Below are 144179 nucleotides of genomic sequence, written 5' to 3' on the forward strand. Positions count from 1 at the left end.
CTGAAATTATTGGCCGTTTTTTTTATCTTTCAGTGCTAGAATCAGTTCTTTAAAATCCATTTTCAGAAGTTACGAGCTAGCCCTCCTGATGTCGTTTGACCCCACATGGACTATGACAGCGTCAGGTCCAGGCATCTGTCGTAGAATTGTAGGAGGCAGCCTTGTAATGTCCTGTACTTGTGCTCCTGGGTAGCACAGAGTTTCTGCACTGGGAACCAAGATGATGCTCACCATCGAGCTGCCGATGATGACAGCTGGTGAAACAGCCAAGGAATTCTGGATGTTCTTTTGCCTCAAATAGTTTAGATGACCCATCGAAAACCGAAGGGTGGTGTGGCCCGATGGACCCGAGCCGGCTGTAATATTTATCATGGATGATGAATGGGCTGGTCTCTCAGGCAACCTCACGGTCTGATGAGGGTGGGAGCTTGAGGATCTGAACCCGAGGTAGAAGCCACCAGAGACAGAGACAGAACAGAGGATCAAGGCGCACGTACCTCAGGATATGATCTCGAATTAGAAGCCCATTAGGAAGAAGGTGCCGGAACCTCTGCATCCAGGGCGGCAAAGACATTTCTGATCTGTGTCTGGTCTGGGCTTAACATCTCCAAGGAGGCCCCTGTTGCCAGAGGATGCTTTATTCGACTTCCACGGCAAGTGACATACAGTGGGGCAAAAAAGCATTTAGTCAGCCACCAATTGTGCAAGTTCTCCCACGTAAAAATATGAGAGAGGCCTGTGATTGTCATCATAGGTACACTTCATCTATGACAGACAAAATGAGACAAAAAAATCCAGAAAATCACATTGTAGGATTTTTTATGAATTTATTTGCAAATTATGGTGGAAAATAAGTCAATAACAAAAGTTTATCTCAATACTTTGTTATATACCCTTTGTTGGCAATGACAGAGGTCAAATGTTTTCTGTAAGTCTTCACAAGGTTTTCACACACTGTTGCTGGTATTTTGGCCCATTCCTCCATGCAGATCACCTCTAGAGCAGTGCTGTTTTGGGGCTGTTGCTGGGTAACACAGACTTTCAACTCCCTCCAAAGATTTTCTATGGGGTTGAGATCTGGAGACTGGCTAGGCCACTCCAGGACGTTGAAATGCTGTATCCTCCTGGCTGGTTGGTCCAACGGATGTTATTTTGCCTCAGGCTGTTTAGAAGACCCATTGAGAACCGAAGGGCGGTCTGGCCCGATGGACCCGAGCCGGCTGTAGTATTCATTGTGGATGATGAGTGGGCTGGTCTCTCAGGCAGCCTCACTGTCTGATGAGGGTGGGAGCTCTGAGAATCTGAACCAGAGGTAGAAGCCAGAGGTAGAGCCAGAGACAGAGACAGAACAGAGGCTGAAGTTGCAGGTACCTCCGGCCCTCAAATCACAAAAAGTTCTACAGCTGCCACATTGAGAGCATCTTGACTGGCTGCATCACTGCTTGGTATGGCAACAACACTACCTTCGATCGCATAGCGCTACAGAGGGTGGTGCAGACAGCCCAGTACATAACTAGGGCCAAGCTCCCTGTCATCTAGGACCTATATATCAGGCATTGTTAAAGGCTCCAGCGACTCAAGCCATAGACTGTTCACTGCTTCCGCATGGCAAGTGGTACCGTTGCATCAAGTCTAACACCAACAGGCTCCTAAACAGCTTCTATTCCCAAGCAATAAGACTGCTAAATAGCTAACAAAATGGCTGCACGGTCTATCTGAGTTGACCCGAGCATTTTTCTTTTTTCTTTTTGCACAGGACTCCACAAACTCACACACACTGACACTCCAACACACACACGCACAAAAACTCATTTAATTTGCTCACATACACTTAACATGCACACACATTTATACTTACTCTACACACACACACACACACACACACACACACACACACACACACACACACACACACACACACACACACACACACACACACACACACACACACACACAGACAATCAACATAAATGCTGCCTCTACTCTGTTTATTATATCCTGATGCATACCCCTTACCCCTGTACATATCTACCTCTATCACTCCAGTATCCCTGCACATTGTAAATACGGTATTGGAACTGACCCTGTATATAGATGATTTACTTCTCGTGTTATTCTTATTTTTTATTTACTTAGTACTACATTGATATTGATTACAGCATTGTTGGGTTTAAAGCTTGCAAGAAAGGCACTTCACTGTACTTGTGCACATGACATTAAAACATGAGACGTTAAACTTAATAAATACAATTTATTTGAGAGAAGTAAGGAGTGGCATGGGGTTTACAGTGCATATTTTGATAGAGTAGGGTACAGAAACTGGAAGGCTGGCATCCTGCAGTGGTTGTCATAGCCTAGGTGCCCACCCTACCTTCACTAGGCCCTGAGAAAAGACACACACACACCTACCCTGACACACACTCATCCCTTTCCTGTGGTGGGTGGCGGTACCTCCTAACCAACAGACAGGGCAATACAAATGAGTTTTGTTCAAAACAGCAAAATATGTTAAAACTACTTTGACTTTTCAGTGTAATATGAATGATGTGATTTAAAGAGGCTTGAAAAAAGAGGCAACTGAAATTCCCAATGTACACATCAGTGAGTTAGGAATTATAAATCAATATTCTGTCAAGTTCTTCAGAACTCACTTTTAGCCAAATGAGAATCAGTCAAAATAATTTAAACCATCAGTTGGAGTTGTAATTCATTTTCATGAAATCCATTTGTCATTTGTTGAGGTACGATGAAATATATTTCAGATTATTGTTGGGAGTGGGGCAGGGTAAATATGTTTTCCTCTGCCTGTAATTACCTGCAATTGCTCTTAACCTGCAACATTTGCAAAATGACTCCATGATAATGGAAACAAATGTATTTTCAGCATCATTAGGAATTTGTTTTCACCTTTCAAATGCTTTATTATAATGGTAAGAATTTGTGTAGTTCTAGGTTTGTTCACTTCTTTATATATATTTCTCTATTGTAAAGGTTCTCTTGTGGTGAAGGAGAGTCGGACCAAAATGCCGCGTGGTGATTGAGATCCATGTTTTAATAAACAAACGTAACATGAATCTAAATACAAAACACTACAAAAAACAATAAACATAACGAAAACCGAAACAGCCTATACTTGTGTACACTAACACATAGACAGACACAAGGACGCTAAGGACAATCACCCACGACAAACTCAAAGAATATGGCTGCCTAAATATGGTTCCCAATCAGAGACAACGATAAACACCTGCCTCTGATTTAGAACCACTCCAGACAGCCATAGACTTTGCTAGATCACCCCACTAGCTACAATCTCAATATATACACACCACATACAAAAACCCATGCCACACCCTGGTCTGACCCAATACATGAAGATAAACACAAAATACTTCGACCAGGGCGTAACATCTATATACAGTAGGTTTGAGTCTGAATGAAATGGCTTCCTATTCCCTAGTCATAGTGAATAACTTTGGGCCATAGTCTCATAAGGTAAAAAGTAACACAGTACGAAATAGGTGAATTGTAATGGCTTTTCTCTAGTGAATGGATAACCTGTTCTGTGAGTGTTAGCTAGTCTGCAGATTGCACAGCTGACCCTGACTCTGAGATGTAACTGATAAATGGCCTCTTGCCTCACCTCCTGCAAGCAGAGAGCCTCAGCTTGGCCTGGTCGAATAAGATGAGCGTGGCTCTTTTAGTCTGTCTATCGTTCCCTCTGTGTGAGTGTCATCCCTTGACTCTCTCTGTCCTTGGACTAAAGAAGGGTACTGGATGATATTAACACCCTAGAGGAATGTTGTTTTTTGTCTAGAACCATGGCTTTCCTCACATGAGCTGGAATACTGAAAAGGGAGAGGATCTCACGGATGTGCAAAATGTCTGGTTACATGGCATCTTCCTATAATATTTCTTGATATGAACTAAATCCCTTGATCAATGTTGGTGCAAAATGAGTTCCTTTCTCTGAACGGAAACAGTGCATGACTAATGTTTTCCCTACTCTTTTCTTCACTCTGGTCACACACAAGTAACTACCAGCTGTCTCCGACAGTGAACATGCCCCAGGATGACACTGTCATGATCGAAGATGATAGGACACCTGTGCTCCGTGCCCACCTGTCTGACCAATCATCCTCCAACTCCCACGATGACATGGGATTCACGGCAGAGAACCCAGTGATTTTGGCCCAGGACAGGCCAAACCAAAACGAGTGGTAAGAGAGCGAGAGATTTTACACCACTGCAAGGCTTTATTTTCTTTGTGTTTGTAGCACCCACTGACTGGTTGAATTATTGAAACTATGATATACTTTAAATATGACCTTTGTGACTAGATTCCATGTCTTATGGAACATTTGGAGAGTCAGGGCATGAGATAATTATATCTGACAATATTATTTTAGAGTAGTATGTGTGCGATGTTGAGTGTGTGCATTTATGTGTGTGTACAGTATGTGCCTGTGTGTGTGCATGTTTGTGTGTGTGTATGATAATGGATGTGACCTAGAAAGGATATGGAAGATGGTTGCGTTAAAAAGCTCTCTGGGGTCCCTGCCAGTCCTCTTCCTTCCCTAGGGTGTTTCACACTTCTTCCTCATTTGGCCTTCTCATAGAGCTGGAACAGCTAGTGTTAAATTCTCCTTTCCCCCTTCTGATGACCAGGTGGCGAATCGCATCTCTGCATGTCTGGCAGACATATCAGTGTGGATGACGGATCACCACCTCAAGCTGAACCTCGGCAAGACGGAGCTGCTCTTCCTCCCGGGGAAGGACTGCCCGTTCCATGATCTCGCCATCACGGTTGACAACTCCATTGTGTCCTCCTCCCAGAGCGCTAAGAACCTTGGCGTGATCCTGGACAACACCCTGTCGTTCTCAACTAACATCAAGGCGGTGGCCCGTTCCTGTAGGTTCATGCTCTACAACATCCGCAGAGTACGACCCTGCCTCACACAGGAAGCGGCGCAGGTCCTAATCCAGGCACTTGTCATCTCCCGTCTGGATTACTGCAACTCGCTGTTGGCTGGGCTCCCTGCCTGTGCCATTAAACCCCTACAACTCATCCAGAACGCCGCAGCCCGTCTGGTGTTCAACCTTCCCAAGTTCTCTCACGTCACCCCGCTCCTCCGCTCTCTCCACTGGCTTCCAGTTGAAGCTCGCGTCCGCTACAAGACCATGGTGCTTGCCTACGGAGCTGTGAGGGGGAACGGCACCTCAGTACCTCCAGGCTCTGATCAGGCCCTACACCCAAACAAGGGCACTGCGTTCATCCACCTCTGGCCTGCTCGCCTCCCTACCACTGAGGAAGTACAGTTCCCGCTCAGCCCAGTCAAAACTGTTCACTGCTCTGGCCCCCAATGGTGGAACAAACTCCCCACGACGCCAGGACAGCGGAGTCAATCACCACCTTCCGGAGACACCTGTAACCCCACCTCTTTAAGGAATACCTAGGATAGGATAAAGTAATCCTTCTCACCCCCCCATAAAAGATTTAGATGCACTATTGTAAAGTGGCTGTTCCACTGGATGTCATAAGGTGAATGCACCAATTTGTAAGTCGCTCTGGATAAGAGCGTCTGCTAAATGACTTAAATGTAAATGTAAATGTAAATATGGAACCAGGGGCTCACCAGCCCAATGACATGGGCCATGCATCCTCTGAGACCATACACTCACTCACTGTATGTCAAATAAGAGTGCCAATACAATGGTGCTATACCAAGTGATTATGCAGTTCTTGAGGAAAATGGCACTCCACTGTGTATGTTTTATTCAGTTTTCTCTATCTGCAAGTGTTTCTGGCTCACTGTAGATACTGTAGGTATTCATAAGGCTTCTGTATAGAATCTGGCATCTCACATATAAAAGCATGGATGGAATTTTACTTTTGATTACAGTACAGTATTTCATCACAGGAAATACAGAGGCTGGCTGACTGACTGACTGAATGAGTAGCTTTAGTTTACATACCCATTATTCATGTGATGTAAGAGGTTTCTCATTGTGGATTTTAGGGCCACAGCGCATGCTATTTCAACACTCAAGCTTTCTGACACTTTCTCTCACAACTTTCTCTCTCTTTCAAATCACACTTTCTCTCTCTTTCAAATCAAATGTTATTGGTCACATACACATGGTTAGCAGATGTTACTGCGAGTGAAGCGAAATGCTTGAGCTTCTAGTTCTGACAGTGCAGTAATTTCTAACAAGTAATCTAACAATTTCCCAACAACTACCTAATACACACAAATCTAAAGTGGTGATTGAGAATATGTACATGTAAGTATATGGATGAGCAATGGCTGAGCGCTAAATACATATGATATGAGTAATATAAGATATGTAAACAATATTACAGTGGCATTATTTAAAGTGGCATTGTTTAAAGTGACGAGTGATCCATTTATTAAAGTGGCCAGTGATTGGGTCTCAATGTAGGCAGCACCCTCTCTGAGTTAGTGATGGCTGTTTAGCAGTCTGAAGGCCTTGAGATGGAAGCTGTTTTTCAGTCTCTCGGTCCCAGCTTTGATGCACCTGTACTGACTTCGCCTTTTGGATGGTAGCGGTGTGATCAGGCAGTGGCTCGGGAGGTTGTTGTCCTTAGTTATATTTTTGGCCTTCCTCTGGCATCGGGTGTTATAGGTCTCATGGAGGGCAGATAGTTTGCCCCCGGTGATGCGTTGTGCACCACCCTTGGGAGAGCCTTATGGTTGAGGGCGGTGCAGTTTCCATACCAGGCTGTGATACAGCCCGACAGGATGCTCTCTGTAAAAGTTTGTCAAGGTTTTGGGTGACAAGCAAAATTTCTACAGCCTCCTGGGGTTGAAATGGCGCTGTTGCACCTTCTTCACCACACTATCTGTGTGGGTGGACCATTTCAGTTTGTCTGTGATGCGTACGCCCAGGAACGTAAAACTTTCAACTGTCTCCACTTCTGACCCTTCAATGTGGATAGTGGGGTGCTCCCTGTGCTGTTTCCTGAAGTCCACAATCATCTCCTTTGTTTTGTTGAATGAGAGCTTGTTTTCCTGATACCACATTCTGAGTGCCCTCACCTCCTCCCTGTAGGCTGTCTCGTCATTGTTGGTAATCAAGCCCACTACTGTTGTGTCGTCTGAAAACTTGATGATTGATTTGGAGGCGTGCATGGCCATGCAATCATGGGTGAACAGGGAGTACAGGAGAGGGCTGAGCACGCACCCTTGTGGGGCCCCAGTGTTGAGGATCAGCGAAGTGGAGATGTTGTTTCCCAACTTCACCACCTAGTGGCGGCCCGTCAGAAGGTCCAGGACCCAATTGCACAGGGCGGGGTTGACACCCAGGGCTCCAGCTTGATGATGAGCTTGGAGGGTACTATAGTGATGAATGCTGACCAGCATTGAATGGTTCTAATCACTGATACATCCTGTTTGAGTTTTTGCTTATAAGACAGTAGGACCAAGATGGCATCGTGGTTGGATTTGCCAAATGACGGGCGGGGGAGGGCTTTGTATGCATCGCAGAAGTTAGAGTAGCAGTGATTGAGTGTATTACACCCGTGTGTAGTGCAATCAATATGCTGATAGAATTTAGGTAGCCTTGTACTCAAATTTGCTTTGTTAAAATCCCAAGCTACATTAAATGCAGCCTCAGGATATATGGTTTCCAGTTTACACAGAGTCTGCCCCTTCTGCTGCGCCGTTGTTTTGGGTTGGTTTCTGGGATTAAGGCCTTCTGGGATTAGGGCCATTGCCCTGGGTGGTGGTCCAAACAGAGGATCTGCTTCGGGAAAGTGGTATTCCTTGCCGTAATGTTGGTAAATTTACGTCGCTCTTATATCCAATATTTCTTCCCGGCTGTATGTAATAAGACTTAACATTTCCTGCGGTAACAATGTAAGGAATAAAACATAAAAAAAACAAAATACTGCATAGTTTCCTAAGGACTCGAAGAGAGGCGACCATCTCTGTCGGCTCCATCTTACAGTGAAGGCGCCACTCTCCCACTTTCACGCAAACAAACACACACATACTGGTATTCTGAATTATTCAGCTTTCTCACACTTGATCTCTCTCTCTCTATATCTCTCAAAACACACACAGGTATTCTGAATTATTTATATCTCAGAAGCCCAGTATGCACACCAAACACTCTCTACTCAAATACACACACACACACACACACACACACACACACACACACACACACACACACACACACACACCCTCAGACTGACTGAAGACTCTCTGACACAGACAAGCACACACACTATACCATGGCAATAGCCGTGACTGTAGTATCTGGGTCAGCCAGGACTCCAGTGTACTGGAATGGTTACTTTTTAATTAAGCTACACACCACAGCCATCTAGGCCCTGTAATCATTGAATATGCAATGTGTTGAGCTGTGAAAGTCTTACTCTCCGCCTGTATTTGATGTTTCTGTATTAGTTGTCCCAACTAGCTATCTTAAGAGAAGTGCACTAACTGTAAGTACCTCTAGATAAGAGTGTCTGCTCAATCATAAAATATGAATGTAAAAAATCTGGGTGGATTGAGCACATTATTACAGCTTCACAATTTTCCACTCAAAAGAAGGAATATAAATTGTACCACCCAAAAGACTCACAGAAAACATTCCTTGAAAATACTACACAAGACCATACAGGACCAACACAATCATAACCCATAACCTCCGTCCCTTACCCACCCATTTTCACCTACCTCATCCCCACAGTTTTTCTTTATTTACTTTTCTGCTCTTTTGCACACCAATATCTCTACCTGTACATGACCATCTGATAATTTATCACTCCAGTGTTAATCTGCAAAATTGTAATTATTCGCCTACCTCCTCATGCCCTTTGCACACATTGTATATAGACTCCCCTTATTTTTCTACTGTGTTATTGACTTGTTAATTGTTTACTCCATGTGTAACTCTGTGTTGTCTGTTCACACTGCTATGCTTTATCTTGGCCAGGTCGCATTTGCAAATGAGAACTTGTTCTCAACTAGCCTACCTGGTTAAATAAAGGTGAAATAAAACAAAATAAAAAAAAATATAAAAAAATATCCTCCCTCCTCAATCACAATATCAAATCAAAAGCCAGACAGGGTACCATCTAGTAAAATATTTACAATATTAGCCTATATAATACTTCCTGAGTCTCTCCAAATGATTATTCAAATAAATCTGCTACGATACTCTAATATAACTTTGCTAAGAGGACTGGAATGTGATGGTGGTAAGCACACAAAGGTACAGGAATGTAAGCCTGAACAAACTATATAAACAATAGGAACATAATTTATGCATCATGAGTTCAACATGATGCATACATTTGGTAACCGTTGTGATCTCCTACACATAAACTATGATAAACTGTATAGGATAGCAGTAAGAGACACCTGCAATTCCTCGTGGTAATACCTCTTCAAATGAACTACAAGTTTACGCATACACCCACCTTCTTTACATTCCACTCAGTAAACAGACGTCAAAGCAGGTGGATGCTTGCCATTTGCTTTCCAGATTAGCCACTGTGCCACTAGAAGCAAAGTGAATTGTTTTAGGCCACCTACATTTTACATTTTTGTCATTGAGCAGACTCTGTTATCCAGATTGCTATATAGGAGCAGTTATGATTAACCTGTTAGAACTCTAGGGGCAGTATTTCATTTTTGGATAAAAAGACGTGCCCGTTTTTAGCGCGATATTTTGTCACGAAAAGATGCTCGACTATGCTTGGAATTGATAGTTTTGGAAAGAAGACACTCTGACGTTTCCAGAACTGCAAAGATTTTCACTGTGAGTGCCATAGAACAATATCTACAGGCAAAACCAAGATGTTTGAGTGACCAGGAAATCAACAGGATTTCTGAAGGCACGTTTTCCATGATCTCCTTATATGGCTGTGAATGCCACAGGAATGAACGGACACTTCCTATCGTTTCCCCAGGTGTCTGCAGCATTGTGACGTATTTGTAGGCATATCATTGGAAGATTGGCCATAAGAGCCTACAATTACCATGTGTCCCGCATGGTGTCTGCGTGGAAGTTGGTGCGCAAAAGTCAGGTCCCAGTATTTTTCCATCCGAATCAGAGAAGAATGCACGCTTCTAGGACTGGCATTTCAATGAAGAGATATATGACAAAACACCTTGAGGATTGATTCAAACAACGTTTTCCATGTTTCAGTCGATATTATGGAGTTAATTCGGAAAAAGTTTGACGTTTAGGTGACTGAATTTTCGGTTAGTTTCGGTAGCCAAATGCATAGTAACAAAACGGAACGTTGTGTCCTACACAAGCATCTTTCAGGAAAAACTGGACATCTGCTATGTAACTGAGAGTCTCCTCATTGAAACATCTGAAGTTCTTCAAAGGTAAATTATTTTATTTGATCCCTTTGCTGGTTTTTGTGAATGTTGCGTGCTAAATGCTAACGCTAAATGCTAAGCTAGCTATCACCACTCTTACACAAATTATTGATTTTCTCTGGTTCTAAAGCATATTTTGAAAATCTGAGACGACAGGATTGTTAAGAAAAGGATAAGCTTGAGGACAGGCATATTTATTTCATTTATTTTGCAATTTTCAGAAATCGCTAATGTTGCGTTATGGTAATGAGCTTGAGGCTGTAGTCACGATCCCGTATGCGGGATGGGGCGGCCTAAGAGGTTTTAAGTGCCTTGCTCAAGAGCACATCGACAGAATTTGTTACTTAGTACTTAGTACTCTTGGATTTGATCGCGCTACCTTTCGGTTATTGGCCCAACGCTCTTAGCCTCTAGGCTACCTGCCGCCCCAGAGGCTTAGCTTGTATCCGAAATGGCACACTATGTCCTATATAGTGCACTACTTAGTAGTGTACTATAAAGAGAATACGATGCCATTTTGGATGTAGAGGGCAGACACAATGTAATGGGAGTGTAAGGGTGCATGTTGGGGTGGGCCCATACTGCCATTTTAGTCATTTACAACCATGGCCCTCTGGATCGACTGGGGTCAGGGACCTTGTTACCCACTTGGCCAAACACCATGAAAAGACCAACTGAAATGCTCACAGAGTTTGTAATGAGAAGGCTAGATAAAACATTTAACTTACAGTACTTTGAGCATTTTGACATTTTTAGTTCATGTGTAGCCTTTTAGATGCAGCCACTCAGGACTCATCTCTCAGCATGTCCAACTCTCCATTATTTCAGCCAATAATGGCTAGCTAGGAAGCATCCTGAATTTCTCCCTATATAGCTCAGTGTTTTCGCCTTGGTTAAACTAGGCTGATAATTAAACACTTTTATTCACATTTACAGATCACATACACATTTGTAATTAAGGCACATGAAAGTACACATGTTCAAGAAGGTATTTCTGCAACAACCGAAAAGAAAAGCAAACCAAACAATTATTACGGCCCTGCTGTGAAATCGGAACTAGTGTTAAAAGCCCCCGATCCTTTGTGCTGTCACATTTATGGATGTCTCCTTTCATGACGCACTGATTCATAGAATGATTGTGCATTTCCATTGAAAATATTGATTGATAAATGGCCACTCTACTCTGACTCAGAAATGTGTGCTTTTGCTGTTGCAATAATGGCTAGCCATTATGACACGACTGAGGGGAAACCTCTATGGCCAGAGAATCATTAGAAATATGAATTAGCATGGTCATTTCATTCCAAATAGGGAGACACTGCACATTACAAGAGTTGCCCTTATTCTACCTTGTGGTCGTAACAACACCCAATACCTGTAACGTTCATTATAAAAAGTAATATCTCTCCTTTTATTTTCAGTGCTTTCCAACCTCCAAACAACATCAATATTTCTGCTTCAATTGCTTCAATCTTAACATTAGTCACAAACCTCCCCTTTTGTGTGAGGGAACAAAGTTTGTCCCAGCATCTGCGAAACAGTAAGGGATAATGTCTCTCTCTGAGGTGGAGTAGTAGAGAAGAGCTCTGAGGATGGAGAGTCCAAGTCTACTCTGAGTTGGTCCAGTAACTGCTGTATGGGTGGGTTTCTGTGCATGCCTGTGTGTTTAGTAGGCACTGAGATTGAGTAGCAGTATGGGCCAGGGGCCACAGGCAGCAAAACACCGATTTTGGCCTTTGTTACAACAGTAAACTATCAATTACTACTTAGCCTACACAGCCAAGGCAGCTCTATGCTAGATATCACTATAGCAAGGCAGAGACCACCTGATTACACTATCATTCACATGGCTGGACTGTAGCGAGACACATTGTGTTTGTGTGAATAGTGTTAGTATTATTATTAGTAGTAGTGGTAGTATTCCCAAAATGCATCACCTGGTTTGATATCCCCTTATACCAGGTATTCCCAAACTGAGTTACGCCAAATAAAAATGTAATTCACATTTATTATTATTTTTTAAATGATCAAGTCTTCACATTTTCAGTCCATTTATATTTATATTTTCCAACGGGGCTATACGTTTGAGTAGCCTCGTTTCACTGCCAAAACTAAAATTAATCATCTAAAATAACAACAGAATGTCAAATGCAGGTAGCCTAGTCAAAAAATAACATTCTATCACATTAACCGCTACACTCTCGTGGAATTTCCACTAAGGGTCCGTATGTAGCTAAACATAGCTGCTGATAAATGGTAAAAAAAACAAAAACAACGAAGGCCTGCGTCCGTAGAGACACATACCAGCTATACTGGTAGTACTGCTACTACTACTGCTACTACCAGCAGTACTACACCTGCACCTATCGACGATACAAGTTGTTCTGCTTCCACGAGCACATCTAACGCTAGCATCAGTAATTCTACATTTGTTGTTTGCCCAGTTAGCATTGACACTGAGAGTTATGAATCTGATGCAGCCGAAGAGCTACTGCCCCCTTACCTGGGAAAGCACCGAAAAACACACAGGGACTTTGGACCATTGAAAAGACACATACGATGAGAACTACACTGATTTGAGGTTCACTTATATTGGGAGTAGTGCCTTGCCTCAGCCACAATGTGTTATATGTGCAAAGTACTATCTCACAACTCGATGAAACCATCACTCTTGTGCAGACATTTAGAAACAAAACATGCCAATTTGAAAAATAAGCCACAAGTTATTTGAGCAAGAATTATGATAACTTTCGAGTAGTAGGAAATGTTTAAAAGCAACATACCATTAATAAGAAGGGCTAGAAGAGTCTTATATGGTGAGCTACCGAGTGGCTAGGACAGGAAGCCCCATACTATTGTGGAGGACTTATTTATTCCTGCTGCCGCGGATATGGCTGGGACGATGATGGGCGAAAAGGCCAAAACAACTATGAAGGCAATAAGTTAATCAAACAACACTGTTTCACGATGCATCAGTGACATGGTAGAAGATGTTTTGAAACAATTACTGCTTCGCATACAAGCCAGTGAATTCTATGCATTACAGCTGGATGAGTCAACAGATGTGGGGAGCCTGGCACAGCTCCTGGTATATGTCCGTTACCTTTATAGAGGGTAAATTAAGGAAGACATCCTTTTCTGCAAACCACTGGAAACCATGACAACAGCAGAGGATATTTGTTACCCTTTTACACATACCATCACACAAGTGTGATCGGTCTGCAGTGGTCCCTGAAGCTTACGATTAGAATGCTTATTTAGAACGGACAGTTTCGAATGACGCAACAATCAGCATTTGAACTGGCAATTAGTTTCAGCACGCCACCATGGTTTTTTCCTCACAGAAACCAAAGATAATAAGAGAAGACAAGATGAGTTTGGTCTGTTTGTAGTATGGATGTTGAAGGGGTATGTCATCTACCATCGTTCACATCCCACCATTCACTTCCTGAAGTTCTCAAAAATTTGCGAACCCTTACTCCCCTCATTTTGTTAGAGCATCTTTGGTCCGACAGATGATTACGTGAAACCCAGAAAGCATTGTATGGTAACAAACATGGCTCCACAGAGCTGGTACAACCTTAAAAAAAGTATCTTACACACATAATATGTGCCAATTACAGTCTTTGCAAGAATCAGAATGCATGATCTATCACCGGAACTTGAAAACGTGAATAAAACAGTAAATATATCAATAATTATCACACAAAACATTTCCTGATAGGGATTTATTGATACAAATTGCGCGTCCCGACGTAACCTCTCACTCCCACTCTGAGCCATTCAGTGTTGTTGTTTATGTATGTAGCTAGTGAGCTAAGCTGTAGCATTAGCCATGTGTTTCAAAAGGAGACAACTCACAAATGCAGAAATTCTGGAGATTTTTTAAAATTCTGACAATGAGTCTGAGTGACAGTGACAGTGAGGAGCTGCCCCCCAGCCATTGAGAACCCTGAATCTGAGGACACCTTGTCCACTGACAAAGTCCCAGTTCCCTTTGAAGATGCTGGTGGTGATGGAGGCAGACCAACAGTGGATGAAGTACAGGAGTTCTGTGGTAGCTGGAAGGCTGCCAGCTCTTTCACCCCTCCTGCCCCTGCTGTTTGCTTTGATGAGTCCCAGTCCCAATCGCTATGCCTTGGAGCTACAGGAGAAGATAGAGCCAGGAGTGGGGGAGGTCAACCACAATTAGCGAAATTAACATCTTCCTGGTGACAGTCCTTCTCATGGGGATAGTAAAGAAGAACTCCCTAAGAGAATACTGGCACACAGATGCTCTGTTTGCAACTACCTTCTTTGCCACCCTCTTTTCCCAAGACTGCTTCCCAATTCTTCTGCGACGACTGCATTTCGACAACAATGCTACTGCCATCCTAAATGACCCGTTATACAAAATAAATGTTCTTAACAGCCTGACATTAACATTTGGTTGAGTCTTTGTGCCATACAAGGACTAATGCATTGATGAGTATGAGGGGCTTAGGGTGTCAGGGTCCGTGGTGATGACCATGCTGGTTCCTCATCTCAGCAAGGGACACACTTTGTATGTGGACAATTGTTTCAGCAATCCCACAATCTTCCAGCATCTGCTCTCCAACAGCACAGGGGCCTGTGGCACAGTCAGGTCAAACAGGAAGGGGATCCCGGCATTTGGAAGCAGGAAAATTCAGAGAGGGTAGGCGGAGTTCAAGGAGAACGTTCAACAGCTGGCAGTAAAGTGGCATGACAAACGAGACATCCATGTCCTCTCCACTGTCCATACAGCAACCATGTTGGCCACAGCGAAGGTGGACCACCTGACGGGAGAGAGAAACAAACCAGACAGAGAAACATTAAACCAGACTGCATGCTTGACTATAACCTCAAAATGGGGGCAGTTGATAAGGCGGACATGATAAGCAACTTTGTGGAATGCACTCAGAAAACGACAAAGTGGTATAAGAAGATATTTTTCTATCTGATCAACGCAGCCCTCATGGCTACATAGTTCACCGCCAACTAACAGGTGAGATGATTTCTGAAAAAGGGATTTTTTGTAATTGAACGTACAGTTCACATTGAGAAACTATTAACGTAATAAGGCAATATCTTTGACAGAAACGCAGCCTGGAATTGAACTACGGTGTCTGTAGTGATGCCTCTAGTCCTGAGATGCTGTAACTTAGACAGCTACGCCATTTGGGAGTCATAAGGCCAGGGTAGCTTCAAAATACAACACATGCTAATACTTCTCTAACACATTGTTTTACAGAGCTAATAGAATAATGTAGCTAGCTACATAAGCATGATTGAATGTAACACCATAATGGTTATGAAATGAGTAACGTTACCTCACGTGTCTGCGGTTATAAGGAATATACACAAATAAATGATGCTCCATACATACTGTGAGCTGCAATAGAAACAGTATAACATGACATACAGAAACTATTATAATGTAATAAGGCACTTACTTTGATAGAAACACAGTCTGGATTTGAACCTGGGTGTCTGTAGTTATGCCTCTAGTACTGAGACGCTGTGCCTTAGACAGCTGCACCACTTGGGAGTCATAAAGCCAGGGTAGCTTCAACATACAACACATGCTAATACTTCTCTGACTCAATTAGCATTGTTTTCCAGAGATAGTAGAAGGTAGCTTGCTACCTAACCATTGAGTATAACACCATAAAGGTTATGAAATAAGTAACGTTACATCGCATGTTGGCAGTTATAAGGAATATACACAAAAATATTATTCTTCACTTCTTATGGCTGGGGGGCAGTATTGAGTAGCTTGGATGAATAAGTTGCGGCCTGCTCCTCAGTCTCAGTTGCTAATATATGCATATTATTAGTAGTATTGGATAGTTTCTTACCTGTAATATAACTTTTTAAAGTTTTTGTCCGATGTAACGCTGACCAGAATGAGTGTTTGGATATGTATACCAAACGTGCTAACAAAAGAAGGTATTCGGACATAAATAACAGATATTATCGAACAAAACAAACATTTATTGTGGACCTGGGATTCCTGGAGTGCTTTCTGATGTAGATCATCAAAGGTAAGTGAATTTTTATCATGTAATTTCTTGTTTATGTTGACGCCATCGTTGCGGCTATTGTGATTTTTTACTTCTGAGCGCCATCTCAGGCTGGCTTATTCCGTAAAGTTTTTTTGAAATCAGACAGCGGTTGCATTAAGGAGAGGTATATCTATAATTCCATGATTATAACTTGTTTTATAATCTACATTTATGATGAGTATTTCTGTTGAATGATGTGGCTATGCAATATCACTGGATGTTTTTGGAACTAGTGAATGTAACGCGCCAATGTAAACTCATATGTTGATAAATATGAACTTTATCAAACAAAACATACATGTATTGTGTAACATGAAGTCCTATTAGTGTCATCTGCTGAAGATCATCAAAGGTTAGTGATTAATTTTATCTCTATTTATTATTTTTGAAACTCCTCTCTTTGGCTGGGGAAAAAAATGGCTGTGTTTGTCTGTGGCTATGTGGTGACCTAACATAATCGTTTGTGGTGCTTTTGCTGTACAGCATATTTGAAATCGGACACTATGGTGGGATTAACAACGAGAATAGCTTTAAAATGGTATGAGATACATGTATAGTTGAGGAACTTTAATTCTGAGATTTTTTATGTTTTTAAAATGGCGCCCTACACTTTGACTGGCTGTTGTCATATCGCTCACGTTAACAGGATTGCAGCCATAAGAAGTTTTAAGTAGAAACAAAATAACACGACATGCAGAAACTATTATAACGTAATAAGGCACTTACTTTTCCAAAGTTATTATATTTCACCTGTGTTAGTTACTCACCTGGTCCCATCAGCTCCTTATTTACTTCAGTTCATTCTGTTTGTGCCTTTGTGAGGTATTGTTCATTTAGACTCTACTAAGCCTTTTCTTAGCTCGTTTGTGAGAACCAGTTATAGCCTTCAGTCCTTGTTTTGATTCACCTGCCTGTTTGTCTACCTGTGTATGACCATTGCCTGCCTGTGACCATGAAACCTGCCTTCTGCGAAGGTGAAATAAACACCTGCTGCACTCTGGGTGTGAATCTACACCTTTTTATCCTTGAGTATTCATTACAGTTGTGACAAACTCACACTCATTCTTATGTTTAATAAATGTTTCGTATAGTGTGTGTAGTGCAGGTTTTACAATGATGGCAAAAAACAACATTTGAGAGTGCGCTGAATCTGGTGCTAGAGAGGGTCGGCAGCTAGAGGCTGAATGTTTGAAGGGGTACAGGACTATAAAAGGTTTGAGAACCACTGCCTTATATTCCACGGACCATATTCCACAGAGGGTTTTCACTCCATCTGTAACGGCCGTTGGTGGAAGAAGATGAGGACCAAGGTGCAGCGTGGTACGTGTTCGTGATTTTTATTTAACTGAACACTGAATAACCAAAACAACCTAGGAACAACCGAAACAGCTCTGTCAGGTGCGAAACACACTAAACAGAAAATAACTACCCACACCACACAGGAGGGAAAAGGCTACCTAAGTATGGTTCTCAATCAGAGACAACAATAGAAAGCTGCCTCTGATTGAGAACCACAACGGCCAAACAACACAGAAATCCAAAACATAGAATGCCCACCCTAGTCACACCCTGGCCTAACCAAAATAGAGAATAAAAGCCTCTCTATGGCCCGGGCGTGACACCATCCTTGTGCTTGATTAATTAACTAAAGTCACTAATTAGTAATGAACTCCCCTCATCTGGTTGTCTATGTCTTAATTGAAAGGGGGAAAAAAACAGACACTCGGCGGTTTGAATTTGACACCCCTGCCTTACACTATTAAAATAGTACAAGCATTAATCCCGACAAGTTTTCTTCCCCTCCCTCACCTCGCTAGCATTCATTTGAATATCCACATTTTCTGTATAATTTATCTTCCAAAGCCAGCTCCCCTTAAGGCGTCAGCATACTTTGGTTAGACTGGCGAGAAAATGGGATTTGCTTTACCTAGCAATACATATAATAGTGAAATACGGAGATGGATGTAGGGGCATACGGCCGAGAGAGAGATGTTGGAGTGTTTCAATAGAGTTCTTTCCTGTCCAAACTGCTGCAGAAGACCCTTTATTTACCACAAACTGTCGCCACAATGTTGGAAGCACAGAATCGTCTAGAATGTCATTGAATGCTGCAGCGGTAAGATTTCCCTTCACTGGAACTAAGGGGCCTAGCCCGAACCATGAAAACAGCCCGAGACCATTATTACTCATCCACCAAACTTTACAGTTGTCACTATGCATTCGGGCAGGGAGCATTCTCCTGGCATCTGCCAAACCCAGATTTGTATGTTGGACTGCCAGATAGTGAGGCGCTATTCATCACTCCAGAAAACATGTTTCCACTGCTCTTATTCACAGGTGTCCATCTCATCCCTGGGCGTACCGACAACTACCGCCACTCTCATTGTCGGAGAGTCATAGAGAATGCTTTCGGTATCATGGCTGCAAGGATGAGGATTATTGGTCAGCCCTCCACAACTATCTGTCCTCCATGGATGAGGCTCATGAGCCAGATGCCTCGCACTTTTGCTGACACGCCCCTCCCTTCTAGCAACTACCAACCTGGAGAGTGGAGGGTTGTACCAGGGGGCAACAATCTCCAAGAGCCAGGGAGACTCATGTCAGTGTGACATGGCTTGCAAATGATCCAAGAAACAAGCTCAAGGACTTGCCCCCTCCCCCCGGACATGTGCCTTGGCAGGAAGACATGGTTCGGAGAGGACAACTCAATCCAAGGCCAGCCAATCATGCATAACAGGTCTTTGTTTGGATGGATGCACACAGACTCATACAGTTATTTGTTGTGTGCACTGTGGACCAAACTAATTTGTACTAAAATGTGGAGTTTTAATCTTGTTAATAAATTGAAACTTCATTCTATGATTACTAAAGTCTGTGGCACACAGCTATTCTCAATGTTGTCAGAACTTGATGTTCAAATAGAATGCATTGAAACACTTTTTGTTTCTCAGCAGAAAAATAAACCTTTTCTTTCATCTTGACTCTGAAAGTAAACCACAATTCAATAGAAAACTGTCTGCTAAGAACAGACATAACACGTGTCAATGAAATATAATTTCATTTAATGTGAGAAAATATAGTCAAAACCGTAATTGAAAACACATTTTTAAAAGGGAACAAGTCTTCATTTTTAACTGTGAATATTCAGTCTACAATATTTTAGAAATAATAATATACAAGTTTAGAATATTACACTTCATCCGTTTTCCCACTTTGTAGTTATTGCACTGGTGTTCCAGATATAAAGATGTCTCTTGGTGGTAGAAGTTCTAGGCCTATATACAGGACAGAGGCAGCAGCCTGGCCGGGGTCGAACTGAAACCGAACCGACCTCAAAAAGCACTATTCGCTCAGCACTACTAGCCAGCCAAGTAGGTTGTGCTAGCTATTGTTAGCGAACATGGCTACTCTATTCCACAACTACAATAGAAAATACAACAACATACCTCATCCTCTGGTGAAGACGACATGTTGCTTTCCATTTTCCGGTGCTTCATGTGCCAAACAAGCCAGTGAAGCCGCGGCAAAATGTATTGAGGAGCCTTTCCACCGCCATCTCCACTGCAGCCCTTGATTATTTTCTATGGCTTGATGAACATGGCAAGTACATTATCCCACTTTTTCGAACAAGTGATTGGGTCGGAACACCGCGTCTCCTCAACCTCCCTCCATGAGTTGGGCTTTACATGTTGGTCTTTATATAATGCATCGCTAGAATCGGCCAAGTGATGCTCGAAGTTGTTGTTGTTGTCCTTCGCCATGTTTAATTCACACTGAGTTTTGGGCTGAATCGAGAAGAAGAAGAAACTTGCGTCACCACTACAGTTGACAATCACAGACAAACGGCTGTAGACTTCGGCTACCAAACTTCGGCTTGCCTCTAGAAATTTTGTGTGAGCACGAACATCCCCCAAATTTTTTTTTTCTGAAGACCAAGATGGGAAGCATGTGGATGCCTTTAGAAGGCTTTGTGTCTGTGTGTGAGAAACAGTGTCATGAGAGTAGAGAATGGAAGGGTGTGTGGGATGGATGTAGATCTGAATGGCTTCTCTCTCTGTTTACATTGCTTGCTTTGATCTGATGCATGCCCACGATCTTTAAAGGGGTAATCACCTCCCCCTTACAACAGCCAGGAGACTCAGAGAGAGAGCGCAGGGCCCCATCCCTACTGAGACCAGCGAAGAGATGAAAAAAGAGAGACAGGATTTAGAGAGAGAGAGAAAAAGAGAGAGGGTTTAATGATTGGGAGGGAGAGAGAAGCTGAAAGAGACAGAGATTGATTCAATGTTTTTGCTTTGACAATGTCACTTTCCATGCCTTTTCAATTCAATTGATAGACAATGAGCAGGAGAGAAAGGCGGTGAATGCGCAGATCTAGACAGAGGGTTCAACCAAGGAGAGAGAGAGAGAAGTAAAGTGAGTGTTCTCAGATGGGTAGAGTTAGAGTCAGTTCCTCTGCTCACCACTATAGTAATCTGAGCTGAGCAGCGGTGTGAGGTTGTTTTCATGGTATGGATGCAGTGGTGGATTTAATTGACTGGGTGCAGAAGAATAGTCAGCTCTGATTAACTCCTTGGTATGTCCTCAGGTGAAATGAAGAGATTGAGAGAAAGAAAGTGATAGGAAGCTAGAGAGACAGAGAAAGAGAAGTGGGGGGGAGAAGTAGGACGGAACAAGATTGAGAGAAAGAGGGTAAGATTGATATAGAGAGAGGAGGAAAGAGAGAGGGCCTGTTCCCTGCCTGCCTCTGTGAGATGGCATAGGTAGAGACATAATTCCTGGGACAGCTCTGACAGTCTGTCAAGTGGCGGAGCACAGGACGGACTAGAAGAAGTTTAATAACAAAGACACACACACACACACACAAATCTACCCACGTGTATTGGTAGGTACACATACCACATATTAACATACAAAGTGGAAATTCATGGATGGAAAGAAAGCAGAACCACATAATACATAATACAATAAACCCAAAGCCTGAGAGTTCCTTCCTTTTGTTGAGGGTATTTCATACCAGTACCAGTGATGTAGCCTAAGTATCTTGTGTTCTCTAAGTATGCAGCGTTATTGACCATACAGCTATTAGCATAAGTAGCCTACATCAGTGTAAACATCCTTCCTTGCTTCCCTTCTGTGTGTGTGTGTGTTGTGTGTCTGACTGTCTGAATTAGTCTATCGCTTCCTTAAATTCTAATACTCCCCTCTTGATTTATGAATATTAATGTTAACTAGGACTCAGTGGTGTGCCGTACGTTGTGTCGTACATGCTGCTGATTCCCCCGCTGTGTGCGTGCGCGTGTGCGTGTGCGTGTGTGTGTGCGTGGTGCAGTGCCTTGCAAAAGTATTCATTCCCCTTGGCATTTTTCCTATTTTGTTGCATTACAACCTGTAATTTAAAAGGATTTTTATTTTGGATTTCATGTAATAGACATACACAAAATAGTCCACGTTGGTGAAGTGAAATTTAAAAAATAACATGTTTCAAAACAATTCTACAAAATTGAAAAGTGGTGTGTGCACATGTATTCACCCCCTTTGCTATGAACCCCCTAAATAAGATCTGCTGCAACCAATTACCCTCAGAAGTCACATACTGTAATTAGTTAAATAAAGTCCACCTGTGTGCAATCTGAGTGTCACATAATCTCAGTTTATATACACCTGTACTGAAAGGCCCCAGAGTCTCCTTCACCACTAAGCAAGGGGCACCGCCAAGCAAGCGGCACCATGAAAGCCAAGAAGCTCTCCAAACAGGTCAGGGACAAAGTTGTGGAGAAGTACAGATCAGGGTCGGGATATATAACAATTTCCAAAACGTTGAACATCCCCACAGAGCACCAGTAAATCCATTATTAAAAATGGAAAGAATATGGCACCACAACAAACCTGCCAAGAGAGGGCCATCCTCCAAAGCTCACAGACCAGGCAAGGAGGGCATTAATCAGAGAGGCAACAAAGACACCAAAGAAAACCCTGATGAGACAAAAACGGTGCTTTTTGGCAATCACAGAAAACGCTATGTGTGGTGCAAACCCAACACCTCTCATCACCCCGAGAACAACAACCCCACAGTGAAGCATGGTGGAGGCAGCATCATGCTGTGGGGATGTTTTTCATCGGCAGAGACTGGAAAGCGGGTCAGATATGAATCCATGATGGATGGCGCTAAATACAGGGATATTCTTGAGGGAAACCTGTTTCAGTCTTCCAGAAATTTGAGACTGGAACGGAGGTTCACCTTCCAGCAGGACAATGACCATAAGCATACTGCTAAAGCAACTCTGGCCAACATCAGGTAAAATTGCAGAGAGCGAAATTCAAACTACAGTGTTATAAATATTTAACTTTCATAAAGTCACAAGTGTAATACATCAAAATGAAGCTTAACTTCTTGGTGACAAAGGGCAGTATTTTCACGTCCGGATGAAATGCATGCCCAAATTTAACTTCTTGCGTCGAGCCATCCTGGATCTGGTATCGTGACTACAGCCTCAAGCTCATTACTATAACGCAATGTTAACTATTCATGAAAATCGCAAATGAAATGAAATGAATCTATTTGCTCTCAAGCTTAGCCTTTTGTTAACAACACTGTCATCTCAGATTTTCAAAATATGCTTTTGAACCATAGCTAAACAAGCATTTGTGTAACAGTATTGGTAGCCTAGCATAGGATTATGCCTCTATTTCAGCATGCAACATTTTCCACAAAAACCAGAAAAGAATTCAAATAAAATCATTTACCTTTGAAGAACTTCAGATGTTTTCAATGAGGAGACTGTTAGATAACAAATGTTCCGTTTTTACAAAAAAATATTATTTGTGTTGACTAATCGCTCCGTTTTGTTCATCACGTTTGGGTAAGGAAAAAAAAAAAGTCATTAAAACGCAAACTTTTTTCCAAATTAACTCCATAATATTGACAGAAACATGGCAAACCGATGTTTAGAATCAATCCTCAAGGTGTTTTTCACATATCTATCGACGATAACTGCCACGATGGATTTTTACTTTCTCTTCTGAAGAAATGGAACGCGCATGGACCTACAGATTACGCACACAGGACACCGGGCGGGACACCAGGTAAATGTAGTCTCTTATGGTCAATCTTCCAATGATATGCCTACAAACACGTCACAATGCTGCAGACACCTCGGAATAGACAGAAAGCGGGCTCATTCCTGGCGCATTCACAGCCATATAAGGAGACATTGGAACACAGCGCCTTCAGAATCTGGGGCATTTCCTGTATGAAACTTCATCTTGGTTTCGCCTGTTGCATTAGTTCTGGGGCACTCACAGATAATATCTTTGCAGTTTTGGAGACGTCAGAGTTTTGTCTTTCCAAGGCTGTCAATTCCATGCATAGTCGAGCATCTTTTCGCGACAAAATATTGCGCTTAAAACGGGCCGTCTTTTTATCCAATAATGGCACAGCGCCCCCATAGGTTCAAGAGGTTAACTACCTGCTACTCATCCCCAGAAGATAAGATATGCATATTATTAGTAGATTTGGATAGAAAACACTCTGAAGCTTATAAAACTGTTTGAATCATGTCTGTGAGGATAACAGAACTTATGTAGCAGGCGAAACCCCGAGGACAAACCAATCAGATTTTTTTTTTAGGTCACTCTTTAGTCCACTCTTTTCAATGGGTGTTCATTGGGAATACAGATTTCTAAGGGACCTTCTTGCAGTTCCTACCGCTTCCACTGGATGTCACCAGTCTTTAGAAATTGGTTGAGGTTTTTCCCAAAGGTTTGTGTAATGAAGAAGTAGCTCTGTTCAAAACGAGGGTCTCTTCAAGTGTACTGTTAGATAGAGACGTGTGACCAGAAAGGTAGCGTCAGTTTTTCTTCCTGTATTGAACACAGACCATCCTGTCTTCAATTGTATCGATTATTTACTTTAAAATATACCTAATGTTGTATTACAAAAGTCGTTTGAAATGTTTTGGAAAAGTTCACAGATAATTTTTGAGATATTTTGTAGTCACGTTCTGCAAGTTGGAACCAGTGTTTTTCTGGATCAAACACGCCAAATAAATTGAAATTTTGGATATATATCGACGGAATCAATCGAACAAAATGACCATTTGTGATGTGTATCGGACATATTGGAGTGCCAACAGAAGAAGCTCATCAAAGGTAAGGCATGATTTATATTTTTATTTCTGTGTCTTGTGTCGCTCCTGCAGGGTTGAAATATGTTTTCTCTCTTTGTTTTCGGAGGTGCTACTCTCAGATAATAGCATCGTTTGCTTTCGCCGAAAAGCCTTTTTGAAATCTGACATGTTGGCTGGATTCACAACACGTGTAGCTTTAATGTAGTATCTTACATGTGTGATTTCATGAAAGTTAGATTTTTATAGTAATTTATTTGAATTTGGCGCTCTGCATTTCTCTGGCTTATGGCCATATGTGGGACGCTAGCCTTACCTTTGATGATCTTTTTCTTATGGCACTCCAAAAGGTCCCAGTTACATCACAAATGGTCCTTTTATTCAATAATGTCCTTTATATAAAAAAAAACTCAGTTTATCTGGCGCGCTTCAGTCAATAATCACTCAGTTTCCCTCCATCAAAATGCATACAAAATGAATCCCAAACATTAGTAATAATAATCCAAACAAGTCAAACAACGTTTATAATCAAACCTTAGGTACCCTAGTACATAAAACAATATAATTTCAGACGGAGAATCGTTATTGTCTTTACCGGAGGAAAATACCAAAGAACGCGTTCTCTTCCACATGCTTGGAAACACTACAGCCAAAATAGGAGCCACCTCGAAAAACTACAATTACTGGCAAATTTTACCAAAAACCAGCCTGAAACTCTTTCTAAAGACTGGTGACATCTAGTGGAAGCCCTAGTAACTGCAATCTGGGAGGACTTGGCCTTGTAATAAAAATGATAGCCATTGAAAATATTGGTAGGCTGAATTTTTTGGGAGGAGGGGTGGTTTGTCCTCGGGGTTTTGCCTACCATATCAGTTCTGTTATACTCACAGACATAATATTTACAGTTTTAGAAACGTTAGAGTGTTTTCTATCCAAATCTAGTATTATTTGCATATCCTAGCTTCTGGGCCTGAGTAACAGGCAGTTTACTTTGGGCACTCTTTTCATCCGGACGTCAAAATACTGCCTCCTACCCAAGAGAGGTTAAGGGAAACATTTAAATGTCTTAGAATGGCCTAATCAAAGCCCAGACCTCAATCCAATTGAGAATCTGTAGTTTGACTTAAAGATTGCTGTACAGCAGCAGAACTCCAACTTGAAGGAGCTGGAGCAGTTTTGCCTTGACTGCTCTTAAACGCTAGTAAAACCAAATGCATGCCTTTCAACCGTTCGCTGCCTGCACTCGCACGCCCGACTAGCATCACCACCCTGGATGGTTCTGACCTAGAATAGGTGGACATCTATAAGTACCTAGGTGTCTGGCTAGACTGTAAACTCTCCTTCCAGACTCATATCAAACATCTCCAATCTAAAATCAAATCTAGAGTCGGCTTTCTATTCCGCTACAAAGCCTCCTTCACTCACGCCGCCAAACTTACCCTAGTAAAACTGACTACCTACAGATCCTCGACTTCGGCGATGTCATCTACAAAATAAATACTCTACTCAGCAAACTGGATGCAGTTTATCACAGTGGCATCCGTTTTGTTACTAAAGCACCTTATACCACCCACCACTGCGACCTGTATGCTCTAGTCGGCTGGTACTCGCTACATATTCGTCGCCACACCCACTGGCTCCAGGTCATCTACAAGTCCATGCTAGGTAAAGCTCCGCCTTATCTCAGTTCACTGGCCACGATGGCAACACCCACCCGTAGCACGCGCTCCAGCAGGTGTATCTCACTGATCATCCCTAAAGCAAACACCTCATTTGGCCGCCTTTCCTTCCAGTTCTCTGCTGCCTGTGACTGGAACGAACTGCAAAAATCGCTGAAGTTGGAGACTTATCTCCCTCACCAACTTTAAATATCTGCTATCTGAGCAGCTAACCGATCGCTGCAGCTGTACATAGTCCATCGGTAAATAGCCCACCCAATTTACCTACCTCATCCCCATACTGTTTTTATTTATTTACTTTTCTGCTCTTTTGCACACCAGTATGTCTACCTGCACATGACTATCTGATCATTTATCACTCCAGTGTTAATCTGCTAAATTGTAATTATTTGCCTACCTCCTCATGCCTTTTGCACACAATGTATATAGACTCGTTTTTCTTTTTTTTCTACTGTGTTATTGACTTGTGTATTGTTTACTCCATGTGTAACTCTGTGTTGTCTGTTCACACTGCTATGCTTTATCTTGGCCAGGTCGCCGTTGTAAATGAGAACTTGTTCTCAACTAGCCTACCTGGTTAAATAAAGGTGAAATAAAATAAAACAAATAAAAAATAGAGACATTCCCCAAGGGACTTGCAGCTGTAATTGCTGCAAAAGGTGGCTCTACAAAGTATTGACTTTGGGGGGGTGAATAGTTATGCACGCTAAAGTGTTTTGGTCTTATTACTTTTTCATTTCACAATAACAAATATTTTGCATCTTCAAAGTGGTAGGCATGTTGTGTAAATCAAATGATACAAACCCCCTGAAAAACCAATTATAATTCCAGGTTATAAGGCAACAAAATAGGAAAAATGCAGAGGGGTGTGAGTACTTTCACAAGCCACTGTAAATCTCTGCAGGCACTATGCCAACACCCCCTTTTCTCCTCACGCATGCACACACACCTCACACACATCAACCCTCTCCTATCTCACCCCCACTGTTCACCTAAAGTCACTCCACCCAAGCTCAATTAAAGCACACAAACACAAAACGGAGAGAAAGAGAGAGCGAGATTAACACTAGAGTCATCAGACAAAGGCGTCTTAATTGCTCCCACTCTGCTCCTCCCTGGCTTCATTATGGGCAGAAGAGATTGCTGCAAATCAGAGATTGCTGCAAATCACAGGTGCTCCAGCTACCGGCTCCTCCGAGATTGTTGTTGCTGAAATATTATGTGTGCCACTAAAGAAAATGAACGCACATGCAGAGAAAGAGAGGGAGGGTAACTAAAAAGAGAGACAAAGATACATGGATAAAGCTATAAAGAAGAAGACAAAGACGGAGAGAGAAATAAGTGTGGAGCGTAGTGGAGAAAAGTCAAATTAGAGCTTTAAGGACACTTCCTCTCGCCAATACGTCAACATAAATCATGTGTGTGTCAGCTCCCATAGAGCCTTGTCTTATCTGGTCTACGGTGAGCATCATTACATGACTCAGAGCCAGGCAATATGAATTGAATCTTTAAAAAATCCAAGCACCGTTTTAACAATAACAATTTGTTGAGGAAATTAAAACTTTCTGGAACAATCTAAAGTCAGCAAACATACAAATTAGTATCAAATCACAAACTTGACAGAGTTTCTTGTTCTGACTCTTATTTCCTTGAAGAAAACACTGCAAAACACTATGGGAATAGGGTCGGTATTGCATCCAGTTAATAGGTGGAGTCCAGTGGCCCTAGAGGTCGGCCCTAGAGGGCTTGTGGCGTGCAGTGTAGACAGAGGTATTGGCCAGATCTACACAACGTGTGTGTGTGTGTGTGTGTGTGTACTTGGGTGCATACGCACGTGCACGCGTTTGTGTGTGAGCAACTTGGTGCCGTCTGACATGAGCACTCATGCAGTGAACTGTGGCTTTGGGCCCCTGAGATGGTGAGGGCCTACTAGGATCCAGGAAGCCCCTCTCAACACCACACGTCACACTGGGTATCACTCGTCACCTCTCCCCACGTTTGACATACACAGAATCCAGATGTCCAAACTTGGGCTCTGCATCATCTAGCACAGGAGAGACACGACCACATGGTTCTTCAGAGGAATGGACAGATTTGAGATGAGGAAAAGAGACAGTGGGAGGGAGAGAGCATGGAGGGAGGGAGAGAGCATGGAGGGAGGGAGGGAGGGAGGGAGGGAGGGAGGGAGGGAGGGAGGGAGGGGAATGGAAAGAAACAAAAGAATAGAACTGTAGCCACAGCGTTAAATCGTGAGCATGGAGATGCTTTTAACAAGCGAACAACGTGCAATTTGACACATTTAACTTAATGTGAAAGGGAAGAGGATGAGATGTACAATGCAAGTTAAGGACTTGTGTTTGCCTCTGAGCAATCCTCTGCTCTAGTTCATTTTGGATGCGGAGGCTTTGAATGGTGAGGCGAGCTAGCTGCTCAGAATGGGAGTGACTACGATAGAATGGGAAAAGGACCGAAGGTACTCTATTATCCAAATGGAAAAGGCAGAATACCGGATTTAGGACACCGACATAATTTCTGTCCCAAATGGCACCCTATTCCCTATACCACATGTGTCAAACTCATTCCACGGAGGGCCGAGTGTCTGAGGGTTTTCGATCCTCCATTGAACTTGATTGAGGAATTAAGGTCACTGGTTGTCCCCTCAGCTGGTTGTCTTGGTCTTAATTGAAAGGAGAAACCAAAAACCAGCAGACAATAGGCCCTCGATTTTGACACCTGTCGTGGAAATTCAGTACTGAGAGAGATTTGGTCATTTCTTCAAACAATCATCTTTATTTAATATCGATTCATTATTGCAATAATAAGGCTGGTCGACCTGCCACTCTTGAGTGTTGGACCGAGTAACATAACATTTACACAAATGCAGAGTACTTTATATAGCTGACACTAACAATGCTCAGCCATAGTTGGTTCAACCCCCTTCATGCAGACTAAGGAGCATCATAAGCCACTCTGTGTTCATCCTGTCATTATCTGCACGTAGGTTGTCGTCTGAACCCCACCCTGACTTAGTTTCCCAGATGATTTAGAGACAATGAGGAATTGTTCTAAACTCCTCCTGGCTATCTCTATCTCAGTTACACCCACCCTATCTTGTCTATGTAATGCAGTCTAACTCATTTGTGACCTCAAGCCATCTCCAGTGACCATAAACCCAGATTAGCTGCCGGGAACTTTAAAAACACAGACACTAACAGGACAGAAATATCCTCTTATTTGTATTGCTAACTAATGCTAATTGCTAACTATTAATATCAAACAAATGAGGTAAATGTGTAATTTTTCTGTCACACATCACCTCCTTATACAGTGTTGTACTTTTGACCAAGAATAGTGCACTTTTTGACTGTGGGTGCCATTTGGAACGCAACCATAGACTTCTTCAGGGGGAATAACACTAGAGCTTTTGTGTCACCGCTAACATACCTTGTAAAATCTCTATCTAGTTAGAGTTCCTCCCTCCAAGATTATCTTTCTCTCCTGTTTTGGTCAGATAATGGCGAAGAGATGCATTTAATACAAAAATACATTTTACTCCAAGGGTGTATGAACACATTTTGTTCCTCCTACTTTGTTCTTCATTTCATGCCCCTGGGTAGTGACACATGGCTTCCCATTTCTCAACAGAAGTTGCTCAATCAAGAGGCTCCCACGCTGAGGTCTGTCCAACGCTGGTCAGACCAAGCTGACTCTACACTCCAAGACTGCTTCCATCACGTGGACTGGGACATGTTTCGTATTGCGTCAGATGAAAATATTGACGAATACGCTGATTCGGGGTGTGTGAGTTCATTAGAACGTGCGTCAAAGATGTCGTTCCCATAGCAACGATAAAAACATTCCCTAACCAGAAACCGTGGATTGATGGCAGCATTCGCGTGAAACTGAAAGCGCGAACCACTGCTTTTAATCAGGGCAAGGTGTCTGGTAACATGTCCGAATATAAACAATGCAGCTATTCCCTCCGCAAGGCTATTAAACAAGCTAAGCGTCAGTACAGAGACAAAGTGGAATCTCAATTCAATGGCTCAGACACAAGAGGCATGTGGCAGGGTCTACAGTCAATCACGGACTACAAGAAGAAACCCAGCCCAGTCACGGACCAGGATGTCTTGCTCTCAGGCAGACTAAATAACTTTTTGCCCGCTTTGAGGACAATACAGTGCCACTGACACGGCCTGCAACGAAAACATGCGGTCTCTCCTTCACTGCAGCCGAGGTGAGTAAGACATTTAAACGTGTTAACCCTCGCAAGGCTGCAGGCCCAGACGGCATCCCCAGCTGCGCCCTCTGAGCATGCGCAGACCAGCTGGCCGGTGTGTTTACGGACATATTCAATCAATCCCTATACCAGTCTGCTGTTCCAACATGCTACAAGAGGGCCACCATTGTTCCTGTTCCCAAGAAAGCTAAGGTAACTGAGCTAAACGACTACCGCCCCGTAGCACTCACTTCCGTCATCATGAAGTGCTTTGAGAGAGTAGTCAAGGACCATATCACCTCCACCCTACCTGCCACCCTAGACCCACTCCAATTTGCTTACCGCCCAAATAGGTCCACAGACGATGCAATTTCAACCACACTGCACACTGCCCTAACCCACCTGGACAAGAGGAATACCTATGTGAGAATGCTGTTCATCGACTACAGCTCGGCATTCAACACCATAGTACCCTCCAAGCTCGTCATCAAGCTCGAGACCCTGGGTCTCGACCCCGCCCTGTGCAACTGGGTACTGGACTTCCTGACGGGCCGCCCCCAGGTGGTGAGGGTAGGCAACAACATCTCCTCCCCGCTGATCCTCAACACGGGGGCCCCACAAGGGTGCGTTCTGAGCCCTCTCCTGTACTCCCTGTTCACCCACGACTGCGTGGCCACGCACGCCTCCAACTCAATCATCAAGTTTGCGGACGACACAACAGTGGTAGGCTTGATTACCAACAACGACGAGACGGCCTACAGGGAGGAGGTGAGGGACCTCGGAGTGTGGTGTCAGGAAAATAACCTCACACTCAACGTCAACAAAACTAAGGAGATGATTGTGGACTTCAGGAAACAGCAGAGGGAACACCCCCCTATCCACATCGATGGAACAGTAGTGGAGAGGGTAGCAAGTTTTAAGTTCCTCGGCATACACATCACAGACAAACTGAATTGGTCCACTCACACTGACAGCGTCGTGAAGAAGGCGCAGCAGCGCCTCTTCAACCTCAGGAGGCTGAAGAAATTTGGCTTGTCACCAAAAGCACTCACAAACTTCTAGAGATGCACAATCGAGAGCATCCTGGCGGGCTGTATCACCGCCTGGTACGGCAACTGCTCCGCCCTCAACCGTAAGGCTCTCCAGAGGGTAGTGAGGACTGCACAACGCATCACCGGGGGCAAACTACCTGCCCTCCAGGACACCTACACCACCCGATGTTACAGGAAGGCCATAAAGATCATCAAGGACATCAACAACCCGAACCACTGCCTGTTCACCCTGCTATCATCCAGAAGGCGAGGTCAGTACAGGTGCATCAAAGCTGGGACCGAGAGACTGAAAAACAGCTTCTATCTCAAGGCCATCAGACTGTTAAACAGCCACCACTAACATTGAGTGGCTGCTGCCAACACACTGTCATTGACACTGACCCAACTCCAGCCACTTTAATAATGGGAATTGATGGGAAATGATGTAAATATATCACTAGCCACTTTAAACAATGCTACCTTATATAATGTTACTTACCCTACATTATTCATCTCATATGCATACGTATATACTGTACTCTACATCATCGACTGCATCCTTATGTAATACATGTATCACTAGCCACTTTAACTATGTCACTTTGTTTACTTTGTCTACACACTCATCTCATATGTATATACTGTACTCGATACCATCTACTGTATGCTGCTCTGTACCATCACTCATTCATATATCCTTATGTACATATTCCTTATCCCCTTACACTGTGTATAAGACAGTAGTTTTGGAATTGTTAGTTAGATTACTTGTTGGTTATCACTGCATTGTCGGAACTAGAAGCACAAGCATTTCGCTACACTCGCATTAACATCTGCTAACCATGTGTATGTGACAAATAAAATTTGATTTGATTTGATTTGAATCGTACATGGCCCAAACCTCCATGGTCATATCACAAAATTACATATATAATTGGATTATAGGATCTCTAAATTCGTGCATTGAGTCTGCCAATACACTTTCCAGAGAAGTGCTATCACTTCACACTGCCATCAACATGCCATAGGAACATTCCTAGAACTTTAGCGAGCAGCACCAGAGTAAGATATGTGAATGCATAACCGTTTATCTATTACTCAGCTCCAGTACAAGCTAAATCTGAACTGTAGAGGTACTTTACATCCTCTCAGGAACATAAAACAAGGTTAACACGCACTCACACGCATGCACGCACGCACAACACTATATTTACACATTCACACGTGTTCATGAAAATAATAATGCCATGTTGCCAAGAGCAACTTAATTCACACACACTTTAAATAAATCTGCCGTCGGTTCATCATGGTAATCTAACGTGTTTGTCAGATATAAAATATGGGTCAAAATGAATGAGAAGCTTTTATGTTTTCCCCAGACAATGTAGCCATAATATAAGAATTCCCCCTTTGTCTCCGTTAGTGTCTGTATAGCACCTTTCATAGTGCTATATACAAGAGATCAGGGTGTTACTTCTGACAAAATATTTAAGCGCCTTTGAATGGGGTATGGTAGTATGTGCCAGGCACAAGGTTTGAGTGTGTCAAGAACTACAATGCAGCTGGGTTTTTCACACTCAATAGTTTCCCGTGTGTATCAAGAATGTCCACCACCCAAAGGACACCATGCCAACTTGACACAAATGTGGGAAGCATTGGAGTCAACATGGGCCAGAATCCCAGTGGAACGCTTTCGACACCTTTTTAGTGTCCATACCTTTCAGTGTAGACTAATTGAGGCTGTTCTGAGAGCAGAAGTGGGTGCAACTCAATATTAGGACGGTGTTCCTAATGTTTGTACATTCAGTGTATATGCGCGCACACACACACAAATACACTTACACAACATCCCTATACCTGCTGCTACCACACATGCCACCGTCCCATGTATTTATAGTGTATGTCTGCTATGTGCATGGTTTGAGGCCCATGCTATGTCTTTACATTGGCTGATTTGATGGTAGCTGCAGCGGTGCTGTGCAGTATGGATGGCGTGTGGAGGGCAAGCTTGGCCAGAGCTTGGGGGCCATGTAAGCTGAAAGTCACACACTATAATTGGTCAGCCTCCCAGCCTGCATCCAGCCTCCCTCTTGCCTTCTTCTGGTCAGGATTCTGCCTCCTATGACCTGCTACATCCCCACAACATCCCCATGTTTAGTCACAGCTCTCTGGGAGCTGGGTAAACCAACAGAACTCAGGGACTGGACCTCCTGCTTAATGAGTTGATATTGCCTCTATGGCTGTACACACATGCACGCACTCATGCACACACAACACACGCGTGCACACACACAACACAAGCATGCATGCACACAAACAGAAACATGCGTGCACGCACATACATCAACACACACATGCGCACACACACAGGAGGTGATGTTGCTACTGTTCTGTCTCCTTCCCTCACTCGTCATGGCCTATATTGTTGTGTTTGTCCTCCCAGAGGCAGTAGTGTTGCTGGTTCAGTCTAGCTGTGTGTCACTGAAATTGGTTCACAGTGGGTATTTTACCATCTGACAGTCTTGTGTGACTGTACCTTATGGCAGGCTTTCTCTCTGGGTGTGTTAAATTGCCCCAGACAACAGACAGTGCTGGCTGTGCTGGAATGAATGAAATGTAAATCCACCATTAACACCGGTCCTTCCCTCTCCCTTAGCATCCCTTGAAACAGTTGAAATTCCGGTAGGGTTTTTCTGTTCCTTGATGTAGAGAGGAGGGGATAAAAGGTTAACAGTGATTAAAATTAATAATAAAATGTCCCCCTCTCCTCCACCTCTTCCTTGGCTGGAGGTGGTCCCGTGAGGCAGTGTGAGGTGGTCTGTCAAGGAGCCTTTGATGGCAGTGTGTCGGTCTGGCGGTGACACACAGAGCCTGTGGTTTTTAAGTGGGGTTGGTCGGTCGCTAATCTCACATACACATACCTGTTGTTTATCCCCAAACCAAATAAAAAATGCCACTGCCAACGGAATCGACTGCCCTAGTGCACAGTGAAAGTACTTCATAAAGCAAGAGGGAGGGCTTTATTCTGTAGTGTTCTCTGATAGCGTGAGAGAGAGAGAGAAAGTGGGAGATAGAGAGAGGTCTCCTCCACTCCAGAGTTGACAAGGCAGAGAAGTTACTGTAGTGTGTTGCTGTGATAATGGTGATGGTGTGCCCAGCATCATGTACTGTACTTCACTCTGTTTTCCCTGATAAAGTAAAGTGGACCATTGCAATACTATCTCCTGGGTATTGTCCTCTCACTCCTCTCCATGTCTTTCTTTCTCTTTTCAGACTGTATTGTGAACCTGCTCTATGTCTCTCTCTTTCTCTGTCCCTTTATCTCGTCCTCTGATGTGTTAAGTTTAGGACTTCCTTTGTCTCTCCACCTTTAGACAGAGTTCAAAGCTGGGGTCATAGGGTCAAAGGTCAACTGACTTGGTCACTGCAAATCTCTGTGATTAATATGGGGCGGCAGGTAGCCTAGTGGTTAGAGCTTTGGACTAGTAACCGAAAGGTTTCAAGAGTGAATCCCCGAGCTGACAAGGTAAAAATCTGCCGTTCTGCCCCTGAACAAGGCACTGTTCCTAGGCCGTCATTGAAAATAAGAATTTGTTCTTAACTGACTTGCCTAGTTAAATAAAGGTAAAATTATCAGTGTCTTTTCTATCTCTGCTAAAATGTGACATTTTTTCTCGATGTAATTGCGGCTTTCTCCTTGGCATGCAAATATCGGTCTCTGATTCGCATATAACCTGCTGCCCTCTCCTGCTCTTCTCCTCTTTCCAATTAAGATCCAGACAGAGATATATGGCCTCTCAAAGGGAATACGTCACAGAGGGCTGGGCCCACCACTGCCCCAGACAGGGGGATATTGAGTGGTTGTGACCCCAGCAGAGCACCCCCTCGCTGGTCATCACACCCACATATCTCCCCCCTGTGAACTCTGTAGAGGTGAAAGTGTCCTTGATGGGAGTAGTTACTATAGAGCAGGCAGCTCTCTCTGTGTGTGTGTGTGTGTGTATGGTGGACACTAGCACCATTAAACCTCTTTATCTGCTGTTCATATCTCCCTCCACATTGTTCTAGATCCAAGTCTCTTTTATATAGCAGTTAAACCAATTGGGTTTATATCGGTGTAATAGGTATACATTATAAAATGTTGATAAGCAAGCTTATCATTTAATAACATATATATTATTCGTAAACTTTTTTAGAGCAGAGATATGGATTGTCATTGATGTACTGAAACTGTTTTTGAATGGTGCTTATTTTGTTGCTGTGCCTACCACATTCCATCTTCAGTCTCTCACTCCTGTCCTCTCGTCTCTTCCTCCATCTCTCCCCCAGTTCCCTCAGTCCTCACACAGAAGACCCAGAAGACTCCTTTCAGAGGGAGGGGTTCGGACACCAGAGCATGTCGGAGAAATGTACCAAACAGTTGTGACAATGCCAATCGGCTGGAGATCATCAAGACCCGGAAGTCCAAGAGCATGGACCTAGGTAATAACTTCTGTAGGCTATGCACTTATGAACGTTTATGACATAGGACAATTTAGGAATATAATGTGACTTTATGGTCAACACTCCAACCCCCTGCCATGTAATCTATTCCTCCCCACATGTCCCTCATCCAGCAGCATACCACCCTGCATCCCACTGCTGGCTTGCTGATGAAGCTAGCCAGGGTTGGTCCTGGATGGGAGACTAGATGCTGCTGGAAGTGATGTTGGAGGGCCAGTAGCAGGTGCTTTTTCCTCTGTTCTAAAATAAATATCTCAGGGGCAGTGATTGTGGATATTACCCTGTGTACGGCGCAGTCTTTTGATTGGGACGTTAAAAGGGTGTCCTGACACTCTATGTTCACTAAAGATCCCATGGCACTTATCGCAAGAGTAGGAGTGTTAACCCTTGTCTCCTGGCTAAATTCCCAATCGTACAATCATACAACCAGCTTCCAATTGGCTAATTCATCCCTCTAACTATTCCCCGGGTCATTGCTGTAAATGAGAATGTGTTCTCAGTCAACGTACCTGCTAAAATAAATAAATACCCTGTAACCCTGTGCCCAGTAGCCCAGAGGGAAAAACGGTTACATCCTCCTCCTACAGTGACTTTAAGCAACCCTTTTTTCAGTCTTCCGGGCCAGATAGTAACAAAGCACAAAAACAACCTGTGGCGTTCTGCATTAGCATCGGATAGCCTCGCGATATGCAGCTCTTCAGGGAAGTCAGGAACCAATATACTCAGTCAGTTAGGAAAGCTAAGGCTAGCTTTTTCAAACAGAAATTTGCTTCCTGCAACACTAATTCCAAACAGTTTTGGGACACTGTAAAGTCAGTGGAGAATGAGAGCACCTCCTCCCAGCTGCCCACTGTAGCTGAGAGGACAGGAAACACTACCACCACCAATAAATCTATGATCATTTCAATAAGCATTTTTCCACGACTGGCCATGCTTTCCACCTGGCTACCCCTACCCCAGCAACACCTCAGCACCCCCTGCAGCAACTCCCCCCGGATATTCTGATCCAACTCTACACAGATGACACCATTCTGTATACATCTGGCCATTCTTTGGACACTGTGCTAACAGACCTCCAAATGAGCTTCAAAGCCATACATGCTCTTCAACCGATTGCTGCCCGCACCTAGCCACCACACTAGCATCACTCCTCTAGATGGTTCTGACCTAGAATATGTGGACAACTACAAATACCTTAGGTGTCTGGTTAGACTGTAAACTCTTCTTCCAGACTCACATTAAGCATCTCCAATCCAAAATTAAATCTAGAATTTGATTCCTATTTCGCAACAAAGCCTCCTTCACTCATGCCGCCAAACGAACCCTCGTAAAACTGACTATCCTACCGATCCCTGACTTTGGCGATGTCATTTACAAAATAGCCCCCAACACTCTACTCAACAAACTGGATGTAGTCTATCACAGTGCCATCGGTTTTATCATCAAAGCCCCATACACTACCCACCACTGCGACCTCTGTGCTCTTGTTCGCTGGCCCCCACTACATATCCATCGCCAAACCCACTGGCTCCAGGTCATCTATAAGTCTTTGCTAGGTAAACCCTGCCTTATATCAGCTCACTGGTCACCATAGCAACACCCACCCGTAGCACGCGCTCCAGCAGGTATATTGCACTGGTCATCCCCAAGCCAACACCTACTTTGGCCGTCTCTCCTTCCAGTTTTCTGCTGCTAATGACTTGAACGAATTGCAAAAATCACTGAAGCTGGAGTCTTATATCTCCCTCTCTAACTTTAACTTTAAGCATCAGCTGTCAGAGCAGCTCACCGATCACTGTACCTGTACACAGCCAATCTGTAAATAGCACAGCTGACCTCGTCATACCCATATTATTACTTACCCTCTTGCTCTTTTGCACCCCAGTATCTCTACTTGCACATCATCATCTGCACATATCACTCTGCACATATCACTCCAGTATTAATGCTAAATTGTAATTATTTTTGCCTCTATTGCCTATTTATTGCCTACCACCTTACTCTTCTACATTTGCACACACTGTACATAGATCTTTCTATTTTTATTTCATTTTGTGTTATTGACTGCACATTTGTTTGTGTAACTCTGTGTTGTTGTTTTTGTGCAGTGCTATGCTTCAAGGTGAAATTTAAAAATATATATATACAAAAATGTGTCCTGGAGTAGTAGTGGCAAAATGCAGTTTTAGGGTGTTCATTTGACGAGGAACATGGAGAAGAGAACACTAAGAGACACTCCCAAAGGACCACCAGGCTCTGTACCTCGCATCACTAAGTAATCATGACAGATAAGAGACATGTTTATGTATTTGTGTATCTAGAGCCTCGACCTGACGCCCTCAAACTCCGAAAGGATCAAAGTTCACTGGAAACTCAGACAGAATCTCACTAAGATGCCAGTATTTTTCTGTGAGCAAAATATGAACCGAAAGATGCAAGTGCCTCAAAGCATCACTAGGAATATTAAGATGGACTTGTCAGTTATTCGGAACTCAGGAACCCATTAGTATAAGGGCACAGGGCGAGACCCAGATGCAGACACGGGAGGCAGATGGTTCAAGTCTCTGATATTTATTAGAATCCAAGGGGCAGGCAAGAGAATGGTCATGGGCAGTCAAAAGATCATAACAAGGTCAGAGTCCAGGAGGTACAGAGTGGCAGGCAGGCTCAAGGTCAGGGCAGGCAGTATGGTCAGGCAGGCGGGTTCAGAGTCAAGTCACGCAAGGGTCAAAACCAGAAGGAATGGCAAAAACAGAGAAAAGGAAAAAGCAGGAGCAGAGAGTAACACGCTGGTTGAATTGGCAAGACAAGACTAACTGGCACAGACAGACATAAAACACAGGTATGAATACCCAGGGGATAATGGGGACGATGGGTGACACCTGGAGGGGGTAGAGACAAGCACAAGGACAGGTGAAACAGATCAGGATGTGACAATTAGGCACATCAACGAGTCGTAACCACGTGTCGGAAATGAGCGGAATATTCTCTCGCCGTAGCGATCTCAAGCACATCTCAAACCTGCCAAATCACCCTCACGTAGCTCTGAACAAAGCTATTTCTCCACTGAATCTCTTTCTTTTTACATACAGTATTTCTAAATAGGGTGTTTTTCTCCCCCCTTTATAATGTTGTTTCATGCACTCCGTTCTGAATCCGATTGGCGTTAACCGCTAACGTTTCATGACTTTGAATCCCTCCTCCATAAAAATATGCTAAACACTGAGATGCCTAGACACCTTGGTAAGGATGGATTACATTTAGATGTAGAACAAGACTGAGAGGGGGAGACAAGAAGGGTGTGAATACAACACATTTATCAGTGGCTGAGAGTAATATGCTACCACATTATACCCTGCATGGTGATTGAACATCTGTCTGATTGTTATTCCAATAGCTCTTCAATTGGTTGTCTTTCTCTTTACAGTGACAATATACATGTTGGCTGACTAGGCCAGCTTTTAAGAATGGCCACAGTAACGTAACGACTAATTTAAACCCTTTTCACACTAGTTGAGGGTTTACATATTTTTTAGGGAGAGACATTGAGAATGGCATGGTGTTGAATAGAAGCTTGGCAGCAGTCTAAAATGTTGCCGCTATGCTTGTTCTGTAGTGAGTATGATGGAAGAATTATGCTCAAAGTTAAGGGGTGGGTGGGGTTGGGAGGAGAGAGGCAAAGGTTCCATTTGAAATAGAGATGCCTAATGGCAGTTGGCCTCTCTGAATTCAATTAATCCATCAAGCCAGTGTGTTCTCAGGTCCCATTACAACGGGTCTATTACAATGTGTATACTCACCAGGCACAGAATGTGTTGAGAGCTGAACAATGCAAACAGCACTATTACTAAAGTCTGTTGTCTCTCTGCAAAGGTACCTAATTGCACACTGCAGATTTTCTATTACTCAGCTACTTTGATGTAGTATACAAGTATAGCTTGTCCATCACCACAACCACCACCACCACATCCAATGTCACGGCAGCTCAACCAAACCATGACAATGCCTCTGATTGAGATATTTAGTCACAGTAATGATAATGGGGGAGTCCTTAGTTACATTATGACACCTGTAAAAAGTGCAGTGGGGTGATGGAGGGATAGAATAGGATGTCTTCTGGTCCTCGTAATGAACCTGGTTGGTGTCTCAAATGGTACCCTTTTCCCTATATTGTGTACTAATACTTTTAGAGGGCTTGGAACAAATGTAGTGCACTGTAGTGGCAATATGGTGCCATATGAGATGCAGCCCAGAAGTTGGCAAAGACGAAGGAGCCTGGTTGACCTAGGGCTGTATCAATTTCTCAAGGGATACCAGGACATGGTCTCACCACACCACCCTGGGACTATTTTTATATTAATTGCCCTATTAACGCTGTGCTTTAATAATACACATTAGTGAATTTGTCCCAAAAGTACAGAGCCAAAACAACAAAAAATGTGTCACTGTGCCAATACTTTTGCAGCTCACTGTATGTCAAAGCCAGAAAAGACGAATCTAGACTAATCCTATTCTGATATTATGGTTATCTACAACTGTATGTCTATACCATCTAGGTCAGCATCATATTTATATCCTCACTCATGATGTAACCTCAAGACACATTGTTCTAGAATAGGTGTATACTGAAATAATACTATATTTAACAGTCCATACTATATGCCTCAAGGCCATCATTAGGGGCATCCACTCGCTCACGTTGTAACCTTGTTTTAAAGAGTGAATGCCACCCAGGCATTCAGAGCTTGTTTTAATCCAAGGCCACTTCTTATCACTCACTTAAGTACTCAAAAAATAGTGCTGCTACTCAGAGTAAGAGCACTGTAGTCACTAGGACTCAAAAATAACCAGGCTGCATACACTCACACCTACTCATCCTTCATAATGAGAGGAAAGTGCCTGTCAGGAATAGTGGGGGGTAGGCCCTGAACAACATAAGGAGAGGGGAGCAGAAGGGAGGAAAGGGTGAGTGGGACCTTAAACAGTTTCCCAAGTGCCTCTCTCTTAGCAATGACTCTTCCAAGCCTACAGACAGAACACTGGGGGACTAAAAAGTGCTTCATTAATGCTACTGTATAGTATGTTTCAAATGAGTCAGGGGAGGGGGACAACAGCGTAAGGGTTTACCAAGAAGGCCGTCTCTCTAGCCTGCGGCGTGATCCACACCGTTATAAACAAATTGTAACCTCTGTAAGAAGCCTATTATAACGTATACGCAGGGAGTCAGGAAGCAGGTGCAGAGGGTGAGTTTAATAATATTAAATATGAAGATGATACAAAACAGGAGAAGCATACTGAATTAAACCAAAACTGCCCGATGACAGAGCCTACTGAGGGCTATATGAAGGGAGAGTAATCAGGGTGGTGATGAAGTCCAAACGAAATCAAATCCAATTTTATTAGTCACATGTGCCAAATAAAACAGTAAAATCCTTACTTACAAGCCCCTAACCAACAATGTAGTTTCAAAAATATGAATAAGAATAAGAAATAAAGGTAACAAGAAGTTAAAGAGCAACAGTAAAACAACAAGACTATATAGAGACTATATACAGAAAGTACCGGTACAGAGTCAATGTGCGCGGATACCGGTGTCCAGGTAATTGAGCTCCGGTACCTGCTTGCCATGCGGTAGCAGAGAGAACAGTCTATGACTAGGGTGGCTGGAGTCTTTGACAATTTTAGGGCCTTCCTCTGTCACCGCCTGGTATAGAGGTACTTGATGGCAGGAAGCTTGGCCCCAGTATTGTACTGGGCCGTACCCATTACCCTCTGTAGTGCCTTGCGGTCGGAGGCCGAGCAGTTGCCATACCAGAAAGTGATGCAACCCATCAGGATACTATCAGTGCTGCAGCTGTAGAACCTTTTGAGGATCTGTGTACCCATGCCAAATCTTTTCAGTCTCCTGAGAGGGAATAGGCTTTGTCGTGCCCTCTTCATGACTGTCTTTGTGTGCTTGGACCATAATAGTTTGTTGGTGATGTGGACACCAAGGAACTTGAAGCTCTCAACCTGCTCCACTACAGCAATGTTGATGAGAATTGCTGCTCAGTCCTCCTTTTTCTGTTGTCCACGATCATCTCCTTTGTCTTGATCACATTGAGGGAGAGGTTCTTATCCTGGCACCACACTGCCAGGTCTCTGATCTCCTCCCTATAGGCTGTCCCATCATTGTCGGTGATCAGACCTACCACTGTTGTGTCGGCAAATGTAATGAGCGTGTTGGAGTCGTGTTTGGCCATGCAGTCATGTGTGAACAGGGAGTACAGGAGGGGACTGAGCACACACCCCTGAGGGGCCCCCATGTTGAGGATCAGCGTGGCAGGTGTGTTGTTACCTACCCTTACCACCTGGGGGTGTCCTGTCAGGAAGTCCAGGATCCAGTTGCAGAGGGAGGTTTTTAGTCCAAGGGTCCTTAGCTAAGTGATGAACTTTAACCGCACTATGGTGTTGAATGATGAGCTGTAGTCAATGAATAGCATTCTCACGTAGGTGTTCTTTTTGTCCAGGTGGGAAAGGACAGTAATGGAGTGCAATAGAGAATGCTTCATCTGTGTATCTGTTTGTGCAGTATGCAATTCAAGTGGGTCTAGGGTTTCTGGGATAATGGTCTCTATTTGAGCCATAATGTTGTTGATGTGAGACGTATTATTTTGACCATCTTAATGTGAATGTCTGTGAGAGTAATTAACTGACTATTGGAGAGTAGATCATGCAGGACAATACTGAACAGAAGACTACTACAATAAACATTCATTCTTACTGTACCACATTCTCTTTGAGGAGTGTCAACATTGTCATTTAGAATAGGCAAATGGGTGGTGAGAGACCAGGGTGCTCCTCACCTTGCAGGCAGCTCCTCCAATGATCATGGACTTGACAAAGATACCCAGGTTAGCATGGTTCTCCTTGGAGCGGTTGCCCTTAATGCTGATCTCCAGACCTTCTGACCCGAGTCACTCAAGGGGATGTCAAAGGTCAGGAACTTGCTGATACCGTCTGGAGTTAGCACTAGGTTGTCTTCTTCTGTCTTATATATATAAATATATATAAATATATATATAAATGAGAGAGAGAGAGAGAGAGAGAGAGAGAGAGAGAGAGAGAGAGAGAGAGAGAGAGAGAGAGAGAGAGAGAGAGAGAGAGAGAGAGAGAGAGAGAGAGAGAGAGAGAGAGAGAGAGAGAGAGAGAGAGAGAGAGAGAGAGAGAGAGAGAGAGAGAGAGAGAGAGAGAGAGAGAGAGAGAGAGAGAGAGAGAGAGAGAGAGAGAGAGAGAGAGAGAGAGAGAGAGAGAGAGAGAGAGAGAGAGAGAGAGAGAGAGAGAGAGAGAGAGAGAGAGAGAGAGAGAGAGAGAGAGAGAGAGAGAGAGAGAGAGAGAGAGAGAGAGAGAGAGAGAGAGAGAGAGAGAGAGAGAGAGAGAGAGAGAGAGAGAGAGAGAGAGAGAGAGAGAGAGAGAGAGAGAGAGAGAGAGAGAGAGAGAGAGAGAGAGAGAGAGAGAGAGAGAGAGAGAGAGAGAGAGAGAGAGAGAGAGAGAGAGAGAGAGAGAGAGAGAGAGAGAGAGAGAGAGAGAGAGAGAGAGAGAGAGAGAGAGAGAGAGAGAGAGAGAGAGAATATATACATCATCCTTAGCTCTGGCATCTTCCCCAATATTTGGAACCAAGGCCTGATCACCCCAATCCACAAAGGTCGAGACACAGGTCGAGTCTGCTATACAATTTGATGAAAAGCGGCATTGGGGGAAAAACATATGACATTATAAAATCCATGTACACAAGCTTGTGTGCGGTTAAAAATGTGTTGAAAACCCACAAGGCCGTGGGGTGAGACATGGACGCAGCTTAAGCTTCACCCTCTTTAACATATATATCAACAAATTGGCTAGGGCACTAAAACAGTCTGCAGCACCCAGCCTCACCCTACTAGAATCTGAAGTCAAATGTCTACTGTTTGCTGATGGTCTGGTGCTTCTGTCACCAACCAAGGAGGGCCTCAAGCAGCAACTAGATCTTCTGCACAGATTATGTCAGACCTGGGCCCTGACAGTAAATCTCAGTAAGACAAAAATAATGGTGTTCCAAAAAAGGTCCAGTTGCCAGGACCACAAATACAAATCTTGATACCGTTGTCCTAGACCACACAAAAAACTATACATACCTTGGCCTAAACATCAGCAGTTACCACAGGTAACTTCCACAAGGCTGTGTACGAGAACAAGGCAATAAGGGCATTTTATGCCATCAACATGAACATAAAATGTTACATATCAGTTATAGAACCCATTGCCCTTGAATCAGTTATAGAACCCATTGCCCTTTATGGTTGTGAGGTCTGGGGTCCGCTCACCAAGCAAGAATTCACAAAATGGGACAAACACCATATTGAGACTTTGCATCTGCAAAAATATCCTACAATTCTACAACCACCTAAAAGGAAGCAATTCCCAAACCTTACATAACAAAGGCATCACCTACAGAGAGATGAACCTGGAGAAGAGTCCCCTAAAGCAAGCTGGTCCTGAGAGGATATGAGAAGGGGGAGAGATCAGAAGGAAATGAGAAGGGGGAGAGATCAGATGAGTGTGTCGTGTTTTACTGTGGCTGTCATTATCACTTTGGCTCACTGTCTAGTAGATCGCCGCTAATTCGCTGCCGCAGCCATAAGCTCTCTGTGTGAGAAGCAGGACGAAAGCAACTTTGAAAACACCAGGTAGCAATTTTATACTCAAACATCAGTTTGATGTCCCCACAATGCATCTTTAGAATGCTATTTCTTGTCATCCGTTTGAGGCCCGACGTATAATTGTTCTAGTGTTCCTTCACATGCTTTGTTAGAGTTTATTTGTAAAGAAAGAAGGGGTTAAAATGAACATTTATTCTCAGTGTGTTCACACTGCTTGGGTGTGAAACCTGTTTAAAACCACTGGTGTCAGATCCATTTATTCTCCCTTCTCTTGGAATGTTTTATGGGTGGAGAATTTCAAAAGGACGAGCGAAAAAAATCACAAACGCTTTTGCTAACCAAGGTCATTAAAAATGGTATTTTATTTTTCCTTTCTTCCAAAAAAGACTAGTAAGGGGAAAGAGGGATGGGAGAGAAAACACCTGCAACATCAAAAAAGAGAGGTAACGATATTTCACTGTGCATGACTGAAGCTGGTTCATTGAGATGGACAGGGAGAGAGCTTGTCCTGAATATGAAAAGTATTCCACAGCGTATCACAACCTCTCATGAATCCTAATCACTAGTGTGTGTAGATGCATCTGCAGCCACTATTATTGCTCCTCATTGCTGGTTGTAATTGCTCTTTAGAACCAATAAAATACAGTTTGGGGAAGGATAAAACAAATGTGAACAGACTTCCTCTTCTGCAATGTAGGTACAATATTCCCATGCCGTGTGTGATAATTATGAAAATATATATATTTGAGAGGGATATGGAACACTATATGTGTGTCTATACAGAGTCATGGTGGATGTGTGTGTGTGACTTGCAGATATAGCCATGACCACTGTATTAAAGCAAACAGCAGGAGCAATCAACCCTGAGACCCCTGCTCCAAGACACTTATAACACTGCTGATGAAAGTAATGCTCTGCGCACACATGTGAACGTACACACGCACGCACACACAAGCACACACCCTTCACAGCTGCTAAGTGAGAGCAGAGCAGGTTTTCAGCTGCTAGGGAGTTATTAGGATGCAGTACTCCGTTCAGGTGTCCGAGCCTTTTTTCAACACCTCCCTCGGCCTGAGGCCCTATTCCCCAGCCATTCCTTGTGTGTGTGTATGTGTACGTGTGTCTGTGCATGTACATGTGTGTGACCCCCTACTCCCATGCCACCCCCAGCTGTACCCCTGTCACTCACAGTACCTAACAGTCTACCCCCCCCCCCCCATTTCAACACAGCCCTCTCATTACACACTTACAATGGAGGCCCATGCCAGGAAATCCCCATTCCTATCCTATAGCCAGGTGATATGGAGTGGACACAGGTCAGGTAGAGAGAGGTATTCTTCCACACTACGAGCACAAGCAATTCTTTGTCCCTGACTAAATGCAGGTGGTAAAATAATAGTTAATGTTAGCATTTTCTCATAGTCCTTATTCAAGTTACACTGAATGCAGACAATCCTTTAGTTTGTTTCAAACAAACAGTAAACAATTAATTAGCTTTTAGTTTGGAGTTTTATATAATTCATTATCATGGGCGATTCTGAATCAGTTGTTCTCTGACAAGCACGGAGTTTGACTTTAAAACACAACTCTTCGTGTTATGATTGATTATGTGTCCTCGCTGCCAATGTCACCATTGCAACAGCAAAAAAAATACAATGCTTTCCAAAAACACTCACAGCTACTTGGATAAATTGTCAACATGCGTCACAGAGAAATACTACATCTTTACTATTAATGAATATTTTTTATTTAAAAAATGCTAAATATGAGTTATGTCCCTGGAGACGCTTTTAGCTTATTAACTGTTGGGGCCAAATCTGTCATATTTGGCAGGAGGACAACTTTTTGTGTCTTCGGAAAAATTACAATGCAACAATCGCTCTTGCATAATAAGTGAATGAGAGAGAGGCGTGGTAACATTTTCATCAGATAGAAACAAGCGATGCCGACCAACTCTGAGGGTGTTTCTTACAATGCATTCTACTGTGCTCCGAGCATGCAAATTGGAGAGTCAGAGTCCAAATCCAAGTATGCAAAACGGGGCACTTCTCGAAATCATACTCTGTTTGTACATATTTTGAAGCATGCATCGATGCAAGTGTCAACGGAAAGCATGCACAGAAATATGACACAACCACGTAAAGAACTACACAACATTTCTTTAAATCAATTACGGCCATTTTTCGAGCTGAAGCGAGAGAGAATACACTATTCACATCTCATATGTTGCCTGACTATAATATTTTATCTTTATATTTTAATAAATATATGCTGTCTCAATTTTGGCATGTTTACCTGCCTACAATATCCACTGTAGTGTGCGTAGATTGCAAGCCCATAGTAAGTCAACAGGGCTGACTGGCTACTACTGTTAGCTAGCCAGATATCGCCGAAGAATTCAGAAAATTCAGAAAATATTCATACCCCTTGACTTATTACACATTTTGTTGTGTTACAGCCTGAATTCTAAATGGATTAAATAGATTTGCTCAACCATCTACACACAATGCCCAATAATGACAAAGTGAAAACATGTTTTAGGAATGTTGGCAAATTTATTGAAAAGGAAATACAAATATCTAATTACATAAGTATTCACACCGCTGAGTCAATAAATCTTAGACTCACCTTTGGCAGTGATTAAAGCTTTGTTATTCTGGAGCTTTGCACACCTGGATAAAAAAATATTTGCACATTATTATAAAAACATTTCTTCCAGCTCTGTTAAGATGGTGGTTGATCATTGCTAGACAGCCATTTCCAAGTATTGACATATATTTTCATGTCAATTTAAGTCTAAACTGTAAATACTGTAAAAACTGCAACTTAAAAGCATTCAATGTCGTCTTGGTAAGAAACTCCAGTGTATATTTGACATTGTGTTTTAGGTTAGTGTCCTGCTGAAAGGTGAATTTGTCTCCCAGTGTCTATTGGAAAGCAGACTGAATCAGTTTGTCTGTGGTTAGCCCTATTTTGTTTATTTTTATCCTAAAATGCTGATGACAAGCATACCCATAATGTGATGCAGCCACCACCATGCTTTAAAATATGAAGTGGTGCTCAGTGATGTGTATTGTTGGATTTTTCCCAAACATAACACTATATATTCAGGACATAAAGTTTATTTATTTGCCACATTTTTAGCAGTTTTACTTTAGTGCCTTATTGCAAACAGGATGCATGCTTTGGAATATCTTAATTCTGTGCAGACTTCCTTCTTTTCACGTTGTCACATAGGTTAGTATTGTGGAGTAATTACAATGTTGTTGATCCATCTTCCGTTTTCTCCTATCACAGCCAACTCTAAACTCTGTAACTGGTGAGCATTTTCCTTGCTTTCGTGCAACTGAGTTTGGAAGGACGCATGTATCTTTGTAGTGCCGGGGTGTACACCATCTAAAATGTAATGAATAACTTCACCATGCTCAAAGGGATATTCAATGTTGCTTTTTTATATTTAACCCATTTTCAAATTGGTGCCCTTCTTTGTGAGGCATTGGAAACCCTCCCTGGCAGAGCTGCAAAGAAAAAGCCATATCTCAGACTGGCCAATAAAAATGAAAGATTAAGATGGGCAAAAGAACACAGACACTGGACAGAGGAACTCAGCATAGAAGGCCAGCATCCTGGAGTCGGCTCTCAATACTCAGGTATTGTATGCAAAATGTATTCAGTAGATGAGACCTTCTCAGCACTACTAGGCATGTAGCTACACTGGGTCCCTGTGCACCTGCCTAGTCATAGACACAGCCAATCCATTACATAGGAAAACCTGCCTGGCTCCCATCCATTCCTCTCTAAGGATTCACCCAGCCACAGCCATTATGTGCTGTGGGGCCTTTATTATTAATGAATAGTCTGTCTGGGTGGCATGCATTCATTAAGGCCCGTTGTCCTACAGGAGTGGGTGCATTACAGTGGCTTGCGAAAGTATTCACACCCCCTTGGCATTTATCCTATTTTGTTGCATTACAACCTGGAATTAAAATTTATATTTTGGGGGTTTGTATTATTTTATTCACACAACATGCCTACCACTTTGAAGAGGCAAAATATTTTTTATTGTGAAACAAACAAGAAATAAGACCAAAAAACGGAAAACTGCATAGCTATTCACCCCCACCAAAGTGCACTTTGTAAAGCCACCTTCTGCAGCAATAACAGCTGAAAGTCTCTTGTGGTATGTCTATAAATCTTCTTCAGGCTAGGGTAAAACTTTCCCAATTACTGCGTCGCTGACGTGCCCAAAGTAAACTGCCTATTGCTCAGGCCCTGAAGCCAGGATATGCATATAATTGGTACCGTTGGAAAGAAAACAATCTGAAGATTGTAAAAATGTTAAAATAATGTAGGAGACAATAACAATGGAACGTATAGGGAAATAATTAAATCTAGCTCCCAGTGTGTAATTCCCATGGCTTCCACTGGGTTTCAGTAGTCTTTGTTCAAGGTTTCAGGCTTGTTTCTTCCAAAACGAGTAAGAAATATACGTTTTACTAGAGGGACACAGACTTGGAAATTTGTGTATGCGCCAGCGTCCCACCTCGACAACAGCCAGTGAAATTGCAGGGCGCCAAATTCAAAACAACAGAAATCCCATAATTAAAATTCCTCAAACATACACGTATTATACACCATTTTAAAGATAAAATTATTGTAAATCCAACAGCAGTGTCCGATTTCAAAAAGGCTTTACGGAGAAAGCACACCATGCGATTATGTTAGAACAGCGCCTAGTCACAAAAAAACATACAGACATTTTCCAGCCAAGGAGAGGGCTCACAAAAGTCAGAAAGTGCGATTAAATTAATCACTAACCTTTTGATGATCTTCATCAGATGGCACTCACAGGACTTCATGTTACATGATAAATGTGTGTTTTGTTCGATAAAGTTAATCTTTATGTCCAAAAACCTCAGTTGAAATTGACGCGTTATGTACAGTAATCACTGTCTCAAACAAACATCCAGTGAAAATGCAGAGAGCCGCATCAAATGACAGAAATACTCATCATAAACATTGATGAAAGATACAAGTGTTTAACATACATTTAAAGATAAACTTCTCCATAATGGAACTGTAGTGTCAGATTTCAAAAAAGCTTTACGGTGAAAGCACACCACGCGATAATGTCGGTGCCTAGCCTCAAAACTGTACAGCCATTTTCCAACCAAGGAGAGGTGTCACAAAAAGTAATAAATAGCGTTAAAAATAATAACTTACCTTTGATGATCTTCACCTCGTGGCACTCCCAGGTCTACATGTTAGACAATAAATGTTTGTTTTGTTCAATAATATCCCTCTTTATGTCCAAAAACCTCCGCTTTGTTGGTGCGTTTAGTTCAGAAATCCAAAGGCACAATGCGCGCTCTCAACATCAACACGAAAAGTCTAAAAAGTACAAAATAAGTTAATAATAAGTAGAAACATGTCAAACGATGTTTAAAATCAATCCTCAGGTTGTTTTTCTCTTAACCTGTTAAGTCGACCCTCTACTTTTTCGAACATTCTGTTAAAAATCGCGCAACATTTCAGCGCCCTGCTACTCAGGCCAGGAATATAGTATATGCATATGATTAGTATGTGTGGATATAAAACACTCAGACGTTTATAAAACTGGTTAAATCACGGCTGTGACTATAACAGAACGTGCGTTTCATCGAAAAGTGCATGAAAATCTGATCACTGAAAATGGAAATAAATATCCATGCGCCACTTCCAGGAATTCTTCAAAGTGAACCGAATTAAATGAGGCCGAGGTTGCAGTGCCTACAGCTTCCACACGTTGTCTAGAGTCTTGTCATTTGATTCAGCTTTGATTCTTGGTCTAACCGAATCAAGGGAATCGACCATCGACCGGATGTTTTGGTCGAGCTCTCTCCAAGACATTTTTTCGAGACAGACACCTATAGAATTGACATTAACGTGTACTAATACCTAAAGTTGCATTACAAAAGTATTTCGAAGTGTTTTGTGAAAGTTTATCGTCGACTTTTTGAATTTTAAAAAATGACGTTACGTTATAGTCGCTCTGGATAAGAGCGTCTGCTAAATTACTTAAATGTAAATGTTATGAAACGCTATTTTTTTCCGTTTATCACACAGTCTTCATAGATCGATATCTAGGCTATATATGGACCGATTTAATCGAAAAAAATACCCAATGGTGATTATGGGACATCTAGGAGTGCCAACAAAGAAGATGGTCAAAGGTAATGAATGTTTTCTATTTTATTTGTGCGGTTTGTGTAGCGACGACTATGCTAATTATTTTGTTTACGTCCCCTGCAGGTCTTTTGGGGTGTTACATGCTATCAGATAATAGCTTCTAATTCTTTCGCCGAAAAGCATTTAAAAAATCTGACTTGTTGCCTGGATTCACAACGAGTGTAGCTTTAATTCAATACCCTGCATGTGTATTTTAATGAACGTTTGAGTTTTAACTAATACTATTAGCATTTAGCGTAGCGCATTTGCATTTCCAGAGCTCTAGATGGGACGCCTGCGTGCCAGGTAGGAGCAAGAGGTTAAATAATAAACAATATTTCAACTGGACAAAAGCTTTGTCAATCGAAAAGGAGAAACAAAGGCACGTTCCCAATCTCGCGCAGGACTCATGTCTGGAAATGTCCACTGACCACTCATTGAAAGTGCTGTATCTCCCTAATTTGTCAGAGTAAAAGGCTGAAACAATGCGTAAAGACTGGCCACATGTAGAGGAAGCCACCGAGATTATTATATTATTGTGAACTGGGTCCTAAGTCTTTGTATGGTGGATAGGCTTTCAATGGAAAAACAGCCTTTCAAAAAAATAGTAATTCCTGGTTGGATTTCTCTCTGGTTGTTGCCTGCTATATCAGTTCTGTTATACTCAGATATTATTTTAACAGTTTTGGAAACTTCAGAGTGTTTTCTATATAAATCTACTAATTATATGCATACCCTAGCTTCTGGGCATGAGTAGCAGGTAGTTTCATTTGGGCAAGCTTTTCATCCAAAATTCCAAATGCAGCCCCCTACCCTAGTGAAGTTAATTACATTTTAGGGTATTTGAGGATTTCATAAAAAAACTATTTTGACTTGTTGAAACAAAGTGAGGGGTATATTTTCGAGTTCCTATCTTGACATATGAACGAGTGGATTACTCAAATAGATGGTGCCAACTAAAAATATTTACTGGGATATAAATAAGGATTTTATCTAACAAAACGATACTACATGTTATAGCTGGGACCCTTTTGGTTGACAAAAAGTAAGTGAATAGTTCATCGGTATCGCCGTCCTCAAAATATCGCATGGCATGCTTTCGCTGTAAAGCCTACTGTAAATCGGACAGTGCAGTTAGATTAATAAGAATGTAACATTACACCGATATAAAACACTTGTGTGCACCTAAATGTTTAATATCCAGAATTTTTATGATTATCTATTTGAATTGCACACCCTCCAGTTTCACCGGAAGTTGTCCTGCTGGCGGGACGCCAAGCATTAAGAAGGCTTGGCACATCAAGCCACTGGGATTTATCCCCATTCTTCCAGGCAAAACTGCTCCAGCTCCTTCAAGTTGGATGGGTTCTGCTGGTGTACAGCAATCTTTAAGTCATACCACTGATTCTCAATTGGATTGAGGTCTGGGCTTTAACTAGGCCATTCCGAGATATTTAACTGTTTCACCTTAAACCACCCGAGTGTTGCTTTAGCAGTATGCCTAGGGTCATTTCCTGCTGGAAGGTGAACCTCCGTCTCAGTCTTAAATCTCTGGAAGACATAAAAAGGTTTCCCTGAAGAATTTCCCTGTATTTAGCGCCATCCTTCAATTCTGACCAGTTTCCCAGTCCCTGCCAATGAAAAACATCCCCACAGCATGATGGTATTTTCAGGGTGATGAGAGGTGTTAGGTTTGCTCCAGACATAGTGTTTTCCTTGATGGCCAAAAAGCAAAATTTTTGCCTCATCTGACCAGAGAACCTTCTTTCATATGTTTTGGGAGTCTCCCACATGCCTTTTGGTGAACATCAAACGTGTTGCTACATTTTTTCTTTGAGCAATGGCTTTTTTCTGGCCACTCTTCCGTAAAGCCAAGCTCTGTGGAGTGCACGGATAAAAGTGGTCCTATGGACAGACACTCCAATCTCCACTGTGGAGCTTTGCAGCTCCTTCAGGGTTATCTTTGTTGCCTCTCTGATTAATGCCCTCCTTGCCTGGTCTGTGAGTTTTGGTGGGTGGCGCTCTCTTGGCAGGTTTGTTGGGGTGCCATGTTCTTTCAATTTTTTAAATAATGGATTTAATAGTGCTCTGTGGGATGTTCAAAGATTCAGATATTTTTTTTAAAACCCAACCCTGATCTGTACTTCCCCACAACTTTGTCCCTGACCTATTTGGAGAGCTCCTTGGTCTTCATGGTGCCGCTTGCTTGGTGTTGCAGACTCTGGGGCCTTTCAGAACAGGTGTATATATACAGAGATCATGTGACAGATCATGTGACACGTAGATTGCATACAGATGGACGTGACTTTAGAAGGTAATTGGTTGCAGCAGAAACAAAGGGGAGAGACACAGGATGGACCTGAGCGGGAACACAGAGCATAGGACAGCAGAGCAGTCTACCATACCAGTCCCTTGAATACAAAGTAGGGTTTTTTCTCTCTTCTACCTCGCTGCTTGTCACCTGTTAACATGTGAGGGTTGAGAGAAGCATTTGTGTGTGGGATGTGTGTGGGTGGTCTGTTTCGTATGTATGTTTGTGTGTGTACAAGCGCATCAGCGCATACAGGTCAAATCAAATGAAATGTATATCTCAAAGTGCTGTACAGAAACCCAGCCTAAAACCCCAAACAGCAAGCAATGCAGGTGTAGAAGCACGGTAGCTAGGAAAAACACCCTAGAAAAGCCAAATCCTAGTAAGAAACCTAGAGAGGAACCAGGCTGTGAGGGGTGGCCAGTCCTCTTCTGGCTGTGCCGGGTGGAGATTATAACAGAACATGGCCAAGATGTTAAAATGTTCAAAAATGACCAGCATGGTCAACTAATAATACTCACAGTAGTTGTCTAGGGTGCAACAAGTCAGCACGTCAGGAGTAAATGTCAGTTGGCTTTTCATAGCCGATTATTAAGTGTATCTCTACCACTCCTGATGTCTCTAGAGAGTTGAAAACAGCAGGTCTGGGACAGGTAGCACGTCCGGTTAACAGGTCAGGGTTCCATAGCCACAGGCAGAACGGTTGAAACTGGAGAAGCGGCACGGCCAGGTGGACAAAGGACAGCAAGGAGTCATCATACCAGGTAGTTCTCACAGGACACCGGATAAACCAGGAGAAGTACTCCAGATATAACATACCTAGCCCCCCGACACATAAACTACTGCAGCATAAATACTGGAGACAGGAGGGGTCAGGAGACACTGTGGCCCCATCCGATGATACCCCCGGAAAGGGCCAAACAGGCAGGATATAACCCCACCCACTTTGCCAAAGCACAGCCCCCATACCACTAGAGGGATACCTCCAACCACCAACTTACCATCCTGAGACAAGGCTGAGTATAGCCCACAAAGATCTGCCACGGCACATCACAAGGAGGCGCGCCAACCCAGACAGGAAGATCACGTCAGTGACTCAACCCACTCAAGTGATGCACCCCTTCTGGGGACGGCATGGAAGAGCACCAGTAAGCCAGTGACTCAGTCCCTGTTATAGGGTTTAGAGGCAGAGAATCCCTGTGGAGAGAGGGGAACTGGCCAGGCAGAGACAACAAGGGCGGTTCTTTGCTCCAGAGCCTTTCCGTTCACCTTCACACTCCTGGGCCAGACTACACTCAATCATGTGACCTACTGAAGAGATGTGTCTTCAGTAAACACTTAAAGGTTGAGTCCGAGTCTGCATCTCTCACATGGGTAGGCAGACCATTCCATAAAAATGGAGCTCTATTGGAGAAAGCCCTGCCTCCAGCTGTTTGCTTAGAAATTCTAGGGACAATTAGGAGGCCTGTGTCTTGTGACCATAGCGTACGTGTAGGTATGTACGGCAGGACCAAATCGGAAGGATTAGGTAGGAGCAAGCCATTGTAATGCTTTGTAGGTTAGCAGTAAAACCTTGAAATCAGTGTAGGGAGGCTAGCACTGGAGTAATATGATCAAATATTTGGGTTCTAGTCAGGATTCTAGCAGCTGTATTTAGCACTAACTGAAGTTTATTTAGTGCTTTATCCGGGTAGCCGGAAAGTAGAGCATTGCAGTAGTCTAACATAGAAGTAACAAAAGCATGGATACATTTTTCTGCATCATTTTTGGACAGAAAGTTTCAGATTTTTGCAATGTTACGTACGTTGAAAAAAATATGTCCTTGAAACAGTCTTGATATGTTCATCAAAAGAGAGATCAGGGTCCAGAGTAACGCCAAGGTCCTTCACGGTTTAATTTGAGACGACTGTACAACCATCAAGATTAATTGTCAGATTTAACAGAAGATCTCTTTGTTTCTTGGGACCGAGAACAAGCATCTCTGTTTTGTCCGAGTTTAAAAGTAGAAAGTTGGCAGCCATCCACTTCCTTATGTCTGAAACACATGCTTCAAGTGAGGGCAATTTTGGGGCTTTACCATGTTTCATTGAAATGTACAGCTGTGTGTCATCCACATAGCTGTGAAAGTTGTCATTCGAAAACATAATGTTATCCCCAAGAGGTAAAATATATAATGAAAACAATAGTGGTACTAAAACGGAACCTTGAGGAACACTGAAATGTACAGTTGATTTGTCAGAGGACAAACCATTCACAGAGACAAACTTATATCTTTCTGACAGATAAGATCTCAACCAGGCCAGAACTTGTCCGTGTAGACCAATTTGCGTTTCCAATCTCTCCAAAAGATTGTGGTGATCAATGGTATTAAAAGCAGCACTAAGGTCGAGGAGCACAAGGACAGATGCAGAGCCTTGGTCTGACACCATTAAAAGGTAATTTACCACCTTCACAAGTGTAGTCTCAGTGCTATGATGGGGTCTAAAACGAGACTGAAGCATTTCGTATACATTGTTTGTCTTCACGAAGGCAGTGAGTTGCCGCGCAACAACATTTTTGAGAGGAAAAGAAGATTCGATATAGGCCAATAGTTTTTTCTATTTTCTAGGTCAAGGTTTGGCTTTTTCAAGAGAGGCTTTATTACTGCCACTTTTAGTGAGTTTGGTACACATCCGGTGGATAGAGAGACGTTTATTTTGTTCAACATAGGAGGGCCAAGCACAGGAAGCAGCTCTTTCAGTAGTTTAGTTGCAATAGGGTCCAGTATGCAGCTTGAAGGTTTAGAGGCCATGATTATTTTCATCATTGTGTCAAGCGATATAGTACTAAAACACTTGAGTGTCTCTCTTGATCCTAGGTGCTGGCAGAGTTGTGCAGACTCTGGACAACTAGAGGAATACACAGATTTAAAGAGGAGTCCATAATTTGCTTTCTAATGATCATGATCTTTTCCTCACAGAAGTTCATGAATTTAATACTGCTGAAAGGTAAGCCATCCTCTCTTGGGGAATGCTGCTTTTTAGTTAACTTTGCAACAGTATCAAAAATACATTTCGGCTTGTTCTTATTTTCCTCAATTAAGTTGGAAAAATAGGATGATCGAGCAGCAGTGAGGGCTCTTCGATACTGCACGGTACTGTCTTTCCAAGCTAGTCGGAAAACTTCCAGATCGGTGTGGCGCCATTTCCGTTCCAATTTTCTGGAAGCTTGCTTCAGAGCTCGGGTATTTTCTGTATACTAGGGAGCTAGTTTCTTCTAACAAATGTTTTTAGTTTTTAGGGGTGCAACTGCATCTAGGGTATTGCGCAAGGTTAAATTGAGTTCCTCAGTTAGGTGGTTAACTGATTTTTGTCCTCTAACGTCCATGGGTAGGCAGAGGAAGTAGAGAAGGGCATCGAGGAATCTTTGGGGAGTCTGAGAATTTATAGCAAAACTTTTGATTATCCTTGGTTGGGGTCTGAGCAGATTAGCAGATTAGCAGTAGCTATAAAAAGTGATTGAGGAGGCTGCATAGATATCATGACTAGAAACTCAAAAGACGAAAACGTTGTTTTTTTGTTGTAAATTGAAATTTGCTATCGTAAATGATAGCAACACCTCCGCCTTTGCGGGATGCACGGGGGATATGGTCACTAGTGTAACCAGGAGGTGAGGCCTCATTTAACACAGTAAATTCATCAGGCTTAAGCCATGTTTCAGTCAGGCAAATCACATCAAGATTATGATCAGTGATTAGTTCATTGACTATAACTGCCTTTGAAGTGAGGGATCTATAACATTAAGTTGGCCTATTTTGAAATGTGAGGTATCACGATCTCTTTCACTAATGGCAGGAATGAAGGAGGTCTTTAATTCTAGTGAGATTGCTAAAGCGAACACCGCCATGTTTAGTTTTGCCCAACCTAGGTCGAGGCACAGACATGGTCTCAATGGGATAACTGAGCTGACTACACTGACTGTGCTAGTGACAGACTCCACTAAGCTGGCAGGCTAGCTAACAGTCTGCTGCCTGGCCTGCACCCTATCTCATTGCGGCGCGAGAGGAGTTCGAGCCCTGTCTATGTTGTTAGATAAGATGACAGCACCCCTCCAGCTAGGATGGAGTCCGTCATTCCTCAACAGGCCAGGCTTGGTCCTGTTTGTGGGTGAGTCCCAGAAAGAGGGCCAATTATCTACAAATTCTATCTTTTGGGAGGGGCAGAAAACCGTTTTCAACCAGCGATTGAGTTGTGAGACTCTGCTGTAGAGCTCATAACTCCCCCTAACTGTTAGGGGGTCAGAGACAATTACTCGATGCTGACACATCTTTCTAGCTGACCTCTGACTGTTTCATCCTAACATTGTTGGTGCCGACGTGGATAACAATATCTCTATACACTCGCCAGTCTTAGCTTTAGCCAGCACCATCTTCAGATTAGCCTTAACCTCTCTGGGATAGCCAGAGAAAATGCAGAGTGCCACATTCAAATAAATGACTATAAAATCAAACTTTCAAGAAATCACACATGTAAGATACAAAATTAAAGCTACACATGTTGTGAATCCAGCCAACATGGCAGATTTCAAAAAGGCTTTTCGGCGAAAGCAAACGATGCTATTATCCGAGAGTAGAAAGCAAAAGAGAGAAAACATATTTCAACCCTGCAGGCGCGACACAAAACGCAGAAATAAAAATATAAATCATGCCTTACCTTTGACGAGCTTCTTCTCTGGGCACTCCAATATGTCCCATAAACATCACAAATTATCCTTTTGTTCGATTAATTCCGTCGATATATATATCCAAAATGTCCATTTATTTGGTGCGTTTGATCCAGAAAAACACCGGTTCCAACTTATTTGTCACATGAACCGAATACAACAACCTTACCGTGAAATGCTTACTTAGAAGCCCAACAATGCAGTTCAAGAAGTAGAGTTAAGAGAATATTAAAAAAAAAAAAATGGAATCAAAAAGTAACACATGAAAATTACATAATAATAACGATGCTATATACATGGAGTACAGAAAAGGAGAAAGAGTAAAGCGAGATAAGAAACATAATCACCTTCCCCCTTTCACACACCTCAAATACTTTTCTGCACATCTTCACTTGAAAAAATATGCAGCATTGGAAACTTTTCTCTGCACACGCCCAAGTTCATTGGAAAATAATTTAAAATCCCCCAAAAATATCAGTCAAGGATGTAATTTTAAAGAGGGCCCATACATGATAAGTAGTATTGTAACATGACAACTGACTGCTGATAATGGCTTAACGCAGATCAGGACTATTCCTGTGCAATTATACAGAGAGAACTACAGAATGGCATCATATTCCCTCTGGTCAAAAGTAGTGGACTATGTAGGGAATAGGGTTCTATTTGGGATGCACACCCAGTGTGCTGGCTAGGGTACACGCCACTCCACACTGGAAGAGAGAGAAAGAGGCTGGCTCCAGCACTGTGCCTGAAGAATGGAGATTAGTCACCTAGACTAATGAGTACATGGGTAGCTTGAGACCCCAGAAGGGGGTGGTGTGTATGTGCGTGTGTGATAGACTTGGCTAGGTTTAGAGGTAAACATGCTTGACCAATAGGCCTATTATCCAACCAGGTTTTATATATGGACTGTGTTGGATGAAATAAGCCAGTGTTAATTTAAGGCGATCATGAGGGTAAAGTGGTGGAAGGAAGCTTAATCAGCGTGTCTGTCTGTATAGTTTTACACAACAAATGATGAAGCATAGATAGCATAATGTATTTCACACTCTAAGCCACAGATATACTGGAGTTTCTGGGTTTTGCTGTAATTCACTCAATGCGGCCCTTTATTTCAATGGAGAGGGTTTGATGATGTTATTTACCAACATAGAATGGGTCTGTGACAAACAATGTAAACATTAGTCTTTCAATGCCATTCACTGCATCATGACTCTCCTGTGATGATCTGAAGGATCAGGTACACTTGATCTACAGTGGGTCCGCTCTACGGCATGCACTCTCGCTGTCACGCGAGAGTGGGTGCAGGAATCAGACGCAGAGAAAGAGAGAGTAACGGAGTAAAGTGCTTTACTCTTGCACACCAAAATAATAGGGCCCAACACCACAGGGTGTCAAGTAAAGAAAAGAATACACCACGACCTAACATGCACACACATAACATTAAGACAATCCCGCACAAAACAAGGGCGGGTCAAACTACTACATATAGGGAAGCTAATTAAACCAAAATACACACAGGTGAAACTAATAAGACAGAACCAACAGATAAACGAAAAAGGGATCGGTAGCGGCTAGTAGGACGGTGACGACGACCGCCGAGCACCGCCCGAACAGGCATGGGAGCCAACTTCGGTGGAAGCCGTGACACTCGCAGAGGTGTCACGACTCACACAATAAGCTGCTTCTATGCTCTGTAGTGTCCGATCTTGGAATGTAAACTATGGAACACAGAGAGACACCTGGACATCAAACGTTTAAATAATTAAACAATGTTTATAATTTTGAGAATGTGGGAGTGGTCCGTGGACACTTATGGGACAGTCATGACGAGGGTGTTTCATTTGGTGATCTAATGAAGGACGGGAAACACACATAACTGTACCTCTTAAAGCGTACGTTTCTCAGCTGTCAAGTTTACATCTAAATATTGTTAAACATATGTGATTAAACATTACATTATTTGTGAAAAGATGTAATGTGATGTTAACCTTCTAAATGAGAAAAAATGGGGTTTCATATGATGTTACCCAAATCAATGGCCACACCCACGTGAGCAGAGACATTACGTCGACGTCATGGGCCGCCCTTTCCTCAGAAGTGTATAAAACCCACTTCTGACTAAATTTACATTATGAGAGGCCATTTATGTGCAAAGGATTAGCATTTCAAATAATCTAATTATCAACTGTGTGTAGTGAATCCATTTTGTCTTTCCCACCCTTTCCATTGTCTACCAAGCCGTCATATTGGCCTCATCCGCGAGATACTTTTTTTTGTTTCATGTAGTAACCCAGATATCTACTGTTTGTTTGTTATGTATTTCTGTGATTTTTTAGTTAGTTAGTAAATAAATAATTAAGCCAATTTGTACATCGCAGACTCATCATTTAGGCTAGGGGGTTTGTGTAGATATCCAAGGGTTTGCGACATTCAGTAATGAAAACTGATGAGGTAATAATAATTCATTAATAAGCAACTTTCGATAACATTTTAAAATACCTGAAGAGTCGATTCGGGAAATAGAGACCCTATAACATTTTTCCCGTGGTGCCCCGATTTCCTAGTTAATCCACGTTTACATGATTAGTTTAATCACTTAATAATTACACAGAGATTTGATAAAATAAGTCTTTACATGTAAGAGTACAGACACAACAACTGGATGTACTACATCTTAATCAAGCCCTACATTAAACAGCTGTTATAGGGGTTATAAACACAAAACACACAGTGTCTAACTCTACTATACAGTGCTCTCTATCCAATGGTGAGTGAAAAAATGCTTGGTATGTCCAACTTCACACTTCAACCAGCTGGGTGAATGTTACTTTTCATTCAGGCAGGGTGGATACTGGGTTAGACCCTTCAGGAGGTGAAGTGTGTCCTCAGTCCTCATAACTGGCCCTAAACTACCTTGTTTATCAGCCAATTGTACAATGCCACCATCCCGCCGCACACCACGCCACCTCGCGCAAGTATACCGGCAGGTGTAATTACAGGTAATATCTGCTGAAAAGTATTAAATGAAAACAGGTGGTGAGCTCCGAAAAAGTTTGAAAGTTGTTAGCGGAGTGGCATTATCTTCTGCCACACTAGGTTTAATTACGTGAGTGTGTGGCACTGAACTCAAATTGGCACTGTGATTGCTTCACAAAACAACTCATCAAAAGCCCTAGTAAACAACTAGGCAGAAACTCATCTGGCTGGTGAAACGAAAAAGACCATATGGATGAAGAGTGAACAGGGAGAAAAATAAATGGGACTGTTTTGTACTGCTTCAAACACAATAGAACACAATAAATAGCCTGGGCCAATAAATAGCCTGGGCCATTAAAAAAATGCAATTTGTATAAGTATTATTTCTCCTTATTATGCACTTGTGAGAGTAACGTTACAAGCAGGGGTTGGAACCAAAATATTTTCCAATAGTTCCATTCCTGACCAGGACACCTAGTTCTCTCATTCAATTCCAGTGTTCCAATCAGCAAATAAAGTTCTGAACCAGTTCAAAGAAAAGTAACAGGTAATTTTTAGTAAATGTTTTTTGCATTTAGCTGATTAATTCACTACACTAATTAGCATGGATAAGGCAGCTGTCATGCTCTGACCTTAGTTATTTTATTATGTCTTTGTTTTAGTATGGTCAGGGCATGAGTTGGGTGGGTTGTCTGTTCTCAATCAGAGGCAGCTGTCAATCGTTGTCCCTTATTGAGAATCATACTTAGGGAGCCTGGTTTCACTTTTGAGTTGTGGGTGTTTATTTTCCGTGTTAGTGTTGGTGCCACACGGGACTGTTTGGGTTTGATTACTTCACGTTTATACAGTGTTCAGTGTTCAGTGTTAATTACTTTATTAAAAAACATGAACACTTCCCACGCTGCGCTTTGGTCCTCACCTTCTTCCACCACAGACGAATGCTACAGCAGCTTGCTCTGGATCTGGAAAGCTTTACATGTTTGATTGGTCAGATAAGTGTCGGCACGAGATGCAACTGAAATTTCAAGGGTGGGGAGAGCAATAGAAGGGTGGACATGGAGGGGGCTTGGATTGAAGCGCTGAACATCATGACATGATGTGAATTAGAATGTGTTTAGGCTAATACTAGCTTTATAACTTCACTGAATTACATAATTCTATACAATACATTAGGAATATTTTTGGGAACTAAAAAAACAATCAACAGGTTCTTTTAATATTTTAAAATAACGGTTCTGTTCTGGAACACTAGGGATCACTTTCGTTCCCGGTTCTGTTTCCGCTCCTCAAAACGGCATGTTCTTTATCGGCTCGTGGTTCTGTTCCCGGAACTGGTTCCAACCCCTGGTTGAAAGTATCCTGGTTAGAATCAACCCCTGTGTTACGATAAACTAGGAGTGGTGGGTGGAATCAGGCGTAGAGAGCAGGGTTCAGTAGATTGTCAAATGTATTCACCGGCGCAACAAAACGGTCACGCCAACACACAGGGCGCATACAATTTACCAGCCCAAACAACAGGACCAAAATAGTCCGGAGAATAAAGACACGAAAAAAACACCATCCAACAGAGTAACAAAAAACAAGCCCGCACAAATACCCAGCGGGCCTAGTGCCCTTAAATAGCCTACAAACAAACACTAACACAAAACAGGTGTACCCAATTACCCAATAATCAGAAACAAACGGAAAGGGAATCGATGGCAGCTAATAGGCCGGCAACGATGACCGCTGAGCACCGCCCGAACAGGAAGAGGCACTATCTTCGGCGAGGTTCGTGACACCCTGGCCTAACTTCTGAACTTCAAGGTACAAGAAATATTAGTATGATTGCTCACAAACACAGAAAAAGGAGAAACATTTGAAGGGGTGCAGAACAGTGTAGGGACTGATAACCCTTTGATCATAAGTGCAGTCATTACTCTCTATTGTAGGTCTATCGTTAATTGGGTTGATCTTGTCAAAGAATAGTATCTCTCTCTCTCTCATCCCTGCTGTTTTCACTCCCCTAAAAATAAAAATAAACTCTGCCACCAAAAATGTTAGTTCTATCTATTTATGCCAGTGTTTTATTCGAGCACTAACCATCCTGTCCTGTGGAGAAAAATTGCCATTTTCCTTTACCAACGATCGGACACTTTAAAAACAAAATTCATCTAAAATGACATACCCAAATCTAACTGCCTGTAGCTCAGGACCTGAAGCAAGGATATGCATATTCTTGTTACCATTTGAAAGGAAACAGTTTGTGGAAATGTGAAAGGAACGTAGGAGAATAAAACACATTAGATCTGGTAAACATGCATTTTGTTTGTACCATCTTCTTTGAAATGCAAGAGAAAGGCCATAATTGCAGCCCAGACGCAATTTAGATTTTGGCCACTAGATGACAACCATGTATGTGCAAATTTTAGACTGACCCAATGAACCATTTGCATTTCTGTTAAAAATGTTGTATCAAGACTGCCCAAATGTGCCTAATTGTTTTATCAATAACTTTTCAAGTCCATAACTGTTCACTCTCCTCAAACAATATCCTCAAACAATATTGTATTCTTTCACTGTTATTTCTGACTAGGGGGCAGTATTTTCATTTTTGGAGAAAAAAAAACGTTCCTGTAGTAAACGGGATATTTTGTCAGGACAAGATGCTAGAATATGCATATAATTGACAGCTTAGGATAGAAAACACTCTAAAGTTTCCAAAACTGTAAAAATATTGTCTGTAAGTATAACAGAACTGTGGTGCAGGCGAAAGCCTGAGAACAATCCAATCCGGAAGTGCCTCATGTTTTGAAAGCGCTGCGTTCCAATGCGTATTCCAGAAGGTGTCTACAGCATTGTGATGTAGTTTTACGCATTTATGTTGAAGAATACCCGTAGGGCGGCTACATTGTGCAAGTGGTCACCTGATGCTCCCAGAGAGATTCTCACGTAAAATACAGAGGTAGCCATTACTCCAATCGGTCCTACTGAAAAACTAATTGTCCCGATGGATATATTATTGAATAGATATTTGAAAAACACCTTGAGGATTGATTATAAACAACGTTTGCCATGTTTCTGTCGATATTATGGAGCTAATTTTGAATATTTTTCACTGTTTTTGTGACTGCAATTTCCGGGCGATTTCTCAGCCAAAGGTGAAGAACAAACGGAGCTATTTCGCCTACAAAAATAATATTTTTGGAAAAAAGGAACATTTATCTACTGGGAGTCTCGTGAGTGAAAACATCCGAACCTCATCAAAGGTAAACAATTTAATTAGATTGCTTTTCTGATTTCCGTGACCAAGTTACCTGCTGCTAGCTGGACAAAATGCTATACTAGGCTATCGATAAACTTACACAAATGCTTGTCTAGCTTTGGCTGTAAAGCATATTTTGAAAATGTGAGATGACAGGGTGATTAACAAAATGCTAAGCTGTGTCTTAATATATTTAACTTGTGATTTTCATGAATAGGAATATTTTCGAGTAATATTTATGTCCGTTGCGTTATGCTAATTAGTGTCAGATGATGACAACGGTCCCGTTCACGGGATGGGGTGTCACTACAGGATAACCTCTTAAGGATCCGCCCCTTTTTTAAAATGTTTGCCAAAAATGACATACCCAAATCTAACTGCCTGTAACTCAGACCCTGAAGCAAGGATATGCATATTCTTGTTAGCATTTCAAAGGAAACACTTTGAAGTTTGTAGAAATGTGAAAGGAAAGTTTTAAGAAGGGTTAGATCACTCAGGAACTCGGTGAAGGGGTTCATTTATCCCCTATTAAAAAGGAAAGGAGCACAGACCATAGAGTCAACACCTTTACTGTTTTATCTCACACCAGCCAGTATATTTCTCAACTCTATAAAGGAAATGAAAAGAACAGCAGTTTTGCCACTTTGTTAGCAAAAGTTACAGCACGTTACCTCATCCTTGCGGTAAGGCAAAAGCATAACTCTACGAAAAATCTAATCATATTAACACAGAAGATGACACTTCTCTGGCCCTTCTGAATGCTGTAGAACATCCTGTCTTATTAAAAGACTCCACTGTACATCACAATCAAAATAAACATCCTGGGTAATATGGACTAAAACCTTTTTATTTTAAATCATCCATGGGCTAGGCTATGTGCTCTCTCTCATATCTCTCTTGCTCTCTTTTTCTCCCAGTAAGATCGGATGGGGAGGGGGAGGAGGAACGGAGGAGGCAGAGGAGGAGGTTGGTAACATAAGCCAAGCCAAGCGGTGGCTAGGGAGAGGTGGATGAGCAGAAAGAAGGAGGTCAGGGAGAGTAAGAGATCAGAGGACCAAGCCATGGAAATACACCCAACTAGGCAGAAACTCATCTGGCTGGTGAAAATCAAACCATATGGATGAAGAATGAACGGGGAAAAGAAGACATGGGACCATTTTGTACTGCTTCGAACACAATAGAAATAAAATAGCCTGGGCCATTAAAGGAGAATGGCAGGTAGCCTAGTGTTGGGCCAGTAACCGAAAGGAGCTGACAAGGTAAAAATCTGTCGTTCTGCCCCTGAGCAAGGCACTGTTCCCCGGGCGCCGAAGACGTGGATGTCGATTATGGCAGCCCCCCGCACCTCTCTGATTCAGAGGGGTTGGGTTAAATGCAGGAGACACATTTCAGTTGAATGCATTTAGTTGTACAACTGACTAAGTATCCCCCTTTCCCAATTACCTCAATCAGCCAATCAGTGGGCCCTGTTAGCTATGACATGACTTCTCTCATGGGGCATTGCTATTGGGACAGACAAGCGGACAGATATCCAATTGTGCTTTCTTAGAGCAATGCAACATGACACTCCTGACTGAACCCAGTCACACCTATCCCGATCCCAGGTGGGGCAGAACATTGGTGCACCTGCAGAAGCCTCAATATACAGTACTGTACAGGAGCCCATTTACAACAATACTGTTCCACAGACAGCTACTTACAAACAAGCACAAATATATTTCTTATTATGTTTTATCAACTGTTTTGTCTTGTATCATGTCACTTTTCTCTTTGGATCTACTTTGTAAAGGGATTCTTCTGGCAACAAAGCAAAATCAATGAACTGTAGCTACATAAGTATTTTAAATGTTTCTTTATCCACTCACAAAACATCACTGGCACCACAACAAAAGCTGTCTTCATGCAAGAGATATCATCTGCTGAGGATAATTGGGCCCATTTAACTGGAATGTGCTGTAAAGGTTCACTGGCGTAGTTTGGGAAAGGAAAACAATGGCATGCTTGTTTGGCTTACAAAGACATTTCAGGGAACCAACCCAGCAGCCTTTAATTTTCAATATGCATATAAGGGGTTTACAAAAAAAGGATATTTTCCTTGTTCAAAACACTCTCAAATGGGGAGATTCTGATTGCGGCCATTACAGTTTAATGCTATATGAGTTTAGTGGTAGAAAACATTGTGGGGACCACTTTGATTTGGACCAGCTGAACTACAGTAAACAGTAGGCAGTACTTTTGGGTAATAGGGTCTCTCTCTCTCTCTCTGGGCGCAAATCATCAATCCCACTGTCACATCGTTTAGGACTATAATTAATTGTGCAATTAAAGATTCTTTATCCTTGGCAGATACGGCTTCTAATGGATCAGTGACAACTGTGACATGATCATAAAGATGGATTTTAATGTACTGCTTAATTACACTGATGTGATCCAGAACTACAGAATAGTCACCATGGAGAAGCATATATTCATTATGTTCCTTTAACACTCATTTGTTCTTCATATCACACTCTATGTGTATCTAAAATGGCACCAAATTATCTATTTAGTGCACTACTTTTGATGGGCTCTGGTAAAAAGTAGTGCACAATATAGGGAATAGGGTTTAATTGTGGGCGGAACCTATATAGCTCTATATAGGGACTGAAGGTACAAGCATGCACTTAGGGTCAGTGGGCTGTGTGTTATGTTCATGATATAAATATGAAACATGGTTTATGATGCGGCTGTAAGAGAACATGGCTGTAATTGAGCCACATACAAACAAACACACACACAAACACAGCTTTACTCATGACAACAAATTGGTCAACCACTTTGCAGCTCTAACAGTAAACCCAACAGACTGCAGTTTTAAACCAAAACCAACTCAACTGGTGAATAAATTAGGATTTGTCATGACATCACCAGGGTTGCCTCTTTCTGTTTATTAAGGTCAGTTAAGGATTTACCTTGAGGAATAATTTCCCCTTTACCGAAGGGATTTATTTAAGGGCGTTGCATAGAGCCCCTCAAACGTTTTCCTTAGGTAAGGGCATACTGGCAAAAAGAGTCTCTGGTTACCAAGGAGACAACCTGATTCACTGACTGAATGTCTCCTCACAATTTATTTTGGGAGATCCCAAAATAGAACTCCTACGTTCAAGAAAGGAGAAACATATTGATTCCAAAGATAATAAAAGATGTTTTGTTGAGTTACTTTTTTCTCAACTTTTATTGATTTCCAGCACTTCAAGCTAACTTACCGAGTAGGTAGCTAGCTAATCAGCAAGCTTTGTAGCCATGGATCTTGCACCTGCCATTGTTTTAGCTAAGTAGCTAGCCAGCTATACATATACACCAAGCTAGCTGGTTGATATTATCTTTTCGCAACCAGGGCAGAGGAAAGAAACATTCACCTCCAGAAATGCTCTTTATCCTACACTGATATCCTTTCTGAATGAAGCACTTAAGGGGCAAATTCTGTTAAATGTTTTGTGAAACTGACCTAACGTTAAGGAAACTTTAAGGGGAAAAATAAGGGGAAATGTGAATTAAGATGTTTTATGCAACCGGGCCCTGGTACACACTAGGTACTAACGTAACTAATTACTCTGTGGTGTGACCAGCCACCGTGGCTATTGAGGCGTGACATTGACTTATTTATCACAGGAGAGGAAGGTGAAATGCAATCTTGGCTCGCAGCGTCGGGATGCTGACATGTCGCTCTCAGCTATAAGCACACACAGCAGCAGTGCAAGCTGGGTAGATAAACGAGACAATAAATAAATCAGCCAATGGCGTTGGTGCTGTGGTGGTGGGGCTGTGGGGACCATGGTTGGCCTCTGTGTTTGCATGTCAGAATTGTGTTTGTGTGATGTGCTGTTTTAATGTTCTCACACGACCGTGTGATGCGGCTCCTGCCGTTCCTGGTCTTAGCGTAGTGGGTAATTGCATCTGCAGAAATGAATTATTCAGAGAGGTAGAAGGGGGAACTGAGGACTAGGTGTGTGTTGACATGGACCACTGACTAGAGTAGCATCGTAGCAATGCAGAGGTAAGGTTTCATTAAGTACAGGTTGGGTCCCCTATGATTCCCCTGTGTTGTTATTTCCAATGTGATTTCTGGTTAAATAAAGGTTAAATGTAAAAATGAAATAAGATACACGAAATAAAATATAAATATAGTAAACATTTTTTTCAATGCAGGCCTTTTGGACATTATTCTTTCATTGTGCACTGGCCCTTTCTATTGTTGCACTCATACTCATACATTTTTCTCTCTCTCTCTTTCCAACTCTACATTTCCTCTGCTTCTCTCAATATCTCTCTCCCTCCACATCTCGATGTTTTTAACCTCTGTCTCACTCAATACAGGACTCACTACTGTCCTTGTCTATGGTACTTTCTTCACCTCATTCTAGCAGTTAGTGTTGGGCCAGTAACCGAAAGGTTACTGAATTGAATTTGAGTCGACAAGGTGAAAAATCTGTCGACGTGCCATTGAGCAAGGCACTTAACCCTAATTTGCTCCAGTGGCATCGTACTACTTTGGCTGACTCTGTAAAGCAACACATTTCACTGCACCTATTCAGGGTACGTGATAATAAAAACATATTAGTTGTTATTATTAGTGGGAACACAATGAAAATACCTTCTGGAATAAAATACACAGAGACTCAAAATTACACACATGCATTTTGCAGAGCCATGGAGTATAAGTACTTAATGCAAAACATAAGGTATTCGTGACATGAAAAGACTAGCGTATCCAAACTCCCAATTCCCAGCCCTACGCAGTGCAGAGGGCCAGAGTTGTCAGCATGGGTTGCATCCCAAATGACACCCTATTCCCTATATAGTGCACTACTTTTAGCCAGAGCCCTATGGGCCCTGGTCACAAGTACTGTACTATATAGGGAATAGAGTGCCATTTCAAATGCAGCCATAGCCTGCAGCCATAGCCAACACTGGGGATGACATGGGAAGAGTCAAGCTGAGTCTTTCCTCACATGCTCCCCCGCCAGGCCACTGATGAGGCCCTCTGGGGCCAGAGAGGGCCTGCATGTTAACATCCCCCACCAGGGGGCGATCCCCCTGGAGCTCAAATGATTGGCTTACCCCTCCTCACTCCGCCTCACTCTTCCTCACCCCCACTCATCCACTTCCCTGAGCTCTAATTCCTGGAATATAAGACCCACCATGGACTCGGTAGTTGGCATTGCAGCCATTGATCTAAAGCCCTTATTTATTCAACATCTTTACAGTTCAAGCCTCAGATTATAGACATATATTCTTCTTCTTCTCTGTTCTGGGAAGGGCGAGGAGCTGGGCTGTGGGCTGGGTTGGGCTGAGGCGACAGACCTAATAGTTTTCCGCTCCCCTCTGGTTTGGACAGCACTGGGTAAAGGGTGACAGCCCAGCCCATAAATAATTAGCAATGATGGCCCTATCAATAAGTCGGTCCATCTGTTCTGCCACATCTGTTTCTCTCTCACCCACTCTTTGCTCTTTGAAAATGTATTCTGCTACTCCTGAGACGCAGGGGAGAGAGAGAGCACGACAGCATAGGCAAACATAATCAAATGAACAAAGACAAAGGAATACTCAACCCTGAGCCATTGTCGTTAACCTTTCTGAGAACACAAACTTTATTTGAAACCTCACATTTGCGTTTTAAGCAAACACCAGTCACAGTAAATTAATATGTATGAAACACACACACCACCTCTCACAATATACCAATACAAGAGATGTGGTGCTGGTTTCACCACTGACATCACATTTTTACATTTAGCATTTGAGTAATTTAACAGAGCTATAAGGGGAGGTGTGTCAAATGCAAGTGTTGGTTCAGGAAATGTTTTGTTTGTTGGGGTGTGGAGATTCAAGATGAGGAGGGGGATTATTTAAGATACTCTTTGAAGAGGTAAGGTTTCAGGTGCTTTCGGAAGATAGCTTCCACCATTGAGGTGCAGGTACAAAGAAGAGCTTGGACTGGGCTGGGAGTGGGAGCAGCCCTCCTGTATGGGGTGGTAAAGGGCCAAGAGCATCGTAGCATTACATTTTAAACATCACAAAGCAAATGTCAACAAAACAAACAAGATACTCTCCATGCTGATTTATATGTATCCTGTCAACGTGAGAAATGTCCCCTCTCTCTCTCCTTCTCTGACAGCAGTATGTCTACAGTAATGTACCACGTCACCCACACTACTATTTGACGCCTCACTGTGGTGGATAAGGGCCTGGATGATGTTTATGGTGACACACACAGGTGCACAAATGTACATATAGGCAGACACGTACACACACACACCTTAAACAAGTGTGTGTGCGTGTGTGGTCTGCTAAATGGCTTAAATGTAAAATGTAAATGTGTGTTTGTGTGTGTGTGTTTGTGAAACAGTGAGGCAATTACCAGTCCGCAATTACCAGTCCCTCTCTTCACCGTGCTTTATTTGCAATAACTGTCAGTGGTGGAGCCCTGCCCTCTTAATCTGAATTTTATGAACATACTTGTATGATCTTTTCACATCAGATCTTTTTCAGAGCTCATCTGATTGGTCAAAAGACCAATAAGTGGAAGAAATATCAGAATTGCAATTGGACTGCTTGTGAACGCAGCCATAGAGACACCATCCTAATTATCTCACCTCTTTTTTTCTCTCTCTCTCCCATCTTGCTTTATCTCTATCTCCTGAGAAATTTTCTAAGCGTGTGGAGATGAGAGAGGGCTAACTAGCGCACTAATGCTTCATTACTCTCCTTAGCGTTCAGGCACTCTGACACACACACACACACACACACACACACACACACACACACACACACACACACACACACACACACACACACACACACACACACACACACACACACACACACACACACATACACATACACACACACACACACTCACACACACCACACACACACACGGCGCTGGAGGAGATGGCTGCCGTTTTACGGGCTCCTAACCAGGACTAGGTTTGAATTGTACTACACCGGCTCCGAATTGTACTACACCGGCTGTACTACACCGGCTCGTCGGATGTGGCAGGGCTTGCAAACTATTACGGACTACAAAGGGAAGCACAACCGCGAGCTGCCCAGTGACACGAGCCTACCATATTACATCTATATTCGCTTCGAGGCAAGCAACACTAAAGCCTGCATTAAATCATCAGCTGTTCCGGACGACTGAGTGATCAAACTTTCCATACCCGATGTGAGTAAGACCATTGAACAGGTCAACATTCACAAGGCCGCAGGGCCAGACGTATTATCAGAACGTGTACTCTGAGCATGCGCTGACCAACTGGCTAGTGTCTTCAATGACATTTTCAACCTGTCCTTGACTGAGTCTGTAATACCACCATGTTTCAAGCAGACAACCATAGTCCCTGTGCCCAGGAACAGCAAGGTAATGTGCCTAAACAACTACCAACCCGTAGCATGCCATGAAGTGCTTTGAAAGGCTGGTCGTGGCTCACACCAACCCCATTAACCCAAGAAACCCTTGACCCACTCCAATTTGCATACCGCCCCAACAGATGATGCAATCTCTATTGCACGCCACACTGCCTTTTTCCCACCTGGACAAAAGGAACACCTAGGTGAGAATGCTATTCTCAGCGTTCAACACCATAGTGCCCTCCAAGCTAAGGTCATCAGTAAGCTAAGGAGCCTTGGGACTAAACACTTCACTCTGCAACTGGATCCTGGACTTCCTGACGTGCCACCCCCAGGTGGTAAGGGTAGGTAACAAAACATCTGCCACGCTATTCCTCGACACAGGGGCCTCTCAGGGGTGTGTGCTCAGTCCCCTCCTGTACTCAGTGTTCACCCATGACTGCATGGCCAAGCACGACTTCAACACCATCATTACGATTGCTGACAACACAACAGTGGTAGGCCTGATCACCGACAATGATGGGACAGCCTATAGGGAGGAAATCAGAGACCTGGCAGTGTAGTGCCAGGATAACAACCTCTACCTCAACGTGATCAAGACTAAGGAGATTATTGTGAACTACAGGAAAAGGAGGGCCGAGCATGCCCCCATTCTCATCGACAGGGCTGTAGTGAAGCAGGTTGAGAGCTTCAAGTTACTTGATGTCCACATCACCAACAAACTATCATGGTTCAAAGACACCAAGACAGTTATGAAGAGTGCACGACAACACCTATTCCCCCTCTGGGGACTGAAAAGATTTGGCATGGGTCCTCAGATCCTCTAAAAGTTCTACAGCTGCACCATCGACAGCATCCTGACTGGTTGCATCACACCTGTTATGGCCGAGCACATCACTGGGGCCAAGCTTCCTGCCATCCAGGACCTCTATACCAGGCTGTATCAGGGGAAGGCCCTAAATATTTCCAAAGACTCCAATCACCCTAGCCATAGGCTGTTTTCTGTGCTACCGCACGACAAGCGGTACTGGAGCGCCAAGTCTAGCTCCAAAAGGCTTCTTAAAATCTTCTACAACCAAGCAATATTGACTCTGTACCGGTACCCCCTGCCTCGCTACTGTTATTTTAGTGTTGCTCTAATTATTTGTTATTTTTCTATTTTCTTCTTCAGTTTATTTTTGTAAATACTTTCTTAACACTTATTTTTCTTAAAGCTGCATTGTTGGTTGAGGTCTGGCAAGTAAGCGTTTCACTGTAAGGTCTACAACTGTTGTAATTTGGCTCATGTGACAAATAACATTTGATTTGGTTTGTCTAAACGCAGCATAAGATAGGAGTTTTTTTTTATTAAGTCACAGTTGAGAAGACAAAGTAACCATCCTCACTCTACTGCTGAAAGGGGAGCTGGGCCAGAGGAGGTATAATATTGTACTTGTATTCTTTATGTATTGATCTTCTATTGTCTAAGATGTTGTTAACATTGAATCAGTACATTAGCTCCCTTAGGTATGTAAAATACAGAAAAAATACAAAAGTTTTTGTTATAGGTTTCAAAGGAAGAATGCTTAACCCATGCCAGTATTCATTTGACTGACCATTTATGGTTCTAGTGTGAACAGGAGAAGTCCATCCGGGTTTAAGGATGCCATGGTGTGCCATGAGGTAGAGATAGGGTTAACTTAGAGGCAGACCGAGTGTCATATATGGTTATAGCAAAGGTGTCCTGTACGCTTTAACCTAGTTAGGGTCAAAGCTAAGCACTGCTGTCCTATTACCAAATGACAGAGTTAGGGTTAAGGCAGAGACAGGTTGAGTGCTATAGGGTAAAGTTAGGGTTAAAGCCTAAACCCTGCTGTCTGCCTGGCCACTCAAATGATAGGGAGACTGTCATACCTGCTGAAAGCAGGGTGGAGCAGGGTAGGACACTATTTTTACCATCTGTTACTAGACAGGGAAAGTCACCCCAGAACTACTCACACAAACGTGTGTGTGTGTGTGTGTGTGTGTGTGTGTGTGTGTGTGTGTGTGTGTGTGTGTGTGTGTGTGTGTGTGTGTGTGTGTGTGTGTGTGTGTGTGTGTTTGTGCGTGTGCGTGTGCGTGTGTGTGTGTGTGTGAGAGAGAGCTGGTCTTTGTGAGATTATGTGTACAGATAGAAGAGTGGCAGATTAACCAACCCCTGGAGAAGGTCTGTGTTAATATGATTTGGAGGAAGGACCAGGTCAGTCCAAATCTTCTGAGTCCCAAATTGCACCCTATTCTCTACACTACTTTTGAGGGTCCATAGGGTGCTGGTTAAAAGAAGGGCACTATGTAGGGAATATGGTGCCATTTGGGACGCATTCAACATCTACCTCTGATCCTAAGGGGACAGGGCTCTATAATGGCTCCAGGGTAAGGGGACAGACAGGGGAGGGAGGAGGATAATACTGTGTTCACTGACAAAACACCAGCCAGACAGATACACACAGAGATGACACTGCCCTGCAGATTGTATTAACAAGTGGGATCTGCCATAAAGCCTGCTCTCAGATCAGCCTTTTATCAAACAAAGGGGGCCTGCAAGGTGGGACTGAGGGAAGTGTTTGAGCTGTGTGTTGGATTGGGAATAAGTCTGGATACTCATTAGGGTGGAGAAACTACCCACTGGACAGAGTTCAAAGTCGAGTTTTGATTTCGAATTGGTGAAGTTGTCAACTAACGTGAATTCAACAAAACATTTCACCTTGTGATTGGATTGAGTTTAAATGTTGGCTGAAAAAGATCATAAGTTCCCTTACATTGATGACTTTTTGTAAATAATCAAATCTAACCCGCAATAGCATCTGCTAAACATGTCTATGTGACAAATGAAATTTGATTTATTTTCCACGTTGATTCAACATCATCACATAGATTTTTGTTGTTGTTGAAATGACACGGAAACAACGTTGATTCCACCAGTTTTTGCCCAGCGGGTATACTGTAGTCCATGTGGATCCCTGTGGCACTGATGATGATGTCCAAGACAGAAGGTCACAGACAAAGAAGTAACATGGAAGTAACCCTTTATTTAACCAGGTACGCCAGTTGAGAACAAGTTCTCATTTGCAACACCATGGGCTATCAGGGCTAGGATGTGAAACGTAAGTTAGGGGTAACGATGGTGTGGAAAAAGTGAATGGTGATGTGAGTCAATCTGATATACATTTGACTGGCATGAATACTTACCACCTCTCTGGGTAGATGGGAGTTCTCTTGGCGTAGGACTAGCAGACTGACTGTTGCTCCCATGGGTGTGGCCCTGGGTAGAGCTACCACCTCTTCCGGAGTGCTCCCGTGCAGATCTACTCCATTCACCTGGACACACACATATACGCGCGCAGACACATACATTCACGTAGCCAAAACACACACACATGCACACAAACAGATGTGAAATGTATTACCTTTTTGTTCATATAAAACTGAAGGTTTTACTGCCTTGTGTTACATGTGTGACATTTCAACCTGCCTTGGAATTACATGTGTGAAATGATTACTCATTTTTATTCCACACATAATCATCCTCTGTTTGCATAGAGGAACTGTGACTTGCCAAGACCAGAAATCTTCCAATTACATAGTCTATGATTTTCATGTCACTCTGATAGGACTGTTGACACAAGATTATAACGTTCAGTTCCCTTTATTTAGCCACTCAAAGCGCAACGTGGACAGCCCTATAGGTACTCTACTCTGGGATTTATTACTCTTTTCAATGGCAAAGCCCATTCAATCAGCCGTTGTGTCACTGGCATACTGGTAATGGCATTGGCGTAAATGCAATGGTCATGAATGACAAATGGTATGAAGGCATGTGTTTCAATCCACATGACATAAGACAGTCTTTGTCAATTGGATGTTTCTCAGAACAGAATTCATGGTGGGAAGAGGAGAATAAAGGGTAGTAGCAGGACAAGGGTAATGAAGAGCAGTGGTGGAAAAAGTACTAAATTGTCATACTTGAGTAAAAGTAAATATACTTTAATAGTAAAAGTGAAAGTCAACCGGGAAAAATACTACTTGAGTAAAAATGTAAACGTATCTGGTTTTAAATGTACAAAAATGTCATACTTGAGTAAAAGTAAAAAGTGAAAGCAAATGCTCGACTTCAAACTCTTTATTGTTTTTAAAATGTATGGACAGACAGGGGCCATACATTTACAAACACAGTATTTGTGTTTAGTGAGTCCGCCTGATCAGAATCAGCAGGGATGACAATGCGTTATATTGATAGGTGTGCGAATTGGACCCCTATTGCTGTCCTGCCTGAGCATTCGAAATGCAATGAGTACTTTTGTGTGTCAGGGATAATTTATGGGAGTAAAAAGTACATATTTTCCTTCGGAATGTAGTGGAGTAAAAGCAAAAGTTTGTCAAAAATATAAATAGTAAATTACTGATACCCCCAAAAACTACTTAAGTTGTACTTTAAAGTATTTTCTTACTTAAGTACTTTACACCACTGATTAAATGGGGTAGGAAGAGGAATATGATCAGAAGGAAGAGACCAGTGTGAAGTACAAGAGGAGGAGCAAGAGGAAAAATTAAGTAGAGGGAGAAAGTACCAGTTGGTGGAGAGTGAAGTAAGAGCTTCAATAACTCCACTTGTTTACCTCCTTCTGCAGGTCGCCAGCCTTCAGGTGGCCATCTTGGATATCAGCACCCTGAGCCAAGATTTTCTTGACATGGATGCCTCCTATGGGGACATCACGTGACGTGATGCTGAATCCAAGATCCTCAGGACCTGCAGGAAGTAAAGAAAATAAAACACCAAATATTAAGAAGTCACCAGGCAGGCCACAACTTCCTCCCACCAAAACAGGCAGAATCTTCAGGCGGCCCTTTCAAACAACTAGCACACCAAAAGGGTATTATCATAATTTTTATAATTCCATCATGTTTTTGACTGCACTGGGCCTTCAACCGATTACAGGACTGCATTTAAAAAAACTCTGTTTTACTCCCTCTTATTATCTTAAAGAACATAAAGGACATCATTAAATTATGGCTTTGACCATCAAGTCAAACCTATCAAACTACGGTTCTTGTTTACGTTGAATGTTCAACATAAACAAATGACTCCTAAATGTCTAAATATAAGTTAAATCTATGAACCAAAATGGAGCTTTGTGATACACTTGTACTGTACACGTGCGTGTATGGACAGCAGAACCACAGATTGGACATTTTCTGACATGAATACCAGCATATAGAGTAAATATTTCTGTCTGTGTAGACTCTTGGCTTTATACTCCCTTTATCCTCCCTCTCTGCAGAGTCTCTACAGGCATTAGACACTGATAATGGTCAGAAATCTGCCTTCGCCTGTAACTCAGAGTCAATAATATCCTCAGAAAAAGGAATGTCAACACTGACCTTATCGACTGACCAAATCCTACACTATTTGCCCAATAAAAGCAAAGCCAAGGATGCATTCCAAATGGAACCCTATTCCCTATATAGTGCACTCCTTTTTACCAGAGCCCTTTAGTGCCATTTGGGAAGCATCCCAAATACCAGTAAGGATATTAAGAACAGTTATTATTTTAGATGGGGCAGCATTAACAAAAACGGTTCCACTCAGTGAGATAAATCTCTCACTGTCAAAGAAGTTATCCATGAATATGTCTAATCGACAGACAGGGGAGAGGTCCTCTTGTTGGGTGTGGGATGTCAGTGGAAGCCTTCCTGACAGTAGAGTGATTAGTATTCTTGTTAAAGAGGTTGTTCATTTCACAGGCCTGTCATTCACTATCTGATAATTCATCATGACCTATTTTATCCTGCCTTCTGTGTCACACTGGCTATAATGATTGTGTGTGTGTGTGTGTGTGTGTGTGTGTGTGTGTGTGTGTGTGTGTGTGTGTGTGTGTGTGTGTGTGTGTGTGTGTGTGTGTGTGTGTGTGTGTGTGTTATTGCTGCCTCCGCAGTACTAAGACGAAGCAGCAAGAAAACACAACTTTGGGTCTATTCTATATTCAGGAATCAAGATATAGATCTAGGAACTACTCTGTAAAAAAATATTTTTAGTGCCTAGTAGATTTTGTCCCCACCAAAAATACTAATTCAAGTATTTTCTATATACAGTACCAGTCAAAGGTTTTTCTTTATTTTTACTATGTTCTACATTGTAGAATAATATTGAAGTCATCCAAAATTAAATAACACATACGGAATAATGTAGTAAACAAAAAAGTTAAACATATCAAAATGTATTTTATATTTGAGATTCTTCAAAGCAGCTACCCTTTGCCTTGATGACAGCTTTGCACACTCTTGGCATTCTCTCAACCAGCTTCATGAGGTAGTCACATGGAATGCATTTCAATTAACAGGTGTGCATAGTTAAAGGTTAATTTGTGGAATTTATTCCTTCTTAAATAACTTCTTCAGGCTAGGCATCCCCGCTAGCAGGACAACTTCCGGTGAAACTGGAGGGTGCGCAATTCAAATAAATAATCATAAAAATTAGGGATATTAAACATTTAGGTACATAAAAGTGTCTTATATCAGTTGAAAGCTTAACTTCTTGTTAATCTAACTGCACTGTCCAAATTTAAATTACGCTTTACAGTGAAAGCATACCATGCGATTGTTTGAGGACGGCGCCCCACATCAAAATATTTTTCCACCTGCACAGGTTTTATAAATTCACAAATAGCGATATTAGTAAATATTCACTTACTTTTTGAAAATCTCCCTCTGATTTGCCATCCAACGGGTCCCTATAACATGTAGTGTTGTTTTGTTAAATAAAATCCTTCTTTATATCCGAAAAAGTCTGTTTAGTTGGCGCCATCGATTTGAGTAATACACTCGTTCAACATGCCAAGACAGGAATCCGAAAATGTACCACTAAACTTTGTTTCAACAAGTCAAAATTAATTTATCTTAATCCTCAGATACCCTAAAATGTCATCAAACTATAATATATCATACAGAAAGAAGTATGTTCAATACGAAACCAATATTAGCAGGTGCGCGTTGTCTTCATGGCGCACACACACACGAATTGCCAAGACTGTGTCCCTGTATAGTACAACTCATTATTCTTATTCATTTTGGAAGAAACAAGCCTGAAACCTTGAACATTTGAGTGCTGACACCCAGTGTAAGCCATAGGAATTGCATACTGGGAGATAGATTTAATTATTTCCCTATACATTCCATTGTAAGAGCATGAGCTCTCAAAACAAAAATCCAGTTGGTTAATGCGTTTGAAGTTAATGCGTTTGAGCCAATCATTTGTGTTGTGACGTGGTATGGGGAGGTACACAGAAGATAGCCCTATTTGGTAAAAGACCAAGTCCATATTATGGCAAGAACAGCTCAAATAAGGAGAACAAAACAACAGTCCATCATTACTTTAAGACTTTAAGGTCAGTCAATACGGAATTTCAAGAAAGTTTTAAAGTTTCTTCAAGTGCAGTCGCAGAAACCAAGCGCTATGATGAAACTGGCTCTCATGAGGACTGCCACACAGGAAAGGAAGACCCAAAGTTAGGGGAAGAGGCAAGATGGCGGACTGAACACAGCAGTGTAGATCACCTCAAGATAAAAACTTAATTTTCAATATCAGTAAGTTAGACTAAATATTAGCACTTCACAAACTAGTCGGTTATAACCTTCAATCTGGATAACAACACAAAACAAATCATAAGACTAGAGAAATGTAGTGACAAATATTACAAAAGCAAGCAACACCCAAACATGACTGAGAGTAAAAGAGGGGAACCAATCCCGAAACGAAAACGTGACTCTTCTACAGACACAGACGATTTAATCTTTTCACCACCGGGAATGGTAAACGTCGAAACCGATCTGTTAAAATCAATAAATGACAAACTGGGCATACTTGAATTAGTCAGTAAAGATTCAATGGAGTTGAAGGCAAGCTTCGAGATGAGTGATAAAAAAGCTGCGACATTGGATAAAGATACAAACCAGCTAAAAGGTACAGTCAATAAGATTGAAAATTGTACGAACTTAAAAAGGAGAACATCTTTCTTTGAGAAGCTTTACTTGACATACAGACTAGATCCATCAGAGAAAATCTGGTATTTACAGATAATCCAAGAAAAAAAAGGAGAAGAATCTGTAGTAGGTAGGGAGATCCTCCTTACAGCGCTTCAGATCCCACTCGAAGCTGTCAACAAAATCCAACTCGAACGTGTACACCGTTTCGGACAGAGAGGGCAGAGGTAACTCCCAATCGTTTCCAAATTTGCTTTCTTTAAAGGTAACATAATGGTTAAAAGCCTGTGTAAAAAAACTTGCTGGTACGAAAATAGGCATGAATGACCAGTTCCTGAAGGAAATTGCAGGACAAAGCAAAGTTCTGTATCCAATCTTCAAGGAAAATAGATTTAAAGGGAAATGCATAGCTCTCGTAGTCGATAAACTGTATATTGATAAGCAAATGTTCAGAGACACAAAGACTACTCCATGGCTATTGTAAATATTACAAAGTTCCCATAGAGGAGTCAAATAATGGAACACACATTACTAGATATCGTAGAGATTGTAATAAAATATATATATAGAAAAGCAATAAAATACAACAATTGTTAAAGAAATAAACTATAACTTTCCATTATGTCATAAATTGGTAAGACAGCATGAGAAGAAAGGATAATTAGCGAAATAATACATAATCAAATATAAGGAACTGGAACACAAAAGTACTGAATCTGAACATTATCTGAAGAGATTAAACATAGGACATAGAAGGCACAGTATGTGGCTATGTTTGTGAGCAGGGTTTATGAGAGAGAGATTTCAATTTTGTGCAGATATGGGATATACATTTCAATTTGTAAGTCGCTCTGGATAAGAGCGTCTGCTAAATGACTTAAATGTAATGTAAATGTAAAATAAATTATTCATATTTATTTATGTATTGTTCTATCATGATGAAATGGTCCCCAACCCTATACCCTAGACACCCATCTGAGAGAACCATGCACTAAGGAGAAGTCCTTATCTGTTTAATGGGCCTAGCCAAATCAGAAAGATGAATGTGGTCAGAGACCTAAAGCAGCACCACACCCTCAAGATTCTGAGCCTGCCTGGCAGGGTTGGTCCTACAAAGCCAAAGCCCCCTGATTGGAGAGCATAATATACAAGGAAATTCTCAAAGCTGCTAATAAGAACCTTGATGACCTTGTACCTAGCCGGTGGGGATTTCAGTGTGGTTCCCCCACCCAGGCAGTGGCAGTGCTGGCAACACTAGCTGCAGTAACCCATGGGGAGGGGTCACACTCAGACATTCAGAGAGGGGGCAATATTGTTGTGGCCCGGGTGGCACAAAATCATCAAATGTCTGAATGCACAGAGATGCTTGGGAATACGGTCACAATGGGGCCCACGTGTGGGTGTTTCAGGGGAAGGAGATATATCTGATCTCCATCACCTAGGACGTGACAATTGTTAATAAAATCTGTGACAATGGTTAATCAAGTTTTGCTCAATTTTGCAGGCCTTCTCATACAGCGGCAACTGTTGAGCATCTGAGTGTATGGTTGTTAGTGAGGTGAAGGGGTTCAGTGGGTATGAGTGTTTGTGTGTGTATGTATCCCACAACTGTTGTGAGGGAGTAAAGATGTTAGGGACAATATAGGATGAGTCACAATAATTGTTTGCTAAAATAATTGCTTGCCGAAATGTAACTTTTGTAATGGCAATACTACCATTCTACAAATATTTACAGAAATATTAATAGCTAATTATGGAAATTAAGATAAGCAGGATTTTTAATAAATATATATATAATTTTTTATATCTATATATAAAATTAAATTCAAGGCGAGGGTGATGGAAATGCTTTTGGCGGTTGATCTGCTTCAGTTCTGTGGGTGTCACTGTGTGCTCTTTTCGAAGGATGGGGCCATTGGATCTGGGGGGTCAGGGTTGGTCTGCCAGTCATTGGGATGACAACCCAACTCGGGATGAGGGGTTTTAGCAGGTCGAATAGTGGAGACCAATTGGAAGTTTACTTTGTAGCAATGCAAATACAGTGGGGCAAAAAAGTATTTAGTCAGCCACCAATTTTGCAAGTTCTCCCATTTTAAAAGATGAGAGAGGCCTGTAATTTTCATCATGGGTCAACTATGACAGACAAATTAGAAAAAAAATTCCAGAAAATCACATTATAGGATTTTTAATGAATTCATTTGCAAATCATGGTGGAAAATAATATTTGGTCAATAACAAAAGATTAGCTCTATACTTTGTTATATACCCTTTGTTGGCAATGACAGAGGTCAAACATTTTCTGTAAGTCTTCACAAGGTTTTCACACACTGTTGCTGGTATTTTGGCCCATTCCTCCATGCAGATCTCCTCTAGAGCAGTGATGTTTTGGGGCTGTTGCTGGGCAACACAGACTTTCAACTCCCTCCAAAGATTTTCTATGGGGTTGAGATCTGGAGACTGGCTAGGCCACTCCAGGACCTTGAAATGCTTCTTACGAAGCCATTCCTTCGTTGCCTGGGCGGTGTGTTTGGGATCATTGTCATGCTGAAAGAGGCTGGAAGGAGGTTTTCACTCAAAATCTCACGATACATGGCCCCATTCATTCTTTCCTTTACACGGATCAGTCGTCCTGGTCCCTTTTCAGAAAAACAGCGCCAAAGCATGATGTTTCCACTCCCATGCTTCACAGTAGATATGATGTTCTTTGGATGCAACTCAGCATTCTTTGTCCTCCGAACACAACGAGTTGAGTTTCTACCAAAAAGTGATATTTTGGTTTCATCTGACCATATGACACTCTCTCAATCTTCTTCTGGATCATCCAAATGTTCTCTAGCAAACTTCAGATGGGCCTGGACATGTACTGGCTTAAGCGGGGGGACACGTCTGGAACTGCAGGATTTGAGTCCCTGGCGGCATAGTGTGTTACTGATGGTAGGCTTTGTTACTTTGGTCCCAGCTCTCTGCAGGTCATTCACTAGGTCCCCCCCGTGTGGTTCTGGGATTTTTGCTCACCGTTCTTGTGATCATTTTGACCCCACGGGGGGAGATCTTGCGTGGAGCCCCAGATCGAGGGAGATTATCAGTGGTCTTGTATGTCTTCCATTTCCTAATAATTGCTCCCACAGTTGATTTCTTCAACTGGTCCTTCTGTAGCTCAGTTGGTAGAGCATGGCGCTTGTAATGCCAGGGTAGTGGGTTCGATCCCCGGGACCACCCATACGTAGAATGTATGCACACATGACTGTAAGTCGCTTTGGATAAAAGCGTCTGCTAAATGGCATATATATTCTTCAAACCAAGCTGCTTACCTATTGCAGATTCAGTCTTCCCAGCCTGGTGCAGGTCTACAATTTTGTTTATGGTGTCCTTTGACAGCTCTTTGGTCTTGGCTATAGTGGAGTATGGAGTGTGACTGTTTGAGGTTGTGGACAGGTGTCTTTTATACTGATAACAAGTTCAAACAGGTGCCATTAATACAGGTAACGAGTGGAGGACAGAGGAGCCTCTTAAAGTTACAGGTCTGTGAGAGCCAGAAATCTTGCTTGTTTGTAGGTGACCAAATACTTATTTTCCACTATAATTTGCAAATAAATTCATAAAAAATCCTACAATGTGATTTTCTGGATTTCTTTCTCATTTTGTCTGTCATAGTTGAAAGTGTACCTATGATGAAAATTACAGACCTCTCTCATCTTTTTACGTGGGAGAACTTGCACAATTGGTGGCTGACTAAATAATGTTTTGCCCCACTGTACAAAGATACAAAATAGGGTATACATTTTTATTTAACTATCCAAGTCTGTTAAGAACAAATTCTGATTTACAATGACGGCCTAGGAACAGTGGGCTGGGGCAGAATGACAGATTTTTACCTTGTTAGCTCGGGGATTCGATCCACCAACTTTTCAGTCAGTTACTTGCCCAATGCTCTAACCACTAGGCTACCTGCAAGCCCATTAAGGATATCATTATAAAATGAAATGTCAATGTTGCTCCCATGTGGATGATGTTTGAAATATTGACATTTGAATCACATTTAAATTTATTAGTTTCTTGTTACGGTTTTCTTCTGGTGAAAGAGAGGAGGGCCAAAATGCAGCTTGGTTATCTTTATACATCTTTAATGAAAGATGAAAAATACAAACAATTACAAAACAAGAAAACATGGAAACCCAAAAACAGTCCTAATTGGTGCAAAACACAGAGACAGGAACAATCACCCACAAAATACCCAAAGAATATGGCTGCCTAAATATGGTTCCCAATCAGAGACAACGATAAACACCTGCCTCTGATTGAGAACCACTCCAGGCAACCATAGAATTTCCTAGACTACTTCACTAACCACAATCCCATAACCTACAAAAAAAACCTAGACAAAACACACCACATAAATCACCCATGTCACACCCTGGCCTGACCAAAATAATCAAGAAAATACTAAGACCAGGGCGTGACATTTCTTCAAACCTTGCAGTTTATTTTGAATAGATTGCTATTGGTAACTTTTGAAAAAAGCCTTGTAAACTAGACAATTTATAGTTAAAGAAATGGTGGCATCCATCGGCAGTGTTTTGAACAGATAAATGTTATAGGAAGTTTGAACAGAGTTCTGTGTTTGAACAGATAAATGTTATAGGAAGAAACTAGTAAAGGTGTTTTGATGAATCATTATTGGGCTTGTCATCTCTTTTTTTGCCTTATAGTTTACATTTTAGTTTGAAAAATATCCCATAGTGCAAACACAAGCTATTTGAGCCTGCATGAGCCTCCATTTTTGCAGTTATCCATGGTTACTATGAGAATATTTTGGTCGTCAGGAAGTCTATGAAGTTGAAACTCCATTCTATCTCTTCTAAGTAGATGGTTCTGCCCACAGAGATCCTATACTAGCTAGTGTTCATGTTATAGTTCCTAATTCTACGGTTGTGCCTATCTGCAGCAATCAGGACGTACCTGCAATGTTGATTGCAATTCTGTAATTTGTCATCTAATAATTTGAGAATCGTTGCTGCTGCTTTTATACTGCTTTTGTACTGTTTAATTAATGCTGCTTTGTAAATCATTGATCTGATCGCGTAAATCCAAAGTAAAAATAATGTGAACCTTTCTGAGTTGGTCTAAATTTATATATCATGTAACAATGAGTATATACAATGAGTAACACAATTTCATTGGTCTATTTGAGTTCAATTAACTTAATACAATAGTTTAATTTCTAGCATCTTAACTCAGTTTATTTGAACACATCTAAACAACTTACTCAAGCTTATCTACTCATAAAAACAAGCAAAAATATCTACTCAATATTATTACTTGTCATTTTTGCCTATACTATTTTGAGTATATGCAACAAATCTTTTTTTACAGTGTAACAGGGGACACACCACAACAGAAAAGTGCTGACAAAATATTTTGAGGTTATTTTTCTTCCTGCCAATACAGCAGAATAAGGAGTTTATGAAACTGTATTGGCAAGTTGCAATGCTCTCTACTTATAATAGAGTTCTGTAAATGCAATGGATAGGCACATCCCAGTTAGACTAAGATCATTTCTGTAGTAGTCGGTGTCTGACAACGCAAAGCGTCTTTGGTACTGGTACCCCGTGCTGCTGTCTGTGCTCCTCAGTGTGTACATAGTGTGATTGATACATCCAAAATGGCACTATATTCCTTTTATAGAACTTAGGGCATAGTCTGATTCAATCTGGTCTTTGAAGACCATCATCCACTACCCTTCTGCTCTAGCCACTCCATTTTATTCCATTCCTCTAAACAGTCTAATTAGCCAAATCAAACTCCTCTTCAATCTAAGATCCCATCGTTAATGGCCTCCAATCAGGCAATTAGCAGAATGCATCTTTCTCTAATAGCCCTGGCTGTAATTAACTAGCATACTGACATCATTATTTTGGGTAATATAAGCTACGGGCTAAAAGCAATTGTATCCCTTTTTGGATTAAGTCTGAATCCCATATCCAATAAGCCAATTAAGTAGAAAACATGAGGAGACGTAGAGAAGCACAACATCACATTAGAATGAGCCTTAATGGGCTATCTGTCTGTGTCCTTTTGCCTGCAATATTTGATTAAGGCACTCTTGTAATTTCCCAGCCAGGGACACACTTCAACTCTATGCTCATACGTTTGCAGGATCTGTCTCTCTCGCTCAGTTGCTCTCTCTGTCTCTCTCTCTCTTTCTCACAAATCAATGAAAAACTGGACATGGTCACAGAAAATTGATTTGAATCTCATGAACTCAACAGTTCCTGTAATCTTACAAATAAATCTGCATTTAATCCAGTTACATAGTCTTAAGAAATACATTATGGCACTTGTATAACAGCATACATTAAGAATTATGGGTTTGGTGTTGAGTTAAAATATAAACCGGTTTGCCTAGTGCAAATAAACCAAACTACTGGCAGTGGGCTGTCTCTGGACTTGGCCCAACGGGAATCTGGCAAGGCCTGAATGTTATGATACGAGTTAGTCCCTGTCTGGGAGTGTATGTGTGTGTGTGTGTGTGTGTGTGTGTGTGTGTGTGTGTGTGTGTGTGTGTGTGTGTGTGTGTGTGTGTGTGTGTGTGTGTGTGTGTGTGTGTGTGTGTGTGTGTGTGTGTGTGTGTGTGTGTGTGTGTGTGTGAGTGTGGGTGTGTGTGCGTACGTGTGCGTACGTGTGCTAGGCCCTGTGTGTAGAGGGTGCAACAGCAGGTTGAATGAATCATATAACCATCACAATAATAAGCAAGGAATTAAACCTTCAGTGTTGCCACATACAAAAGCCTTCAAATCCGGTGTTTACGCTGGGGATTTCTGTGAACATATTGCAGCTATATGAGATGACAGCTCCCAGAGAGCATGTTGCTTTTAGCCTTTGCCGCCCACTGCCCTCGCCTTGCGCTAGTATTCGCTGAAGCTTTTCTCTATGCTCCGTGCCAACTTTCAGCACTCAACATCTGCTTCATCACACAGTCTGTGTGTATAAGTGTGTGTGTATACACATAGTGCTCCTCAAAGGTATAGAAGAGTTGACAAATGCTCCCAGGCGCGTACACACACACACACACACACACACACACACACACACACACACACACACACACACACACACACACACACACACACACACACACACACACACACACACACACACACACACACACACACACACAGGCGTGCACACACACAGGCCATGCTATTACTACTGTACATAACACTGGAAGTGTTGGGGCAGTCATCTTCACTTGCATACACATTTTAAATATCTCTGCAATTCTCCTTAACGAGTATATATTTTGATAATCACAATGCGTTATAAGCAGTTTTACATTGCCAAAAAGTGACTTTCTCTTATCCACCTACAGAGTCACATGCATGTAAGATATATTGATTTCTATATAATATTAGCAAAAGCTGATTTCGAGGTTTCTATTCTAACTCTATTTCAATATATCACTTCTTCCAAGAATAACCACCAATCGGACCTCTTCTCCCTCCTACGTTCCCATAGCTGACCATCAATCTGGATGGTTAAAGCGATGAGTGAGTCAAGATCCATCGGTATTTCTCGGGCTGCCAGCTCATTCTTTACCTCCTCCGATAATCTGTGCAGGAACATGTCAAACAGTGCTTCCGGGTTCCAGGTACCCACCTCTGCTAGCGTGCAGAACTCCACCGCATAGTCTGTCACACTGAGGGTTTCCTGCCGAGGCTGGTTGTAGGCAGCCTCTCTCCCGGACACCGGATCCTAAGAAACTTCTCACCTCTGCCACGAATACCTCCAGACTGAGGCAGATGGCGGATTGTTGCTCCCACACTGCCGTGGCCAAGACGAGTGCCCTCCCGGACATCAGCGTAATAATGTACGCTATCTTCGAGTGGTCCGAGGGGAACGGAGTAGGCTTCAGCTCGAAAACGAGGGAACACTGGGAGAGAAAGGCCCGGCAGATTCTGGAATCTCCATTGTTGCGCTCCAGGGGAGGTAAGCCGGGGTGAAGGCCCTGATACCAGCCGGGTTACCGTGGTGGTAGGCTGCCTAGTAAGTAACCCACGGAATTGCTCCCGCAATGAGTCCAAGGCTAGGTCATGATGTTCAGCCTCCGCCTGGAACCCTTCCATCAGACGGCTAAGCAACTCCTCGTGCCTACCGATGGTGGCTCCGTGGGAGGAGATGGCGTTGCGGAGCTGCTGGGTCAGTATTGGCCAGTTGGTACTCTCAGGTATCAAGGTAAGAGCCAAGTGCAGACTGTGTGAAGTAACAATGTTTATTGTAACAACATGGGCAGGCAAACGACAGGTCAAGGCAGGCAGGAGTCGATAATCCAGAGTAGGACCAAAGGTACAGGATGGCAGGCAGGCTCAGGGTCAGGCAGAGTGGTCAGGCAGGCAAGGGTCAAAAACCAGGAGGACGAGAAAAAGACAGGCTGGGAAAAGACAGGAGCTGACAGGATAAACGCTGGTAAGCTTGACAAACAAGATGAATTGGCACAGACAGACAGAAAACACTGGTATAAATACCCAGAGGCTAAGTGGGGAAGATTGGTGACACCTAGAGGGGGTGGAGACAAGCACAAGGACAGGTGAAACAGATCAGGGTGTGACAACAGTAACATAAACTAATGATAATGTGTTCTTTGAATTCTAATGTTACTCAAGACCTTCATATACACAACCAAATTATTATTTTTCCAATAGCATATATGAAATGTATTTATTAGACTGTTAGAATGTTGCAGTCAAAATGAATGGTCATTGTTTCAAAGTGGGGTCCCTCGAAGGCTTGGCTTTTACAGTGTTAACAGTGTTTGACAGTTGAACATGCTTCTAGTTCTAGAATGTGGCCTCAATTGGAATCTCTAGAATTGCTTAATGCTTTGTTGAACAAACACACACACAGAGACACACACACACAAACATACACACAAAAACAGTTGGTGTTCTACCTTTGACACAACATACAATGTGTGACAACTAGACTCTTTGTAAAGTTGGTGTTGGAGATAACAGGCCTTCTGTCTGCCATTCCCAAGGTAGGCTTTTCAATTAAACAAGGCGAGGAGCGAGACAGAGTGTGTGTGTGCTGCTGCTGCTGTTTCTGCAGAGGCCTGTGAATATATCACATAGCTGTGTGCGCAGCCATGCCTGGCATTTGTAGTTTAGTTTTTTTGTTGAGTTTCACAGTCTCCAACTGTGAAAGCTATTAGAATTGAATGCAAGCACTGATGGTTAGGGCTTATTTGACCCTTTTCTTTTTAACTCTGTGTGAAAAGTGTGATTACTGCACTAGGACGGGCGGACGAACGGACGGACGGACAGACGGACAGACGGACAGACAAACAGAGACGTGAAGTTTCAAGGTTTTCCATAAGCAGCATCCAGCACACTTCATTGTAACATCCACTTTTTGAAGTATGTCACACTCAGGGATCAATGGCTAAAAGGAGAAGGAGGAAACAGTTCTTGAAATGTGTTTTTGTCTGTGTGTATCCCTAGTTCTCTCCTTCCCGGAGTGTGTTGTGTGCAGCTAGGATGTTGCTGTGATGCAGAACAAATGAGATTTAGGCCTGCATGTGAGATAGTGGGGGAGTGCTGAAAAGACAGTCCTTCACAATGAAATATCAACTCTTTGATGTTTCTAACAGTATTTGTTACACAACCCTAGTCTCAACTGCAGCTATGATAAGAATGGACACTTGAGCGATATCATCTCTTATTGAAGGGAATTCAAATTCAACTTTGAAAGGCACGCTTGATGGATACACAAAAAACGATATGTCTGAAATCACATATCTAAACATGCCTACAGTTTGAACAATAACAGTGTGTGTGTGCTTGCCTGCGTGTGTTTACCTTTCTTCAGCATGATGTTTAGTCTCTGGCCTGTCTTCTTGAAATAGGCTGCGGTGGGGTTGGCACTGACAATCCTCTGCAGGGATGGAGAGGGGGCAGAAGACACATTGTTGCCCACCATCAGATCACTACTGTTGGGTAAAGATGTGTACCCTCTCAACACCATAGTACCCTCCAAGCTCGTCATCAAGCTCGAGACCCTGGGTCTCGACCCCGCCCTGTGCAACTGGGTACTGGACTTCCTGACGGGCCGCCCCCAGGTGGTGAGGGTAGGCAACAACATCTCCTCCCCGCTGATCCTCAACACGGGGGCCCCACAAGGGTGCGTTCTGAGCCCTCTCCTGTACTCCCTGTTCACCCACGACTGCGTGGCCACGCACGCCTCCAACTCAATCATCAAGTTTGCGGACGACACAACAGTGGTAGGCTTGATTACCAACAACGACGAGACGGCCTACAGGGAGGAGGTGAGGGCCCTCGGAGTGTGGTGTCAGGAAAATAACCTCACACTCAACGTCAACAAAACTAAGGAGATGATAGCAAGGGAAAGCAAGTTTTAAGTTCCTCGGCATACACATCACAGACAAACTGAATTGGTCCACTCACACTGACAGCGTCGTGAAGAAGGCGCAGCAGCGCCTCTTCAACCTCAGGAGGCTGAAGAAATTCGGCTTGTCACCAAAAGCACTCACAAACTTCTACAGATGCACAATCGAGAGCATCCTGGCGGGCTGTATCACCGCCTGGTACGGCAACTGCTCCGCCCTCAACCGTAAGGCTCTCCAGAGGGTAGTGAGGTCTGCACAACGCATCACCGGGGGCAAACTACCTGCCCTCCAGGACATCTACACCACCCGATGTTACAGGAAGGCCATAAAGATCATCAAGGACATCAACCACCCGAACCACTGCCTGTTCACCCCGCTATCATCCAGAAGGCGAGGTCAGTACAGGTGCATCAAAGCTGGGACCGAGAGACTGAAAAACAGCTTCTATCTCAAGGCCATCAGACTGTTAAACAGCCACCACTAACATTGAGTGGCTGCTGCCAACACACTGTCATTGACACTGACCCAACTCCAGCCACTTTAATAATGGGAAATGATGTAAATATATCACTAGACACTTTTAACAATGCTACCTTATATAATGTTACTTACCCTACATTATTCATCTCATATGCATACGTATATACTGTACTCTACATCATCGACTGCATCCTTATGTAATACATGTATCACTAGCCACTTTAAGCCACTTTGTTTACTTTGTCTACATACTCATCTCATATGTATATACTGTACTCGATACCATCTACTGTATGCTGCTCTGTACCATCACTCATTCATATATCCTTATGTACATATTCTTTATCCCCTTACACTGTGTATAAGACAGTAGTTTTGGAATTGTTAGTTAGATTACTTGTTGGTTATCACTGCATTGTCGGAACTAGAAGCACAAGCATTTCGCTACACTCGCATTAACATCTGCTAACCATGTGTATGTGACAAATAAAATTTGATTTGATTTGATTTGGAGTAGCGGTGGTCTGGTACCAGCTGTGGTGGTGGACCATGGTCATTGTGGTTGGGGTTGGAAATGGGGTGCGGTTCTGACCGGGAGGGGTCAGTGGGGTGTGATCCAACCCCATCCCCCACTGGACCACCAGACTACCCCTGTCTCTAGGCTGCTGGGCCTGGGGGTCTGAGACCAGGATTGGGCTAAAGTTTCCCCTGTTACCGCTCTCCCCCCTGGGACACAAAGGGCTGAGTTCCCCCTTGGAGAAATGTTCGTACTGGGTCTTCATGGAGGCCGGGACCACTTGGAACAGAATGACAGGAGAACGCATGGCCTGCCTGAACATGTTCTGGGCCCTGAAGTAGCGGGGAGCAGAGGAGTCAGCAACACACATCATTACATTAGCTAGGGCTTGATAAGAATATGAGCTAATGTACTTTTATCAGTGTACTAAAACAGATCAAGATTACTTATACATGAAGAGGAAAATAGTCAGCATATAAATCATTACATTAGTTAGAGCTTGATAAGAACACAAGGCAAAGTATGATTATGATATGGCAACTTACTGATAGAGATAGAGGGAGAGGCTTTAGAAAAGAGGAGAGGTCAAGAGGTCAACATGGATAATCACAAGCTAAAAGTAGTGAATACCTTGGAGACAAGGCTAATTCAAAGATTAAATTAGATAGATATCTGCCGTCTCAGTGACAGCATAGCCTCGAGAGGTGGAAGTGATAAGCATTAGTATTGGTAGGACTAGATGTGGAACCATAATGAGATTCACCCAGTCAACATCGTTCATTAAAATCTGCAATCTATTACATACTTTGCCCTAGTTTGTGTGTGTGTGTCATGTTCTGACCTTAGTTCCTTTGTTATGTCTTTGTTTTAGTTTGATCAGGGCGTGAGTTGGGGTGGGTAGTCTGTTCTTTTCTATGTTGTGGTTTTGTGTTTGGCCTGGTATGGTTCTCAATCAGAGGCAGGTGTCGTTCGTTGTCTCTGATTGAGAATCATACTTAGGTAGTCTTTTCCCACCTGTGTTTTGTGGGTGATTATTTTCTGTTTAGTGTTTTTTTCGTCACCTTACAGAACTGTTTCGGTTTCGTTTCATTCTCTTTGTTATTTTGTTTAGTGTTCCGAGTTTAATAAATATGATCATGAACACTTACCATGCTGCGCTTTGGTCCTCCTCTCCTTCCACCGAAGACGACAGTTACAGTGTGTGCGTGCGTGCATATACATCTGTGACGTGAGTGTGTATGGAATGGGGTTATGGATGAGGCCACTGTTCACTAGAGAGTAAAATTATAAAACAACAATGATGATGGGAGATGTGCAATAAGCACATAAACAAAGTATACTCGCCACACATACAAAGACACCATATACGTACTTATTAAGTATGGATCAACTCTTTTATTAGTTTGGAAAAAAATAATAATATAAAAGCAGCTTTTTTCTCTTCCTGAGGTGGCATTGTTTTGCCCTGAGCTTAAACTCCACTTAGCACATAGATAGTCTGGCCTGGAGCGACCAGTCGGTCCCACGGCATAAGAGAATTAAAGGCCTTTGGAGGTGTGTGTGTGTGTGTGTGTGTGTGTGTGTGTGTGTGTGTGTGTGTGTGTGTGTGTGTGTGTGTGTGTGTGTGTGTGTGTGTGTGTGTGTGTGTGTGTGTGTGTGTGTGTGTGTGTGTGTGTGTGTGTGTGTGTGAGAGTGAGTGAGGAGATGGGGGGTGCACAACAATCCCGCCTCGTGTTCTCAGCCTCTCCATTATCACGCCCATGATACCGCATTGAACCGAACCCATCCAAATGAGTTATTGACAATCACTAAACCAAACTTCATTTGGAGCTGTTTCCCCTTGGTGCAGAGCGCAGCGTGCCAAGGCACTTCTTTGGGATTTCATCGTTCATTTTTATTTTAATTTCACCCCCAAATCATGTAAAACCAAAGCAGCCTATGGTTGATAATGAGAGAGAGGTACAGTGGAACTCCAGTAATCAGATGATGAGGAGACGCAGATGGCTCGATTCTGATTGAATAATAAATTACCCGAACAATGCATCATTTCATTTAGTTTAGATGAATCGCTTCTAAATATTTAGCGATGCAAAACAATACAGTATTATTAGAATATCACTGAATTATATCTGTATAGTGCACAATCAAGGAGAGAGAGAGAGTAAAAAGGAATTTCTTTCTACACCAATTTCCTTTCTAATCATGTCGTGGTGCGGTGCATTCACAATTGCGGATGTCGGTGAGAGCTGTGAGCCGCATTGTATGTGGAGCGAAAAAACTAAACATTGCTCCCTTGTGGATTTGGTTTGCTCTTTCAGAGCAGAGAGTCCTGGGAGATAGCAGGATGTTTACTAATGACAAGTCCCGCAATATATTTACTATTGCCAAACACTTCAGGGGAAGACCACCTCTACTCCACGTCCTTACCCCAAAGTGGTGCATAATGTAACTAGTTAGCTAGGTAAAATGGTTTTGAGGGTAAAGGCCAGACTGGTTATAGCTCTTGTCAAACTTGCTACTCGAAAGGGGGTGACTATACTGTGTTAAAACACTTATATCTAACAGAACATAAGCACACTAACGTAGGCCTGTCATCTTCCCTCATGTACCCTCTGTATAGCCGGAGGCCAGACAGACCCTACCACTTCACCAAATACCCCAGCGGGTTCCTGACACCTGAAAGCTCCAGATCCCCCCCTGGTCTCTCCCATCAGTACCAACTATCCCAGCCATTTCCTCCAGCTCTAAACCAGGCATGAGCTCTTACTAATGGGAAGGATATCACCAGGGCAACCTCCCTCCACATGCTGGCTCTGGATCAGGGCCTGGAGAAAATTCAATCTATTTCTCATCCCTTGCACAGACAGCACCGATATGACGCTATAGCTGTGTGTGTGTCCTCTCCTAGTCGCTTCGGGGAAAAGAGACAGTTGCAATGGCCTTATATCTTCACTCAACTTAAGGAAATGGAGAGTACCAATACATTAATAGAACAGGGGAAGGTGAGGCTCTGGTGCTAAGGTATATTAAGGTATGTAATCTTGTTTGACTCAGAGGGTTAGATGTGCTTTTTAACAAGGACTATGGGGATTTTATGGAGGATCAAGTTGTCTTTCTACTGTCTCTGACTCTCAATGTGTTTTCTTTGTCCATGTACAATTAGGGTTGGGTGGTATACCATACATACTGTATACCTGTTTCAGAAAAACCCACAGGATGGTTTTCAATACTGTCAACACCATTGAAACTATGTATTTAGTTTCATTTGCTAGTTAGCTAAGTGAGTGGCTAAATTACTGAGCCGACGGGGCACCATAGATTGAGAAGTCTAAGACCTCTTGATAAGTTCTGTACAACTCCCACTGCTACCTTGATTTTGTCCCCTGTGCTTCCTAGCATTTTTTTCTCCTCTCCGCTCTTCCATCTGTTTCGAGCAACACCATGCCCGTTACCCTAGAAACCGAGACTCCACAAACACACAGACACAGCGTGTACACTTGCTGCTCTTCCTTCCGACAAGCATGCATCACAACTTTGTTCATTTGCACAATGTCTCCCTCTCTTGTAAATATCCACACACCCCGAAAATAATATTCAGTAGCTACTAGCTATACTTGTATAACTTCTTCGGGATTGTTGTCCTTTCCACGGGACGGTTGAGCTAACATAGTCTAATGCGATTAGCTTGAGGTTGTAAGTAGCAAGAACATTTCCCGGGACATAGACATATCTGATATTGTCAGAAAGCTTACAATCTTGTTAATCTATTGTTTGAGGAGAGTGCACAACATATGGAAGAAGGTACTCTGGTCAGAAAAGACAAACATGTATCTTTTTGAACATCAAGGAAAACACTATGTCTTGCGCAAACCCAACACCTCTCATCATCCCGAGAACACCATCCTCACAGTGAAGCATGGTGGTGGCAGCATCATGCTGTGGGGATGTTTTTAAATGGAAGGGACTGGGAAACTGGTCAGAATTGAAGGAATGATGGATGGAGCTAAATACCCGGAAGTTCTTGAGGGAAACATGTTTCAGTCTTCCAGAAATGTGATACTGGAATGGAGATTCACCTTCCATCAGGACAATGACCCAAAGCATACTGCTAAAGAAACACGTGAGTGGTTTAAGGGGAAACATTTTAATGACCTGGAATGGCCTAGTCAAAGCCCAGACCTCAATCCAATTGAGAATCTGTGGTGTGACTTGACGATTGCTGTACACCAGCGGAACTGTCACGTTCTGACCTTTATTTTCTGTGTTTTGTGTTTAGTTAGTATGGTCAGGGCGTGAGTTGGGTGGGTAGTCTATGTTTGTTTGTCTAGGTTTTGGGAATTTCTATGTTTCGGCCTAGTATGGTTCTCAATCAGAGGCAGGTGTCATTAGTTGTCTCTGATTGAGAATCATACTTAGGTAGCCTGGGTTTCACTGTGTGTTTGTGGGTGATTGTTTCCTGTCTCTGTGTGTGCACCAGATAGGACTGTTTTTTGAGTTTTCACGATTTCTTGTTTTGTTAGTTTGTTCATGTGTACCTTATAGCATTAAAAAGTACCATGGAAAATTACCACGCCGCGTATTGGTCCTCTGATCCGTTTCGCCTCTCCTCTTCGGAAGAAGAGGAGGAAACTCATTACAGAATCACCCACCACAATCGGACCAAGCGGCGTGGTAAAGGACAGCGACGACAGCAGCAGCAGCAGCAACAACAGCGGCCAGCATCAGAGCTGAATCTGGACTACACAACTTGGGAGGAGATAGATAGGTGGGCGGTCGACCCAGGGAGTGCCGGAGCCCGCCTGGGATTCGATGGAGCAATGCAAGGAAGGTTACAGGAGAATGAGGTTGGCTGGGGAAAATCGCAGCCCCAAAGCAGAGCTGGAGGCAGCGAAAGCTGATCGGCGGCAATATGAGGAGCCAGCACGGCAGTGCGACAGGTACGAGAGGCAGCCCCAAATTTTTTTTGGGGGGGCACACGAGGTGTGGTACTAAGCCAGGTAGCAGACCTGAGCTCACTCCTCGTGCTTATTATGAGCAGCGCATTACTGGTCAGGCACCGTGTTATGCGGTTGAGCGCACGGGGTCGCCAGTGCGTGTCCATAGCCCGGTGCGCTATAGGGCAGCCCCCAAGAGTGCCATGCGAGTGTGGGCATTGAGCCAGGGCGTATGGTGCCTGCTCAGCGGGTCTGGTCGCCGGTACGCAGTCTTGGTCCAGGTTATCCTGCGCCGGCTCTGCGTGCTGTGTCTCCGGGCGGTGGGAGGGTGCAGTGCGTCCTCTGCCTGCGCTCCGCTCGTACCGGGCAACTGTGGGAGTGGAGCCTAGGGGAGAGGTGCGTGTAGTAAGCACTAGATCTCCCGTGCTTACCCACAGCCCGGTTCAACCTGTGCCTGCACTCTTGAGGGTCCGGGCTCGAGTAGTTGTCCAGCCTGGGGAAGTGGTGCCAAGGTTGCGCACCAGAGCTCCAGTGCTCCCCACAGCCCGGTCTTTCAGGCTCCTCCTAACACCAAGCCTCCTGAAAGTCTCCCCAGCCTGGTAGTTCCTGTGGCAGCCCCACGCACCAGGCTGTCTCTCAGTCTCCTCCCTGCAGGTGCTCCCGCCTGTCCGGCGCCGCTGCCGGAGCGTTCCGCCTGTCCGGCGCCGCTGCCGGAGCCTCCCGCCTGTCCGGCGCCGCTGCCGGAGCCTCCCGCCTGTCCGGCGCCGCTGCCGGAGCCTCCCGCCTGTCCGGGAGCCTCCCGCCTGTCCGGCGCCGCTGCCGGAGCCTCCCGCCTGTCCGGCGCCACTGCCGGAGCCTCCCGCCTGTCCGGCGCCGCTGCCGGAGCCTCCCGCCTGTCCGGCGCCGCTGCTGGAGCGTCCCGCCTGTCCGGCGCCGCTGCCTCCTGTAGCAGCTCCACGCACCAGGCTGTCTCTCTGTCTCCTCTCTGCAGGTGCTCCCGCCTGTCCGGCGCCGCTGCCGGAGCCTCCCGCCTGTCCGGCGCCGCTGCCGGAGCCTCCCGCCTGTCCGGCGCCGCTGCCGGAGCCTCCCGCCTGTCCGGCGCCGCTGCCGGAGCCTCCCGCCTGTCCGGAGCCTCCCGCCTGTCCGGCGCCGCTGCCGGAGCCTCGCCTGTCCGGCGCCGCTGCCGGAGCCTCCCGCCTGTCCGGCGCTGCTGCCGGAGCCTCCCGCCTGTCCGGCGCTGCTGCCGGAGCGTCCCGCCTGTCCGGCGCCGCTGCTGGAGCGTCCCGCCTGTCTGGCGCCGCTGCCGGAGCGTCCCGCCTGTCTGGCGCCGCTGCCGGAGCGTCCCTCCTGTCCGGCGCCGCTGCCGGAGCCTCCCGCCTGTCCGGCGCCGCTGCCGGAGCGTCCCGCCTGTCCGGCGCCGCTGCCGGAGCCCCTCAGCCCAGAGGCGCCAGAGCCCCTCAGCCCAGAGGCGCCAGAGCCCCTCAGCCCAGAGGCGCCAGAGCCCCTCAGCCCAGAGGCGCCAGAGCCCCTCAGCCCAGAGGCGCCAGAGCCCCTCAGCCCAGAGGCGCCAGAGCCCCTGTCCCTTTGTCCAGAGCCCCTGTCCCTCTGTCCAGAGCCCCTGTCCCTCTGTCCAGAGCTTCTGCCCCTCTGTCCCGAGCTGCCCCTCTGTCCAGTGGGGTCATTGAGAGGGGTTGCCATGGTGAGAAAGCCACGGAGGCGGACAAAGACAATGGTGAAGTGGGGTCCGCGTCCCGCGCCAGAACCGCCACCGCGGACAGATGCCCACCCAGACCCTCCCCTATAGGTCAAGGTTTTGCGGCCGGAGTCCGCACCTTTGGGGGGGGGGTACTGTCACGTTCTGACCTTTATTTTCTGTGTTTTGTGTTTAGTTAGTATGGTCAGGGCGTGAGTTGGGTGGGTAGTCTATGTTTGTTTGTCTAGGTTTTGGGAATTTCTATGTTTTCGGCCTAGTATGGTTCTCAATCAGAGGCAGGTGTCATTAGTTGTCTCTGATTGAGAATCATACTTAGGTAGCCTGGGTTTCACTGTGTGTTTGTGGGTGATTGTTTCCTGTCTCTGTGTGTGCACCAGATAGGACTGTTTTTTGAGTTTTCACGATTTCTTGTTTTGTTAGTTTGTTCATGTGTACCTTATAGCATTAAAAAGTACCATGGAAAATTACCACGCCGCGTATTGGTCCTCTGATCCGTTTCGCCTCTCCTCTTCGGAAGAAGAGGAGGAAACTCATTACAGGAACCCATCCAACTTGAAGGAGCTGGAGCAGTTTTGCATTGAAGAATGGGCAAAAATCATAGTGGCTATATGTGCCAAGCTTATAGAGAAATACCCCAAGAGACATGCAGCTGTAATTGCTGCAAAAGTTGTCTCTACAAAGTATTGACTTTTGGAGGGTGAATAGTTATGCACGCTCAAGTTTTCTGTTTTTTGTTCTGAAATAAAATAATTCTCATTCTTAAAATAATGTAGTGGTCCTAACTGTTCTAAAACAGGGAATAGATGTTTTACTAGGATTAAATGTCAGGAATTTTGAAAAACTGAATTTAATTGTATTTTGCTAAGGTGTATGTAAACTTCCAACTTTAACTGTATATATAATGAAATTATTACTTTTTTGCTTGTTTTTGTATGTTATTTTGGCATTAATACGTCACATATTAGTTTGCAAAGAATGTAAAAAATATATGTTGAGTTAATAAAACTGCATACAAAAATATTTGCTTTCTTGAGTTAGGCAAGTCCAAAATGCAAGTGTTTTAGCCTACCTCAGTGCATTCTGTGGTGGAGGGGCAGCCAACAGAATATGCAGAGCGTATAGGTTGGAAATATTCTCTAGTTGCGCCGTGATTTGCTGATTGTTCTGTCACTCATGGGGACACTACATACTGCAACATCTTGAAAGTTCAAGCCCCCTTCTGTGCAGCCATAGATTTACATTAGAAGTGCCCATTCAAGAAGGCTCAAGGTCAATGGCCACAGATAAAATGATGTCAAATCATATTATATCTACCGTAGCTATGATTGGACTGATAATGTCAACATCATACTTTCAAAATTGTAACTAGCGAGCAGTCATCTTCATGAATCACTTTGACAAAAAATCATAGTGGCTATATGTGCCAAGCTTATAGAGAAATACCCCAAGAGACATGCAGCTGTAATTGCTGCAAAAGTTGTCTCTACAAAGTATTGACTTTTGGAGGGTGAATAGTTATGCACGCTCAAGTTTTCTGTTTTTTGTTCTTGTTTCTTGTTTGTTTCACCACAATTTGTTTTATTTTGCATCTTCAAAGTGGTATGCATGTTGTGTAAATCAAATGAGACAAAATCAAAAACCCCCCAAAATCAATTTAAAATCCAGGTTGTAAGGCAACAAAATAGGAAAAATGCTGAGGGGGGGGAATACTTTCGCAAGCTACTGTACATGGGCCGAGAAATACGAGCATTGACATTAGACCAGTGGAAATCAGTCCTTTGGTCTGATGAGTCCAAATTAGAGATTTTTGTTTCTAACCGCTGTGTCTATGTGAGACGCAGAGTAGGTGAACTGTTTTTTGCCCTATGTGTGGTTCCCACCGTGAAGCATGGAGGAGGAAGTGTAATGGTATGGGGCTGACGACTCTGTCTGTGATTTAATTACATTTCAAGCCACACTTAACCAGCATGGCTACCACAGCATTCTGCAGCAATACTCCATCCGTTCTGGTTTGCACTTAGTGGGACTATCCTTTGCTTTTCAACAGGACAATGACCCAACAAAACTCCAGGCTGTTCAAGGGCTATTTGACCCACGAAGGACAGCAATGTAGTGCCTCATCAGATGACCTGGCCTCCACAATCAACTGACCTCAACCCAATTGAGATGTTTAGGATGAGATGCACCGCAGAGTGAAGGAAAAGAAGCCAACAAGTGCTCAGCATATGTGGTAACTCTTTCAAGACTGTTGAAAAAGCATTCCAGGTGAAGCTGGTTGAGAGAATGCCAAGTGTTGTTTACAGACCGATTATTTAACTTGTAATTCACAGTATCATAATTCCAGTGGGTCAGAATTCTATATATACTAAGTTGACTGTGCCTTTAAACAGCTTGGAAAATTCCAGAAAACCATGTCATGGCTTTAAAAGCTTCTGATAGTCAATTGGAGGTGTACCTGTGGAGGTATTTCAAGGCCTACCTTTTAACTCAGTGCCTCTTTGCTTGGCATCATGGGAAAATGTTAAGAAATCAGCCAAGACCTCAGAAAATTAATTGTTGACCTCCACAAGCCTGGTTCATCCTTGGGAGCAATTTCCAAATGCCTGAAGGTACCACGTTCATCTGTACAAACAATAATACGCAAGTATAAACACCATGGGACCATGCAGCCGTCATACCGCTCAGGAAGGAGACGCCTTCAGTCTCCTAGAGATGAACGTACTTTGGTGCGAAAAGTGCAAATCAATCCCAGAACAACATCAAAGGACCTTGTGAAGATGCTGGAGGAAACAGGTACAAAATGATCTATATCCACAGTAAAACGAGTCCTATATCAACATAACCCGAATGGCCGCTCAGCAAGGAAGAAAACACTAATTCAAAACCACCATAAAAAAGCCAGACTACGGTTTGCAACTGCACTTGGGGACAAAGACCGTACTTTTTGGAGAATTGTCCTCTGGTCTGATGAAACAAAAGTAGAACTGTTTGGCCATAATGACCATCGTTATGTTTGGAGGGAGAAGGGGAGGCTTGCAAGCCGAGAACAACATCCCAACTGTGAAGCACGGGGGTGGCAGCATCATATTTTGGGGGTGCTTTGCTGCAGGAGGGACTGGTGCACTTCACAAAATAGATGGCATCATGAGGCAGGAAAAGTATGTGGAAATATTGAAGCAACAAGACATCAGTAAGGAAGTTAAGGCTTGGTCGCAAATGGGTCTTCCAAATACACAATGATCCCAGGCATACTTCCAAAGTTGTGGCAAAATGGCTTAATTAAGGACAACAAAGTCAAGGTATTGGAGTGGCCATCACAAAGTCCTGACATCAATCCTAATTAAAATGTGTGGGCAGAACTGAAAAAGTGTTTGCGAGCAAGGAGGCCTACATACCTAATTCAGTTACACCAACTCTGTCAGGAGGAATGGGCAAAAATTCACCCAACATATTGTGGGAAGCTTGTGGGAGACTACCTGAAACATTTGACCCAAGTTAAACAATTTAAAGGAAATGCTACCAAATTCGAATTGAGTGTATGTAAACTTCTGAACCACTGGGAATGTGATGAAAAAATAAAAGCTGAAATAAATAATTCTCATTCTTAAAATAATGTAGTGGTCCTAACTGTTCTAAGACAGGGAATAGATGTTTTACTAGGATTAAATGTCAGTAATTTTGAAAAACTGAATTTAATTGTATTTTGCTAAGGTGTATGTAAACTTCCAACTTTAACTGTATATATAATGAAATTATTACTTTTTTGCTTGTTTTTGTATGTTATTTTGGCATTAATACGTCACATATCAGTTTGCAAAGAATGTAAAAAATATATGTTGAGTTAATAAAACTGCATACAAAAATATTTGCTTTCTTGAGTTAGGCAAGTCCAAAATGCAAGTGTTTTAGCCTACCTCAGTGCATTCTGTGGTGGAGGGGCAGCCAACAGAATATGCAGAGCGTATAGGTTGGAAATATTCTCTAGTTGTGCCGTGATATGCTCATTGTTCTGTCACTCATGGGGACACTACATACTGCAACATCTTGAAAGTTCAAGCCCCCTTCGGTGCAGCCATAGATTTACATTAGAAGTGCCCATTCAAGAAGGCTCAAGGTCAATGGCCACAGATAAAATGATGTCAAATCATATTATATCTACCGTAGCTATGATTGGACTGATAATGTCAACATCATACTTTCAAAATTGTAACTAGCGAGCAGTCATCTTCATGAATCACTTTGACAATCTCCTGGCAAATCCTTTTCAATCCTTGTCATATGAAGAGAAATTATAGATAAAACGTATCAGTGATCAATCGCCATTGAACATAAACATTACACAACAAGTTGGAAATCGCAAATTCAACAATGAGTGATTTGGAAGAAATCAGTGGCTCACTGCAAGCGTTGCAAAGCAATCCCTATTTTGTGTGGTCCATATCTGGGTTGAAGGGTCCCTTTTCCAAGCTTAAAAGGATAAACATTCACACACAACACCATGGGCCAGAAAAGGTTGAATACAATGGCCATGATGTCAAGCTAGCATGACTTCTGCCGCATTCAAAACAACTGGAAACTCAGAACTACGAAATGTTAGACTTCAGTGAGTTCAAGACACCTGGGAACTCGTGAAAAAAACGAGCTCTGACTGGGAAAATACATTTTGAACTGTCATCCAACTCGAAATTCCAAGTCGGGAACTCTGCCCTCTTTCTACAGCTCCGACCTGACGTCATGATACAACCTAGTTTTTTTCCAAGTTCCCAGTTGTCTTGAAAACATCATAAATCCAGAGAATGCCAGACCTTGATGACAAAGTTTCATGACAACATTTGCACACAAGAAGGACTGCTGTGCCACCTTCCTGTTCAAGTGAGCACAGCACAACTGTGAGTCCAAAAATGTATTGCATGCTGCTGCATAATTGATCCAATATGCCAGGGAGATATGTATACTGTAGCTAAGAAAGTAATACCAAGTGTATGTTGTGTACTAAGCTGTTAGTACCCTAATAATACCCTCACCCTAATAGTACCCTCACCCTAATAATTTGGTCCATTTTCCCCTCATAAATTAGCCTACTGTTCTGACCAGGTGGCACACGTGTAGCCTATATTGTAAGAGCTTTCATTGTCTGCTTATATGCGTCCTTTATTTATCCTAAGGTTCTGACTTAGTGTACAGGGAGAATACTGTAAGAACAGTCCAGGTTCTGAATTCTGTGGCTGTACATTTCAAAAGTGCTGCACAAATAGTCATGACTACGTCCATCTTACCTTGCTCATTAATGTCTTAATCTAAATTACGGATTGCCTCTTATCCACACGTCATTTCCTTATGCCATAGTTTCTACATCTCAATTGTCAGTAGAAACCACATTGGTTTAAGCAAGTCAACTATATCAGCTGAATTAACTGTTTTCACTGTCAGACAAGTATGCTCCGCTGATAGCCATGTGTAGCGGTGGTAAGGATTCACTCCATGGTGCTGAAAAGAAAGCTCTACTGTTGGAACAGATTTATGTAGGCTCTAAAAGTTTGTGGGTACCGTTTGTCACCAATATAGTGCAATACATCCACAGTATTGTTTAGTGTTGTGTTGTGTAGTGGCTTTGCTGGCATGCACCTAAAAACATTTTTTTGAGTTTGCCCTACCAAGATTTTCATGCTAAAATATCTACTGCACAGAACCAACACATTACTGTAGAAACACTGCAAGGTTACTCTGTCAAGGGATCTTCACCAAAAATCATCCTCAGTAGCTTGGTTTCCATCCAATTGGCAAAATATTTTCATGCAAATATTGTACAATCTGCATAAATAAAATATGCAAATGTTTTCACCAGTGGTGTTTTTCAAACCGAATGGGCTTATTGTGGATAAAAATCAGTGTGTGATGACCTAGTGCATGCAAAATGTACTTTTACGCTTAAGCGTTCATGTACCAAATAAAAATGTAAAGTTCAATATGTTTCCATCACATTTTCAACTCTACAGATAGCAAATGTGTCTACTCTGTTCTCGGCACGTGCACTCTAGCCAACACAGTGCAGGTAGGTTGTGTGGGCCAGTCTACATTTATTTACTACACTTATTTTGAACAAGAATATTTTTAATTGTCAAACGGCAGTCAAGCATCGATCATCATGTCACCAGAATAAGACCCTAGATGTGAATTTGGAAAGCAGCATCAAGCCCATCACAGCGCACTTTCACCACCCTGTGAAGTTGATCACAACTTATTTATTCTGTAGCCTAATAACTTGCAAGGTTGCCAGAGTCGTAGTGGGAGAACCACACACCATATCCTTGAATGACTCCAAGTTTACGTCGATATGATGGTTAGTAGATTTAGATTTTATTCTGTATATGAAACCTTAGGCGAAAAAGACACGCATAGGCATACGCAAGCTAGCACATGCACTCTACCCACACATACATTGCAATATTTTTGTATGGTGGTATTATACATGTTGTATTGTAGATAGGTAGTGGTGTAATAATGTTATAGCTGCTGCCTCCCTAGCAAATACAAATAAAAAATATCAATATCTGCGCATAAAGGCTTTCCAGCACCATTAATTTCCTTGACACAAAAATATCCAATCATGTTAAGTGAACAAATGATCTGTCTGCATTTTTTTAATTTTACCAAAACTTCCTGTTTCCATCACTTGTGTCGTGATTTTAAAAAAATACAGTATAACTACTTTATACTCGCATAAAAACTGTGGATGGGAACATGGTTAGTATCCCCAGATAAATATCATAAATTAGATTATTATTTAAATAAAAATAATATATTTACTATTTTCTCTCTTCCCAGAAGTGCTGTGCTGTGTAATATAGAGCTCTGTCCCCTTTCCTTCCCCCTATGAAGGACTAAATGGTAATCCTGGTCTTCAGACTAATGATAATTTTATGGCTTCAGTGGGGCTCTGCTCAGAGCCTGCTGTCTTCCTTCCCTTAGCCAGGGCTTAAAAAGTGAGCAGGCAGCATTGTTATGAAGACACACACATGCACATGCACACACACGCATGCACGCAAAAACGCACCCACCCACGCACGCACACACACACACACACACACAAATACATAGCTTGCTGCCTCAGCAATCCCCTACAAGCTCCACAACCTTTACCTTCAAACCAGCAGCCGCAAATAAATACATCATAAAGCAGCTTGGGGTTTTAGCTCTCTCTCACACTTCGGATCACCACGCTACCACAGACATGCAAAGAGATCTGATAGACGCACAGACAGCAAAACTATAACTCCTGTTTCAAAGCGCCCAGAGAAGCTGCAGCAGGTATACTGAGTTCTGAGACTGTTGTTGTCCTTGCCACATCTGATTAAAAGTTTGAAGATATTTAAGGCTCCTAGACAAATTCATGGAATTCTGAATTTTAGTAGAAACATAAACAAAAAAAGTAAACAAAAACCCAGTAAAGAACAAATACAAAAAACCTAAGGACATTTGCCACAAACTCATCTCCCTCCTCAATGGGGGTAAATGGCACATTACTAAGTTAGAATTAAGTGGTACAAAAGGCCTTTGTCCACCACACAACGAGCAGACTAAGCAGACTGGTGCTTCATAAATTGGCTGGATGAAGTGGTTGGGGGAGGAACAGAGATTAATTATAGAAGGCGCTGTGGAGGCAGAAGATGGCGAAGCGTTCTGCTTTATCTTTATAATGTTGACACCCTGAACAGTGCATAGGGGGACTCGAGAATCAAGACAATGGATGCATCCCAAATGGCATCCTATCCCTTATATTTTGCATTACTTTGACCAGATCCTACATGGCCAATGTTCCCTCTAAACTGCACGCGGGCGCACAGCTCCCCCGAGACTACAGCCCAGAAGAAATATCAGCCCATGTGGGTAAAGTGGGAGGGATTGCTTCTTACAAGAGCACAAAACATTTCTATTAATCTGAAAAGCTAGTCAGGCAAAGAGCTATTTTTTTATGTCTGAAAGGGGCAGTTTAGTATTTTGAGTCAGGCTTGAATAAGCTAAGTAGCCAATAGGCAGAGGGCAGCATAATTAGTTTGATTCTTTGTAATAATAATGGGAATAATAATGAATTTTATTTTGTAAAGCAGTTTCTTGCATCTAACATTACAACATGTTCAGTCACCTCCTTGTCTGAAAGACAAGTGGATAAATAGGTGAATGTCAGGCCCTGCATGTTTATTTCAAAAGTCTCATGGAATGTAGGCCTACATTGAGCACCACACATTGGCTGCTACTGTAGGCTGAATGATAGAACCACTATTTTCATGTTAAAATGTTATGGGATGCATTTTGTCACTTTGGTAGGCCTACATTATTATCAAATAGCCACAGTAGCCTACTTATATACTGTAGCGAATAGGGTGGCCTTTGAGACACAGACCTACCAAGTATACCCACTGATCTTAGATCATTTTTGTACAGGTGTTTTGTACATGTGTTCAAGTGCTTCATATTGAACCCAGGCCCTGATACTGATGACCAATCTATATTCAGTACAGGCATTAAACGGGGCATTTTAGTGACATCTTCACGATTAATAAAGATGCCCTAATTCATAATGATAAATGCATGAGCACTATTTCACAATATCTGTCTCTCTCTCATATGCTACTGGACATTTTCTAAGATTCTTATCACTCACTAGAAGACATTAATTAAGATTTATTAACGTCATTTCCGGTCACAACTTGCAGGCTCGTTTTCGAGTTGCTGTGCGTTTTGTTGCCAACCTATTTTGCTACCTGACAACTTTACGGTTTTCACTTTTTAATTACCGTTCATATATTTATTTATTTATTCCTCAACTTTTTCACTCCGGACGCTTTATCTGGACACGATTCGTCAGGACTTCCAACAGCCGAAGCTAAGTAGTAACATTAACATGATGCCTTCTAATTGCAGTCGCTGTACTCGCCTTACGGCGAGGATAGCTGTGCTACAAGCCCAGCTTCAGACGCAATCGTTAGGTAAGGGTAATTTCAGTGTAGGAAAGGATGAAACAGCGTCTGTGCCACCAGTAAGTACAGATATAGTAGTAGTATAAATCCCCTGGCACAGTCCCCGCAGCCGGACAACTTTCTCACGGTTTCTGGAAGGAAATGCTGTAGGAACGCTCAACTGGTGTCGCTCATTCAGCCGACAGAAACGTTCAACCGGTTTTCCCCATTAAACTGTTTTCTGCCCCTCCCAAAAGATAGAATTTGTAGATAATTGGCCCTCTTTCTGGGACTCACCCACAAACAGGACCAAGCCTGACCTGCTGAGGAGTGACGGACTCCATCCTAGCTGGAGGGGTGCTCTCATCTTATCAACCAACATAGACAGGGCTCTAACTCCTCTAGCTCCACAATGAAATAGGGTGCCAGCCTGCCAGCATAGTGGAGTCTGCCACTAGCACAGTCAGTGTAGTCAGCTCAGCTATCACCATTGAGACCGTGTCTGTGCCTCGACCTAGGTTTGGCAAAACTAAACATGGCGGTGTTCGCCTTAGCAATCTCACTAGGATAAAGACCACCTCCATTCCTGTCATTACTGAAAGAGATCATGATACCTCACATCTCAAAATAGGGCTACTTAATCCCTTACTTCAAAGGCAATTATATTCAATGAACTAATCACTGATCGTAATCTTGATGTGATTGGCCTGACTGAAACATGGCTTAAGCCTGATGAATTTACTGTTTTAAATGAGGCCTCACCTCCTGGCTACACTAGTGACCATATCCCCCGTGCATCCCACAATTCGGAGGTGTTGCTAACATTTACGATAGCAAATTTCAATTTACAAAAAAAAAATGACGTTTTCGTCTTTTGAGCTTCTAGTCATGAAATCTATGCAGCCTACTCAATCACTTTTTATAGCTACTGTTTACAGGCCTCCTGGGCCATATACAGCGTTTCTCACTGAGTTCCCTGAATTCCTATCGGACCTTGTAGTCATAGCAGATAATATTCTAATCTTTGGTGACTTTAATATTCACATGGAAAAGTCCACAGACCCACTCCAAAAGGCTGCATTCCCCAAGAGAGGATGACTTTCACTTTAGCAGTGATAAATTCATGAACTTCTTTGAGGAAAAGATGATGATTATTAGAAAGCAAATTACGGACTCCTCTTTAAATCTGCGTATTCCTCCAAACCTCAGTTGTCCTGAGTCTGCACAACTCTGCCAGGACCTCAAGTCCTGAGAGACGCTCAAGTGTTTTAGTACTATATCTCTTGACACAATGATGAAAATAATCATTGCCTCCAAACCTTCAAGCTGCATACTGGACCCTATTCCAACTAAACTACTGAAAGAGGTGCTTCCTGTGCTTGGCCCTCCTATGTTGAACATAACAAACGGCTCTCTATCCACCGGATGTGTACCAAACTCACTAAAAGTGGCAGTAATAAAGCCTCTCTTAAAAAAGCCAAACCTTGACCCAGAAAATATAAAAAACTATCTGCCTGTATCGAATCTTCCATTCCTCTCAAATATTTTAGAGAAGGCTGTTGCGCAGCAACTCACTGCCTTCCTGAAGACAAACAATGTATACGAAATGCTTCAGTATGGTTTAGACCCCATCATAGCATTGAGACGGCACTTGTGAAGGTGGTAAATGACATTTTAATGGCATCGGACCGAGGCTCTGCATCTGTCCTCGTGCTCCTGACCTTAGTGCTGCTTTTGATACCATCGATCACCACATTCTTTTGGAGAGATTGGAAACCCAAATTGGTCTACACGGACATGTTCTGGCCTGGTTTATTTCTTATCTGTCGGAAAAATATCAGTTTGTCTCTGTGAATGGTTTGTCCTCTGACAAATCAACTGTAAATTTCAGTGTTCCTCAAGGTTCCGTTTTAGGACCACTATTGTTTTCACTATATATTTTACCTCTTGGGGATGTTATTCGAAAACATAATGTTAACTTTCACTGGTATGAGGATGACACACAGCTGTACATTTCAATGAAACATGGTGAAGCCCCAAAATTGCCCTCGCTAGAAGCATGTGTTTCAGACATAAGGAAGTGGATGGCTGCAAACTTTCTACTATCAAACTCGGACAAAACAGAGATGCTTGTTCTAGGTCTCAAGAAACAAAGAGATCTTCTGTTGAATCTGACAATTAATCTTAATGGTTGTACAGTCGTCTCAAATAAAACTGTGAAGGACCTCGGCGTTACTCTGGACCCTGATCTCTCTTTTGAGGAACATATCAAGACCATTTCGAGGACAGCTTTTTTCCATCTACGTAACATTGCAAAAATCAGAAACTTTCTGTCCAAAAATGACGCAGAAAAATTAATCAATGCTTTTGTCACTTCTAGGTTAGACAACTGCAATGCTCTACTTTCAGGCTACCCAGATAATGCACTAAATAAACTTCAGTTAGTGCTCAATACGGCTGCTAGAATCCTGACTAGAACCAAAACATTTTATCATATTACTCCAGTGCTAGCCTCTCTACACTGGCTTCCTGTCAAAGCAAGGGCTGATTTCAAGGTTTTACTGCTAACCTACAAAACATTACATGGGCTTGCTCCTACCCATCTCTCTGATTTGGTCCGGCTGGTGTGTTTACGGACATATTCAATCAATCCTTATCCCAGTCTACTGTTCCCACCTGCTTCAAGAGGGCCACCATTGTCCCTGTTCCCAAGAAAGCTAAGGTAACTGAGCTAAACGACTACCGCCCCATAGCACTCACTTCCGTCATCATGAAGTGCTTTGAGAGACTAGTCAAGGGCCATATCACCTCCACCCTACCTGACACCCTAGACCCACTCCAATTTGCTTACCGCCCAAATAGGTCCACAGACGATGCAATCTCAACCACACTGCACACTGCCCTAACCCACCTGGACAAGAGGAATACCTATGTGAGAATGCTGTTCATCGACTACAGCTCGGCATTCAACACCATAGTACACTCCAAGCTCGTCATCAAGCTCGAGACCCTGGGTCTCGACCCCGCCCTGTGCAACTGGGTACTGGACTTCCTGACGGGCCGCCCCCAGGTGGTGAGGGTAGGTAACAACATCTGCACCACGCTGATCCTCAACACTGGGGCCCCACAAGGGTGCGTTCTGAGCCCTCTCCTGTACTCCCTGTTCACCCACGACTGCGTGGCCATGCACCCCTCCAACTCAATCATCAAGTTTGCGGATGACACTACAGTGGTTGGCTTGATTACCAACAATGACGAGATGGCCTACAGGGAGGAAGTGAGGGCCCTCGGAGAGTGGTGTCAGGAAAATAACCTCACACTCAACGTCAACAAAACAAAGGAGATGATTGTGGACTTCAGGAAACAGCAGAGGGAGCACCCCCCTATCCACATCGATGGGACAGTAGTGGAGTGGGTAGTAAGTTTTAAGTTCCTTGGCGTACAAATCACGGTCAAACTGAATTGGTCCACCCACACAGACAGCGTCGTGAAGAAGGCGCAGCAGCGCCTCTTCAACCTCAGGAGGCTGAAGAAATTCGGCTTGTCACCAAAAGCACTCAAAATTCCACAGATGCACATTCAAGAGCATCCTGGCGGGCTGTATCACCGCCTGGTACGGCAACTGCTCCGCCCACAACCGTAAGGCTCTCCAGAGGGTAGTGAGGTCTGCACAACGCATCACCGGGAGCAAACTACCTGCCCTCCAGGACACCTACACCGCCCGATGTCACAAGAAGGCCATAAAGATCATCAAGGACAACAACCACCTGAGCCACTGCCTGTTCACCCCGCTATCATCCAGAAGGCGAGGTCAATACAGGTGCATCAAAGCAGGGACCGAGAGTCTGAAAAACAGCTACTAATCTCAAGGCCATCAGACTGTTAAACAGCCACCACTAACATTGAGTGGTTGCTGCTAACACACTGACTCAACTCCAGCCACTTTAATAATGGGAATTGATGGAAATTGATGTGAAATATATCACTAGCCACTTTAAACAATGCTACTTAATATAATGTTTACATACTCTACCTGTACTTGTCAAGATCCTCGTAAGAAGCGAATCAAAGCGCAGCATGGTGTGAATGCATCATTTAATAGATGATGAAAAACACGAAATAAACTGTACAAAAACAATAAATAAATAAATAAAACAATAAACAAATAACGACCGTGAAGCTATCATAAGGACTGTGCTGACACAAGCAACTAACATAGACAATCACCCACAAACAAACAGTGAAACCCAGGCTACCTAAGTATGATTCTCAATCAGAGACAACTAATGACCACCGGCCTCTGATTGAGAACCATACTAGGCCGAAACATAAAAATCCCGAAATCATAGAAAATCAAACAGACTGCCCACCCCAAATCACGCCCTGACCATACTAAATAATGACAAAACAACAGAAATAAAGGTCAGAACGTGACAGTACCCGCCCCCCCCTGAAGGTGTGGACTCCGGCCGCAAAACCTTAATCTATAGGGGACGGTCTGGGTGGGCGTCTGTACGCGGTGGCGGCTCTGGCGCAGGACGTGGACCCCACTTCATCACAGTCTTTCTCCGCCTCATTGTCCGCCTCCGTGGCCTCCTAAACACGGAGTCCCTGCTATAAATGGCCCCACTGGACTGAGGGGCAGCTCGGGACTGAGGGGCAGCTCACACGGCGCTGGGCAGACGGCCAGCTCAGGCGGCGCTGGGCAGACGGCCAGCTCAGGCGGCGCTGGGCAGACAGCCAGCTCAGGCGGCGGCGTGGGCAGACGGCCAGCTCAGGCGGAGCTGGGCAGACTGGAGACTCTGACAATGCTGGAGAGGAGGAAGGCTCCGGCAGCGCTGGACTGAGGGGCTCTGGCACCTCTGGACTGAGGGGCTCTGGTGCCTCTCGACTGAGGGGCTCTGGTGCCTCTGGACTGAGGGGCTCTGGAGCCTCTGGACTGAGGGGCTCTGGAGCCTCTGGACTGAGGGGGCGGAAGCTCTGGTAGCGCCGGACAGGCGGAGCACCTGTATTGATGGGACGGAGAGACAGCCTGGTGCAGGGGGCTGCCACCGGAGGGCTGGTGTGTGGAGGTGGTACTGGATAGACCGGACCATGCAGGCACCGAGCCTGCCCAACCTTACCTGGTTGAATGCTCCCGGTCGCCCTGCCAGTGCGGCGAGGTGGAATAGCCCGCACTGGGCTGTGCTGGCGAACCGGGGACACCATGCGTAAGGCTGGTGCCATGTATGCCGGCCCAAGGAGACTCGAGACCAGATGCGTAGAGCTGGCTTCATGGCACCTGGCTCGATGCACACTCTAGTCCGGACGATACGAGGAGCTGGTATGTACCGCACCGGGCTATGCACCCGCACTGGGGACACCGTGCACTCCACCGCATAACACGGTGCCTTCCCGGTCTCTCTCGCCCTCCGGTAAGCACAGGAAGTTGGCGCAGGTCTCCGACCTGGCTTCGCCATACTTCCTGTGTGCCCCCCAATACATTTTTGGGGCTCCCTCTCGGGCTCCCTTGCCAGCCGTGTTCCCTCGTATCGCTGGTTCCTCTCTCCGGCTGCCTCTGCTCTCCTAGCTGCCTCCACCTGTTCCTATGGGAGGCGATCCTTTCCCGCCAGGATCTCCTCTCGTGTGTAGCAACACTTGCAGGCCAAAACGTCCTCCCATGTCCAGTCCTCCTTGTGCTGCTCCTGCTGCCACTGCCTGTCACCACGCCGCTTGGTCCTGTTGTGGTGGGTGAATCTGTCACGATGGTCGTAAGAAGCGGACCAAAACGCAGGGTGGTGTGAATGCATCATTTAATAGATGATGAAAAACACGAAATAAACTGTACAAAAACAATAAACAAATAACGACCGTGATGCTATCATAAGGACTGTGCTGACACAAGCAACTAACATAGACAATCACCCACAAACAAACAGTGAAACACAGGCTACCTAAGTATGATTTTCAATTACATTTACATTTACATTTAAGTCATTTAGCAGACGTTCTTATCCAGAGCGACTTACAAATTGGTGCATTCACCTTATGACATCCAGTGGAACAGCCACTTTACAATAGTGCATCTAAATCTTTTAAGGGGGGGGTGAGAAGGATTACTTTATCCTATCCTAGTTATTCCTTAAAGAGGTGGGGTTTCAGGTGTCTCCGGAAGGTGGTGATTGACTCCGCTGTCCTGGCGTCATGAGGGAGTTTGTTCCACCATTGGGGGCCAGAGCAGCGAACAGTTTTGACTGGGCTGAGCAGGAACTGTACTTCCTCAGTGGTAGGGAGGCGAGCAGGCCAGAGGTGGATGAACGCAGTGCCCTTGTTTGGGTGTAGGGCCTGATCAGAGCCTGGAGGTACTGAGGTGCCGTTCCCCTCACAGCTCCGTAGGCAAGCACCATGGTCTTGTAGCGGATGCGAGCTTCAACTGGAAGCCAGTGGAGAGAGCGGAGGAGCGGGGTGACGTGAGAGAACTTGGGAAGGTTGAACACCAGACGGGCTGCGGCGTTCTGGATGAGTTGTAGGGGTTTAATGGCACAGGCAGGGAGCCCAGCCAACAGCGAGTTGCAGTAATCCAGACGGGAGATGACAAGTGCCTGGATTAGGACCTGCGCCGCTTCCTGTGTGAGGCAGGGTCGTACTCTGCGGATGTTGTAGAGCATCAACCTACAGGAACGGGCCACCTCCTTGATGTTAGTTGAGAACGACAGGGTGTTATCCAGGATCACGCCAAGGTTCTTAGCGCTCTGGGAGGAGGACACAATGGAGTTGTCAACCGTGATGGCGAGATCATGGAACGGGCAGTCCTTCCCCGGGAGGAAGAGCAGCTCCGTCTTGCCGAGGTTCAGCTTGAGGTGGTGATCCGTCATCCACACTGATATGTCTGCCAGACATGCAGAGATGCGATTCGCCACCTGGTCATCAGAAGGGGGAAAGGAGAAGATTAATTGTGTGTCGTCTGCATAGCAATGATAGGAGAGACCATGTGAGGTTATGACAGAGCCAAGTGACTTGGTGTATAGCGAGAATAGGAGAGGGCCTAGAACAGAGCCCTGGGGGACACCAGTGGTGAGAGCGCGTTCAATCAGAGACAACTAATGAACCCTGCCTCTGATTGAGAACCATACTAGGCCGAAATCCCAAAAACATAGAAAAAAAAACATAGACTGCCCACCCCAACTCACGCCCTGACCATACTAATTAATGACAAAAACAACAGAAATAAAGGTCAGAACGTGACAGTACTATATATCATCTATATCATCAGTATATCATCTACTGCATCTTATATGTAATACATGTATCACTAGCCACTTTAAACTAAGCCACTTTGTTTACATACCCTACATTACTCATCTCATATGTATATACTGTACTCGATACCATCTACTGAATCTTGCCTATGCCTTTCTGTATCATTACTCATTCATATATCTTTATGTACTTAATTATCCCTGTACACTTGTGTGTATAAGGTAGTAGTTTTGGAATTGTTAGGTTAGATTACTCGTTGGTTATATTGTCGGAACTAGAAGCACAAGCATTTCGCTACACTCGCATTAACATCTGCTAACCCTGTGGATGTGACAAATACATTTGATTTGATTTGACTTGTTGAATACCAAGTCCCTCTATTTATCGGCTCCTATGCAGCGGCTTTGTTTGAGAGATAGTTGAGGAGATGCTTAGCTGAGCGACAGAGACCACCTGTTCCCATCCATTGACTTTAATTGAATAATAATGCAATCAGGATCCATTTAGGCAGCGCAATAATGTCTGTGTCTTGTATACAGTTCACAGTGGTCACAGAATGAGAACTCATTATTGAAATGGTGGCGGTGGTGCATCTGCGAGGGAGTGAGTGTGCATGTGTGTGTGTGCACAGTTGCATGTGTGTAGCTGTCCTCTCTGTCCTCATATCTCTCCCCTATCCAAGTCCCTCTTTCCCCTGCAGCTGCAAAGACAGTAGCTGCTGTGCTAGCATCGCCATGACAGCAGACGCTCCGAGTGTTCCGTCTGGGTCGGACGTCTGATCCTACCCTGTTTGTCTAGACGGTAATGAGACAGCCCTCTGAGACTAATGCCTGATGTCCTGGAGGAAGAGCTGAGAAGGCCATTAAGATAATCTGACTAGCCAGCCTGTTGTTCTGCCGCATTATCTTGTTTGGATGTAATTGAAGGATCTGATAGCCATTAGCAGACATCTGATGAAGGAACAGAATTTTGTACGGAAACAGAGCCATATTCATTTGAAATATATGGCTTGGGTTGGGGTCATACATAATATACTGAAGAATATGGTAACAATGGCCATCTCTGAAAAATATAATCACTATTTGAGCAAGTAGTCCTGACAAAAATATAACAGGACAAAAGTCTGTTTAAAAATGTTTTTAAGAGCATTTTTCCAATATCAATACCATTGATGTCTATAGTAATTTAATAAACACTTTTAATATCAATATGATCAATATGTCTTCTTCATTTAAGCCATAGCTCACACAGTATATTGTAAGTATCAGATGCTCAATTTTCAAAGTTCAAGCCTATTTATGGCTCAACAACATCCTGCCAGTTTCTCAGGGAAGCAATAGAATCAAGTATTGAGTGAGTTATCTTAATGAAATGACACAACATCAACTATCAATGACACAGTCCCACGTGATATCCCATTTAATTTCTTTCATCAGTGCTTTCACTTCTTTTCGTTCACCTCTTTTAATTTCCACTGTAGGATTGTGTCCCAGGGCAGTCCCTATTATATATATAGTATATAAACCTAAGGGGCTTGTTCGAAGTAGTGCACTATATTGGGGACAGGGTACCATTTGGGAAACAACCTGTATGTTATCCTGACCTTGGGGGTGTGCACTGTGCCAATCCATTGGCGTAGGAAGGGACCCATGTTTTAATGAGCTTTTAGTTTGATTGCATTGGCCAGTTCCTGCTTGTTGTGAATAACTAAAAACTCTGATGTATCCAGCATCTTGCTCTTGTCATCACTATTCTTCACCAATGAGGAAAAACCACCTAAGGATATATGGTAGCTAGAATTATTTATTTCCCTCTTAATAAGTCACTTTCAAGCCAGAGGACTTCTAAAGTCGGCTGTTTTCCGTGGATAGAACTCATAATATAGAACTCAGAATAAAAGGAACGTAGAGAACACTGACTGTACTGCCTCCAGTCAAGAACAAACCACTTTCATCCTTTCCTTTTCATTGTCTCCTTAGAGCTGTAAAATATCACTCACATTAGTAAGGGACAAGTGTTTCAGAAAATATAAAAGGGAGAAGAAAGATTAAAAAAAGAGGCCAAAAAACACATCAAAGTCACTCATGATGACAGCTGTGAGCAACAGAGATGGAGATTGGGTGAAAGAATGGACAGAGAGAAAGAGAGAGAGAAAGAGAGAGCGATTTCAGAGAGGCGTCAAACTGAACAAAAGGATGCAGAGGACATATCGGGATACGGGATAGACTAGCAGGAATAATGTAGTCTTTTCTTATTATGGGGAAGGGTAGCTAGGCACTAATAAGGCTAGCGGTTGCTAACAGGAGTACTTGGACCATATTCACAAAATGTGTCAGTAGGAGTACTGATCTAGGATCAATTTGGTCTTTAGATCATAATGAATATGGTTATGTGGACAAGTGGGATCTGATAATAGATCAGCACTCAGTTTTACCTTCTGTCCGTGGCACTGAAAGGCACAATGTGGATCCCCAGAGGCCTGCCAACATTGGACACCTCTACCGGCTTTAGCATGTCACTGTGGGACAATGATGGATGAGGCAAGTGGTGAGAGGGATGGAGGGAGAAAGGAAAGCATGCGTGAAATAAAAACAGACCCAGAACACAAAACAGAAAACAGAACGGGCAGCAAATATAAAACACAAAACAAGATAACATGACAGGTCTGGGAATGGAGCCTCTCTAGCAGCTAGGGACATGTTACTGCAGTCAGTCACTGTATGCGTCCCAAATGACACCCTATACCCTTTATAGTGCACTATGTTTGACCAATGCCCATAGTGCACACAAGAGAAATAGGGTGCAATTTTGGACAAAGTGCCTGTAGAGATTGGCTTTGGCTCAGCTAAGTCTCTTCCCTCATGAAGCCATCCCATTATACAGTCCGCCTGTGTACCCAGAGGTTGATTAGGGACCCAAATGGAGACTCCAATTAAGTGATTAAGATCAGGTCCTAGTGGGTTCTACAGTAAACTAGTAAAGTATCCCAAATTATTTAGAAATCTGGAGGGATGCTTTAGACCTGCGGATAAATATGTGAGGGTGTGAAAGAGTTAGATAAATAATAGGCAAATAAAGAATGGTAAATCTCATACCTGCACTGAGTATAAGAAAGTGTCTGTAGTGTACTGTAACTATGTTATAATGGCATATATTTTGAGTACAGAACATCTGATCCAATGGACACTACAATGTTATTGAGTACTACACTGAGTGTACAAAACATTAGAAACACCTTCCTGATATTGAGTTGCAAGTCTGGCTGATTTGTAGGGGTCCAGATTTTGCAGCTCAACATCAGCTATCTGGATTTGGGTGAAGGAGAATTGGAGGAGTCTTGGGTAAGTTGCTGTGGGGGGTGCAGGGCTGTTGACCGGGGTAGGGGTAGCCAGGTGGAAAGCATTGCCAGCCATAGAATAATGCTTATTGAAATCTCAATGATCACGGATTTACCAGTGGTGACAGTGTTTCCTAACCTGAGTTCATTGGGAAGCTGGGAGGAGGTGCTCTTATTCTCCATGGACTTTACATTGTCCCAGAACTTGTTGGAGTTTGTGCTACAGGATGCAAATTTCTGTTTGAAAAAGCTAGGCTTTGCTTTCCTAACTGCCTGTGTACATTGGTTCCTAACTTCCCTGAAAAGTTGCATATCGTGGGGTCTATTTGATGCTAATGCAGAACGCCACAGGATGTTTTTGTTTCGGTCAAGGGCAGTCAGGTTTGGAGTAAACCAAGGGCTGTATCTATTCCTGGTTCAAATTTTTTTTAATGGGGTATGCTTTTTTAAGAATGTGAGGATAGCACTTTTAAAGAATAACCAGGCATCCTCTACTTATGGGATGAGGTCAATATCATTCCAGGATACCCCGGAAAGGTTGATTAGAATGGCCTGCTCGCTGAAGTGTTTTAGAGAGCGTTTGACAGTGATGAGGGTTGGTTGTTTGACCGCAGACGCATTACGGACTTAGGCAATGAGGCAGTGATCGCTGAAATCCTGATCTTAGACAGCAGAGGTGTATTTGGAGGGGAGGTCGGTTAGGATGATATCTATGAGGGTGCCCGTGTTTACAGATTTGGGGTTGTACCTGGTAGGTTCATTGATAATTTGTGTGAGCTTGAGGGCATCAAGCTTAGATTGTAGGATGGCTGGGGTGTTAAACATGTTCCAGTTTATGTCACCTAACAGCACAAGCTCTTAAGATATATGGGGGGAAATCAATTCTCATATGGTGTCCAGGGCACAGCTGGGGGCAGAGTGTGGTCTATTGCAAGCGGAAACGGTGAGAGACTTGTTTCTGAAAAGGTGGATTTTTAAAAGTAGAAGCTCAAATTGTTTGGGCACAGACCTGGATACTAAGACAGAACTCTGCAGGCTATCTATGCATTAGATTGCAACTCCGCCCCCTTTGACCCTTCTATCTTGTCAGAAAATGTTATAGATGGAATGGAAATGATGGATGGAAATTTCAGGGTTTTTGGTGGTCTTCCTAAGCCAGGATTCAGGCATGGCTAGGACATCCGGGTTGGCAGGGTGTGCTTAGGCAGTGAATAAAGCAAATTTAGGGAGTAGGCTTCTAATATTAAAATGCATGAAACCAAGACTTCTACAGTTACAGAAGTCAACAAATGAGAGCGCCTGGGGAATGTGAGTGGAGCTAGGCACTGCAGGCCCTGGATTAATCACCAGAGGAACAGAGGAGGAGTAAGATAAGGGTACGGCTAAAGGCTATAAGAACTGGTTGTTTAGTACGTTCGGAACAGAGAGTGAAAAGAGCAGGTTTCTGGGCACGGTAGAATAAATTCAAGATATAATGTACAGACAAAGGTATGGTAGGATGTGAATACAGTGGAGGTAAACCTATGCTCTGAGTGACGATGAGAGAGAGATTGTCTCTTGAAACATCATTTAAACCAATTGAGGTCACCACATGTGTGGGAGGTGAAACTAAAGGGTTAACTAAGGTGTTTTGAGCAGGGCTAGAGTCTCTACTGTGAAATAAGGCAATAATTTTTAACCAAAACAGCAATGGACATGTCATATTGGCATTAGGGGGAGGCATGTGTAGCCAAATAATAATAGGGGTGCAGTGAGTAACTCGGTGGGCCAGAGACATGGCGATTCAGACAGCTAGCGGGCCGGGGCTAGCAAGCTAGCAGAAGTGTGCTGTTACGTCGGCAGACCAGTCATCATGGGATCATCAGGGCTCCGTGTGGTAAAAGGGTACAGGACAATTAGCAAAATAGGTATAGTGGCCAAAGAATTTGTCCGATGGGCCTCTTCAGCTAACAGACCGATATGCTCTAGACAGCTAGCGGGCCGCAGCTAGCAGACTAGCAGATTTGCATTCGCGGGATGTCGCGACGGAGGAGCCAGTTGAAAAAAACCCTCGGGCGAATTACGTCGGTAGTCCAGTCGTGATGGGACGGTGGGCTCCGTGTCGGCAGTAAAAGGGGTCCAGGCCAATTGGCAAAATAGGTATTGTAACGCAGCCTTTTGAGTGACTAAAACATTACCCACAATAATTTTAAAGTTTGAGAAATAATACTTTTTTTCTCTCATGTCAAACTACCACCAGGAAGTCCGAAAAGATTGACCAAGGTGTTTCTGTTGGACCTCTTTGGCTAGCCGGGAGCAAAGGCTAGCTCCAGGCTAATTTGTTCTTGCATCGGGACAGTGATGTTAGCCAGGAGTGGCACTTGGATAGCAGCTAGCTAGCTGCGATGATCCAGGTGAAAAGGTTCCGAGCTTGCGGTAGGAATACAGAGATATGGAGAAAAAAAAGTCAGATTTTCTCTGGTTTGCGTCGCGCTGTGCAGACTGGCGAGAGTTGTCCGGGCTAAAGGTATCTGATGACCGCTAGCAGTGGCTAGCTGACTACTAGCTAGTAGCTAGTTAGCTGGCTAGCTTCTGTTGGGGGTTCCGGTTCAAAGTAAAGAAAATAGCAGATCCATACCACATTGGGTGATGCGGATTGCAGGAAAGTATGTTGAAGTTGAGGCTAAGAAAAGTGTATGCAAAGAAAACATATATATTCACAGGACACGACAACGCCATCTTGGATTTTAATCTTTTGTCTTGCCCATTCACCCTCTGAATGGCACACATACACAATCCATGTCCCAATTCTCTCAATGCTTAAAAATACTTCTTTAACCTGTCTCCTCCCATTCATCTACACTGATTGAAATTGATTTAACAAGTGACATCAATAAGGGATCATAGCTTTCACCTTTTCAGTTTATGGCATGGAAAGAGTGTACAGTACATGGCAATGTTTTGTACAATCGTGGTATATACATGGTATGACTGTCATAAAAGGTGGTCCTTGGATGAGTCCATTCTCCCAGTAAAGGGGTGTGGTTGTTTGTAATACATGAAGAGAGTTGGGTGAGTCCATTCCTCTCAGGAGGATGGGGGTGTTCAGTGCACTTACTCCAGAGAAACCGTAGGGGAGCGTTCTACGCAAATAATCTGCTCTCCCCACCGGCTCTATCCTCCCGTCCCTCTCTTCATCCTTCACTCGCTAATCCTCCTCCTCCTCCTGGAGACAGAAAGAAACAGAGAGATGGAGAGAGAGAGAGAGAGAGAGAGAGAGAGAGAGAGAGAGAGAGAGAGAGAGAGAGAGAGAACAAGGTGACACATGGAACATATGTCCTACTATCTGCGTTTCTGCATCTCATCTCTTCTTTCCTCCCTTCTTTATAATCCAATTACCTGAGAAGATACAAATCTGTCATTCTGCCCCTGAGCAAGGCAGTTAACCCACTGTTCCCAGGGCGCTGAAGACGTGGACGTTGATTATGGTAGCCGCCCGCACCTCTCTGATTCAGAGGGGTTAGGTTAAATGCGGAAGACACATTTCAGTTGAATGCATTCAGTTGTACAACTGACTAAGTATCCTCCTTTCCCTAACACACACATGCCAATACCTTAATATTGATACAATCAAGCACCGATATACCCATATCCTAGCCTAAATTCGAATTTTTTTACTCATAGATCCCAGTTCCTTTGCCAATACTCCTCATCCCTATTACTTGCCTATCTCAGCCATGTTACTCACTTTCCTTAGGCCTGTATTCATCAAGTCACCAACAGTAACCTATATCCATCTTTCGCTGCATCTTTCCGTGTTATTTGCATATCTTAGTCCTGTGACCTCTGGCCTGTATACGCTAATCATTTCATAGATAAACTTGTAGAATAGTTGTAAAACACGTGCCCCAGCCCCTACTACAAAATTGTTGCCAGAAAGGATGTGAATGGGAAATAGACATCCATTCAGACCCATTACCTGTATGTATTACCTACATTACTCAAATGTAAATGGCATGTATGCATCCCTACACCCCATTGCTCATATAAACCAAGTAATTCCATCATCATACTCATATAAAACAGGTCCAGTGCCCAAACCTCAACATTCATACAAACTAGGTCCACCCCTGTACTTCAGCCCCAATATTCTTATTCATATTGACGTTACATATTTGTTAAATTATGATACTAATTCAGTTTATGAGTCTAAACATGGCAATTCCCTTGAAATTACAAAATATGACGATTTCCAGTAAAGTCACTGATGGATAATGGATAATGGTAAAATCATCTTGATCAAGTATATCCATAACCCATTTCGAAATCGAAAAATATACACTGTGTACAAAAATGTAAGGAACACCTGCTCTTTCCATGACCAGGTGAATCCAGGTGAAGGCTTTGATCTCTTATTGATGTCACTTGCTAAATTCACTTCAGTCTGTGTGGATTAAGTGGAGAAGACAGGTTAAAGAAGGATTTTTAAGCCATGAGACAATTGAGACATGGATTGTGTATGTGTGACATTGAGGGTGAATCGTCAAGAAACAATATTTAAGTGCCTTTGAAATAGGTATGGTAGTAGGTACCGGGCACACCGGTTAGTGTCAACAACTGCAACACTGCTGGGTTTTTCACACTCAACAGTTTCCCGTGTGCAGCAAGAAGGGTCCACCACCCAAAGGACATCCAGCCAACTTGACACAACTGTGGGAGGCATGGGGGGAACATTGCCCTGTGGAATGCTTTCGACACCTTGTAGAGTCTATGCCCGGACGAACTGAGGCTGCTCTGAGGGCAAAAGGGGGTGCAACTAGGAATGTTGCGGTGACCACACTTGGTGATCACCGCAACTCAAAATTCGGAAGGTGTTCCTAATGTTTGGTTTACTCGGTGTATAATATGTTTGGTTTACTCAGTGTATAATAAGTTAGAGCCACTGTATTCTCCCATTGGCTCTCTCTCTTTTACATCAGACATAGCACAGCCAAACAAGACTGGTGGCCGTAATGTATTACTCATAATCAATCAGGATGGGGGGGGGGGTGGAGGGATTGAGGGGAGCTGCCAGGTTCTTACAGTAATCTGATAAATGGAAGGGAGAATGAGACACAGGCCATTTGTTTCCTTTACTCTCTCTCTCTTCATTTAATTTACCCTTCTTCGTCTTCTCCATTCAGGGCCATTAGCTATTATACCTCTCTGTCCATCTCTCTATTTACAGACATACTTAATGTCAGACAGCTGGGGACCTTAGCGTCCACTGTGTAAAAACAGGAGGTTCTAATACTGGATTAAAGAGGAGTTATGCGTGAGTTGTCATTGAGATACATAAAATAGCAGATACCAAAAAAAATCTCAAAATTAATCCACATTTATTCACATCTGATTCATACAGTGGTGAGATTCCGATCAACAAGTTTGGAAATTCTGCTTAATTTGAGCCCAAGCCCTCTGTTATTCTAATTGATACATTTCCCGAAGGTGAAGAGAAACTGACACGGGGTCATGAAAAGTTAATCAGAATACCTACAAATTCCTGCTGCCAAGCTGCTGCTGTTTCCTCTATTATGTGGTCCTATGAAAATGAACCAATCACTCCTGTCCCCCACGCATTGCTGATTTAGTTTTATGTCATAGCAGGTCGGGATTCTATTCATATGCTTTGTATTGGAAAACCAGGGGGATACTGGCATACTGTATGTACTGTGGGGCCTCAATGGGCCTGGCAACCCGTAGAATGCTTAAGTAAATAATAGACTGAGAAGACTGATAGGGAGATATCAGGGTGGGAGATATCAATGATAGGGAGATATCAGTGTTTAGAGCTCTTTGATGCACGGAGGTGAGGACAGGTTTCTATCCAGGACTCACACCAGAGATAGGTAGAAAGAAAGAAAGAAAGAAAGAAAGAAAGAAAGAAAAGAGAGAGTGCGAGCGAGAGACAGTAAGGTAGAGATAGTAGTAGTCCAGTGTGTCACTCTCCTCTTGTCACCAAGGGCAGAAAGAGAGCCTCACGCTGGCTGCCAGCCCTGATCTATTGTCCATCTCTGTCTCGCTCGCTGTCTCATTGACAGTGCTAAGCACCTATTGACAGGAGAGGTGAGCCACTAGCTCCCTCTCTTTCTCTAGCCCCCGACCCCCTCCTCCCCTTCTCTCTCTCCATCTCATTCCCTTCAGCGCTGTTGGCCGGATGATCATTTCCTTCCTGGTCAGAGGGGAAGTGACCTCGTAGCGTTACCTGCCTGGCCGAGTCGAGAAAGGGTTTAATTTCACCTCTCGCTGCCCTTCACTTTTGGCCCGGTCTCTGTAGTGAGTGCAGAGTCAGAAATGGCGGAGCGGAGGAGCCTGACAGACTGAGAGCACATCTCTCAACACATGGGGCTGGGATGGCTGTGATGTGTGCTGGGTGAGGGCATGGGACTGGGCCAGGGCAAGGGCCAACTGCCTCTCCAACAATGATAGGAAGCACAAGGTTGGCGATTAGACAGCCAGTGCATTAGATTATTGAAGCAGATATGAAGGCTTAGCTTTCAGACAGATGGAGAGGGAGTAGAGGGAGGGACTGTAAATTGCAGAGCGCTGTTTCCTTTCACAGATCTCTTTTACAGTGGACAGGGGGAATGGCGAGGACAAGTGGAGGGCTGCTTCGTGCTCACACACAAACACATATGGACACAGACACACAGACAAACTTTCTGCTCGCTGGAGAGTTGGGCGTAAGGGCGGTCTCTGAATACTTGTCACCTTCCATCATAACTGAGGGTGTGCGTGCATGTGCGTGTGAGTATGCGTGCGTGCACCGGCTTAATGTTTGCAACACACTATCATCTCTGACAATGTCAGACACTTCATGACAATGGCTGCCAGTGAAGGAGTAGCTACAGTACAATGGAGGCCAAAGACCATAGTATATAAATACAAAGTAATGAGCCAGTGGCAAATGTGCCATAGAAAATATAAGGAAACAAGCAATTTAACACGGCCTTTCGGCACAATGTCCGTTGAAACATTTAAACAAGACATCCCTCATAGGTCCCATTTAAAAATAGTTTGCAGTAATTATACTAGGTGAAATAAAAAGTAATGCCCATAAAAAGAAACACTGGAAATGTCAAATGTAACAAATGCTTTGACATGAGAAAATAAATTAATATTATGATGATGAAATCCAGAATTTAGAGGAAGGGGGAGAGGTTGCAGGAAGGGGGAGGGAGGCTTTCCTCTCATTCACATAGGTCAAGGCCAATAATTGCATCCTCATTACATGCTTGAGCTAATGTCTTTACAGTCCAGACCGAGAGACAGAGACAAATGAGACCATACAAGACACTAGCACCATGGATGGAGTCATTATAACATGCAAGGACCTTCGCTATAGAGTGGACATTGCTTCTCCAGTCACCATAGCAAGCAAAGACAGAGATAGAGTATAGAAAAAAACAACGAGTAAAGGCGTCATTAAGCATTTCAATTGGAGTCAATTCGAATTGAAGTCAGTCAAATTCAATTCAATAACTGAAAAGGAAAAGCTATTTATTTCAAAGGTTTTAGCATTTTTACTTCTCTTCCTGAATTGTGACTTCAATTTTGAATGGACTCCAACCCTAAATTAAATACTTGACTACACTAATGAGACGTGACTCAAACAGCTGGGATCCACCCTTATACAGATCCTGTCCAAAATAATTTTTTCAACTGTCAGTTATTGTAACTGTGACTTCAGTTATTTTCAACCAGAGCGACCTAGAAAGATCACTTAAATTTCAATAATTGATACACCCTTTTAAACCTCTGGATCTGACCAGAGAGCATTCCTTTCTAACCTGTCTGTATTAGATGAGGGCAGGCTCTGACACTTGCGTCTACGTCCACTTTAGGTTTTGTTATTGACTCAGTGATTGATTTAAGCCCTCATAATTGGCTTGGCCTAAATGAATTAAAGTGCAATTTAACGATACAGCAGCCCAGGCAGAGGGATGCTATGTCATTGATAGATCTGCCTGGGCTCACATGAAATCCTGGCTGGCAGATGATGTATTCTAACGCAGATGCAATCCATTGACAGAGAGGAGAATGGGAAAAAGAAACTAACTAACTAGCCAACCCGGTCCAGTTCTCTGAATGCCAATCTTGTCTACAACACATAACAGACCCTTCCTAATCTGACAAATTCAACCAAGGTCTGCTCACATCTCTGATATAATTTGCATAACAGCATGAAGAACCTGTGTGGGGTTTAATTTGCATAAAGTAAATCCATGTCATATGCTAACCAGACTTTTATAAGCCGTTAGCGCAGTGTCTTAAAAACAAAGAGAGGAGGGCGATTTAAAGGTTGGATGTCTGTGTTGATTAAAAGGGGAGATAGCTATATAAACTTGACTAGAGATAGAACCAGAGCCCTATACAACGTATGTGGTTTGGGGACTTAGCGAGGTGACTTTGGTCAACTCTGAGTTCAACTCAGGATATCCAATACAACAAAAGTAGCTTACCTTTTAACCAGGTACATTTCTATGGCAACGAATCCTTCAGAAATAACCTGCTCCCGGGCAGGCTAAATCAGGGCTAACTCCATGTGTCCTGAATGGTCTAAAAATCGAATCAAACTTTATTTGTCACATGCGCTGAATACAACAAGTGTAGACCTTGCCGTGACATGCTTACTTACAAGCCCTTAACCAACAGTGCAGTTGAAGAAGAGCTAAGAAAAACTAAAACGAAAGTAAAATATAATAAAAAGTAACACAATAACATGATAATAACGAGGCTATTTATATACAGAGGGTACCGAGTCAGTGTGAGGGGATACAGGTTAGAGGTAATTTGTGCATGTAGGTGGGGTGAAGTGACTGTGCATAGATAATAAACAGCGAGTAGCAGCAGTGTACAAAACAAATGTGGGGGGGGGGGAGGGGGGGGTAGTCCAGTGGCCATTTGATTAATTGTTAAGAAGTCTTATGGCTTGGGGGTAGAAGCTCTTAAGGAGCCTTTTGGTCCTAGACTTTTCTTTTTCGGGTACTGCTTGCCGTGCGGTAGCAGAAAAAACAGTCTATGACTTTGGTAACTGGAGTCTCTGACAATTTTATGACCTTTCCTCTGACACCGCCTATTATCTATTATATAGGTCATGGATTGGAGAAAGCATGGCACCAGTGATGTACTGGGCTGTAAGCACTACCCTCTGTAGCACCTTAAAGGTCAGATGCCGAGCAGTTGCCATACCAGGCGGTGATGCAAATGGTAAGGATGCTCTTGATGGTGCAGCTGTATAACTTTTTGAGGATCTGGGGATCCATGCCAAATCTTTCCAGTCTCCTGAGGGGGAAAATATTTTGTCGCGCACTCTTCATGACTGTCTTGGTGTATTTGGACATGATAGTTTGGGGGTAGAAGCTGTTAAGGAGCCTTTTGGTCTAAGACTTGCCGTGCGGTAGAAGAGAAAACAGTCTATGACTTGGGTGACTGGAGTCTCTGACAAATTTTGGGGCTTTCCTCTGACACAGACTATTATACACAGTTGAAGTCGGACGTTTACATACACCTTAGCCAAATACATTTAAACTCAGTTTTTCACCATTTCTGACATTTAATCCTAATAAAAATTCCCTGTCTTAGGACAGTTAGGATCACCACTTGTTTTAAGAATGTGAAATGTCAGAATAATAGTTGAGAGAATGACTTATTTCAGCTTTTATTTATTTCATCACATTTGCAGTGGGTCAGAAGTTTAGAAATACTCAATTAGTAGTTGGTATCATTGCCTTCAAATTGTTTAACTTGGGTCAAACATTTTGGGTAGCCTTTCACAAGCTTCCCACAATAAGTTGAGTGAATTTTGGCCCATTCCTCCTGACAGAGCTGGTGTAACTGAGTCAGGCCTCCTTGATTGCACGCGCTGTTTCAGTTCTGCCCACCAATTTTCTATGGGATTGAGGCCAGGGCTTTGTGATGGCCACTCCAATACCTTGACTTTGTTGCCATTTTGCCACAACTTTGGAAGTATGCTTGGGGTCATTGTCCATTTGGAAGATCCATTTGTGACTAAGCTTCAACTACCTGACTGACTGGTGTTCTCGAGCGCAGAGCTGGCACAACCCGTTCTGGCTGGGTGCCCACTTCCACCAGGAAAATACGCTGGCAAAGAGCACACCGGCCTGTGAATGCTCACTCGAGACATCGTGCACCCGATAACACTGTGCCTGACCCGACACATGCTGCCCACGGTAAGCACGGGGAGTTGGCTCAGGTCTAACCTCCGACTCCACCAATCTCCCTTTGTGCCCCGACTGCCTCTCGTGCCTGCTTCGCTGACTTGCCTCCTCATATCGCCGCCTCTCTGCCTTAGCTGCCTCCATCTCCTCCCTCGGACGGCGATACTCCCCGGCCTACATCCAGGGTCCCTTTCCGTCCAGGATCTCCTCCAATGTCCAGGAGTCCTCTTTATTAACACACTGCTTGGTCCTTTGGTGGTGGGTAGTTCTGTCATGACCGTTGCTGGAAGAAGACCAAGGTGCAGCGTGTTGAGCGTAAATTTTCTTTTTTATTTCAAAATGTCACCAACAAAGTTAACGACCCACAACGAAAGGAGGAAAAAAGGGCTACCTAAGTATGGTTTTCAAAAAGAGACAACGATAGACAGCTGTCCCTGATTGAGAACCATACCTGGCCAAAACATAGAAACACAAAATCATAGAAAACAAAACATAGAATGCCCACCCCAAATCACACCCTGACCAAACCAAATAGAGACATAAAAAAGGCTCTCTAAGGTCAGGGCAAGGAGGCCTCCAATTTTTTAAATGGACTGGATCTTTATACTTGGACGACACGTGGATCCTGTTTCAGTAATAATGAAATCACACCTTCTTGTTGAGTGTCTGATAATCTACCATTTATATAGGAGTGGTTAAAATATGCTAATAACAGCCCTCTGAGTATATCAAAAAAAGTTTGGTATACATCCACTATGCCAGTATGCCATCCTGCTCTGGAGTTTTCCCAGACTTAAAGGCTTTAATTGCATCAAGAAGTTTCTCCTCTGTACATTTTACATTATTAATAGCAAAAACATCCATACAGTTAGCTTCGGTAAGAGGAGAATGAGGAGACTAACTAAAACATATGCTTTACTTCCTCTTTCTAAATATTGATTGGTGAATCATGGGTGACTCCATCATTTGTAACAAATTTCAGTAATTATTTTTGGTAGCATTTCCATGTTGAAGATTAAAAAACAATATGGTGCATTTTCCCCCATATTCCGTCCAGTTCGCTTTTTTTAATAATACCTTAGACTGGATCTTTCTTGAATAAGTTCCTTTCTTTTTGTTTTTCCTCTAACATACTCTGTGATACAGTTTTTATTGCTATCTATCTGTAATGCTAGTCCTTGCATTTCCTTTGTTAACATGGACTCTTTTGACCTAAATTGCGTTTGTTTTACAGATTAGTAGTGAATTGCATCGCACATTTAAACAGTGTCCCGTACAATAAGGGAATCTGCTATGCTATGTTATGTCGGACAAAGTCAGTTATGAATTCTTCTGTCCTAGTTAAAAACAAGTTTTCATCCAGTAGGCTTTGATCAAAGTTCCAACATCCTCGCCCACATGGAAATTATGTAAGAGTAATATATATGCCAATTATGTGACGGTCTGACCGCAATCTGTCCCCTTTAACACTTTTTTTTTTTAACCTTTGGTGCCAGAGAGAATGCCATAAGAAAGTAAATCAAGACGACTAGCTTGATTGAGCCTCCGCCATGTATATCTCACTAGGTTAGGGAATGTAAACCTCCATATATCCAATAATTCCAGTATATCCATGACATTCATGAAGTGCATGAGTGTGATAGTTTGTAGTGTTATTTAATTTACAGCCCATAGAGGTATATAAAATGTATTATAATCTCCCACCATAATATTAGAGTCTTGTGTTGCTCAATTATTCTATATATTTTCAAAGAAGCGTGGATCATCATTATTTGGACCACTTAGGTTAATACGCCATATCTGTTTAAGGTCCAATAACGTATTTAAATCATCCATCTACCTTGAGGATCTGTTTAGGGGTGGGTTTGGTCGGCAGGGATTTTCTTCATCTAGAACTAGCGACTCCTGTGGCGGGCTGGGCGCAAGTGCATGCTGACACGGTCGCCAGGTGTACGGTGTTTCCTCCAACATATTGGTGCAGCTGGCTTTCTGGTTAAGCAGCAATTGTGTCTAGAAGCAGTGCGGCTTGGCTGGGTTGTGTTTCAGAGGATGCAAGGTTCTCGACCTTCGCCTCTCTCGAGTCCGTACGGGAGTTGCAGCGATGGGACAAGACTGTAAACTACCAATTTGGATACGACGAAATTGGGGTGAAAACGGGGTAAAAAAAAAGAAGAAAATAAAAATCATAATTACGATTTGTCTGCTAAAAGTAACACTGAGCTGAGTTTATCGTGAGTATCACATTGTTCAGTTAATGTTGAGCTCAGTTGAAACCATATAGCACTAAGTTAATGTGAAAAGTACCACACACTCCAGTTAATGCTCAGTTCAAGACCAATCTTCACACTCATCCTTTCTGCTTCACAGTTCATACATACTCAACTCAAGGATTATGAGTGAAAACCCAGATACATTCTCACCTTATTAAAATAAGGGAAACTCAAATGGCACCCTAGTCCCTATGTAGTACTCTACTTTTGATCAGGGCCCATAGGGAATAGGGTGCCATTTGGGACACAGCATCAGATGCTTTCAAAAAGGATAATGTCCTTCTAAAAGTTGTTATTCCTTGACAATAAGGCCAGGCTTCAAGAGGATGTTCCAGCAATCTGTTGATTTCAAAAACAAGTCAAATACTGCTTTTATGGATTGTGAGACAACAAGTACAAAGCCCGTCCTCCTTCCCCTGTCACCCATCCCTCAGAACGAATTGCCATTATCCCAAATTAGGCTCACAAAACATCTCAGTGGTTAGATTGGATGAGACTGTTGCCCCCCCGCCCATCCTTAACCCCTCCTCCCTCTGAGTCTTCAGGGCATTTGAATTGGCCATATTAACCACCCTATTAACACAGCCTATGTATCAACCTGGTCTGAGTTATAGTTATAAACAGTTATAAACAGTTATTTACATTTATGTTTGGTTAAAATAATGTTAAAAGGGCAGAAACGGAATAATGTAATTATGTGGACACTGAGGCGATCCTGATAATGTAATTCACAATGCTACACACTTTTTTTCTGTTGCGGTAATGGTGGGTGAGTATGAGGACATATACCATACTGTCTATTTGCATTCCATATAGTTATCAATGTAATATGATCATTTCCATATATAATAATAATACATGTCTGTTTCAGGCCTCTTGTCAGGCATATGTGTATAGGTGACAGGGAAGTCAGGCGCAGGAGAGTCAAACGGAGTGTAAAATGGAGTCTTATAATAATGTCCTAGTAACATGCTCCATAACACTAAACAGGAAAAGAACATAAACAAAATATGGGTACGAAGACCAGACGCGCACCTATACAACAAACAACACTACACTGACAATAAACAATCTCTGACAAAGACATGAGGGGAAACAGAGGGTTAAATACACAACAGGTAATGAATGGGATTGAAAACAGGTGTGTGGGAAGACAAGACAAAACCAATGGAAAATGAAAAAAGGATCAATGATGGCTAGAAGACCGGTGACGTCGAACGCCGAGCACCGCCCGAACAAGGAGAGGCAACGACTTTGGCAGAAGTCGTGACACCTCTGGTGATTCATAGTGTTGATGAACAACTAAAGGGGACTTTAAAAGCAAAAGCACAAGCAATTTCCATTCATGTCAAGTGATTTGTCATGGAAGGGAAAGGAAATGCAGCCATTACAATTACTAAGGTCTCTCAATGGAGCCACTACATTGATACGTCTTCAGAGAACCAACAACAGTGTACGAATCCTTAATCATGAAATAGAACTCCCCCTTTTCATTAATTTGATGAGAGCTGAGGTCAAAACAGAAAAGGAGAGGGCCCAGGTCAGAAACAGAACACTTGCTTTCATCTGTGAAGAGCACAGGGCGCCAGTGGCGAATTTGCCAATCTTGGTGTTCTCTGGCAAATGTCAAATGTCCTGCATGGTGTTGGGCTGTAAGCACAACCCCCACCTGTGGACGTCGGGCCCTCATACCACCCTCATGGAGTCGGTTTCTGACCGTTTGAGCAGACACATGCACATTTGTGGCCTGCTGGAGGTAATTTTGCAGGGCTCTGGCAGTGCTCCTCCTGCTCCTCCTTGCACAAAGGCGGAGGTAGTGGTCCTGCTGCTGGGTTGTTGCCCTCTTACAGCCTCCTCCACGTCTCCTGATGTACTGGCCTGTCTCCTAGTAGCGCCTCCATGCTCTGGATACTACGCTGACAGACACAGCAAACCTTCTTGCCACAGCTCGCATTGATGTCCCATCCTGGATGAGCTGCACTACCTGAGCCACTTGTGTGGGTTGTAGACTCCGTCTCATGCTACCACTAGAGTGAAAGCACCGCCAGCATTCAAAAGTGACCAAAATATCAGCCAGGAAGCATAGGAACTAAGAAGTGCTCTGTGGTCACCATCTGCAGAACCACTCCTTTATTGGGGGTGTCTTGCTAATTGCCTATCATTTCCACCTGTTGTCTATTCCATTTGCACAACAGCATGTGAAATGTATTCTCAATCAGTGTTGCATCCTAAGTGGACAGTTGGATTTCACAGAAGTGTGATTGATTTGGAGTTACATTGTGTTGTTTAAGTCTTCCCTTTATTTTTTTGAGCAGTGTATATTCAACCTTATGTTCCCTGTACTTATATATATATATATATATATATACTGTAAGTATGCTCTCTCTAATTTTCTCTTTCTCTCTCCCGGAGGACCTGAGCTCTAGGACCATGCGTCAAGACTACCTGGCATGATGACTCCTTGCTGTCCCCAGTCCACCTGGCCTTGCTGCTGCTCCAGTTTCAACTGTTCTGCCTGCGGCTATGGAACCCTAAACTGTTCATATTTACTCTAGAGGTGCTGTCCTGTTGCATCCTCTACAACTACTGTGATTATTATTATTTGACCCTGCTGGTCATCTATGAACGTTTGAAAATCTCGGCCATGTTCTGTTATAATCTCCACCCGGCACAGCCAGAAGAGGACTGGCCACCCCTCATAGCCTGGTTCCTCTCTAGGTTTCTTCCTAGGTTTTGACCTTTCTAGGGAGTTTTTCCTAGCCACCGTGCTTCTACACCTGCATTGCTTGCTGTTTGGGATTTTAGGCTGGGATTCTGTACAGCACTTTGAGATATTAGCTGATGTACGAAGGGCTATATAAATAAATTTGATTTGAAATTGGGGGTCTTCCAAATATTGAAAGTGTGTAAATAGTTTTTTCTCCATTTTTTAGGGGGGTGTGTTATAATACCATTTTGGCATTTTGTATATAGTTATTTGTTTCAAAATGTATACCTTCACCAATTTGGCCACTTGGGTACATTTGGGCTACCTGGGTGACTTCATGATAAATGTCATGTAAGCACACTCATTTTGGATGTTATCATTGTGAAACTTTGCACATGTACTGTTGCCCTCTTATATTTGTCACTGAAATTGTCCCCATCATCCTATCTGAATGTTTGTTTTATCTTGTTCATTTTAAAGATGATGATACAACAATAAAAATACAAATAAATTTATTTTCAGTGTATTATCTAAACCATATCTATTGTGTTATATTCTCCTACATTCAATTCACATTTACACAAACTTCAGAGTGTTTTCTTTCAAATGGTGCCAAAAATATGCATATCCTTGCTTCTGGACCAGAGCTACAGGCAAGTTGGTTAGGACATCTACTTTGTGCATGACACAAGTCATTTTTCCAACAATTGTTTACAGACAGATTATTTCACTGATAATTCAATGTATCACGTTTCCAGTGGGTCATAAGTTTACATACACTAAGTTGACTGTGCCATGTAATGCTTTAGAAGCTTCTGATAGGCTAATTGACATCACCTAGAGATGAACATACTTTGGTGCGAAAAGTGCAAATCAATCCCAGAACAGCAGCAAAGGACCTTGTAAAGATGCTGGAGGAAACAGGTACAAAAGTATCTATATCCAGAGAGTCCTATATTGACATCACCTAAATGGCCACTCAGCTAGGATGAAGCCACTGCTCCAAAACCCCTATAAAAAAAGTCAAACTATGGGTTGCAACTGCACATGGGGACAAAGATCGCACTTTTTGGAGAAATGTCCTCTGGTCTGATGAAACAAAAATAGAACTGATTAGCCATAATGACCATCGTTGTATTTGGAGGGAAGAGAGGGAGGATTGCACGCCGAAAAACACCATCCCAACCGTGAAGCATGGGGGTTGCAGCATCCTATTGTGGTGGTGTTTTGCTGTATGAAGGACTGGTGCACTTCACAAAATAGATGGCATCATGAGGTAGGAAAATTATGTGGATGTATTGAGGCAACATCTCAAGACATCAGTCAGGAAGTTAAAGCTTGGTGGCAAATGGGTCTTCCAAATGGACAATGACCCCAAGCATACTTCCAAAGTTGTGGCAAAATGGCTTAAGGACAAGACAGTCAAGGTATTGGAGTGGCCATCACAAAGCCCTGACCTCAATCCCATAGAAAATTGGTAGTCAAAACTGAAACAGCATGTGTGATCAAGGAGGCCTTACAAACCTGACTCAGTTACACCAGCTCTGTCAGGAGGAATGGGCCAAAATTCACCCAACTTATTGTGGGAAGCTTGTGGAAGGCTATCCAAAACGTTTGACCCAAGTGAAACAATTTAAAGGCATTGCTACCAACTACTAATTGAGTGTATGCAAACTTCTGACCCACTGGGAATGTGATGAAATAAATAAAAGTTGAAATAAATAATTCTCTCTACTATTATTCTGATATTTCACATTCTTAAAATAAAGTGGTGATCCTAACTGTCCTAAAACAGTGATTTTTTAGTAGGATTAAATGTCACGAATTGTGAAAAACGTATTTTAAATGTATTTGGCTGAAGTATATGTAATCTTCCGACTTCAACTGTATTGTACCAAAAATATGGGGGATTGGAAACGATGCAGACAATTACATTGATGGAAGCTTCAATCTATCCGCAATATTAAAGCTGATCCACCCCCTATAATAAAAAATAAATAAAAACTGCAACGCTGCTGGGTTTTCACGCTCAACAGTTTCCTGTGTGTATAAAGAACGGTCCACCACTCAAAGGACATTCAGCCAACGGCGGGACAGTGGGTGAAAATGGGTCATTGATGAAAGATGACAAAGGAAGCTGTTACGAATTGTGCAGGGAAACAGACTGGCTTCAGTGACAGTCCAGTACAACATTGGTGCCCAAAGACCCATTAAATAACGCATAACTCGTTGTACATTGACAACTTCTTTCAGAAAAAAACAAGTAACTGTGGTTGCGGTGGGCTAAGGAACGAAATCACTGGACACTGGAGAATTGGAAAAACCCGATTCCTGCTGTTTCACGTGTTAACATTGCAGGCTGGTGGTAGTGTGATTGTGTGGAGTGTTTCATGACACACATTGGGCTCTTTGATAAAAGTGGAGCAATGTTTGAATGCCACAGGATATCTGAGCATCATTGGAAATCCGATACATCCCTTCCTGGAAGGATTGTCCAGGAATGGTTCCACGAACATGACAGTGAATTCAGCTTGCTGCAGTGGCCTGCCCAGTCACCAGATCTCAATTCAATTGAGTATCTGTGGGATCAGATGGAATGAGCCATTTGGAGTAGAGATCCTCTACCAGCCAACTTGACACAACTGTGGGAAGCATTGGCATCCCTGTGGAAGGCTTTTGACACCTTGTAGAGTCCATGCCCCAACGGATTGAGGCTGTTCTGAGGGCAAAAAAGGGGTGCGACTCAATATTAGGAAGGTGTTCTTTATGTTTTGTACAGTCAGTGTATCTCTGCATTTCAATGAAGTGGAGTAAAAAAGAGATCGAGGACACTTAAGTTTCAAACAGGGGAACTGTAACTAAATGTACACGTCTAGAGAGTATAATGTACTATTATCATACTGTATGATTTATCATTATAAAACAGCTCCATATGTTGAGGACAGGATGGAAGGTCTACATTTACATTTTACATTTAAGTCATTTAGCAGACGCTCTTATCCAGAGCGACTTAAGTAAAGTCAACTCTAATTCTAATTCCAATTGACCCCAATCTTGCATGAACGTAACCAGGATCTAAAGTAAAGACACGTCATGTCTCCCCAGTAGCATGCTGTAGGTTGTTTCCTACGCAGAGCTCATCATAGAGTATCTGTGGGATCAGATGGAATGAGCCATTTGGAGTAGAGATCCTCCTCACCAAGGTGATTCTGAAGGAGAATGATTGATGTGGTCCTATGAATAATTGAGCAGGAGCAGAGTCTACGGTACAGACTAGAGCTAGTCATTACTGAGCCGCCAGTCTATTCCTCAGATTAACTGTTGTTTGCTGTCTTGTTCGAGAGCTTAATTTTAAGTGCTCGGCGGCAGTAGTGGGAGGAACGGGGAGAGGAGTTTAGTTCATCAAATGTTTATTTGAGTCAGAGATTCCGGGGGTAGGGATTCATTTGGCCTCATCCTTTCTCTCTATTGGTGGGGAAATTAAGTGGACTGATGTGGACGGGGGACAACAGGGGCCTCGGATAGGGCCAGTAATTAATTCTGGTCCCAGTGGAGCCACTGTTTGACTACATTGCTACAAGGACAAAGAGGATGGTGGGGGTGTATGGGGGCGAGGGGGAGGAGTGGATTTTAGTAAAAACATCAGAAACTGATATGCTGGCCATCTAACAAATGTTCTTGAGTGGGAACATGCTTTTTAAAGGCCCAGTGCAGTCAAAAACATGTCTTTATATATATTTCCACATTTATGAGATTGGAATAATATTTTGAAATTGTGAAGATGATGATAATGCCCTTTCAACTGTTTGAAAAGGCCACCTGAAATGTTTGCGTGTTTTGATCAAATTCAAATCAAATCAAATATTATTTGTCACATACACATGGTTAGCAGATGTTAATGCGAGTGTAGCGAAATGCTTGTGCTTCTAATTCCGACAATGCAGTAATAACCAATGAGTAATCTAACCTAACAATTCCACAACTACTACCTTATACATACAAGTGTAAGGGGATAAAGAATATGTACATAAAGATATATGAATGAGTCATGGTACAGAACGGCATAGGCAAGATGCAGTAGATGGTATCGAGTACTGTAAATACATATGAGATGAGTAATGTTGAGTATGTAAACAATGTGGCATAGTTTAAAGTGGCTAGTGATACATGTATTACATCAATTTCCATCAATTTCCATTATTGAAGTGGCAGTATGTTGGTAGCAGCCACTCAATGTTAGTGGTGGCTGTTTAACAGCCTGATGGCCTTGAGATACAAGCTGTTTTTCAGTCTCTCGGTCCCTGCTTTGATGCACCTGTACTGACCTCGCCTTCTGGATGATAAGCGGGGTGAACAGGCAGTGGTCTGGGTGGTTTATTTTATTTATTTTTATTTTATTTAACCAGGTAAGCTACTTGAGAACAAGTTCTCATTTGCAACTGCGACCTGGCCAAGATAAAGCATAGCAGTTCGACACATACAACAACACAGAGTTACACATGGAATGAACAAAACATACAGTCAATAATACAGCAGAAAAAAATAAAACAAAGTCTATATACAGTGAGTGCAAATAAGGTCAAATAAGGGAGTTAAGGAAATAAATAGGCCATGGTGGCAAAGTAATTACAATATGGGAATTAAACACTGGAATGGTAGGTGTGCAAAAGATGGATGTGCAAGTAGAGATACTGTGGTGCAAAAGGAGCAAAATAAATAAATACAGTATGGGAATGAGGTAGATAGATGGGCTGTATACAGATGGGCTATGAACAGGTGCAGTGATCTGTGAGCTGCTCTGACAGCTGACAGCTCTGACAGCTGGTTCTTAAAGTTCTTAATTAAAGCTTCAGTGATTTTTGCAATTAGTTCCAGTTAGTGGCAGCAGAGAACGGGAAGGAAAGGCGACCAAAGGAGGAATTGGCTTTGGGGGTGACCAGAGAGTTATACCTGCTGGAGCGTGTGCTACGAGTGGGTGCTGCTATGGTGACCAGCAAGCTGGTCGAGATAGGGCAGGGCTTTATCTAGCAGAGACTTGTAGATAACCTGTAGCTAGTGGGTTTGGCGATGAGTATGAAGCGAGGGCCAGGCAACGAGAGCGTACAGGTCGCAGTAAGGAGTGTTGTCCTTGATGATCTTTATGGCCTTCCTGTGACATCGGGTGGTGTAGGTGTCCTGGAGGGCAGGTAGTTTGCCCCCGCTGATGCGTTGTGCAGACCTCACTACCCTCTGGAGAGCCTTACGGTTGTGGGCGGAGCAGTTGCCTTATACCAGGCGGTGATACAGCCTGACAGAATGCTCTCGATTGTGCATCTGTAGAAGTTTGTGGGTGCTTTTGGTGACAAGCCAAATTTCTTCAGCCTCCTGAGGTTGCTTTCTGTGTGGGTGGACCAATTCAGTTTGTCCGTGATGTGTACGCCGGGGAACTTAAAACTTACTACCCACTCCACTACTGTCCCGTCGATGTGGATAGGGGCTGTTTCCTGAAGTCAACAATCATCTCCTTTGTTTTGTTGACGCTGAGTGTGAGGTTATTTTCCTGACACCACACTCCGAGGGCCCTCACCTCCTCCCTGTAGGCTGTCTCGTTTTTGTTGGTAATCAAGCCTACCACTGTAGTGTCATCCGCAAACTTGATGATGAAGTTGGAGGCGTGCATAGCCACGCAGTCGTGGGTGAACAGGGAGTACAGGAGAGGGCTGAGAACGCACCGTTGTGGAGCCCCAGTGTTGAGGATCAGCGGGGTGGAGCTGTACCTACCCTCACCACCTGGGGGTGGTCCGTGAGGAAGTCCAGTACCCAGTTGCACAGGGTGGAGTTGAGACCCAGGGTCTCGAGCTTGATGACGAGTTTGGAGGGTACTATGGTGTTAAATGCTGAGCTGTAGTCGATGAACAGCATTCTCACATAGGTATTCCTCTTGTCCAGATGGGTTAGGGCATTGTGCAGTGTGGTTGCGATTGCGTCGTCTGTGGACCTATTGGGGCGGTAAGCAAATTGGAGTGGGTCTAAGGTGTCAGGTAGGGTGTTGGTGATATGGTCCTTGCCTAGTCTCTCAAAGCAATTCATGATGACGGAAGTGAGTGCTACGGGGCGGTAGTCATTTAGCTCAATTACCTTAGCTTTCTTGGGAACAGGAACGGGGGAGGGCCTTATATGCGTCGCGGAAGTTAGAATTACAATGATCTTGGGTTTCACCAGCCCTGGTTGCGCAATCGATATACTGATAGAATTTAGGGAGTCTTGTTTTCAGATTAGCCTTGTTAAAATCCCCAGCTACAATGAATGCAGCCTCAGGATATGTGGTTTCCAGTTTACATAGAGTCATGTTCAGGACCATCGATGTGCCTGCTTGGGGGGGAATATATATTGGTATTTAATGCGGTCGACATTTGGTTGCCATAATGACCATCGTTGTAATTCCGAGGTGGAAAAGAGACCTATTCTGAATCGTAATAGGGCATAAACCTACTATTGTTAGAGGAGAGTGGAGCAGTCCCTGGGAAAAAGTTATTTAACTACTGTATAATGACCACTAGAACTACAGTGTCGGGAAAATATCCTCATAATCATTGTCTATTTGATAAGACAATATGTACAGTACTCTTCTGGCGTTGTGTACAATCAGTCATCGACACGGAACTCCAATATGTAGCACCAGTCATGTAGCTTTATTCTGTTAGGAACGGCACAAAATTGCACGTCATGCAATGCACGTCTCACCATCAACTCTGCACTCACGCACGCTGGTTTGGTGCTTGTTCACTGGGCTAGTTACCAAAATAATACAATTACAATATACAATATAATATCTTTAACAATGTACCTGTTAGGAACGGCACAAAATTGCGCGTCATACAATGCACGTCTCACCATCAACTCTGCACTCACGCACTGTACAAAATATATGAACCCCCCCCCACCAGACACAGTAAGTTGCTAGCTAGTACTGCCGGGAATTCTTTACAACAAAATGCACAACAAATATTCTCCAAAAGCCGCTGCATCTTGTGTGTGAACATTTACAAACAATTTGATATAAATTGTACATTTAAATCATCACTTCAGAGTATAAAAATCACTTTTGATGTACAGTGCTTTGCAACCTACAACCTACCGCTGGTTTGGTGCTTGTTCACTGGGACGATTCTAACTGGAACATCCCCCCTCGTAAGCAAGCTACGCAAACCAGCCAATAAGATGCCATGTTGAGTAGGTGAAGGCAAGACAAACTCAAACCAAAAACCCATTGGCTTAACAATAAAAAGTGGCAAGGGGAATCACCATTATAACCCTGTTACAAATACATCGTTGTGAAATGATAATGGAAATGTACATAATCAACAACTATTATGTTTATCATATTGTTTAAGCCAATAGGGCTCTGGTCAAAAGTAGTGCACTATATAGGGAATAGGGTGAAATTTGGGTCACATGCAAGGTGTCAGTATCATCTGTCTCATGTCACATTAGACATGTGTGGCACTACATAACAATGACCCTACCATGACCCTAGAACCAGTGACCAGTATGAAAGGATGACAGAGGAGTGTGGGACATATCTGTCATCTAAGGAGGAAGATGGCAACAATACCCTGTCCCCAAGCACCTGTTTGACCCTGTAATGGGTGTCCCCAAGCACCGGTTTGTCCCCAGGTGACTGGAATCCAACACTTTACCCTCACTATGACCACTGACTAGACATGGGACTACTGTTGCTATGCTGATGAATAGTGGGTGAAGTTTCAGTTGTTTTCCTGGCCTAGTGACAACTCTGGTCTCAAATTAATCCCTATTATAAACTGGGTGGTTCAAGCCCTGAATGCTGATTGGCTGACAGCCGTGGTATAACAGACCGTATACCATGGGTATGACAAAACATTTATTTTTACCTCTCTAATTATGTTGGTAACAGTTTATAATAGCCATAAGGCACCTCTGGGGTTTGTGGTATATTGCCAATATACCATGTCTAAGGGCTGTGTCCAGGCACCAGGCGATGCATCGTGCCTAAGAACAGCCCTTAGCCATGGTATAATGGCCATATGCCACACCCCCTCGTGCATTATTGCTTAATTATACTAGAGAGGCCCAAAGCATCTCATGGTCAGGAAAAACAGTCTGCATTTTTACAACATATTATATATGACATATACTGTCCAGCAGCATTCTGGGTGGTTCTATCTAGCTGCTCTCTCTTCCTCTCTTCCCCCTCCCTCTCTCCCTCCCCATCTATCCCTCTCACAGGAGTGAGTTAATGTGAGGCCCAGGCAGGCAGAGCCAGACAGTCAGGGGGTGGCAGGGGGTTGTGACGTGGCGTTGGGGTAGGTTAATGGACTAGAACAGTTCCAGCTCATTGCTGGGTCTTCACAGGACGGGAGGGGAGGGGAGGCAGTCACTCCTTCCTCACTCAGGCTGTAGTGTATGGTGCTGTACATGGCTCTCTCTCAGCAGGACTGTCTCTAAACGAGCTGGGACCATAATTGAAAATTACGGACACCGACGTTGCCTTCCTCTTACTGAAGCATTTTGCTTACGTCAGTAATTTTCTGTGATTTTAATACACAACGTTCCTGGAAATTGTTATAAAACCATTATTTGGTCAACTGTACTAGCCTATGCATTATGTTGATTTGTGCTATGAAAGTATCTGCCTGTCCTTGTTTCGCTGTCACCTGCTGACTCTCACTCCCTCTCCCCACTGTGTGCACAGAGGAGGGAGAGATTCATTCTGAGCACATGACCTTTGCTCAAAATGCTATTGTGGAAGAAAATACCGTTTGCAAAGCAACTAATGTTGCTCTAGTTACAGAGAGTAGAGTCACAGCTTTCTGTGAGTATTTCATGTATTTCACACCTCTTATTATTGAGTTGATGGCAGCACTTTAGAACCAGAGTAGGCAGTAGTTAGTATAGTTTTGATGTGCCCACCTAGCCGAGCAGCGCATGCAATTTGAAGTGAATAGGCCCAAATCAAGTAGGTCTAGCGCGTAAAAGTATTTGTAGGACATTAGCCTACATTTACTGATTGATGAATCAATTAGAGCGAGAGAGAGATTAGAGAAATCACATACCTGTAACTTAACCATACTTTTAGTAAGTCTATACCAACTGAAAACTGAATTCCCTTGGTCTGCTTCACAGTAAATTAAAAGAGGACTGTCAGACACATGCATACTTGGGGTGGCAGGTAGCCTAGTGGTTAGACTGTTCGGCCATAAACCAAAATTTTGCTGGATTGAATCCCTGAGCTGACAAGGTAAAAGTCTGTCTCTGAACAAGGCAGTTAACCCACTGTTCCCCTGTAGGCCGTCATTGTAAATAAGAATAAGAATTCTTAACTGACTTGCCTAGTTACAGTTAAAGAAAATACCCTGCTTTGTAGACACTAGATACCAGTGATTGATTTCAGTGTTTTGGAATGTGGAAACATCCTCCCTCTTCACTCCAAATATCCCTGCAGTATACGACCCGGCGACTTGCTGTATATCACATGTCCCCCCCTGACCCTGTGTCACACACACACAGAGAAATAGCGCTGCCAGAAATTCCCAGGGAGAGCACACACCACCTGTAATTACTATTCTCCATGCAACAACTACATCTGCAGGGCCATGGAAAGGTTTCCCTGCTCTAAAATAGAGAAACAGACTAGCATATTGAGACAAAAACTGAGAGATGGAAAGGTTGGATATAGACAAAGAGAGAGGAAGAGGAAGAGGAAAAGGAGGAGAAGGAAAGGAGGAGGGGTAGGAGACCGTGATTCACCTGTCTCCATAGCATTCAATTAAATGGTCTATTCAGTAAATACTGCCTGTTAAGTGTGAAGTATTTTATCTGCTCTGGTTGCTGTCACCTGGCTGAGCAAACAGTGCCTGCAGCATGCCAGAGTTTTAAGGCTGTGTGGATTCAACAACCCAATTCCTAGCCCCACAACATACAGTATCTGACCTCCACCTTAACTTTATTAACCACCTATTAACCTCAAATTGACTATTTTACCAAGAGCAACTGGACTGAATTCAATTCCACAATGGTGTATCCATGCTACATACTTTCTACAACTCTCCAACATACAGAGGTAAATGCCTAGGTTGAGATACAAGATGAGTCATTGGTAGAGCCAAAACCCCACTGAGTTCCAATGTCTGGACTGTGAAACCTAGATTCCTCTTCATTCATCCAATTAAGCATCTTTGATCTACAAGGGGAAACAATGAAACAAGTTTGATCATCCCTCTCCTCTCTCTTCTCTCTTTTCCTGTTCAACTTTAAAGATTCCAGACAGACAAGTCTTGTTAACAGCCAGACAAAAGCAGGCAGACAGCATTTTGTTTCATTTAGGAAGAATTAAACGCCCAGATAAGGTCCCGCCGCTCCATTAGAAAACAAACCACAGGAACATTCTCCTGGTTGGTACTCCGATCAAAACTTCTATCTATCCACTTCTTTTCCTCCTTAATGCTCTCTGTCTTTGTTTTGTCTCTCACACTCTCTGATAAGAGCGTCTCGGCACAGTGACTGCGTCAAATAGTTCTTACCATCTAGAGATAACTAAGCTACACTGGAACCAAATCATCTACAAAAATGTTGAAGGCCAACTTCTATCATAAGACTAATTAATGCCTGTTACTCAGTACGATATTGCAGTGGGCCAAAATAGCATGTGATTGTGTTAAATCTGTCAATGATTAACAGTATGTGTTAATCCCACCATGTGTAAAGGCTATCAGAAAATACAGCCCACTGTGAAGAAGAAATACTCAGCCAGGGTTTCGCTCTCTCTCCCTCTTCTCTCTCTCCCCACCTCTCTCTCTTGCTCTCCCTCCCTCCATCTCTTCCCCTCCCTGTCTCCCCTTCCCTCTCTCTCTCCCCCTCACTCTCCCTCTCCACTCAGCCAGAGCAGTAACCATTAGCATTCATCAACAGGATAATGGGCCAGCATTAACGACAGCTGTTTATTTAAAGAATAACTTATAAGGCCTTGGCGTTTATGGCTTGATAAAGAGATGCTATTTACAATGAGCTCTACATAATGCTCTGGAAAGTGCTTCCCAGGGTGCTTGGTGGAAGCATTTGACACTGTTGTACTGTACAATCACAAACAAATGTGCAAATGTATACAGTTCACAGAGGCATAGACACAGACAAACAGATACACATACACAACAAAAGTGGGCTATAGCTTTATTATAGTATGCAATTTCTAGGCAAAGGCCTCCTGTCAACAAGAATCTATTCCTAACCTTTCAGCAGAAACAGTGTTTTTTTAGGCACAAGTGCAAACTTCATGGAGTAGGCCATTCTCCTCCCTGCTGATCCTCAACACGGGGGCGCCACAAGGGTGCGTTCTGAGCCCTCTCCTGTACTCCCTGTTCACCCACGACTGCGTGGCCACGCACGCCTCCAACTCAATCATCAAGTTTGCGGACGACACAACAGTGGTAGGCTTGATTACCAACAACGACGAGACGGCCTACAGGGAGGAGGTGAGGGCCCTCGGAGTGTGGTGTAAGGAAAATAACCTCACACTCAACGTCAACAAAACTAAGGAGATGATTGTGGACTTCAGGAAACAGCAGAGGGAACACCCCCCTATCCACATCGATGGAACAGTAGTGGAGAGGGTAGCAAGTTTTAAGTTCCTCGGCATACACATCACAGACAAACTGAATTGGTCCACTCACACTGACAGCGTCGTGAAGAAGGCGCAGCAGCGCCTCTTCAACCTCAGGAGGCTGAAGAAATTCGGCTTGTCACCAAAAGCACTCACAAACTTCTACAGATGCACAATCGAGAGCATCCTGGCGGGCTGTATCACCGCCTGGTACGGCAACTGCTCCGCCTCAACCGTAAGGCTCTCCAGAGGGTAGTGAGGTCTGCACAACGCATCACCGGGGCAAACTACCTGCCCTCCAGGACA

Source organism: Oncorhynchus keta, chromosome 4, assembly GCF_023373465.1.
Source record: "Oncorhynchus keta strain PuntledgeMale-10-30-2019 chromosome 4, Oket_V2, whole genome shotgun sequence".
Taxonomy (NCBI): Eukaryota; Metazoa; Chordata; class Actinopteri; order Salmoniformes; family Salmonidae; genus Oncorhynchus; species Oncorhynchus keta.